This window comes from Notamacropus eugenii, chromosome 2 (genome assembly GCF_028372415.1).
Source record: "Notamacropus eugenii isolate mMacEug1 chromosome 2, mMacEug1.pri_v2, whole genome shotgun sequence".
Lineage (NCBI taxonomy): Eukaryota > Metazoa > Chordata > Mammalia > Diprotodontia > Macropodidae > Notamacropus > Notamacropus eugenii.
Window position 1 is genome coordinate 377,500,875 of NC_092873.1, and position 117,198 is coordinate 377,618,072.

Below are 117,198 nucleotides of genomic sequence, written 5' to 3' on the forward strand. Positions count from 1 at the left end.
TTCCTAACCTCTGTGAACTCCCCGGTGCTTTCCCAGGTTTTGCATTCCCATCCTGGGGCACAAATGTCCAAAATCTTTATCCCAACTCCCACTTGCTCTGATAAGCTGGGTATCAGTAGGGAGACTACATCTAGTCCTAAAGGTCCTTAGGGTAGCCTTGCAGAGTTCGAAGGGTTTCTTTCTAATGTTATTGACTCAAGCCCCCATTTCAATGTGTCCCCTCCTGATAGCAATTGCCAGATGCCAGTTAATATTTCCTCAATATTATGGATACCATTGGTTAGCATTCCACTGTCAAATTTTCTGGGGCAACTAGGTGGCACAGTGGATAGAGATTGGACCTAAATCAGATTCTCTTCCTGAGTTCAAATTTGGCCTCAGATACTTACTGTGTGACCCTGGGCAGGTCATATAAACTCTGTTTGCTTCAGTCTCCTCATCTGTAAAATGAGCTGGAGAAGAAAATGGCAAACCACTCTAGTATCTTTGCCAAGAAAATTCCAAATGGGGTCACAGAGTTGGATACACCTGAAATAACTGACAAGTCTGTGGGTTGAGAGAGGGGTAAAGCCAGTAGCCTACTGTTTCCAACTGGGCTGGCATGACATCATGAGCATATGACATGGCTGGTTTTCTATGTATTTTGTGTTTCGTTCTTTCCTGTTCTTGAGTGTTGGAGAATGGATTGGTTATAACCTCTTAAGCTTCAAATGGTCAGAAGAGGCAGGAGAGGTCCAGGAACTGAAGGTTTTACCAGAGTTTACCAGCAGCTGAGCCTGGTGAGAATTGTAGCCCTTTGTGGATGACCTGCAAGATCCGGCCCAGCAAGGACAGCAAGGGATTGACTAGGAAATTATGACATCATACCCTGCAAGCAAGGGAGCCAGTCTCTGCCACATCTGAAAGTGAACTTGATAGAGTGAATGCTTTGTTGCAACCACATGAAGCCTGAGCCTATTGTCTTCAGAGGTCAAGATCAAAGAGAAAATGTATCCTGGTTGTCAGGATGTAGTCATACTTTGGTTCTTTCTGTATCTTTTCAGTAAATATCTCTTTTAATTAATGGGCATTTAGGAGAAAAATTGTTTTCATTCTTTTTGTTGTTCAGTTATGTCTGACTCTTCATGACCACGTTTGGGTTTTTGTGGGGGGCATTTTGCAGAGATACTGGAGTGATTTACCATTTCCTTCTCCAGCTCATTTTACAGTTGAGAAAACTGAGACAAACTGGTGTAAGTGACTTACCTAGGGTCACACAGCTAGTAAGCGTCTGAGGCCAAATTTATATTCAGGAAGAGGAGTCTGATTCCAGACCCCATCTCTATCCACTGTGCCACCTAATTGCCCCAGAAAATTCAATAGTGGAACACTAATCAACGGGATGGCCATTTGGTTACGATGTCTGTTTAGCACACTTAGTTCCATTTCAGTAGCCAATTAAAAGGTTTTTCTTCCCCAAATCATGAAAAAGGAAACAGGTAACAGTCACAGAATACCTGTTCATGCTCTGAGTCAGGGCAGGAATCCTCCATTCCATTTCATCATGCATTTCCAGAGGTAGACTCACCGTCTTGCTTATGCTTCCAGCACTAGGTCTTCATTGATCATTCCCCCATTATATAATTAATAACTCATTTACTCCCTATCCACTGGATTCCAGCCTCCCTTTCTCTCTCCAAATAATTCACTCAGTTGCTTAGTAATCAAAATATATTTTATTGCATTAAAAAGCAAAACATTCAACATTAATACCTGAGTAGTGGAAGCAGACCAATAGCTTCCTGTAAAGTCTGAATGTTTAACTCTCCCACAACCCGTTATACAGCATGTCTCTGCTCCTGGGAGAAAAGAAGAAAATGATGCACACAAGGACGTGTGTAGAGGACCTCTTCCAAGCATCTCTGACATCAAAATCAAGAGAAGAGGAAAATCACCTCTGGGTTCTCCAACTTCTCCATCTTGGTATTCTCATTAAAAAGCCACATTTGATTCCTAACAAGTGCATCTAATGTTCGTCTAGATACTCTGCAAGGCTGCTTGATATCTTTAGCAGGAAAAGGGGGGAAGAGGGACAGGGCCTGATATTATCTCCACCCCACTCCCAAATCAGTCTTTTTCTCTTAGTTTTCTGACATAAGGTTTATACAACCTGGAGCTGGAAAGTGGGTTAGTTTCTGGGAAATCCCATGGACTAGCCCCAGATTCTCCCCACTGAGCAACACACATAGTCAGATATCTGTGCCTTCTTCTACTGTCGTAGCCAGACCTTGGGAATCATCTAGGAAAAGGAAATTCTCAAGAGATAGACTGATCAACATTAAGAGTTCTATACCTGCTCTTTCAAAAATCTCTTGAGACAGAGAACGTCCCCTAGATCGTCCTGACAGCTGCCCTAGATCAAAGAACCAAGCTTTGTTCCTTTTCCTCACTTCTGCCTTTGCTGTCTAATGATCAGGAAGATTGAAAAAGAAAACTGTTGTTCAGTTGTGTCTAACTCTTCACAATCCCATTTGCAGTTTTGTTGGCAAGACACTAAAGTGGTTTGCTATTTCCTTCTCCAACTCATTTTACAGATGTGTCTACTGAGGCAAACAGGATGTCTGAGACCAGACTTGAACTCAAGTCTTCCTGACTCCAGGCCTAGCACTCTACTCACTATGCCACTTAGATACCAAAAAATGAAAACAGGCCCCTTCTATACAGCTGGAACCTGCCACATGAATACATTATTGTTTATTTCACGGGTTGCCATGGTCAGTGAATCCATCAGCCAGTAGCCAGTTTGCTGGTGGAGCCTCTGCCAATTCAACTGGTCCTCAGAAAGCAGAGGACAATGTGTTTCCAGGTCCACATTCAAAGCCTTTCCAATACCATAGGACCTGCCATTGTTTGCACTGCATTGGCACAACTTTCAAGAAAACAAAATCACCTCCAAGCCTTGGGAAGGTATCAGAGTAGGATTTGGGTGCTTGTTTGGTTTGGTTTGGTTTCATTTTTAAGATCAGGTCTCCTCATTTTGACCTGGTAAATATTTGGCCCCCATCTCACCACTGATCAGCTTGGGACCTTTGGCCTGATTTGTTGCCCACCCCTACCCCCTTGCTCCAGAGGAGTCACCATAGTGAGACCAAACTTAGCATAATCATCCATCTGCACAGCCCACTACAACTCTCAGAACTCCAGAATTCAAGAAATTACAGGCAGGGGTACCATGCCTGGCCAGATTTGGACTTTGTAGGACTCTATTAGTGTTCAGGGCCTAGAGCAGGGGTGGGGAAGCTGCAGCATCAAGGTCACATATAACCTTCTAGATGCTTGGGTGCAGCCTTTTGTTTGAGTCCCTTAATAAAAGGATTTGTTCTGTGAAGTTTAGATTCAGTCAAAGGGCCAGACTTGAGGACCTAGAGAGCCACATGTGGCCTCAAGGCAGCAGGTTCCCCACTCCTGGCCTAGAGGTTCAAATAAGCAATACATTTAAAAAAAATACACATGTATCCCCAGATAAAAACAGTCCCCAAAACAATTAAAAAATTAGTTGCTGAAGACGTGTGTATTCGTCCTTCTCTGCCGAAGAAGACAATGCCATCAGAAAAATAATGACATGACTTGCACTTGACTTTGTTTTGAGTGGGGGAGGGCTGTGCAGGTCACCAGCCTCACTTCTCCTCCAGAGCCATCCGAATCCAGTGATCCATTCATCAGGATGACTGGAAATGACCCAGGATGAGACAATTGAGGTTAAGTGACTTGCCCAAGATCACACAGCTAGTGAGTGTCAAGTGTCTGAGGTCCTCCTGACTCCTGCATTGGTGTTCTATCCACTGCACCATCTAGCTGCCCCTAGATAAAGGGGCTGAAGATAAAAACAGGTAAAAATCCACCTTCAAGATGATTAAAAGTAAGGAAGTCCTCTGAGATCATAAGAGCTCACTGATAGTCTTAGAGCTGACTTTATCTCCTCCTTGACCAGAGGGACCAGGTTAAAACTAATAATCTCTCAGATTAAGATAGCTGTGGGTAAAGTCAGCCCAAACAGCCCCAGGTTTGTTCCTTAACTCCCTAGCCCACAACCATCCCAGGTGATACTGTCAGGGTGGGGGAAAGCACAACTCAAGCCTCCCCAGTCCCACCTGTATCTTGGCCAACAGCAGATCCTCAAGGCTTTTCCTTCATGAACAGTTAGTTGCCTAGTCAACAGCATATGGGTATAGTAGTGCCTCTACGGAGTACCTACCAGAATTATTAATAGAACCAAGGAAGGAAAGAAATGAGCACTTAAGTGCCTACTATGTGCCAAATTTATTTTTACAAATATTATGTCATAAAGAACTGATGGCATCTGAGTATAGACAGAAGCATACTATTTTTTGTTTTCTTTCTTTTTCTTTCTTCCTTTCTTTTTTCATTTTAATTTGGAGTTTTCTTTTGCAAAATAACTAATATGGAAACGAGTTTTACATGTTTGCATATGTCGATCCTATATCAGACTGTTAACCATCTCAGGGAGGAGGGAAGGGAGGGAGGGATAGAATTTGGAATTCAGAACTTAAAAAAATAAACCTGCTAAAAATTGTTTTTAAAAAAACATAGTATCTCATTTGATCATCACAACAATGCTGGGAAGGGGTTGCTACTAATGATTCCCAGGGTTTTGTGAGAGCTACAGAAGAGTTGGACAAAACTGGACAACACAAGAGTGCTTCCAGCTCTAACACCTATGATCCCATGTATCAAGTACTGGTGTTGGAACTCGAAAACAAAAACAAAGAAATGAAAAGTCCTTGACCTCTAAGAATCTGAATTTGGTTCTTTCTGACTCTCCAGGCTGAGTGTTCTATTCATTTTGCACCTATCTTGCCTGGAATAATGAAGACCTGAGTTCAAATCCAACCTCAGATACCTAGCGACTACATGTCGCTTATCCTCTGTCTGCCTCAGTTTCAACAGTAAAGTAAGTATATACTAGAACACCTACCTTCCAGGGTTGTTGTGGGTCTCACATGAGATGACAATTGTAAAAAGTGCTTAGCACATCGTTGATGTTATTCAGTAATTTCAGTGGTGTCCAGCTCTTCTTGGCCCTGCAGGGTTTTCTTGGCAGAGATACTGAAGTAGTTTGCCATTTCCTTCTCCAGCTCATTTTACAGATGGGGCAACTGAGGCAAACAGAGCTAAGTGACTTGCCCAGACACACACAGCTAATAAGATTTGAACTCAGGAAGATGAGTCTTCCTGACTCCAGGCCTAGCTCTCTATCTACCATGCCACCTAGCTGCCCTCAACCTGGGTTCAAATCCTAAATTCCAATTCTGCTTTTCTGTATCTATATGATATGTGGCAAATCACTTAAGCTCTCTGGGCCCCAGTTCTCTCATCTGTAACATGAAAGATTTAGACTAGGTGAGCTTTCAGGTTCCTTCCTGCTCTAAGTCTACAATCTATGATCCTTTAAGATCCTGGACAAATCACTAACCCTCAATGAACCTCAGTTTCCTCATTTGTAAAAGGAGTAGGTTAGACTTGATCATCAAATTCCTTCCAGCTTCAAAATTCTATGACTCCCCAGTCAGCTGGGTGCATCCCTCACAGGCCAGGGTTCAAAAGGCCCAAAAAAGTGTATAGCTCTTTCCTATCCCCTGAGAGCAAGCACATGTCTCACAAAGTCCCATCATTTCTAAGAGCTGCAGTCCCCAGGGGAAAAAACATGGCATCTCTGAACACTAGAGGAGTGTTCTTTTTCTCTGTGTCACAGTAAAAAACCATGCCAGGACAGTAGGGATTCTCTGAAGGACAATAGAAACACTGTCTAGAATAGTGGCCACAATGCTTTCTCCTTCAAAGGCCCCCCTGAAAGATCCTACAATGTGAACCTCAATCAGGCCAAAATGTTTCCCATCTACTTCACCATAGGCAGGCTTGTTCTACACTAGACCTCACAAAGTCTGCCCTCCTATCTCCTCTCTATTTTGGAAATATAAAAAGTTTGGGAGACATCGTTTCTGGGTAATTAACATTTTATTAATTATGCTAACAGATAATTTAATAAAAGGGCTCCATGGCACTTCAACTCCAAAGACCCTCATGGAACCCACTCAACACTTACATGCCCTTTGAAGAGTGGGTATTCCTGAAGGTGGCAATCAACTCTGATGATCTGAACAAGGAGAGAATGAATATTCTAATGAGAGATGTACCTGTTCTAATTTAAAAAGGCTGGGAGATGTGAATGGAGACTTCTCAAAGTAGGGACTTCCATCTTATCAGTCGGGGAGCAGAGAAGGAACCATGTCCCATCCTCCCTTTGGCTCTCCCTTGAGTTCCCCACACAAAGACTGCCAATTCACTACACCTGACAATTCCACTTTTCAGTTTTCAGGGGCAGGTTCAGGGAGCAGAATCAGTCCAGAGCAGAAGTGGGGCCTGGGGTCACCAGCACTATGCACTATGAAGATCTTCACATCACTGTTTCCCACACCTATTCCCCCCCCCCCCCCCCAAAATCGATGTTACCTCCTGTTCTCATAGATTACATCTAGAGGCCCCTGGTGAGAGTAAGTTCTGAGAAAACTTGTTTCCACAGGGCCTAGGCAACAGGAAGTGATGCCTAATCAAGGATAGCGGATTTTCCTTGATGGATGTGTGTGTGTGTGTGTGTGTGTGTGTGTGTGTGTTCATGCTTCGTTGACAAAGAACACCATTAGGATGACTGGAGATGACCCAGGATGAGGCAATTGAGGTTAAGTGATTTGCCCAAGGTCACACAACCAGTGAGTGTCAAGTGTCTGAGGTGAGATTTGAACTCAGGTCCTCCTGACTCCTGCACTGGTGCTCTATCCACTGCACCACCTAGCTGCCCCTCCTTGATGAATAAGAATGAAGACAAGATTCCCTCCTAGTCCTTGAGGAAATAGGAATGAATAGCCTCTGCAAGCAGCCACCAGACAGGGACTGAGTCTCTTCAACAAGCAGGAAAAGCTACCCTGAGGGCAACTGTGTGTTTCCCGTACCAGACTCTCAGGGAATCCAGAAAAGAACTTCTCTGGGAAGCCAGGCCTCCTGGGAGGGGGAATATAGGCAGGTTTCAACATCTACCACTGCTTCACTAGCTAAAAACCCCATTTTCCTCTGGGGGTGATCTTTCTCTCTTCATAGTCATAGTCATGCCAGATCCTCCTTAGTCATCATTCCCCACTGTAGAGTGTGATGGGAGTAAAATTTGGCAACAGTTAGGTGCCAGGTGGCTGATTCGGTCAACTGATGAAATGGTAATGGGTCAGATCAATATTGACTTTCTTTTAAGTCCTTGTCTGCCCTTCCCAATAGAACCCATTCCACCCTACCTCTTATTGTCCTCAAGGGTTAGTTAACTCCTTCGGTCCCTCCCCCCATCTCAGCTTTTCAGAGGGATTCACGTTTGCACAGCTGTCAGTCTCCCAGGGCACATATAGGAGGGAGAATGGAACCAGAGGTTAGGGCTGGGTTGGAGAAATGTATGTCAGGTCTTCTTGATCCCAAGCCAGGAGAGCAATTTCAAATTCCCCTTGAAAGGGAGACTGGGAAGTCTGAATGTCTGGTGTGAGAATTAGAGAGCCTTGGATGTTTCCAAACTTAGGGTCAAGGACAAAAAGTGTGACAGAGATAGAGGTCATCTGTAGGACCTGAGTGTTAGTGATGAATATAGAAACTGACGGGTACTGAGGTGTCAGTAAAGGATAAAGGGAATGAGATGAGTGTCGGGGACAGGGAGATGGGTAATGAGGTCTGAGTGTCAGGGACAGGGGATGTGCTTAGTATAGTAGATGAAGCCTAAGTATCGGGGCATCAGGGTGGGGACTAAGAGATAGTCTAAGAGATAGCTAGGAGCAGAGCAGGGAAGGCTCTCAAGAATACAACTTTGCCCAGGATTCAGGAACATCCTGGAGGTCCTATCACAGTTCATCTTAGCCTGCAAAGTCCTCAAAGGCAGGGACCATGACTGTGTATTTCCCTCTATGTAGGTCCCGGTCAGCAATTTCAAAATGGGTGAGAAAGGAGAAAGTACCACGATGAAGGTCATGAGCTCAGAATCTCACCTTTTACTTACAAAGATCTTGGACAAGTCACTTGGGGATAGAAGGGAAAGTGGCCTCACTGTCCTCTGAAAAGTGAGAGTTTTGGCCTAGATGATCTCAAGAGTCCCTTCCAGGCGTCTGATTCTATAATTCTAAGAAGAGATAAGCCCTTTCCGGGAGCCCCACCTGATTTCAGCCTGACTACACATCACTTCCTCTACAATAGCCCACATACCTGGATCTCTTGCCAATCCTGAATTGTCCAGTCCCAGGATCTCCAGTCCCCATGACCAAACCTGCCCCACTTAGACGACAATTATAAGGAAGCTTGATACAATCAGTTTGCCTTGGTGATATGTTGCCCTGAAAAATTTATGTCTGTGTAGATTGCCCAGTTAAACTGTAAACTCCCAGGAAACAGGGCCTTCTCCTTCCTCTGGGTCCCCTCCTACAAGGTTCAGCTACATTGCAATAGTGACCCACTCTGAGGAGCCCTTCTAACAGTACAGAAGCCAAGAAAAATGGGTAGAATTCAAAAGGAGCAGGGGAAGGGGTAAGTTAGATGGTACAATGGATAGAACACCAGCCCTGGAGTCAAGAGTTCAAATGTGACCTCAGACACTTACTGGCTATGTGACCCTGGGCAAGTCGCTTAACCCTATTGCCTCAAAACAAAAAACAAAAAAAAGGAAGGAATACAGAGTTAAAGGTAAAGAGACTAGAAAACAAACTGCAACCAAGTGAGGAATCAAGAATCATAGAGACCAAAACACAGTTCCAGACTTTATTTCATATACAAAACACCCACCATGTACCCATTGCTGTGGCAGGCCATCAAGGGGCTGCAGGGGGAGCACACCCCCCCCCCAAGTTTCCCTCTCCAAAGTCTATTTATTCTCCCTTCAGTAGTTCATTGTAGACCATGGCCAAGGCTCCCAGGAAGGAGATATACTCCTGGAAGTTCACTTCCTGATCTTGGTTCTGGTCCAGACCGTTCATCAGTTCTGCAATATCTGCATCTTCCATTTTCTAATATGGCAGAGTGGGAAATCCAAAATCTATTAAAGGGATCTCCTTTTCCCTTCCACTGTTAGCCTCCCTCCACTACTACCCCCAACTTAACCCCCACCCCCACCCTCACCCTCACAGCCTTCGAAACAGGAGACATTGCTCCCAGTTGTAGCATGGCTTTATTCTGCTCTCTCATCCGGGACATTCCCCATTCCATCCATTTCTTGTTTTTTTTTTTAAATCCCAGGCTCTTTCTTTTACTTTGTCCCTTATCCTACTACTTCTTAACTGAGAAAATAAAGAACAGGGATCTCAGATTTAGGTATATCTGGAATGACTGAGAGCACTGGGGATTCATTGTCCACCACTTTCAATTCTCCAGAACCTACTCTCCCATCCTCCATCTTCCTCCCTCCCCCTCCAGGAAACAAATGAGGACAAAGTGTAATCGCCACACACACACACTTCCACCTCCACCCAGCCCCACCCCACCCTAAATGGGTTCCTGAAGGAGAAAAGACCAGGTGGGGCAGAGGCAGGACTAGTCAATTATAAGGGAAAGGGGAGCAAAGAAAAGAAAAGTTCTGCCCTCCAGCTGGGAGATACTAACAGATCCTAGGCCGAGTTCATTCTGGATCAAATCCTTCAGCTCCTTCTTGCTCAGAGTGTTCTTATTACCCTCCCTGCTTGAATATTTGTGGAAGATGCCGATCAGGGCACAAATCGCTTCATTCAGCACGGAGGCCATAGCTGCCAGGTAGACGGGAGGGAGCTGAGAACCACAAAGGAAGAGATGAATAGGTGGGGGAGGGAGAAGGAACCAAAGAGTTGTTGTTCCTCAGGACCCAGGCCAAGGGGATGGGCCTTTTTCTTCCGGTCCCAGGACACAAACCTTTAAACCACAATTCTGGAGTTGAAAGTCATGAAGGTGAGAATTCAGTAGGGCTGGGCATAGTGGAGGTAGGTGAGATTTTCAGGAGCCTAAGTCAGATTGGGTGGACAGGGAGAAGAGTCTGGGCTCCTTCATCCTGGACTTAGTAAGTGGGAGTGTGGATTTGACCACAGGACCAGGTTCTAGGTGAGTCCAAGAGAAAGGAATCAGACCTGGGAAATTTCAAATTCACAGCCTACCCACACACACTTCTATCAATTTCCTGTACCCAGACAGAATCACACACTTTTAAGACTCCCAGATTATCAAAGCTCAAAGGGATTTTTCCCTTAGAGATTTCCTTTAAAGATCATTGGGTCTAATTCTGACATTTTACAGACTGAGAAACTGCAGTAACTCCTCCAAGGTCACACAATTAGTGGTAGAGTGAGGTCTCAAATCTAGATTTCCTGACTCCCAAGGGTCCTATTCCTTCCTCTACCATTACATTGCAATCATAATCACACCCACAGTAACACCGCAGCACACACTCCTCATCCAGCAAGACACACCCTTACACATAACTAGAAAGTTACACACGAGGATTTACCTGAAGAATGTCCTGACCCATCCAGTGAGTGTCAGGAGTAATTCTAGCCCATCCCAACACCTGGCACCCTATCCCCTGCTCCGACCGTGCCCTTGAAGCATCAATAGGCAGGGCAGCTATCCCCAAAGAGATGTGACCCCACAACCCGGGAGATCTCAGCAGCCACTGGAGTACAAAGGGACCGAACTAGGGAGGGATTGAAATCCAGTGACTACCCCAGAGGACGACGAGAGGACAGGATAGGGTACGTGCTGGGCAGGGAGAGACCAGGACATCAAGGGAGGAGGGCTGGGCAGAGTTCCGATGGGAGAGAAAGTACTCACCGAAGGCAGAAAAAAAGCGAAGACGAAAAGTGGGCGCCTAAGGATGAGATGGGTCACTGTCCAGCTACTCTTATAGTCTGAGCCCCAGGCCTTGGGGCTCCTATCCTCACCCCTCCTGACTGGCGGGCGGGCCTTCCGCGGCCCCACCTTCCTTCCCCAATCTCCGTCATCCTAGAGGAGGGGGGAGGCCCTCTCCACCGCACTCCACCCCAAGTCAGGCTTTCGGCTGCTCTTCGCTCCCGGCCTCTCCCTCCCACCGGAGCGCTTCGGCCGCATTCTAGCTCGCTCTGTGTCCTGGGGCAACAAAGCGGGCTGAGCCTGAGCGATCCAGGCCGAGCTGGGAGAGCCAGGCTCCACCGCAGCCTCTCCGAGCTCTGGGGCTCTGGTCAGGGCTCTCTGGTTTGCCACCTGTGAAATGGCGTTACTTCTTTCCCCATCCATCCTGGTGTTACTCTGGAGGTGCCGACCCTCCACCCCACTACGGGTGCAAGTGATGTGACCATTTGGGCACAAGTCTTTTATTTGTTACGGCCCCCACGTGTTGTATGTGCATGGATTTGGGTGTCCCTGGTGTGTGTCCCATGAAAAGTCAGTGCATGGCTGTATGTGTGTGGAGGAGAGAACAGAATGCCAGGTTTGACAACATACCTTCAGGTGGAAGATCCTCTTTAGGACCTCAGGGAAAGACCCGGGAGGGGGTGGCGGGGAGGGGGGGGGAGGGAGAAACTATCTCCTCTCCAAATATTTCAACATTACACCTCTGACTTAAAGACTTTCTTCCTTGCCTGATATTTCTAAGAGTAAGATGTTAAGCCTTAACTAGACATTTACTCATAGCTAAATATGTCACCACATTTCCTGAGAGCCAGGCTTTTCTTCTTCTTTTCTTTCTTTTTTTCTTTCTTTCCTTCTTTCTTTCTTTCTTCCTTTCTTTCTTTCTTTCTTTCTTCCTTGTAGGGGTGGAGTGGGGTGAAGAATAACAGTCATAGCAGCAACAACTAATTTCTACGGTGTTATAAAGTTTGCAGACTATTTTCTACATAATAAGCCCACTGAGGCAAAAAACTGAGTTCATAGAGGTTAAGCAAGTGTGGAAAGCGAGAGGGAAACAGCCCCAGAAGGACACTGGGCATCTTTGAAGAGGGTCCTAACTGGGGACGGTGGGGATAGGGGGTGTGACCTGAAGATAAACTCTGGCTTCAACAGCTTTGCCCAGAGCTAGATGTACTGTGTATGTGACATAATCGTAAGTATGATATCATGCCCATTATAATTATGGGAGATTTTCCCATGGCACATTTCATTTCAAGGAACTTTCTCCTCTGATTCCTCTTCACTTTCCTTTTTTCTCTGGGAGTCCATGATGCAGAGCTGTATCTGGACTCCCCATTTTATAAAAGAGGAAAACAATAGATTTTCTGGAGTTAATTCTGTGACTTCCCCTGCTTGGGACTTTCCCAAACAGGAGCAGGGACAGGGCAGAGGTAGGAGGAGGCTTGGGGAGAGACAGGATAAAAACTCACTTGCCCTTATGCCCTTGGAGTATCATAGAAAGAGCACCAGATTTAGACTTCAGATCCTTTATTTGTAAAATGGGATTATCGATACTTTGCAATTCAATTCAATAAACATTTATTAAACGCCTACTATGCTAAGCACCCAAATGACAAAAAGGAGCAAAAAAACAGTCCCTGCCCTTAAGGGCTTCCCAATCTCTACCTCACAAGCATATTATGAGGCCTCAGTTAGAATGTCAAGTGAGAGACCTCCCTTGACTCCCACCTACCCTACCCTCCAAGTTGTCAGGGCTCTCTCCCTCCTTACATTTCCTTGTATTTACTAACATGTGTGTTGTATCCTCTTATAGTATCTAAATTCCTTGAGTTCAAGGGGGCCGCTTCATTTTTGCCTTCCAGTCTTCCCTTAACCTACACGTAGTACAATGCCTTAAACTTCTTTGTGCTAAATGTAAACATGTAACATCTGTCTAGCAAGCTCCTTAAGGGCAAAGTGCTGTTCACTTAGTAAATGTTTGCTGAATAGAATTGCCATTGAAAGCACTGGCCAATTTAATTCATCACACATTTCTTAAGTGATCGCTGTGTGTCTCAGCACACCAGAGATAGAATACTATGCTTGGAGTTGGAAAGACCTTCCTTCAAATTCTGCCTCAGATGCTACATGACCCTAGATAAATTCCTTACCCTCTCTCAGCAACAGTTTCTTCATCTGTACATGCAAGAGTCTGGACTTGACCTCTGAAGTGCTTCCCAGTGGGTCCCTAGGTGGCACAGTGAATAGAGCACTGGGCCTGGAGTCAGAAAGACTCATCTTCATGAGTTCAAATCTGGCTTCAGACACTTCCTAGCTGTGTGACCCTGGGCAAGTCACTTCACCCTGTTTGCCTCAGTTTCCTCCTCTGTAAAATGAGCTAGAGAAAGAAATGGCAAGGGGGTCATGAAGATTCAGACACTATACTGAGCAACAACAAAAGTGCTTTCCAGCTTTAATATCTATGGTCGTATATGTCAAGTTAGGTGTTGGGAAATGGAAAGTCCTTGACCTGGGGAATTTCTATTCTACATTGAATGGTTCGGAGTAGCTTATAAGATCTTGAAGATTGTCCAGTAAGAATAACAAGGGGTTGCAATCTACACAGGTGAGGAAAGTAACCATACCTATGAAGGTGAAATTTCAGAACCTTTAACCATGGAAGCATAGTTACTGAGGAGGCTTCCCCCTCCTCCTCCAAGATCTGTTCCCTGAGTGCCTGCCTCCCTCCCTTCAGTCACAATCAATCTCAAAACACCTTGAAGTGAAAAACTTTTATTATCTGTGGGAGGGAAAAAAAGACAATGAATTGCTTCTGAAAAGGGAAGTTGGAGGGTGAGGGTGGAGTAATCTTGATTCCAGCCAACTGATGAAGAAATAAACCTCCCTTCCTTGTATAACAGACTCCTCTAACTACAGGTATAGAGGGCCTGGCCCAATCAGCAATCACAATAAATAATTACTGATTGATTGTTTGATAGAGTAAGGCATACATTGTCAGTCCCTACCGATGTGTAGTTTTGCTTTCTTAACTGTGTCTCTTTTTTTAATAGGGAAGATTACATGTACTTGTGGAAAAATAAAATACTAAAGAAATAATTTGAACATTTAATAGGAAGGACTATATAGGGGAGAAGAGGGAGAGTCATTGGGCAGTGATAGTGGATGAAAAAAAGCATTGATAAATATTTTCAAAAAGAATGAGAGCAAGAGAAAGCAGTATAATCTAGTCTAGTGGATAGAGAGGGCTGGCTTTGGAGTCAGTAAGACCTGGTTTCAAATCCTGCTTGTGACATGCTAACCAACTCTGTGTGCAGGTTACCAGCTCTCAGGGCTCTAGACAGCTCCTTATGACTCTAAATTACAGGGGAGTTGCTGATCTGTATTTGGTATATACCCATAGGATCACAGGTCCAGACAGAGGAAGGGAAGGAAGAAGGGGGAGAGAAGGAAGGAAGGAAGGAAGGAAGGAAGGAAGGAAGGAAGGAAGGAAGGAAGGAAGGAAGGAAGGAAGGGAGGGAGGGAGGGAGGGAGGAAGGAAGGAAGGAAGGAAGGAAGGAAGGAAGGAAGGAAGGAAGGAAGGAAGGAAGGAAGGCTGAGAAGATTAAAATGTACCCTCCAGGGTTAAGGTCTACTAGCTCTGGTTAAAATAGACCTGGAGGATTTGTTAACTTCATTAACAATAATTGGGGAGGGGTGGGATGGGAGTGAAGGCCCTAGTGAAAGGAAGAAGACTGTACTGGGAAGATTAGTCCCCAAGACAGTGGCCTATTATTCACTTATTTATTTTCTTCCAAGAAGAAATCATTGTAGGCCATGCACAGTGTGGTCAGGAACACAGAATACTCCTTGAAGTCAATTTCCTGGTCACTGTTCCGATCCAGGCTTTTCATCAGTTCATCGATGCCACTCTCCTGCATTTTCTAAGAGGGGACAAAGAGTGATTTACCATCACTTTGGAGCTTTAGAGACCCCACATATATGCCATATCCTCTCTCTCTCTCTCTCTCTCTCTCTCTCTCCCTCTCTCTCTGTGTCTCTCTGTCTCTCTGTCTCTCTCTGTCTCTCCCCCTCTCTCTCTCTCCTTCCCTCAGTTCCCATCTCCAGGCTCCATGTTTACCCACAAACATTCATTGTTCAGGGAAGTCAAAGGCAACCCAGATTAGAAAACTAGTCTACCATCCTTTAAAAAAAAAACTACATTCCACCACCTAATAGAAAGGATTTCTTCTAGAGGCCTAGCACTAGAAGACAACTGGCTTATAGAAGTGGCCATCCAATTCAATTCCCTAACTTAACAGATGAGGAAACTGGGGCCCAGAGAATTTAAGAGACTTGCCCACGTTTACTTAGGTAGTAAGTACCAAAGTCAGGTTTTGAATTTAAATCCTCTGACTTAAGCTTAGAACTCTTTGCACTTTACAGATGAGGCATTACACCATGACTCTATTTCCATTCTTTCAATGTGCATAACTGAATGCTTATAATATCCAATGTAGGTGAGTTTGAAGGGTTTGAGAACAGTACAGTGGAGCTAAGGAAGGGCTTGGGCCTGGGCTGCCCTCTGTCAGAAGCTTAGAGATGACACTTATCTGCCATCCATCTCCCCAAGAGCCCTGGAACACAGAAAAGGTAAGGAGAACACAGCCAGGAACCCATAGGTACTGGCAAAGAAGAAAACAAAAAATCATAGGAGTATAGATCAAAGGCTGGGAAGGATCTCAGAGGCCCGCCCCTTGTTTTCTTAGGTATGATGCCTTCTGGGAAGGAGGGAAGACTGTTGTGGGACTAGAAGTGAAAGGCCTAATAGAAGAGGATCCCAAACCAGAATTTTTAAAGGGATAAGGCTCAATGGGTTCTATGTCACATCACTATTGTCAGCACACACACACTCGCACACTCACACTCACGCTGAATCAACTTCCTCCTGTAAACTGTTCCCTGTTCAGACCTGTTCCTATACTGAAAAAAAGAAAGAGACAGAGAGAGAGAGAAGGAGGAAGGGAGGGAGGGAAGGACTATAGGACTAATCAACTAACGAATCAAGGAAAGTAGGGCAAGAAAGATTGGAGTCTACCTCCCAGGGAAAGGGCAAAGGTCTACTGGCTCTGGGTAAAATAGACCTGAAAGATTTGTTAGTCCTATTTTTGATACAATCTAATGACTCCCTATTGAATCTCTTATCAAAGGCTGTTCAGTCTTGCTTCAAGATCTTTTCTAGCCTAGCTCCTCCTCCTCTCCCCCCACCCACCCATAGTATCCTCTTCCATATCATCTCCCATGACCCCCCAAACCTACCAAATCTATCTGCCCTGTTCTCTCTGACTCTCACTTTCTTCTCTCTGAACTCAGATTTTACATAGAACTCTGCCTCTGGCACAGGCCATCTTTTCCTTCCAAATACTCTCCCAGAAGTCTTCCCTAACTCACCTGAACGCACTCAACCTGATCCCCTGAAAGGCCTTCCTCCTCACCCTGGCACTGGTGTATTTGCCTTTTTCTTTCTGAGACCTAGAGTTGCATCTTGTATCCCTTATTAGACAGAGTTCCCAGAAAGTAGCAACAGAGTAGGAGCTCCCTTCAGGCAAGACTGTGTCTCCCTCATCAGATAGAAAGATCCCTGAAACTCAGGGACTACCCACAAGCTTCCCCCACCTCACAGCTATTAGAATGGAAGTCCCTTAAAGGAACAGAGACTGTCTCTTTTCATCAAAGTGGGGAGGGATCCCTCAGGGCCAAGTCTTATCTCCTCTTCCAGTGAATGCTTCACCTCTTGGATTCAGGACAGGGTTCTGTCCAAAGGGGATGCTCAGTCTTGAATCTGGCTAGAGTAGAGGTTTGTAGACCACCTGAGTAATGGACGGTAGGAAAATAATAGTAGCTTCCGTCTATAAAGTACTGTGTCTCTTCACAGGTCTTCATATATTAGCTTATTTGAGATGAGAGAACACTTACCTCCCCCAAGCAGAGCTCCTTCTTGATCAACTCCTTCAATTCTTTCCTGCTCAGGGTCAGTTTGCTGCCCTCCCTTCCTGAATATTTGTGGAAAGTGGTGACCATGGTGGTCAGGGCCTTCTCAAGAGGAGTCTCCATCCCAGTAAGACTTTCAGATCTACAGGACAAAGAGAAAAGTGAGGGGGAGAGGGGGAAGAACACTATCATAAGGGATTTAAGTTAAACCCAAGAAGAAACTTTCTCCAGATACATTCACACATATGAAAATGGATTCTGTTATAACAGGATAGACTGAAGCAAGACATAAGACAGAACTCCCCAACTTCTATGGCTGTAAAAAAAGAACTGGAACTAATTGACAAAGGAACATACAGTTTCCCATCTTTGATACATTCAAAGTGGGGGCTGGGATGGGGAAACCTGGGGATGGTCTCAAGTGGAGAAGAAGGGACAAACAGCTTTAGTATAAAGAGGATAATAAGGGTATAATCATTTCCTCCCCATCCCATCCAATGCAAAAGGTGAATTACTTTGAGTCACCTCCTATCTATATCCAGGTCTCTGATGCATCAACCAAGAAGTTTGCAAAGAGTGGATGTGGGGGACAGGGTAAGGAGAAAGTCCTAACAATACTGAACCATGAGCACATAGGCAGCAGGAATGAAAAGAGAGGGCTCTAGGGAGGAGGTAGGGGAGAGTGGTCAGACTTCACAAACTGGTCTCCTGTCCCTGATATAGAAAGCTAGAAGAAAGAGGGCTCCTTCTAGAAGAAGGAGAGGGATGGTAGAAGAGGAGAAAAGAGTCAGAGGTGAGAGGGATAGGTCAGGAAGAGAGAGATACCTTTCCTTAATTCATTTAATCATTCAATAAATATAAAAAACTTACTAAGTGCAGAGGCAGTTTATCATGACAAATAATGAGCCAGCCTTAGAGTCAGGAAGATCTACTTCTAACGCATATAAGCCCTGTGTAAGTCACTTAATTTCATAATACTCCCTAGAAGTATCACTAAGGAGCATCTATGTATCCATCTACCTATCTATATCTATCTATATATTTATATATCCAAATATCTATCTATATATGTATAGTGACTTGTCCAAGGTCACACAGCTAGTAAGTGTTTAAGGCTGAATTTGAATTCAGGTCTTCCTGATTCCAGGTGAGTACTCTATCCACTGTGCCACCTAGCTGCTCCCTGTGAACTTATTTTTTTTTCAATTATTTTGTTAACCCTGTATCATTGTAACTAGTTTCCTTTAAAATCTTACATATTTGGTTTCATGTATTTAAGGACATTTTTCTGAGCAAGGATTCATAGACCATCAGACTGCTGCCAAAGTGGGTCAGGACACAAAAAAATGTTAAGAATTCCTGCTCTAAGACTACAATTAACAGAGAAGTTGCTGATTTGCTTATTGAAGGGAGTTGCTCCCCATACAGATGAAATCATACGCCCCAACTAAAAAGCAAACAGTCCAAAAATATGCAGAGCTCTGTGTTGTGTTGATGCTGGGGGAGAGGCAAGGGTTATGAAAGATGAGGGGAGATAAGATAGAATCCCTCACCTTCCCCCACTTTCCCCTTCCCATGGGACACTAACAGGAGCCTATGACCCAAACAGATAACTATACTATACAGTATTATATGGTAAGCATACAAGCAAAACAAAATACTAGGGGAGTTCTCCAGAGGAAGGTCATTTCCAGTTTGGGGAATGGCCTCTCTGAGAGAAGCCTGGAGGTGGAGGCCCCTGATTCCGTCACCTTGGGCCAGGGGAGAAGCGAAGCAAACCCCAGGGGAAAGAGAAAGCAAAGGGTACATCTAGTTGCCATGGTTCAGATTTGAAAATCACTTCCCCTCTAGGGAGGTTAGGATGGTAGCCATACAGGAACTGAGGTGATTTCCCCAAAGAAGCTGAGTTGATGAACTAGAATAGGAGGGTTCTCTGGGGTTACAGGAGGGAGAGTTCCCCCCTATACTGACAATCCCCAAAAGGTTTCTCCTATTTCCAACTTGTTCCTACCTCTCTCCCCACCCCTATGACCCCCAATCCTCCCCTTTTCTCCTAAATCTCACTCAGCCTGTCTTGGCCCAGATCTATTGCTAATGAGCTGTGTGACCTTAAGCACTGAAGTCACTTCACTTGTCTCAGTGTTTTTTATAAAACTTGGGGGTTTAGCAATGGACTATCCCCATTTTTCGGATGAGGCTCAGAAAAGTAGAAGCTATTTGTACCTGCTGATCATCAGAACCTCAAATGATCCCACATCTCTTGACCCCAAATCCAAGCTCTTTTTCCTACTAAGCAGGGTTTGCTGCCTCTAGCCTCCCATCCCCTGAACACTAACCCCTCCATCCTGTAAATCTCCTAGGAAAATACTCCTGCCCTCCATATAGCCACCCAAGCCAAGCTGAGGATGTCCAGTGAAGACTCACCCAATGAAGCCAAAGCAACCAGTGAATCTGAGGAGATGGGAAGAAATAGAATCTCTGCTTACTCTCTAGCTTTATTACCTTTGTTTAGACTCCAGGGAGCTTGGGATGGGAAAGGGCCAATGAAAAGGGGAAGGAGACACAGAAAGGCTCAGACCCGGGCCTCCTGGGAGGAGGAACTAAGGACCCCATGGCTCTTGCTTTGTTTACAAGCTGTAGAAAGAGGAGGCGAGGCTCAGATTGTGAGCCTTTAGGGTATTAAGCAGAGATTGTCTCCTGAGTCAGTCACTGTGAGTCATGGGAGGAACATATGGTGTAGTGGGGGAAAGGGCTTAACCTGATGGCAGGTGTAGACCCTGGTGGAATCCTGGCAATGATATTTACTAGCTATGTGACCTTACAGTTCTGTATCTGTGATTTTGTGACCTCTCCAAGCCTCAGTTTCCTGATCTGCAAAAATGCAGATAGCGGTATTTGCACCATTTACCTGACAGAATTGTCCCAGAATTATAGAAGCATCGATTTTAGAATAGGAAGAGCCCTCTAAGCCCACCTAGACCAAGCCTTTCATATTTTGTTGTTGTTCAGTCATCCTTCAGTCATGTCCAATTCTTCGTGACCCCATTTGGGGTTTTCTTGGCAGAGACACTGGAGTGGTTTGCCATTTTCTCCTCCAGCTCATTTTACAGATGAGGAAACTAAGGTAAACAGGGTAAAGTGACTTGCCTAGGGTCATACATCTAGTAAGTGTCTGAGGCCAGATATGAATTCAGGAAGAGGAGTCTTTCTGACTCCAAGCTCAGTGCTCTATCCACTGTGCCCTGAGGCCTACACAGGTGAGATGATTTGCCTAAAGTCACAAAGATAGGAAGTCATAAGTTTTCTGACTCCAAATATAGTGTTCTCTAAGTCTTAAAGCACAAAAGAAATGTGTTATCATCTCCATATCTCCCAAGGAAACATAGCACTTGAAACATAGAACTGAGACAGGGGATATGGCTGAGTGTAAAAGATGCCTGGTACAGGTCAGAGTGGTATTTTGAAGGCTGACCATAGAACTGAAGTTTTCTAAAAGATATGATTGGTTTTTTTTGTTTGCTTTTTTCTAACCCTGCCATGACTTTATTAAAAGAAATGACAAATAGGGATCTTGGTATCAGAGACGGGAAAGGACATTATAGGGGATAAGGGTAGGTGTAGATTGTCATAAATTAGGGCTGAGTGCCAGGATGGGAGCCCAACTACCAAACAGGGTATCAGAATAGTCATTCCTACCTAAACTTAGGCAGGGTCTCTGGAATAGGGTAAAAAGATTTAGAGTGGGGCAAGATTGGGGAAGGGAGAAAAAAAGAGTTTGAATGTTGGAAGTCAGAGAGACAGCGGGCATGAGAAGTGGCTACCTTGATTAGTCCCTTGTTCCTCCCTTACCAGTCCTCTCCCTTTTCCCTTGGCCCTTCACTCTCAGGGGTGAGGCACCAGGACTAAAGAGGGAGACCAGGGATTGGTTGCTTGGTGATAGGAGTTTCCGAAGCACAGTTTAGAAACAGAATGATGCAAAAGGGTGGATTGGTGAGGCTCAGGAAGGATTGACCTGGGGCAACAGCAACTGTGGTGAATTAGTGAAGGAAGAAGTGAAGGAGTCACCCATAAACAAGGTGACAGGATCATAAGCCTTTATTGTTAAATCCTAAACAGTAAGGGAGGCCTCTGGAAAGACATACTAGGGTCACCCATCCTCCCACACTTAAGGGGAAAAAATTATAGCAAGGAAAAGGGAGAAATTTCTGAGAGATCTCCTCTGCTGTCCCCCAAATTTCAGGCAGGATAAATTTTAACCCAGGATCAGAAAGTTAAATTAAGGCCTCAGCTCCTTTTAACATCTTTTGGGTCCCCAAGTGATGTCCAATGGGCCTCATTTCTAGTCCTAATCCTTCACATGACAGTTAATGACTTTTTTATTTATAGCCTATAACCGTATTGTAATCATTCTTCAGCTCTTTCCCTATCTCAGCTGACTTCAAACTCAAGATTCCCTGTCTCTCCCCACCCTGTGATCTTCAGTTTCTTCATCTATAAAATGAGGAGATTGGACCAGACAATCTTTAAGGTTCCTTTGAGCCCCGGTGCCTATGATACTGTGAGACTAACTTGTTCAATTGGAAATTTTCCTCTGATTTCTTTTTATCCTCCCCTCTGACCTCTCGGTTGACCTCCCTCTCAGCTGGCACGCAATTCCAGGGTCTATTTCCAGAACAGACATCTCATCCCAAGACAATTTTCAGGAATGTTGTTTCACATCCCCTTCTAGTATCCCTTGGAACAGCCCTAACTCATGTCCCCTTCTGCTTTTGCTTTAGACAGGAAGGGGTTAAGTATTTCTGTGATTCAGACAACATGTGAGTGGAGGAAGGGGCAAGGCCAGTGATGTCGGCCAGGAACTAAGTAGACGAAAATTTTTACTTCCATCTCTCCCTTTCTATTCCAAATGAAAGCCCAAGGGCATGCTGAGAAGTAGCTGTCTTCAGCACACTTTCCCCTTCCCTACCCCACCCCCCAACCACGGTTTCTCCTGACTCCCAACATCCACCACCCCCAAGGACCCCTCAACAACATACCACACCAAGAACAGATGTGATGTTCAATATGACCTTGAGTTAGAAGAAGAATGGGGAAAGAGGGGGATGATGGCAATACAGGGGACTCAAGAGGGCAACATGTCTAATTTATGGTGGTTCTTCAGGACTGTGGTTTTTGATTTTTCAAGTCTCATCTCTATGTTCTCAAGGATTTTTCTGCCTCTTGTTGCTCGTCCCTATGCTACCCAAAATTTCTTAAGGGTGTTATGGAAAGAGCATCAAGACAGAAATGAGATAGAAAGAGTATTAAGCCAGGAATTTTGTCTGGACTCCAAAAGGGTCTGGACCAAGTGATCTCTGAAGGTCCTTCTTCACTCTAGCACCCTATGAATCTATAAACCATTCTGTGTCTCAGTCTTCAACTGTAAAGTGAATGAGATGATCTAAAAGATCCACCTCAGCTTTCACCGTCTGTGAATCTATCTCACCGGTGCCAATGAACTACATGCATTTCCGGCACCAGTTTCCCCAAGACTCCTCCTTTCAAATTCCTCCTCCCCAAGCCCTGCCACTGACAACTCACATCAGCATTCCCCCAACTTTTAAAAGCCCCTAAAGTCAGAGAGACTATGCAGGTCTCTGCCTCTCCACTCTCTTTATTGGGTAACCACGTCACTGACCCACCCACTATCCACCAAAATGACTCCCCAAACACCAGTGGACATTCTTGCAATAAACCTTTATTAGCTCTACTCAGTGACCTGGGTGTGCTCCAGCATCACCCAGGATGGTAAAATGGGCCCACCTCAGGGCTCCATGAGAATACTGTGACCCTATAGCTTCTCCCCAGATCCCCCCTCCCCCAGGAGCTTCCCCTTTTTCCCTCTCCCCTTTCCCAGCATCACCGCTGCTCCCCTTTATTTCTTCCGGGGCATCTTGTCAGCATAGCCCTCGAAGAATTCATTGAACATCATGGCAATGCAGGACAGGAAGACTGCATACTCCTGGAAGTCCACCTCATTGTCCCTGTTGTTGTCCAGGTTGCTCATGAGCTTCTGAAAGGCAGCTTCATCTGTCTTTTTCTGGAAGAGGAGAAAGGAGACAAGATGTGGTGTGACAACTCCCCAAAACGGAGCCCACCACCTCATCAGCGGAGCATAGTGTCCTGGATTTACGGCAACAAGGGACTTCAAAGGCCACTCAATCCAACCCCCTTCTTTTACAATAGGAAGAAGAGAAGGGAACATGCATTTATGAAGTGCCTACTATGTGCCAGGAACTTTACAAATATTAAATTCATTTGATTCTCACAACAATCCCGGGAGGTAGATGCCGGTATGATTCCCTTTTTACAGTTGAGGAAATTGAGGCAGACAGAGATTAAGTGCCTTGCCCAGGGTCACATAGCTAAGAAGTATATGAGGCTTGAACTTGCTTCTTCCTGACTCCAGGTTAAGTGCATTTTTAGATGCATAAAATTAAATACACACTATTACCAACTATACTTAAATATAAAAATAAAATCATATAACATGAAATATTAAAATATAATATATAAATATAATAGCATAGCTCACCAACCCCAGGTTAAGAACCTTTCTTCTACAATAATTAGCTATAATAGTTAATATGATAATTATAATAAATGAGAATATGTGGTCAACAGGCGTCTCGAGTGGCAGGAGAGCTGGAGGCAGGAGCTGATCTATGGATTCCACAGCACACATACACACTACTCACCCCCAAGAAGTTAGGGAGTTCCCGAGTCACCAGCTCCTTCAGCTCTGTTTTGTTGAGCTTGAACTTGTCTCCCTCCTTCCCAGAGTACTTGTGGAAAGTGGACACCATCACATCCAGAGCCTTTTCCAGAGGGCTTGCCATGATACTGTCCTAAGGGGCACCTAGGAGGGAGCAAGTGAAGACACCTTTGATTTGGGACAGAGTGGATGTGGGATTGTGTTGGACTACTTCAAGAATGGGTGATGTCATCCATGTGGGAACCTCCCTCCTCTGATGAGTTCAGTACCACCAACACGAATAGTGAGTGATTCCTATAGAAATAGAACTGAAACCCACATCTTTCTAGCCCAGAATAAGCTTCTGAAAACCCAATGATGGAGTGAGAAGTCAGAAAAATGCCCTCAAATCAGCACCTTTTTTTAAGAAAAATCATTTGGAAGGTTAGAGGAAGGGAAATGAAATCTAGGAAAAAACCCAATTTTTCCATTTTAACTCATTATTCTTCTTATTGAGGTTCTAGACTCAGTTGTTCATATTCATCTGGAGGACTTGAGGCAATGCCTGGGATGCCCCACCCTAGACAGGGCTCCCTGTATAGACAACCTATTATTCCTTAAGTGATCACGATGGATCATGTTAGGGCACTGCTAAGGCAGTCCAAAAAGCATGGTAAACTGGCTGCTGCTCTTCCAGAGGTGAACCTTCCAAATTTAACTGGCTTGGATAACAAGACGAAGTGGAAAGTACCCTGGATCTGGAACCACAGGATCTGGATTTGAATTCTGGTTTATTACCCATGTGACTATGAACAACTTGCTTCCTTTCTCTGGGCAGAGATAAGAAGCCTTAGTGCTCATCTGTCTAGTTGCAGCCATTCCCTGACTATGGACTTTGAGTAATTGCAGTGACTCAAAATAAAGAATATATTATCAATACATGATAATATATATAAATATGTAATAAATAAGTAAAATAAAAATCTCACACATCTTACTATTTTTTGATTATAGTAGGTGCATTCAAAAGTGTTACTGAATTTTTGTTGTTATTCTGAGTCAACTTATGCTAATTTTTCTATTTTCCCTATATTTTCTATATATTCTATATTTTTACTATAATGAGGTGGGAGGGGAGGATCTAGAAATTTTTTTACATTAAAAAGTGTCTACCTACTCAAAGAAGTTGGGAACCACTAAATCTAGACTGAGCTCCTCACTTTATAGATCCAAAACCAGCATAAATGTCAGCATTCCACCCCATCCTCTGAACCCTTCACCCTGGGACCATCAGGGTCCCAGCTCCTCCCTTCAAGACAGGACGATTCTGGACACCTCCCTAGAGAGCTGACTTCTGGGCTCCTCTCAGAGTAAAGCATGAATGGGGCAGGATTCACCACCCTGAGGGCACGAACCGACAGGACAGAGAAACTAGCCCTGGCCCAAGCAGGGTCAGACAATAAAGAGAAGAGGCCCTCCAAAGAAGGCCAAATAGTCCTTAGACTCAGGACTGACAATTCATACTGCAGCCCCTACTATAGTTATGCCTGAGGGAGCACAAAAAGATTGAAGAATGCCGAACCCCACCCTGCCTCAGTTTCCCCATATAGGAGGTTCAGGGAAGCTCTCTTGGTTGGCAGCCTCTTATGTGAGGAAACTGAAGCAGAGTGGGGCCCAGATCTTCCGATGCCTCCCTGCCAGGCACACTGCACCTCTTCAGAGAAAATCTGCCACTGCATCCAGTTAAGTTTAGAACACATTAAAGGTCATTTTTTAAACCAGTCCTCTGTCCCCACCTCCCTGCACAAAACTGTTGCCCTGAAGTTTCCTCTCTAGTTTCTTTCGCCTGCCTAGTCGCCCTAGGAAGTTGTTTCTGCAATGCCTGCCCCACCCTAGGCTCCTCTCAGTGCCCAGTACCACAACAACAAGCTAGCAATGGTAATCTCCAGCTCGGTTTTTCCACCACTCATTCACTCACACTCACACATTCCCCAAAGCTTAGCCCTCCCCAGCCCATTCTTCTGCTCTGTGCACAGGAGTGGGCGGTTGCTTCTGGAGACAGGCCCTGGGACTGACAATGGAAAAAAACAGTCAAGCAGAGGGGAGGGTGAGTTAGGAAGGAGAGGAGGGGGAGGAGAAGTGGACAGAGGGGGAGCTATTCCCCTGCTCGGGAGAGAGATCAGAAGTGAGGTTTCTACACAGCCACTACACAGCTCCACATGTACATATGTACATGCATGAAACATGACTACATGCTGCTGACACAGATGCACTCTCCAGGTGCAGAGATGTAATATGCAACATGCATACAGCATCCAAGTCAGATGGTCTTGCAATCTTTCCCCCACTGGGACACTCCTCCACCCCACCCTGGCATCTCTCTACAACTCAAACCTGAAACACCTACCCCTCTTCACCACTCCTTCCTCAGAGTCTTTCTGTAGGATCCTCACATCTGGATCTACTTCCTACATCTGGCCCCCACTCAGCCTCCTCTGTCTACCAGGCCCTAGGGTCCTGTCACCCACATCCCCGGCCAAGTCAACCACAACTCACCAAACCAACCAGAGAAGAAATGCAGAGAGGGGAGAGAGAGAGGGACACAGTGGGGAGGGCTGAGCCAGGGCCTATTTATACCCCCAGCCAAACCCTGCCTGTGGCAAGGGGCGGAGGGGAGCTGGGACACCCCCTCCCTGATGCTGGGTCAGAGAAGACCAATAGCAAGGCCTCTTCCACCTCCTAGCTCACGTTGGCTGGTGGGTGAGCAAAGCTTACACAAGATGAGGCACTAATACAGGGATAGTTTTCAGGGACTACTCCCCCCCATCAGAGAGAGAGAGAACCCTGAAAATAGAGCCAGACAGCGCCCACAGGCCTTGAGCCCCCAATCTGAAGGAGTAGGTAGAGCCCCAACCCCACTTTGTAGGAGGGGCTACAATAAGAGGGGGGTATGCAGTCTTTGTTAAGTTGTAGGGGAAAGGGGAGGGGAGAGCATGAGGATGGAAAATTCCTACAAAACTAAGAATCTTCTAGAACAGAAGGAAGAAAGACCCAGGGCACAGGACTGATCTGGTGTGAGAGAGGGGGCCACTTAGTCCCTTTGCCTCATGGGGAGCAGGGCTCTGCTGAGGGTGTGGCTCTCCTAGACATAGCAGGATATATGTGTGAAGGATATGGAAGTGGATGCCAGGCTAACTCCAGAGAAAAAGACTTGGAGAATGCTTGGGAAATACTCCATGGAAAGAAAAACATCTCCAAGTACTGTTATCCTCTGGAGTTTGTGGCTGAGTGCCCAGAAGGAGTCCAAGTGTAGGGACGAAGGAAGGAAGGGGAACACATGAGTGTGTAGGATGGGGCTGATTGTCAGGATTGGGGTGGGGGGTGCACCCATGTGCATCTGGAATGAATCAGAACAGGGAGGGAAGGACACATGAGTGCCCAGAATGAGACCCGAGAAGGTGAAGAGGGACACAAATCGAGGGAAAGAGTACACATGAGAGTGTATATGGGGGTGAGGTGGGGGTGCCAGAATAAAGGGGGACACATGAACCTATGGGATACGGGACACTTGGATGTTGAGGATGGCATCCTAAGGTTACATATCAGGAGATGAGAGTAGGGATAAAATATCTTCAAAGGTTTGCTAATCAGTTATCAGACCAAGGCACAGGGGTATCTCTCCCAGATGCTGTCCCCTTACTCTGGACTGGGGTTGGGAGAGGTATACCAGAAAACGAGAAGAAAACAGGCCATCAGCTTTAATCCTATTAGTGCCGCCATTTCAGCCCTGGCGGCTCCCCACAGCCCCAGGCTAGAAATGGGCAGCCCCACCCAGGCCCCACCCTCCACTTCACTGGTGCTCTGTTGTGGAAGCACTGTTACCCAGTGGCCCTCCTGAACCCGGATTTGAGACGTGCTTCACCTCTCCCTATCACAGCCTCCCTCTCCAGCCCACCACCAGTATTTCTCTCTCAAAGACCCCCAGAGAGGAAAAGCCTGTAGTTCAGGAGCTGTTAACTTTTATTTTGGTGCCATGGACCCCTTTGCCAGTCTGATGAAGTTTTCTTCAGAATAATATTCAAATGATTGAGAGAGTTGCTAAATTTCATTTAGAGGTTAGTGAAAATAAAGATGTAATTTTTTTCCCCCATTCACTAGACCCCCTTGAAATTTGACCCCCTGCTCTAGATGTTCAGAGGGCACTCCCTTCATCCAATGTGTATACTCTCCATTTTCAAATCTAACCACAAATCTCTTGCAGCAGTTTCAAAACCACTCCCTCTTCTTCCTGATCCTCCTTCCTCTAGAGATGGTGAGACTAGCTGAGAACATAAAGCCTCTTCTCCCAACTAGTAATATCAACAAGTTCTCCAAGTACCCCCTCAGTTTTTATTCACAGGACTCAGGGAATCCCAGTTCCTTAGGAGGATGGCTGGAATTTGAGGTATTAGACAAAACAGTTGGGTCTCAGTAACAAAGAAGCCCAGCCCAGCCCTATTCCATTCCCTTTTAAGAATAACCAAACCACCGCAAAGGGAGCTGGAACAACAGCCATTTTTATTGAGAGATCATTCACACTGGTGAGCACATGAACAATGAAAAGAATTTCATCCCTAGTACCTCATTCCTACTAACCCCACCATCTCTCTATGTCTTCTCTTTACCTCCCCAAAGTACTTTCTTAGTGTATTCTTGAATTAGAATAGAATACCACAGACCCAAGGAGAAGGACAAAAGGAAGCAAAAGAGCTGGAAGAGGAGAAGGGAAATTTCCTAAGGGTCCTAAATCAAACTGAAAACTGAGACAGATTAAGGAATGTCTAGATTAGGAGACCTCATCCATTATGTAGTACAAGGATCCTCAAAGGAGAACCTGGCTTTCCACAGAGCAGACAAGTGACCGTTCAATCTCTCCAAGACAACTTCCAGGTAGAAGGGACATAACACCAAGGTTACAGCTCTATCCCAAGCATCAATTCACTTTATCTCCCCCCATCCCTGACCCATCCCACTTATGGAGTTACTAAGGACAAGGAGGGTTAGGGGGACAATCCCGGAAGTATTCATGGCAGTAGATGCAGAGACAGGCCAGGGCTCGGACGTACTCAGTGAAATCCACTTCACAGTCCTTGTTTGTATCCAATGCACTCATGAGAGTATTGTAGTCACACTCTCGGAGCCTCGTCTGGGAAATGTAGAAGAGAGTAAGAAGAAAGACTGAGACAGGAAGAACTTCTTGGCTTTCTCAAATCAGTGCCATGACATAATAGAAGGAGCACTGGATTAGACATCGAGAGACCTGGGTCCCTCAGCTTTATCCCCTGAGCCCCTGTGTGACCCTGGGCAAATCATTTTTATCAGGTGTCTCTCAGACTGATGATGGTCTGTTTAATCTACATTGTACAGAAAGACTACATCTCATTGTCAGGAAGTCCTTTCTGGGCTCCAGTTTAGTGCTTGAACAAGGCATTTATATACCCTAGTCAGGATGTCCCTCATATTTGAAAATGGCCCCCAGAGGTATGGCTAGCCACTGAAGGCTTTAAGAATTACACTGTAAAGTCCCCCATGCTGTCACAAAAAAGACTATATTTTCTGATATTAAAAAAATGTAGACTGCTAAAATTTTATTTTTAAAAATATCCTTCATTCTGTTCCATCATTTATTATCATTAATTAATAATCACCTCACATCTATATAGCACTTGAAAGGTTTAAAGTTCTTTCCTTACAACTGTGATGACAAATTCCATAGAAATGGATCCCAGAGGGCCACGTGTTTACTTAGAATACCACAAATTAACATTATCTATATTGTATTATATTTTTATTTATTTTGTTAATCATTCCTCAATTACATTTCAATCTGGTGTGTGCTACACTTGCTAGTTTTATGGGATGCTTGCATCCTTAGCTACAAGTTCCACCCCTCTGTTGTAAAACACTCTTCGAAGTAGGTAACACATTTACTTTCAAAGGGCATTTCATCACAATGTACTTTCTCTGATAATGATGTTTTCTATGCTATGCTAAATCATAATGGCAACTCCTACTTTGGAGTTTCAGCTCACACATAATGAATTTTATTCCAGCTTTTCTTTTGAATAAACTTATGAGTCTGTAGGCTTCGGTGCTAAGTGTCAGCGCTGGGATCAGAGCCTGCCTCTCCTGACTCCCAATTCAGCGATCTGTAAAACATGGATCTTGCCTCCTACTCCCCACTCCCATCACATCCCATTCCACTCTGCTCGAGATTGCCAGCTCAAGAAATGATAACTCATGAAATATAAAAGCTCACACCACCCCATCTTCACCATGACCCCTGACGGCCTTTTACCGGGGCTAAGGTGGGCAACTCCTTTAGCAGCAATTCTTTCAGCTCACATTGGGAGAGTTTGAATTTGTCCCCGGAACGCGCTGAATACTGCTGGAAGGTATCCACGATGGCAGCCAATGCTTCCTCCAAGGTTGATGGCATGGTCACTTGGGGAAGGAGGACACAATTATTCTCCAGCTAGGGCATATGAATGCATATCATGTCATGAGATACAGCAAACATTTATTAAGCAAAAACCATTTGCTAAGACATTAAAGAAGGTACACAGGGTAGATACCGCATGGACCCTGCCATCATGATGTTCACCATTTAGGAAAAGGATAACAACATTAGCACAAACTCTTAAAGTATAACTACAAACCAAATATACCACATTCCCAAATACTTTAGAAAGTTAGAAATCCTCATTTCCACCTACAATGCCATAAGCTCTAAAAGGAAAGAAACAGTATCTGAATCATCTCTCCATCTCCCCCAGATGGCTATGAAAGAATCAAGGTCAAGGGCAGTACCCTCGAGTTTCTCCTTGGCACATACCCCCCTCAGCCTCTACCCTCTCCTATAGGGTCTGTCATCCTGCAGGTGACTCCCTAATGTCTGCTTTCACTTTGGTTTGAAGTTCTATTCACATGGCCCTCCCTTCTCATCCAAATTCCTTCAGAACCAAGCTCAAATACTTCCATGAAGTCTTCCTTAGCATGGCAGAATGGAGAACACCAACTTTGGAGTCATAACCTGGGTTTACATCTTGCCTGTCATTTACTGCTGATGTAACCTTGGACAAGTCCTTTAACCACTCTGAGTCTCAATTTCTTTATTTTTAAAATGAGGATTTTGACTAGATGGTTTCTAAAAATCCAATTTTAAACCTAGAAATCTATGAACCTATGTAGTTAAATAAACTTATCAGCTGACAAGTAGCAGGCAGAGATAGGAAGTAGATTAGACTTATTTTCTCTTATATGTTTTATAATAACTTCGACAAAAGTATACCAACTTTGCAAAGAGTACTAAGGTGGGAGTTAATAGTTAATATGTGAGAGCAGAGGTGTCAAACACACAGCTTAGGATCACCTGAGGTCCACAAATGCTCTCAAATGTGGCCTGAACCAAATTAAAATGTAATTGGATGGGTAGAGGCAGCCTTGGAGTCAGAAGGGCCTGAGTTCAAATCCAGCCTCAGGCATTTACTAGCCCTGTGACCCTGGGCAAGTCACTTAACCTCATTTGCCTTAAAAAATATGTAATTGGGAAATATTTAACAAAATAGATAAAAATATGGTAAGACATAAATAATGTTAATAGAGAATTTTCTAAGTTAATATATGGCCCACAGGGATCCTTAATGCATGATTTATTGACCCCTTTTCTATTTGAGTTTGACACCAATGTGTCAGATGACAGGATTGGGATCCAGTGAGATCCAGGCAGACTGGAACTATGAGGTAATGGAGGGTTTCAGGCAGAAGTCAGATGACTATTGAAAATCAGAGAGTCAGAAATGAAAGGAATCTAATCTAAACTCTTATCACAGGTGTTATAGAAGGGATTACTGCTCAGGTAGGCATGGACCTAAATGACTTCTGAGGCTTCTTCCAGCTCAGTTTCCATGATTCTGTGATCTCTTTGCCTCTCCTTTCAGATTCTGTTCTCCCTCAGGATTCTCCTGCCTACCCTCATGGCCTTAGCACTTATAAAGGGGATTGGCCCATGGCTTTGGGGGACTGACCGTATTAGAGACCTTAACCCTTTGATTGTTCAGTCGTTTCAGTCATGTCTAACTCTGTGACCCCATTTAGGATTTTCTTGGCAAAGACACTGGAGTAGTTTGTCATTTCTTTCTCTAGCTCATTTAACAGATGAGGAAATTGAGGCCAACAAGGTTAAGTGATTTGCCCAGGGTCACATAGCTAGGAAGTATCTGAGACCAGATTTGAACTCATAAAGATGAGTCTTTCTGACTCCAGGCCCTAAGTCCTCCAAATCTGGCAGTTTTTCCCTTGTGAAGACCCTATTCCAACAGGAGCCCCATAGCACCCATCTATCTCCCCAGGGACTCCCTGAAAAGAGAAGGGATGATCAAAGGGGGCACTGTTTCACTTTTGCATTTCACCCTCAGGTCCTTAGAATAATAGCTGAGGAATGAGCAAGAATTAGGAATGCTAAGGATTCCCAAAGTCTGCTCTTTTTTTCATTATTCTCTTTCCAGCCTCATGAAAGGCAGGATAGTGCAGTGAAAAGCTCCTCATATAGGGCAGCTAAGCTGAGGTTCTAGTCTTCCTCCCTCTGCTCTCTTGGGCAAGTCACAACCTTCCTTGGTCTCAGCTACCTCATCTCTGAATTATGAATAATGACACTTTACCTGCCAAAATGTGGGATATTAGAACAGACCTTCTAAGGTCCCTTCTAGACCTAAGATACCCCTTCAGAGCCCATACCCCATGGGGGAACCATCCTTCTGACCTGAGCAGTTTGGAGGGAGTCTTGGGAAATGGGTTCCTGCATGGGACCACCCTTCCCCGACCATATTAAGGGATGGCTTCCCCAACTGGGAAATCCTTTGGGGGATAACCATTTCACCAATCCCAGGACAGGAAACCCCCAAACCAGCCAAGAAAGTAGTAGTCATTTCCATTCATATAAGGTGACTCATACTCTGCTCCCTAAGGGGAAGAGAGATTTCTCTGATAAACAGCCTAGCATAAGCCTTCTCGCCCAGTCCTAATCTGGCCCATTTGCTGACTTCTGCGGAAAGGACTGTTAGTGATAACCATTTAATATCATTTTTGGACTTTAATAAGGACCAAAGCCTAAACTAATCAATCAGACTGCATTGCTTTGCTCTAAAAATGCCCTTTCCTGTGTCAGCAACTTCAAAGATCTGTTTATGAAAGGATTCCTGCAATCAGAGTGGTGGCATTCTTCTTATCTTGGTATCACAGAGATATATGACATATATGGGAAACCCAGATATTCTGATATCATAAATTCCAATTGATACTACTTTGTCAAATGTCCTGTCTCACTGTGTTTACAACTTATTCAATTAAGAAAATTCCTATCTTATGATATAGTTAAACACATATAGAGACCATAAATCTGAAGACACAGACATCCTGGGATTGTCCTAAAACACATTTAACCTGATCATTCTTTCATCAGTCAGAACTTAGGTTTTGGTTCTTTGTACAAGTTTCCTAGCTTAGACTAGCTTAAAGGGAATAAACAACGTGCATTAACATATCGCTCAGCCTGTTTGCCTCCTTTAACCAAATTTTCAGGTCAACCCTAGAAGGCTGTAACCAGGGCTAGGTAGGAGCAGGGGCTTTCTGAAAGCTCTGACTGTTGTCTGCAGATGGGGGATGTCCTAGAATGTAGAGGAAAGGCAGAGTTGGAAGGGGACAGGAGGGTGAGCCTCAGAGATTGCTTGGGCCAGCCTTATCCCCTTAGGCCAACTTCTCTAAGCTTTAGCCAGGGAGTTCATAGATTTATCTCAACTTATCCCTGAGCTCTCCCCTAACCAAACAGGGAAAGAAAGCAGAGGGAGCTATCTGAAGGCAACTGCTGTCTCTGGATACTGGCCACCAAACCCAAGTCTTTTTTCACAGCTATCCTCACTATACCCTGAGATCTCCAATATGATCAATAAATATTAATTAAGTGTTTGATATGTACCAGGAAGCCTGAAAAGTGATATGTCATAGTGGGTATAGCCAGAAAGACCTGAGTTCAATACCTATCTCAGACACATCCTGGCTGTGTGACCCTGGGTCACATCTCAGTGTTCTATGCATTTCTCCAAGACTAGAAGGTGCATTCCCTATGTCAGTGAAATCACAGATCCAGTGTCTGCCCCCTTCCTGATCCCTATTTCTACATGTCTGGTACTATGCCAGGTCCAGAGAATACAAAGACAAAACCTAAAACATTTCCTGATCTCAAAGAGCTTACTTTCTATCAGGTAAGCCTGGACAGCTGTTCTCTGAGACCACCCTTTTCATATACCCAACCCCTTCTCCAACTTTGTCCCTGTTAGGACATTGCTCTCCCTCCCCATCCTACATTTCATGGAATCCCTTGTCCACAATTAAGGGTCTGGTGGTAGTATGGAGAAAGAATCCTCCACAAACCATCTGACCTCACTCCCAACCCAGAACACTTACCAGTAGGCTAGCTTCTCAGTTGTGATAGCCCATGGACAGGGGGTATCCCTTTTTGTAGGCTCCTGCCTGGGAAAGAAGGCAATTACAGGTGGCCAGACTAGCAAGGATAGTGTTTAGGGATTCCCCTCAGGGGCACCTTTTATTAGAGACTCAGCACCTCTTCCCTGGCTGCCCTCACACATCAAAGAGCTCATTCTGCTTCCCTCAGCATCATCCATTCTTGAGTTATCATTGAGCATCCAATTCTCCCCACTTCCTACTTTGCTCAGATCCCATGGAATCATCAAGTTTGGCCACCTTCTTCAGTACATGGTCTCTCTCCACTGGAGAGCTCCCTCTCCTACATCTATTTCCCCACCCCCAGGGAGGGTTAGCCTATAGAACCCAAGAGAGGTCACAGTTGGAGTTCAGTTCCATAGCAATCCATGGGACCTATGCTCCCCAACCAACTTCATCCCTAAGACCCACAAATCTCATGCATAAGCATTCATTCCATTACAAAGTATATTCTGAGCACAAGGACTGGAGTGGGGATGGTGCTTTTCAATTTCTTTTGTTTGGCTTAGCTTAGCCTAGCACATAGTGAGTGCTTAATAAATGCTCATTGACCAAATAAAGAATAGGTCAGGTATAATGGCACACCCTGGGAAAGTATTCCTATGACTTCATGCCACTCTCACTCCCCTGCCTCAGGAGCCAAAAAGAATGTTTCCCATCATACAGAAGAAACCAAGGTCCAATGTGGGTCAGAAAGTTGATTTCCAGAGATATTCCAGCATAGTGTAGGAGGACAAGGAGGACTGGGGGAGAATCTAGAGTCCCACAGCTAGGAGGAAACTCTAATCCTAGAGGAGCCAGACAAACTAATGATACCTTGACCTCATCCACAGCTCCAGGCCCCAAACCCTTCCCTGTGTTATCATCTCCTTGAAGCTAAAACCACCCCGGAAGTAGTAGAAGGAGGGGCAGAAGAGAGAAAGGGAACAGCTGATTATCTCTGTTTTATAGCTGAGGAAACCTTGGGGAGAGGGGGAAGTCCTCGGCAAAGGAGGAAGTCAGACTAACTCAATCCTAGACCTACGTTTGTTCAGTTTAAGGTAACCCTGGTTCTGACACTAGAGATTGTTCTTCAGCCTCAGACGGGTTGTGCCTCAGTTCCTTCACTAGTAAAGTGAGTATAATATATACATAAATATATAGCATATACTATATGAATATATGTAAAGTGAGTACAATATATCATGTATACACATACGCATACAAACACACATACACACACATGCATGCACATATACATCTATGCATACATACTCATGCGTATCTGCACATACACACATGCCTATACACATATATTTGTCTATACACACTCATATACATATGTATATGTGTACCTGTACACACATCTACTATGTGGTACATATATGTACATATATACACATACTACATACCTATTTATACATACACATACATAATGCATGCATATACATAATGCACATATACACACATATAATTTATATATATACATACATACACACATACACATATATACATACATACATACACACATACACACACAAATATATATAACCCTCACAGGGATTAGGTCAAAATGATGTACGAGAAAAGGCAAAAAAAATTCAGGAAAGGCACAAACTGGAAGAAATACTTCTCAGAGGAAAGTTTCATGGCCAGTAAGAATGTCACTGGTGTTGTTTCCCCCTCTGCCACCCTCACCCCATCCCACCCCCCAGTTAGTCAGTCCAAGGTACAGTGCCACCTCTTTGCACCAGTTTTTGAGGAAAGAGATAGAAGTTCTAAGGGACAAAAACCACAGCTCTGGGCCTCTGCCCAGGAATTTCCTGATGATATTAGCAACAACAACCCCTTTATCAGGGCTCCCCAAACTGGGGTGTTTGTACTGCCCATGGAACATGGCAAGTTTATCAAGACAGTACAAGAAATAAGAGGCAAATAATGATACTATTTAACTGAAATATTCTTGAAGGGGTCTGTATCCCAAAGAGATCATAAAAATGGGAAAGGGTTCCACATGTACAAAAATATTTATAGCAGCTCTCTTTGTGGTGGCCAAAAACTGGAAATTAAGGAAATGGCTGAACAAGTTGTGGTGTATGAATGTAATGGAATACTATTGTGCTATGAGAAACGATGCACAGAAAGACTTCAGAGAGGCCTGGAAGGACTTATATGAACTGATGCTGAGTGAAAGGAGCAGAACCAGGAGAACTTTGTACACAGCAACAATCACACTGCGAGAAATTTTTCTGGTAGACAGCCCTTCACAGCAATGCAAGGACCTAAAAAACTCCCAATGGACTCTTGAGGCAAAATGCCTTCCACATCCAGAGAAAGAACTATGGAATTGGATTGCAGAATGAAGCAGATTATTTTCTCTTGTGTTTTGTTTTGTTTTGTTTTGGCTTTTCCCATGGTTTCTCCCATTCATTTTAATTCTTCTACGCAACATGACTAAGGTAAAAATGTTAAAAAATATGTGTGTGTGTATATAAATATATATATTTCCGATGTATTCTCTACCTTTCTTATCTTGCCCCTACCTCCTTATTTCCTTTCACACTAAATGGAAGGGTGGGATACAGACAAGGAAGGTTTACTGAAAGTCCAGGAATACTCCTTGATGTAAACTCCTGTCCTCTATGAATGAAATAGGCTGCCTTCCCTGTTTCCAGCAGCCCCAGTTTCACAAAATATCACAAAAAACCACCTTCTTCCCTTCACTCATGGGAGGACAGAAGACTTAGTTGGAAAGAAAAACTGGTGGTAGACAGAAGATATGGAATGAATGGGTAAAAGTCACTATTCAAGACAGTCCTCTTTCCCTGACGAGAAGACTAAAGAGGCTTTTTCTAGACTCTCATCCCTAAGCAACTCATTCTCCTCCCATCCTCTGGGTTAGGTGACAAATGCAATCCATTCAGCACTGAGTCCATTTAATTCACTTAAACAACCATTTATTAATAGCTTACTATGTACAACTAAAATGTTCATATCCTTTCACCCAGAGATTCCTCTACTAAGTCATTTATAAGAAGTCAACAATAAAGTATTTATAGCGATACTTTTTGTGGCAGCAAGGAATTAGAAACAAAGTAAATTGGGGAAGTGGATGAACAAATTGTGGTGCTTGAATATAATGGAGTATTATTATTCTGTAAGAAATGATGGATGTGATGAATACAAATAAGAATGGAAAGATCTACATGAATTGCTGCCGAGTGAAGTAAGCCGAGTCAAGAAAATAATATACAATATACATGATGACAGAAACAGTGTCAATGGAAAGAACCACCAAAAAAAATCAAAAGGGAATGTTGCAAAATTATAGGACAAGCATAGCTCAAAAAAAGAGATATGATATATATATGTGTGTGTGTGTGTGTGTGTGTATACATGCACATACACACACATACATATACACATCCACGCTTAAATTGTACCTTCTTAGGGAGGAAAGGTAGAGGAGGGAGGGGGAAAGAGCAAAGTGAAAAACGCACAGCAAAGAGCAAATGAATAGCTACAAGGAAGCAAAGAAAAGATAGATCACTCTGAACACAACGTATTTATTTATCTATTATATGGCATTTATTTGCAGCGTTTATTATACAGGCTCTCTTGAAATGATATTTATTGCCATATATTTTGAATCCTCTCTTACCTTCTGTAAGTGTAAGATCTGCTGTGCACGGCATTTCTTATTTTGTATCTAAGTTTATAATGTTTCTTTTTCTTTTCTTATGGTGTATTTGTTTAACATAAATTAATTTAACAAAAACAAAAGAGATGATCAGACATGCCCCCTTCCCAACCTCCTTGAAGAGGTGAGAGGTCCATGAATGTGGTATGGTGCACATATTTTCAGACTTTTCTTGATGTATTGATCACTCAAGCTGACATTTTCTTCTTTTTTTCTTCTGTTTAAAAATATGATTTGTCCTATGGGATGGTTCTGGGGAAGGATAGTGGGGGAAATTGTACGAGGTTTTAAAAAAAACCTTATTTTTAAAATGATTTTTTAAAATAGTTCACCATGTGCCAGATATTGTGATAGGCAGAGGGGGTATGAAAATATAAAAGGGACACAGCAAGAATAGTAATTTCTTCAACCTTTCCACCTGGTGACTAAGATGGGTATAGAGGCTGGGAAAGGCCTACACTCAGAGCTAACCTCTAACCCCTCCCTCTGCCTTTCTTCTACATTCTATTAAGGAGAAACAACATGTCCATGGATAAGGAAGTGCCAGGTAGTTTTCAAAAGGAGGGGGCAAGCCCAAGAAACCAGGGGATAGTTGCCTCTTGTGGAGGCAATACTTGGATTGCACAGAACCAGGACTCTCACAAGCCTCTTTTTTTGGAAGGGGGACTCAAAGACCTCTGATGTCATTGGTTCAGGGAACTTTAGAGGAAGGAAACCCCCCTTAGGCCTGCAGATGATAAATTGTAGAGTGGTTGCCAGTCCAGGCAAGTTGTCCAGCGGCTCTAAGATATTATGTGACTTGCCCTAGGCGACACAATTGATATGTGTCAAAAGGGCTTGGACCCATATCTCCTGGCTCTGAGGCCAGTTACTAATCTGCTACTACTGCTTACACCATCTTTAACACTGAGAATAACCACTCACTACTCCCAGCCTTAAACCAGGTCCTCTCTGGTCACTGTGTCTATGTGGAACATATCAGACCCCTTTCCAAAAACTCAGTCCCCTTAAGAAGTAGAACAAGTTTTTACTGACTCCAGGATCAATTCCACCAAAGGGTGGTCAGACTCCCTTCACACAGTCTGCCTGATGTTCAGATACTCAAGGCAGTCAATACCTTACTCCTGTCTCATCTAGATTCAGGAGCAGCAGCTGGTATGGTTGGCCTTAGAAGGAGAGGGAGAAGGAAGGGGAGAGGGAAGAATAATATACGAAAAAAAAAAGGGGTCACCATTTTAAGAAGACTGTACCAGATGTCATCCTCCAACACTACCCCATACACACAAGCACAAGTAGAGCCTTGGGGTAGAAGAATAGGTTTGAAAAAGAGAAGAAATAACTATCTTTCTAGATGTGACCCATTGGAGGGATCAACTATACATCTGCTACTGAGATGGAGAAAGAAAGAATCTAGGAACAGGGAGAAGAGTCCTACCACATGACCTTGGAGGGGTTCTTACAATGAGCCAAACCTACAGGGAAAAGGGTTAATGGTAGATTTATGAAAATGGAGCACAGGGAATGTGTAAGAGGAGTAAAGAAAATGAGGGTAATTCAGCCTTAATCTGTTTCAAGGCAAAGGACTGAACTAAAATTACTTCTTGGGGCAAAGGGCTATTTATACCTCAGGCCCATAATTATAAACTCTAAATCTCTCCCTCCTGACTGACACTGTCTCAGGTAGGGAGACTCCTCCCATCCTCTCTTCCATACACCCAAGACTTCTACCTTTCCCAATTCTTCCCCCACATGCCTACAGACTTTTCTCCTCCCCAACAGTTCTCAACATTTCTCTCTCACCCACATGTTCTCAGGCTTCTCCCCAACAGTCTCCCCATATTTGTTCACCCTTGCCTCTACTTCCTCTCATACTTCCCCCAAAATATCTCCCTACTATCACCGCTTCCCCCAACAACTCACACATACCCAGACCTTCTCCCTCTCTCTCTGTCAAATAAGATATATTTCTTATGAAGACTCCCTCAATAGGATGTCTTGTTTCATCCTATTCATTGTAGCTGATGAATATCTGCATGGAAAGTCTAAAACTGTTCACGAAAATAGATATGGTCATGGAGGATGTCCTAGGATAAGCCTTCCTCTCTCATTAGGACCCAAGGGCTAACTCATGGAAGATACATTAGTTTCAGGATCATAGACCAGCTGGAGATCACCTTATGCAAACCCCTAATTTTATAAATGTGAAAAATGAGTTGCCCAAAAGTCACAGGTGGAATAAGAGGGAGAAGTGGAATTTGAACTCAATTTTCTGATTCCATTAGTAGCACTTGCTCTATTGCGTCATGTTGTCTCCTTGCTCACATGTTCCATTTGGCTCCAGAGGGCAGAATTAGAAGCAATCCACTGGAATTTATAAAGAAGGAGATTTAGGATTGATGTCAGGAAAAATCCTCCTAACATTTAGAGCTATCCAAAGTGGAATGGGCTGCCTTGGGAGAAAATGAGTTCTCCCTCATTAATGTCTTCAAGTAAATCCTGGTTGACCAATTTATTGAGTATGTTGTAGAGGGGATTCTTGGTCATTGGCAATTCAAAAGTTGAGTCAGGAAATCCATCAGTAAATACTTAAGTGCCTACAGACTCTCTAAGAGCCTAAGGTCATATGAGGCCTATGTGAGCACAGACTAAAGCAGGGGTTGTTAACCTTTTTGTGTCATGGACTCTTTGGAAGTCCATGGAAGTCTATGGACTTCTTCTCAAAAGAATATTTTTTAAATTCATAAAATAAAATATATGATTCCAAAGGAAACTAATTACATTGAAATAAAAATATAATTTTTTCCAACTAATATGGACCCATTGAAACCTATCTATTGATCTCTTAGGAAGTCCATGAGCAGGTAGTTAACAAATCTTGATCTAGAAATTGGCAAAAATAACAATGGCTTCAATTTTTTTTATCACTACTTTGCAACTAAGAGGGGTTCTGAGGAGACCCACAGATGTTGAGAGAGAGGCCTACACTCAAAGCTAACCTGTAACCCTTCCATCCACCTAAATCGATGCTGACTGGGGTCCAAGAGTATTTCTGGAGCTGGAAAAAGGGTAAAAATATTTACCAAAAACCCAGAGGGCATTAGAAAAGCTAGGCAAGGGGCAATTAGTATGATTAAATGTTAAAGATATACAGCATGTGAAGGCAGCCTCTCCACTGTGTGGGAACAGCCTCTGGATTTGACCTTAGCAAAAATCAAAAAGGATTCGGAGTCCCCAGATACCATCCTATATACCTAAGGTTTAAAAGAAATCAGGGGGAAGAATAGTCTAAGGCTTTTCTGAACTTTGTGATTTAGTTTGGGCAAAAAAAGACAAATTAAGAACTCCAGAAAAGACACGTGATGTAACCAGATGACAGACCCAGTTCTCTGCCAGATTTTACCAACAGAAACCTGAAACTTCCCCCAAGAAGCATGACTTCTCTTCACCATGAGGGCCAATGATTAAGAAAAGGGAACCAGGTAAAGGGCAGGGCATGACAATTAGATGGAAACTACTGCTACACTCTTCCTCTGTCCCCGGTCTTCCCTTTCTCCTACATCATTTTTCAGGCTTCTTACACATACACACTCCCCTCAAACTGAAATGGGGTGGAGGGCAAAGGCAAAGTCATTGTGAGGAGTGCCTAAGCAGTAATATAGGAAAGTGGATTCCACTCCAAAGGATGATCGGCTTGGAACAGGAAGTTGAGACTGTGAAATCTATCCAAGGGACCTTGGATGAGTCAAAGGGAACTGAGTCAACCCTGGGGCCATCTGGGTTCAAAGACTAAGTATGGAAGAGCTCAATCAACATCCTTCTAGACCAGAGGATGTCACTTTGCAACCATAACTCTGTCTTCAAAGTAGTCTTTATTGAATATAAAACAAACAATGAACTAAGCCCAGGGCTAGATAGATGTCATGGAAAGTTGAGTAGCGTAGGGGAATGGGAAAAGGGATGTTATTTCAGGGACGATCAGGACAATCCTTGAAAAAGTCATTGCACATCATGGAGATAAGGGCCAAAAAGACAGTATACTCCTGGAAGTCCACCTCCTGGTCACTGTTCTCATCCAAGTTCCCCATCAGTTTCTTCAGTCGCTCTTCATCCACCTCTCTCTGAAATGTAGAGGAGATTTGGTCATGCCTGGGAGAACAAAGTCTAATATCATGGTGCAATATTAAAAAAAAAAAATTAGATTGAGAGTCAGAAGCCTTGGGTTCACATCTGTTACTTTCTACCTCTCTGTCCTTGGTCAAGAGAGTCACCTCACGGGGCCTGTTTTCTCCTCTATAAAATGAAAGTTGGATTAGGTGGCCTTTCCAATCCCTTCCAGTTCTAAATTACCTGATCCTATGACTTTCCCTGGGCTCCACTTCTCAGCTTGGCATCTACCTATACTCACCTCACAACCCTATCCATCCAGACAAATGAGAAAGGATGGATATTTCATTGATTTCATTTAAAGCCCTGCACCATCTGGCTCCAACCTATTCTCCAGCCTCATTATACATTACTCTTCTTCCCAAAATCTATAGTTCAGCCATACTAATCTCTATCTCTGTCTCCCTCTCTCTCCCTCCCTCCCTTCCTTCCTCCCTCCCTCCCTCTCTCTCTCTCTCTCTCTCTCTCTCTCTCTCTCTCTCTCTCTCTCTCTCTTTCTCTCTCTCTCTCTCTCTCTCAGGCAATTGGGGTTAAGTGCCTTGCCCAGGGTCACACACCTAGTGTCTGAGGCCAGATTTAGGCTTCCTCCTGATTCTAGAGCCTATCCACTGTGATACCTGGCTGCCCTCTACTAGCTTTCTTCCCACTTCTGTCTTACCCACAACATTCCATCAATTCCAACGCCTTTAGTCTAGCTGTCTCTCCCCACCTTCACCAAGTCTAGAATAAGTACCTTTCTCACTTCTAGGCCTCTTAGTATGTCATTTCTTATTCTTATTTCAAGACTTAGCCCAGGACCACTGTATAAAAAAAAAACCTTTCTTGATCCCATGAGCTGCCAGTAACCTCTCTCCTAAAACTATCTTGTATTAATTTTGCATATACCTGGTCACAGGAAAAATAGGTGAAGAGTTAGAATGGACCATAGAGATCATCTAGTCATTTTACAGATGAGGAAGTTGAGCCTCTGAAAGAGCTTGCCTAAGGTCACACTAATACAAAATGGCAAAGCTAGGATAGGAATTCAGGTACCTGAGACTTCAAGTCCAACACCTTTCCCTCTGTTCCACCCTGCTTATATTTGTACATGTTGTCTCCTCCAGCAGAATCTAAGTTCCTTGAGGGCAAGGGACTGTTTCATTGGTTTTTTTTCTTTGTATCCTCAATATCTAGCATAGCACCCAGAAGAAAGTACTTGATTATTAAATGTTTTTTCATTGATTTGCTGACTAATTGAGTAACCTCGTTAGAATCTACCTGCTCTGGTCAGGAAATAACCAAGGTCAGGAGAAAAAAAATGTAGTCATTTTTCAGTCATATCCAACTCTCCATGACCCCTTTTGGGGTTTTCTTCACAAAGATACTAGAGTGATCACCATTTCCTTCTCTGACTCATTTTATAGTTGAAGAAACTGAGGCAAACAGAATGAAGTGACTTGTTCAAGATCACATAACTCATAAGTATCTGAAGCCATATTTGAACTTAGGTCTTCCTGACTCCAGGCCCAGAGATTCACCTAGCTACCCATATATGAAAAGATGCCCATGCAGTAAATCTTCTATTCCTCAAAGTAGATTCTTAATCTCAGACTGACCAGGGACCCCCCCTACTCATCTTTGGTAGGTCTCCTGAGCTATCTCCTCCCACTATCAGAGTCATTGTGAGTTCAGGAAATGACTAAGAACCAAGCAGAACTAAGCAGATAAACCTGCTGCATGAAGGGTGATCAGAAAACAATCTCATCATACGTTTCAAGACCAAAAATGATTTGGGACTTTTCTGTCATTTGGGATCATTTGTGCCACCAGCAGGAAGAACAGGGTTATTCTATTTGTTGGCTCTCTCTAAATTCCTAGAATTTCTTCCTTTTACATTTCTAGGGTGTACATCCTTCTCTTCCTTCTTACCTAGCGCAGGTACCACCTCTTCTGTAAAGCTTTGCCTGATTCCCCATCCCCCAGCTGAAAGCAATGGTGTTTCCCAACCTTCTGAAAGAACTTCCAACTTTCCCTAGATTCATACTTATTTGGGCACACATCGCATTTCCCTTTTTATTGTAAACTTGAGAGCAGGATTTTTGTGGGGTTACCATCCCATCAATTAGCACAGTATTCTCTCTGCAATTATGAACTTAAATGAGTAAAGGGTATTATAAATAAATTGGGTAGAATTAGTTTGGGCCCTTTCTGCACCTCCCACCCCACCACAACCATCACCACTCCATTCCCCATAGACATAGCCCAAGGGGAGGGCGCTATCTCCAGTTGTTCCTGATTGATATCTGGCCACTGGACCCAGATGGCTACTGAGGAGACAATGAGGCTGGTTCAGACTTTGCACAGCCCTTCCTCACTTAAATCCAATTCACTGGAAAGCCATGATACCACCTTCCTAGTGGCACCACCCCCATGTTGGAAAACAAAGGGCGGACCACAAGACTAGGGGAAGGGAGGGAGCGGGGAAGCCTGCCAGAGCTCCAGACCTAAAGGCAACCTACTCACTCCGACAAAGCTGGGGAGCTCATTCTTTAACAATTGCTTCATCTCCTCCTTATTCAGCTTGTATTTGTCACCCTCTTTGCCCGAGTATTTGTGGAAGGTAAAGACGATCACAGCCAGGGCTTGCTCCAGGGGACTGCTCATCTTGGCACCTGGAGAGGTGGAGATAACAGATCAGGAGGTGCCCAGGGCAAATAAGGTACCTTCCAGGCCTCCCTAGGGACCTTTTTACACCACCCAATATGCAGGCAATCTTATCAGCCTTCTTTCATGAGCGTAGAGTTGTCTTTCTCTTCCCTCAGATGGAGGGCTCCCTGAGGCCAGGGTTCACATCTCTCCCATCAGACTGTGAGCTCCCTCAGTGACATTTTCTTCTCTTGAATTCTTTCCCATACAATATATACTAAGTGAATTTGAGGTGGGAAAGGGATAGTCTGATAAACAAAGTTTCTGCTTTATAAGGAAGCTTCCCTGTCAACAGAATTAGAATTGGGTCAGATGCCTTGGGACAGAAAAAGTCCTTAGGAGGTCATCTCATCCAAGTCCTGGGCCTCTGAACGGGCCCAAACCAATGCAGGCAGGTTAGATCCTAGGGTGTAGGCAAAAGAATCTGGTGTTAGGGTCAGAGAGACTCTAGTCCAGTCAGTTCTATTTGTAATGAGTGGGAGGGATTAGTAGGGAAGAGGAAATGAGGCTCTGCTCTCTCTATCCTGTTACTTGCCAGGGCCCAGCTTCACCCTAACACATACCCAATACTTAGCCCCTCCACCACCACCATCCTTGCCTAAAACTTAAGGTTATTCCAATAGCTTTCTTCCATGAGAATTCAGGATTCTTTTTAAGCCTCCTCCTGACACTTTTAGGCTCTGAACTCAAGGGTCACAGCTACAGTAGCAACACCCTCATTCCAGCTGAGACCACCCTTATTCCCTTCTAGTCCACCAGCATTTGCACCTTTCCTCAAACTGAGATCTTAGAGAGAGAGCTTGAAGCCACCCCAGGTTGGAGAGCCTTTCCTTCCATGATGGAGAGCTGATACTCCTTGGCTCCTGGTTCCATATTTCAGAGCCTTTGCTATCCCAGACCAAGATTTCTTGTTCTTCAAAAGAAACTGGGTAGGGAAGACCCTTCCTGGACTCCTCAATGAATCACTATCTCCTTCTAGTGGAGACCTGGGTGAAAGACTTCCTAGAAGGCCCCAGACTGAGAGACCCCACAAAAAGGATCCAAGGAAAAGAGACAGAAAAAAAGAGACAAAATGATTTTTTTTTAATGCTAAATGGAAAAGAAGACAGAGACAAGGACCCAGCCCTCCTTCTTTTTTCATTCAGTCCCCTTCCTTCTCAAACTCCCAGCAGCAAAGGACTTACCAAATCAGGCAGCAAGGATTACAGGCAGGAGTAAGAAGAAAAACAGGGTTGAAGTGTTGAGAATTTATACAGCAGCCCTGCTGGTCCTCACTTGGCATTTCAGGAGAAACCAACCTGTCCTAACCTGATCCCTCCAGCAGCCTGGCTCCTGGCCACCACCACCCCCCATCACCCCACCCCAGTTCTCTCTTCTCCTCCCTATTCAGAGTCAACCAGTCTGCCTCTCTTGGAGAAGCTTCCAGGAAAGCTGGAGATGAAGACTGGCAGGGGCAAGGAGACCCCTGAGAACTAGTTATATACTTCCAGAGGCCTGAAAGGGACCCTGTCCTGCCCCATCTAAATTTTTTTTTTCCAGAAAGCAAGCATTCAGGTATTCTGGCTACCCACCTAGGAATGAGCCCAGTCAGCTGGGAGAAGGTAGAGAGTCATTAGCATTTATTAAATGATTTCAGGAACTGTAAAGTATGGTTGACTCCTCAATGGGACCTAAAAGTTTATTTCACGTATGATTTACATGAGATACATATATCTCAAATCAGGACTTTTCGGATGTGTGGCATCTTCACAACAGTTTTCACACCTTTCCCCCTAGTGGCCAGTAGTGTTGGAGGGTTTCCTTTGTCCTAACCTTCTAATAGGCAGATCCAGTAAAAAGTCAAATTGAGATCAACATTCTTATGAGATACTCTACTCTCTCCGATCCCTCAACTGGAAATGGGCAAGAGAAGGCTAAAAGGAGGCAGGAGTGCGCCACTTACACAGTCCAACTTTGAGATTACTGAATGGGACCCAGAGTGCCCAGGGCTCCCTGCTTCTTGGGGAGATCAGAAGATGTAGCTAATGGAGATACTAGGTTTACAGTGTCTTGAGTTAGATATCAGGAAAAGGTGTTAGAAAATAACTAAACCAATTCGGTTTTCATAAGAAAACTTTGGCCCAGAGAGAATAAAAAGCTTGGCTAAGTAGATGCCCATCAGTTGGGGAATGGCTAGACAAATTATGAATGCAATAGAATACTATTGTACTGTATGAAACAGTGGAACATGATAAATGCAAAGAAGCATGAGAAGATTAGCATGAACATGAGACAAAATGAAATAAGCAGAACTAGGAAAATGATGAAAACAGAAGGTTGGCCCCAAAGAAGACATGTCACCATGTCATCCACTCTTTTTCTGGGAGGAAAGGGAGTCAGTTTCCCATAGGTGTGGAACATTACGTATAATGTCAGGTTTTTTTTAATGTAATGACTGATTTGCTGATTTTTTTTTTCTTCCTTTCTTTTTCTTTTTTAAAAAGAATTCTTTATTGCAGGGGATATTATAGGAGGAAAGAAGAGGGAAACAGGGAGAAACCTTGACAATATAAAAACAAAAGATATCAAAAAACTCTTGGCTAAGGTTACATAGGTAGCAGATTTCACTGTCAAGATTTGAGCTAAGGTGTTCTAACTCCAACTTGAAATAGTCTTTCCTTTATCCTGAGTCTTCTCTCTAGAATACCTAGTTCACTGCCAGCCCACCCCACAACTACATGTTAAACTAATTCCCAAGAGGTTGACTCCCTACTATCAAGAAAAGTTAAAAGTCCCTAGTTTGGCATTCAAAGCCCTTTTTACACTTTATTTTTTTTCTTTTTTGGGGGCTATCACCCTTTTTTTTTCAGTTTTACCTCATACTACTCCCTTCTATGTCCTCCAACCAAACTGTATCCCAGTCAAATTGGGCTTATGTCTTCCTCCCCCGTATGACTGCTCTTTCCCTCTTCTATGCCTTTGCTCATGCTGTTCTCTAGGCCTGGAATGTCCTCCCCATACATGTTCTCACACTTCAATTCTTAGGCTTCCTGTAAAGTCCAATATAAATGTCACTTCCTCTATGACATAGAAACACACACACACATACACACACATATTCCCTCTATCTCGTCTTAAGGTTCATTCCAAATTGGGAAACAGAGTCAGTCTAAAACTGGATGCTCCAAGTTGTATCCTTCCACCCCCGCCCTTGACCATCTCCTCAGAGGGTGAGAATGGGCAAAGAATATAGTTATATTGAATTTTCCTTAGGACCAGCCTACTCACCCCTTTTTCTCCCCATCCCAAGTCTCCAATTCCTGACACCCATCACTGAGATTGGGGCTAAGAAAGGATTAGCCTAACCAGCCTTCCTAAGGCTGAGCCCATCCATGTCAAGGCCAGGCCAGTGGGCAAAGGGTCTGAGGGCTCAGGCCTCAGGTTTTCATGCTTTTTATTCCAAGCGCCTTATCTCACATATTCTGCTGTCTCTACTTAAAAGTATAGCAGAATCCAACCTCAGAGTTAGGGTTGGGTTAATGGGGGGAGAGGGTGAACTTTCTTCCTTCCTATCTCTCTTTTCAGAAATTCTCTAGGCTTGGTGCCTTCTTTATGCCTACTATCCATCCCCCACCTCAGGTTGGGCCCCACCCTTCCTGCCTCTCACCCAACTCTCCTCCCCCTGCTTCCCTGGCCCTTCTTTCTTTCCAGAAGTTAAATTACTCCCTCCCCCTTCCTCCCCACTAGCCCCCCTTTCCATCCTGGGTGACTCACCCAGTGGTTTCCAGAACCAAATGCCCCAGTTATGACTCAGTGGGCACCGCCCTCCACCCCCAGGCCAGGAGCAACAGCATAGTTACCAGATCAGCAAGCAGGCACTAAGGGAGAAAGCAGTGATGATGAGAATCCCCCAGCTAAGGCACCCCTCAGAGAAACCCACGGAGAGACCTGTACCAAGAAGAGAGACTCTAGGATCTAGAGGATCTAGGCTGAGAGACTTCTCAGAGGGGGCTCCAAACTGAAAGACCTAACTAATAATGTTCCCCCCTTACCCAGACTGAGATCCCACCATAGCTTAAAGTCAGGTTATATCTAGAGCAAAATGTGCGTCCAAGTCTGGTTGGTGTGGAAACCCAAATGTCAGCAGTGCCTCAGGTATGGACAGGGATGGCCCTACTTCATATCTGTGGTACTCCCCAAATCTTCTCTCTTCACCCTTTTTCCTGCTTCTTTGATGACCCTTACTCCTGTGGTCTTAAGAATTTAAGAGCAGAAGTTTAAATACTCATCTTGTCAAACAAATGAGAAGGCTGAGGAGGCCTGGTAAAGGTGAAACTACTTGCTCACGATCATGCTAATTGTAAATAGTGTAAATAACCAAGAATCAAAACTCTGGTCATCTGTTTCCAAACCCATCCAGGTTATCTCTCCTCCTGGATATTGACATCTCCAACTCAAAATTTCTGACCGATTTTCTTCTGAACTACATCTGCTGCTCCTATGAACTACCCTTTTCTTTGTTGTTGTTAAAGGGACTGGTCGCCCAGTTTCAGATCCCTGGAGTCATCCTTATGGATGATTCCTACAAGTGAATAGATGACTCAGTGGATAGAACAATAGACCTGGAGTCAGGAAGACTTCAGCTCAAATGCAGCCTCAGACACTTACTAGTTGTACAACAGCTAGGCAAGTCATGTAACTGCTCTCAGTCTGTTTCCCAATCTGTAAAATGGAGATAATATGAGCACCTTCCTCCCAGAGCTGATGTGAGAATAAAGTGAGATAATGTTTGTAAAGTGCTTTGCAAACCTTAAAGTAGTCTAGAAAAACTCATTATTATTAGTACTCCCTCACTCCTATGTCCAGTCACTTGCTAAGCTTTGTCAATTTTGGTTGCATAACATCTTTCCCCCATCCTCTTCTCTCCATTCATAACTGCCACTTTAGTTTAGATCCTCCATCACTTGTCTCCTAAACTATTGCAATAACCTTTCACTTTTGGAGGCAATCAGGGTTAAGTGACTTCCTCAGGGACATACAGCTAGTAAGTATCTGAGGCTACATTTGAACTCAGGTCCTCCTGACTCCAGGACCAGGGCTCTATCCATTGTGCTACTTATTTGCCCCACGATAGCCAGGTAATGATATTTCCTTCATCCATTCTCTTCCTTATCCTATCCGTCCTCCATATGATGACCAACATGTTCTTCCTAAGGTAGAATTCAGGTTATAGGCCACTCCCCTGCCCAGAAGCATTCAGGGGCTCCCTCTACCTATAGGACAAAGCACAAACTCCTCAGCTTGACATCTGACTCCCCTCAGTTGGGTTCTCCCTACGTTTCCAGACTTTCTTTATACCACTTCACTATGTAAACTCCATTTTCTGGCCAAACCAGACTAATCACTTCTTTCTCTTTACATTTGTATGAGCCATTATCCATGTCTATAATGTACATTGTTTTTGCTCAGGCATGTCTGACTCTTTGTGACGCCATTTGGGGTTCTCTTGGCAGAGATACTGGAATGTTTTGCCATTGCCTTCTCCAGCTCATTTTACAGATGAGGAAACTGAGGCCAGCAGGATTAAGTGACTTGCTCAGGGTCACATAGCTAACAAATGTCTGAGGTCAGATTTGTGCTCAGAAAGATGAGTCTTCCTGACTTCAGGCCCAACACTTGCTGCTCCACAGTACAGTATGTACAGTGCTCCATACACACCTCTGCCCCACAGAACCCTGACCTTGCTTCTAGGCTTAGCTCAGGCGCTATCCTCCTCCTTATAACCTTTCCTGATCCCCCAGTTGTAGTACTCTTCCTCCTCAGTTTTCCTGGCTGTAAGAGAAACAAGCTTAAAATTTCACTAAGACTTTTGGGATATACTATATTTATTTGTACACATGTTGTACAATACTATTTCCCACCTCCACCCTTAAGCTTCTCAACCATTTATTTTTGTCTCTGTATTCCCAAAACCTAGCACATTTAGGAATGGCATTTTAAGTCTGGCATTTAGGAAATGTTTGATTTTAATTTCTACTATTTGTGCTATTTTCAGGCTCTCTCTCTCTCTCTCTCTCTCTCTCTCTCTCTCTCTCTCTCTCTCTCTCACACACACACACACACACACACACACACACACACACACACAGACACAAGCTCTAATATACTCATTCACACTTAGGTATGACTAAGACGGCTCAAGGTGTTGTTTCTCTAAATAATGCTTTTACTAGGAAGAAATTCCTAAGACAAAGGAAAGACTCTCTAAGGATGGATTTTTAGGTATTAGCCAGAGGGTTGGGCAGCATTTTGGGTGGAGATGGGGCAAGAAGATCTTCTCACAGGGCCTGGAATACTACATAGCTGTTGGAGAGAAACTGACATTTGTAAAGACGGATAACAGGGAACAGGCCTAGCCAACAAGGGAGTAACCACAGGAAACAGCAAGTACCCTCTGGGAATTGGGCAAATAATGCAAACCCTAGTCGCCAGGGATGGAGATGGAACAAAGGGCTGGGACAGAGAAATGGAGACTGAAGCAGAACTCATGAAAAAGACTTGGAGGTTTTAAAGGAATTAAAGTTATAGTATGAGTCAAGAGTACAACTCAACAATCAAAAAGGAAAAAGGAATCTTAGACAGCCCTGACAAAAGCAGAAGTCCATGGAGAGGGAAGTGACAATCCCACTATTCCCTGACCTGGTCGGATCATTTCCAGAATGGGTTTCAATTCTGAGCACCACACTGAAAAATGGACATTGGCTGACAAGCTCCTAAGCATCCCAAGAAAGGTATCCATGGTGATGACAGACCAAGACACCATGAAGGACCTGGGGGTGATTAACTTGTAGAAGAGAAGAGTTGGGGGGACATTAGAGCTACCTTCCAGAATATGAAGAACTGTGGGAGAAGTATTAGACTTATTTTGGGGAAGCACAGCTATGAGAGATTTAGAGAAATGGTAGAGATGTAGATTTCATGTCCTGGTAAAGAAAAGCTTTCTAACAATCTGAAATCAGGAAAAGTGGGCTGGGGTCCTCCAGGGAGTGGTAGGTGACCCCATCACTGGATGCCCTCAAAGAGAGGCTGTACAAGCACTTAGTATGGAGGTTTCTGCTCCAATACAGACTGAGAAAGAGGACCTCAAAGCTCTATTCCTATGAGGGAGATTCTACTAGACAGAAAGAGAGAGGTGGAGACAAACAGAGGGACAGAGATGATGGCACAATAGAGACAAAGACAGAGAAAAAGGGACAGGTAATGGTACAAAAGACAAAGAGACAGAGATGGTATCATAGAGACAGAGACAGAAAGAGAGACAGGATAGCACCATATAGAGAAAAAGAAAGAGATAGAGATGATTGTACCACAGAAACAGACAGAAAAAGGGATAGAGGATAGCACAGTACAGAGAAAAAGGCTGAGATGGTTTTACCATAGAAACCAAGACAGAAAAAGAGATAGGTGATGTCACAGTAGACAGACAGGAGACAGAGATGATGACACCATAGAGACAGAGACAAACAAAACAAACAAACCAGAGATGATGGCACAATAGAGACAAAGACAGATGAAGAGACAGACAATGATGGCCTAAGAGACAAAGCTAGAGAAGAAGAAACAAGTGATGGTCCAGTAGAAAGAAAAAGGCAGAGATGATGGCACGGTAGAGACAGAAACAGAGTTGGTGGCAGAATGTGGGTATCTTCGTAACTAAGGAATCTCCATTTCTGCACCAAATGCAGAGAAATCCAATGCACCTATAGTATTATCTGGCAGCCTGTGGTTCTGTGAGACATGGTAAGAGAAACCAGAAGATGGAAAGACCCTCCCCGCCCATCCACCCAGGGCTATGAACAAGGAGCCTTTTTACAAGATCTCTAAAACTAGTCTTGGGTCTTAACACTGAAACACAACCCTACCCTGTTCCCAGTCCCTGCCAAAGAATCTCAAACTTAAGTAAGGTTTTTGTCCAGCCATGGCCTGCCCCCTCGTGGTAGGAAGGACCCAAATAAGCTTTCTGGGAAAAAATGAGGTATCTCTTTGCCCTGCTTTTCCCACCTTTCTCCTCCCCCATCCATTCTTCCCCTATCTACCCTGCCCCTGCAGCCTCAATGATTCACTGAAGAGCCTAATAAGCTGATTCATCTCTAATTAGGGGCTACCTCTTCACTAATTAGGGGTAGTTAGGTGGCTCAGTAGATAGAGTGCCAGGCCTGGAGTCAGAAAGACTCATCTTCCTGAATTTAAATCTGACCTCAGATATTTACTGGCTCTGTGACCCTGGGTAATTAAAAAAAAAAAAAAACCAACCACAACTCCCTGGTGCACCCTCTAGTGACTGTCCCCTTTTTCTTTTGAGTGGAAGCCTCTTTTTTATGTAAGTCACAGTCAATAAACATTTTTTTCAAGCATTTGCTATGTGCCAAACCCTGAACTAAGTGCTGGGAATAGATAGAAAGGCACAAAATAGTCCCAGCTCTTGAGTTCATTCTAATGAGAGATACAAGGTGAGAACAACTACACACAAACAAGCTAATTAACAGAGGGAAGATATCAGAAGAAAGAGGGATAGGGAAAGGCTTCTCATAGAAGATGGGATATTAGCTGGGTGAAGGAAGCCAGGAGGTGGAAATGAAGAGGGAGAGAATTCTGGATGGGACTCAGGAGGTGGAGCATCTTGTTCTAGAAACAGGAGAGAAGTCAGTGTTATTGGATCTGGGGGTGGAGGTAGGAGTGAGAAGGGCAGTGAGGGTTAAGTCTAAGAAAACTGGAAAGGAGGGCGGGGGAAGCAGATACCAAATGGGGTTTTATATTTTATTCTAGAGGTGATCAGGAGCCACCGGAATTTATTGAGGTGGAGTAGGGGATGTGGGGTGATATACGGTCAGATCTGAGCTTTAGGACTATCATTTTGACATTAGAGTGGCAGATAGATGGGAGCATAGAGAGACTTGAGGCAGGCTACCACAATGGTCCCGTTGTGAGGTGATGAGGGCCTGCACCAGAGTAGTGGCAGTGTGAGAGGAGAGAAGGAATTGTATAGCAGAGATGTGATAAAGGTAAAATTGACAGTTCTTGGCACTGTCATTCACCCTTTTCTCACCTCCCTGCTTTTGGCTCCTGCTGTGGTACCTGAAAGAGCAATGATCCTTGGCAGATTCTTTTTTACTTGCAATTCAAACGACATGCATAGATAGAGATATATCTAAGTACAATCTCAATTAGATTTTACTATAGGGCTTCTTTTATACAGAAAAGCAACAGTATTGAAGGAAATGCTTACTCTCTTCTGACTGGCTACACTAATAAGGTACAGAAATGCATGGTAGTAAAGAAAAACAAACTCAGTTAAGAAACATCTGTAATAAAAAGGAAGATAAAAGTGATATGCGGTAGGGAAAGTTAACTGTAGCTAACAAGATGTCTACACTTTTGAAAAATTATGAAGAGTACAGAATATTTGTTCAGCTATACATTACCATCTACTGCGCTTCCTCAGCGAGTGACCACAGGCCGGCAATCATTTATATGTTACTTGGATGAAGTTACTTAAATTCATAATGAAGCTCGGCATCTCTTCTCTCCCCTCTGACGTCACCATTCACCTTCCCATCGTTTCTTTTTTCCTTCCCCAGACTTGGTCTCCCTCTCTCACCTAGGTTGGAAGTGCAGCAGCCACTCCATGTGATAGGGACCTGAGCCTATCACTGATTAGCTGGGAGCTCTGAACCTGCCGTTTGTCCCTCATTAGGGAGCTAGTGGACACTCTATCTCAGGGGTGGGGAACCTGCACCTTGAGGCCACACATGTGGCCCTCTAGGGCCTAAGAGCCACACTTGAGGACCTAAAGGGCCACATGTGGCCTGGTAACCAAAGGTTCCCCACCCCTGCTCTACCTCCTCCCTCTTCGGCTTGAGTCCAATGCATCTCAGCATTTCGACACTCAATCAATCCACCAGCCTCAATTTTCCCAGGAGCAGGGTCTACAGTAAAGACCCAGTCTTGTCATTCATTTGTTTGTTCATTCATCTGACAATCAACAAATATTTCTTGAACACCTACTGAGTGCAGAACATTGTTCAAGGCACTGGGATAAATACAAAGTTCAGACGAGAGTCAGTGCTTACTCTCAGGGAATTTATAGTCTTTTAAGGAGATGAGGCAAAAACAAAAAATAATGATTGATTGATAATGAACAATATTACATGTTAGATATATTAGAAGAATTATACAATAAAATGATTGTTGAGGTCCAAGGGCAAGTATTGTTATTCATCTGGAATATCAGGAAAGGCTTTATAGATCTATCAACCTTCTCACTCTGACTCACCCTGAGGTACTAAAGGGTAGCGATTTTGTTAGGGGTGGGGACAGGAAATGGGGAGAGATATAATTGTGGCAGGAGAGTGCTGCATTCAAGGCTGGAGAGAAAAGTAGGGTTCTCTTTACCACCGAGTCTACTCACCTTGCTCTGTGATGGACCAAATGTGATAAGAAGAAACTGGAAATCCCTGCCAACTAGTGACAAGAGAGCCATAACCTAGTACCATGCATGCCCTAGGCTGAACTAAGAACCTGAATCCAACCATAGGTTCCCAAAATGGGTGATACCACCCCCTAGAGGGCACTGGAACAATCCAGGGAGGGGCAATATTTTTTTTAAAAAATCAAACCATAAAGGGTTAAAGAAAATATATTTCCATAGGCACGTTGAGTAATTTTTTTAAAAGGGGTGGTAGGCCAAATGAGTTTGGGAACCTCTGAACCAGATCCTAAGTAACTCACTCAGACAGTGAGTTCCAGATCCAAACTTCTTCAGAGTTTTTGCTTCTGCTTTAGATTGCCCATCAATCAGTCAGTCAACAGGCATTTATTAAGCTCTTACTATCCATCACTCAGAGTGCTAAGCACTGGGGATACAAAGAAAGCAAAAAACCCTGTCCCTGCCCTCAAGGACCTTTCTAATGGGGAATTCAACATTCAAACAATTAGGTACATGCAAGATATATAGTACAAACAGAAAGCAATCACAGACAGAAGACTCTCAAAAGGAGGTAAGGAAAGCAACACCAGGAAAGGCCTTTTGCAAAAAGCAGAATTTGAACTGTCTGGAAGAAGGACAGATATTCCTACAAAAAGTGTAATTCAAACATCCCGGAGAAATTGTGTTGGTGAGATTCCTTTATTGTGTCACAGGTGATGTAATTGTGGAGAACTAAACACACTCATGCTTTAGAAATCCTACAACTCCTGGGTCCTGATCAATTCTATCTGGGAGAAAATCTCTGATTTAGAGGAGGATCTGGCTCAAAGCCCCTTCTTAGATGCTTTATTTTTTTCCCATTGTGTTCTTGCTGTAAGCTGTTTATCAATTTTATACTCAGAGTTGTTACTTCATATAGTACTCAAGTATTCCTGTCTTCAGCATTTTCAGTTGTGTCCAACTTTTCATGATCCCATTTGGGGTTTTCTTGACAAACTGTAGTGGTTTGTATTTCCTTCTCCAGATCATTTTACAGATGAAGAAACTGAGGCAAACAAAGTAAATGACTTACCCATGGTCACAGTGCCTGAGGATCCACTACACCACCTACTGTATGTAGTGGACTCCACTATTCCAAATGACTAGTTCTCACTGAAAAACAACCAGATCTTGAAAAGAAACAAGGCTTTGTAATTGGTGGGTTTTTGTTGTTGATTGTTGTCCAACTCTTCTTCGGGGTTTTCTTAACAAAGATATTGGAGTGGATCTTTTTTTTTTTTTAACAGAAGAAGAAACTGAGACAAATAGGGTTATTTGCCCAGTCTCACAGCTTAAATAAGCAGCTGGTTTGAATTTACAAAGATGAGTCTCCCTGACTCGAGTCCCAGCTCTCTATTCACTTTACTACCTAGTGGCCTGGTTGGTGGGTACTCAGAACCTAATTGAATGGATTCACAAAGCTTGACATTGAGTCAGGCACTAATCCCTAGAGAGAGGCTGAACTGAAAGACAGAAGACTGCTAACTCTTTGAGAACCATAGCAAATCCGGCATTTTACTCTATCCTTCTACCCAAGTGGGGCATTTAAAAATTGACAGTTTGGGATTCCCAAAAACCACATAGAAAAGGTAGAATTTCAGATGACTGGGTCAAGATGAGGAATCAGAAGAGAGAAAATTCCTACCATAGTGAACAGTATAAGCAGAGATAGAGTAGAGAGGACATAAGAAAGTAGTTGACTTAAATATAGAGTTTGAGGTGAGTAATATGGAACTAGAATGAGTAATGCTGGATTGTAGATCCTTTGGGTGGCATACAAAGAAATTTGAACTTTACTCAATAGGCCATATCTGCCAGTAAGGAAAGGTATTTTAGCAGGAACATATTCATGTTCTATTCAGAGTGAAGATTAACACCCAACCTGTTTATCAGGTCTCTTAAGCTCAAAGTTCTGCAACGAAAAGGGTCTCACCAGCCTTCTAATCCAACCCTGCTGCTGAGGGTTGGAAAGGTACAGGAGCCCCAAGACTGGAGTTTCCTGCATGGGCCACCTTGAAAGAATTCACAGACTCAAGCACTTGAGATCAAGGTGGTAACGATTCATTACACTTTTCAGTGGGCAAGAGTTCTTAGGGAACCTGCAACCTTAGAGGGGTACAGGTAAAGTTTATATAATATATTCTATAGTAAAACATGTGCCAAATATGCTAACTGGGTGATTCAAGGAAGGTTTGGGAAGTAGTTAAGGAGTGGTTAGTTCTTAAAGGAATATGCACTTTTAGTATCAACTGTGCAGGTATTTTACACAAAGTTCATTGGGAAATAGTCCAAGGTGGGGCTACATGGAGGTGTGGTTTTAGACCTACAACGTCACTAAGTCAACTAACGGTCAGGGCCAACAGAAATACCCAGGTTGCTCCCATCAATGTCTTGTTAGACAAGATAAATGTAAGGGAGTATACACATGTCTAAGTCTAGGATACATATGATTGGTCAATGAGTAGTAAATGTCATTATGACCTAGTACACAGCCAGTTCAGCCAATACACAACTGGTTCAAACTAGTAAATTCTATAGGTGCAGCTGACTATTGTATCAGGAAGAGAGATCTAGGGCAGGCTGTCTTTGGGCTGGAGAGAAACTGCCTGGGAGAGTATTTTGAGACTAGGGAGAAATGTGATTTTTAGAGAGGAATGTGATTTTAAAATTGGGGTCCAAGCACAGCACCCAAGCACCTCATCACTACCATTTTACAAAAGAGGAAAATCAAGACCTAAATAAGTTGTTACTGGCCCAAGGTCACCCAAGTAGTAACATCAGAGATAGGATGTACACTCAGGTCCTCCAGTTCCACAGCTACTGTACCAGGCAACTTCCTCAAGCTCTAGAAGCGAATATTAGGTGAAGGGCTTCTGGCAAAACAAGGGCAGATCTGCACTGAGAAGTCAAGCCCCCAACTTTGAGTATTCTGCCCTCTGGTGTGGCAGCTTCCATTTAAGCAATTATTTTTCCTTTGCTCCCACCCTCACCCCTATCCCGCTCAAGAATCTGACTTCAGACACTTACTAGTTGTGTGACAATGGGCAAGTCATTTCACCCTGTTTGCATCAGTTTCCTCATCTGCAAAATGAACTGGAGAAGGAAATGGCAAATCTCTTTAGTGTTTTTGCCAAGAAAACCTTAAATGGGGTCACAAAGAGTAGGATACTACTGAAATTGACTGAACAACAAAGAATCTCTTAGCTGAAAATTCTAGTGCCTTCTCTCTGTTGATTATTTCCAGTTTAGCCTGTATATGGTGGTTTTGTACTTAGTTGTTTGTCCCTCCCTTCCCCTCTTCCCCCATCCTGTTAGACTGTGATATCCTTGAAAGCAGGGATTGTTTTTTGCTTTTGTTTTTGTCTCTGGAGCATTTAGTACACTGCCTCAAACATAATAGGTGCTCACAAATGCACCAGTGGGGGAATATAATCCACAGCCTCTGGGCAATTGTCACTTGGAAAATTCTGTCTCCACCAACACCCAGTGCACACACACACACCCTTTCCTCCCTCCATCATCAACTCTGTGGCTCTATGATCCGGAGCATCCTAAGAGCCTCCCCCAAACTGGTTTCATTTTTCGGTAAGAAAGAAAGACTTTTTTTGTAGTGAAATTCAACCTCTTAGCATAGCTGTATTCATCAAATTAACTGAATAACTACGTAGCATATCCTCTGGGCTCACTTTCCAAACTCTCACTCTCTCTAGCAGGTTGGGTCCCAAGACAGCAGCTGACTACTTTTCCCCTCAAGGTTCTAGGGGGTAAAGCTGAGGGGTTGTGATTTTAATTACTGATTTTCATGTTTCTGCCACATGGTAGGAACTTAATAAATGTTTATTGACTGAATTTCTCTTTCTAAGAGGATTAGGGATTGCAAAGGAACCTTAGAATCATCAATTTCTACTGCTCATTTTACTTAATTAATTTGCTTATTTCTTTAAAAATAAGAACAGGATGGAAATGGAACTATGGAGGCGGGAAGACCTTCTAGAAGACTAAATCCATCAATTCCTACCACTCATTTTATTTAATTAATTTATTTCATTAAAAATAAGAACAAGTTGTAGATGAAACTATGGATGCAAGAAGACTTTCTGGAAGACCGTTGCAGTTTTCTAGACAAGAGGCATTAAGTTGTCTGTATAATCACAGATTTCAAGTTCAAAGGAATGGTCATCTAGTCCAGTGCCCTCATCTTAAAATAGAGTGGTGGAAGTGAGAACAAAGAGGAGAAGATGGACTCGAGAGATGTTCCAGAATGGAGTTGATGGGAATTGGGAAATGTTAACATATATTTTGCTTTCTGGCTTCTGAATCTGAATCATCACACACCTGAAACTGCTCTCTCCAAAGTTACCCACAATCTCTTAAATCTCCAGTCTAATGGTCTTTCATCATTCCTCTTCCTTCTTGACCTCTTTACTGCATTTGATACTCCTTTCTTTATGGATTTTCTTGATACTACATCCTTCCAGTTCTCCTATCTTTCTGGCCTCTTTTCTCAGTCTCTTGTACTACGTTATATCATGTCCCTTAACTAAGGGTGTACCCCAAGATTCTGTCCTGAGCCCTCTTTCCTTGTCTTTCCATACTCTCTACCAGTGATCTAATCAGCTTCCACAAGTTTAATTATTTCAATACAGCTGACTCCCCAATCTTTATATCCTACCACAGTCTCTCTCCTAAGTGCCAGTCCCACATCACCTACTGGACATTTTGAAAAGGGAGTTCTATAGGCATCTCAAACTCAACATATCAAAAACAGAACTCATCTTTTCCTCCAAACTCTGCACCCTACCGAGCTTTACCATCCTTCTATCTCTCAGGTTCACATGAGAGCATCATCCTCAGTTTCTCCCTTGGCCTTGCCCCATGTGCCGGATCAGTTGCCAGATCTTGTCATTTCTGCCTCTAAACATCCCTCATATCTGACCCACTCTCTCTATTCACATAGCTACCACATTAGCTCAGAGTTTCATCACCTCTTGTCTGAACTACTGCAACACTCTCCTAATTAATCTCCCTGACTCATCTCTCCTCATTCTAATCCATTCTCTACTCAGCTGCCAGTTATTTTCCCTAATCAAAAATCTCAATTTCCCCTATTCAACAAGCTCCAGGTTCTTCCTCTAACATAAAATATAACCTTCCAATTTGGCTTTTAAAGCCCTTCACCAATAAGTGAGGTGACTCGGTAGATGGTACACACCAGACCAAAAGTCAGGAAATCTAAATTCAAATCTCGGCTCATACATTTACTAGCTTTGTGACCCTGGGTAAGACTCAGTTTCCTTGTCTTAAAAAAAGGAAAAAGAACCACTTCTGTGACCCTCACTTAACTTCTATCTGCCTCAATATACTCAATTTTTAAATGAGGGTAAATAGCACCTACCTCCCAGGGTTGTTCTGAGGATAAAACAAGATAGTATTTGTAAAGTGCTTTGTAAACTTTAAAGTGTTATATAAATGCTTGCTCCTTAAAGCCATTGGCAAAACTTGGGTCTAACTTATCTTTCCAGCCCGGTTATATACTATTCCTCTCCCTCATCTTTAGTCCAAGCAAATTGGCCTTCTCTCTGGTCTTCACACAGTGGACTTCACCTTCACATCTTCTGTTTCTGTGCCTTTAAACTATCTCCCCTCCACCACATCCACGTCTAGAATTCATTCCTCCCTCACCTCTGCTTGATAGAATATCTCACTTTTTTCTACATGAAACTATTTCTGATCCCCCAATTACTAGCACCCTTCCTAACTACCTTGTAATTATTTTCTATTACATATATATGTATGTATATATACACACACACAAATGTATTTGTACATACATATATATGTACATTTTGTTTCGCCAGTAGACTATAAGTTCCTCAGCAGCAGGGAATGTGTTTTTTTATTTTTATATCCCCAAATATCACAGTACCTGGCACATAATGGTTAATTACTAGATGCTTGCTGATTGATGGATATGAGAGATGAGGGAAAAGAATCAAAGACGACCCCAAACATGGGAAAGTGGGTAAATGATAGTGCTAGAAACAGAAATAGCCCCTTCTCAGCATCCATCTTCCTTGCACAATTCAACACCAAAGTGGAAAAGAAGAGGTTTAATACACCCTACGTTTGATGGAGGGATGGGGGGCGGTATAGGACAATGTACTTGATTATATGTGTATAAACCTCAGGTTTTTCTTCCCAAAGTCTGCCACTTCCATGACTGTGAAATGATCTCATCTGATTCTAATTTCATATCATTCCATCTCTCTTTCTCTCTGTCTCTTTCTCTGACTCTCTGTCTTTGGCTGTCTCTGTCTGTCTCCTTCTATCTCTTTCTGCCTCTCTGTCTCTCTCTCCTACTAGACATAATCTTTATCTTCTCCATGATTTCAAATCCCTCCACTTCCATTGGTTCCCAAACCATCATTTCTGCTCTGATTATGTTATCTTCCCTATTCAATCTAATAAATTATTTCACCTCTAAATTCTCCTCTATTCTCAATTCCTGGCTACTTTGTCTAATGCCTTGCCAAGCCCCATCCTAGGTTACTCCCATCATTTGACTCCTCTGCTCCTATCAACAAGCTGTTGAAAAAAGCCGAAGTCACAAAATTTTACTGACTAGGTCAACTACAATTTTATGTTATTATTGTTCATTTCAGTTGTGACCAACTCCCTGTGACCCCATTTGGAGTATTCTTGGCAAAGATACTGGAGTGGTTTGCCATTTCCTTCTCCAGCTCATTTTTCAGATGAGGAAACAGAGGCAAATAGAGTTAAGTAACTCGCTCAGGGTCACACAACTAGTAAGTATCTGAGGCCAAATATGAATTCAGGAAGATGAGTTCAGTGCTCTGTGCACTGTGGCACCACCTAGCGACACAACAATTTTATGTTATCTGACCTCATTTTAGCCCTCTCTGCAAGACAATCCTTTTGATGGCCTCAATTGATTCCCTAACCCATTCAGCAAAGGATCTGTTCCAAATTTTCTCTTCGCTCCTCAGGCCTCCCACATCATCCACACCCTCCCAGACAAGAAAATTGAATCCAACTTTCCCATAAAATCCTTTCTTCCTTATCTCAAAATCCCTTGATATGATCTTCCACAATCTCCTCCTTTATTCCAGTCTCTCTCTTCTCATTGATAAGGTCAATCTCTACATATGTACTCTTTTAAATTTTTTTTAATATTTTACTTTTTCCCAATTACATGTAAAAACAATTTTTAACCCTCATTTTTTTTTATAGTTTTGAACTTCAATTTCTCTCCCACCCTCCCTAACCTCCCACATCATTGAGAAGGCATGCAACTCAGTGTGCAGTCATGCAAAAACATATTTCCACATCAATTGTGTTGTGAAAAAAAACAGACCCAAAAAAAAACAAAAAAAAGTTTAAAAACAGTATTCTTCCAGATGCATTCAGATTCTATCAGTTCTCTCTTGGATGCGGATAGCACTTTTCAATTTCAATTTCAATTGTTTTAGAATTATCTTTGATCTTTCTTTGCTGGGAATAACTAAGTCATTCACAGTTGATCATCATACAATATTTCTGTTCCTGTGTACAATGTTCTGCTAGTTTTGTTCACGTCACTTTGCATCAGTTCATATGAGACTTTCCAGGTTTTTCTGAAACCATCTGGTTCATCATTTCTTATAGGACAATAGTATTTTGTCACAACCATATACCACAACTTGTTCAGCCATTCCTCTGCTGATGGGCATCCCCTCAATTTCCAGTTCTTTGCCACTACAAAAAGAGCTGCTATAAATATTTTGGTGCATGTAGGCCTTTCGCCTTTATTTTTTAATTCTTTGGGATACAGACCTAGTAGTGGCATTACTACATTAAAGGGTATGCGCAATTTGATAACCCTTTGGATATAGCTCCAAACTGCTCTCCAGAATGGATGAAGCACTTCACAATTCCACCAATAATGCATCACTGTCCCAATTTTCCCACATCCTTTCCAACATTTGATATTTTCCTTTTCTGTCATATTAGTCAATCTGGTAGGTGTGAAGTAGTATTTCAGAGTTGTCTTAACTTGCATTTCTCTATTCAATAGTGATTTAGGGCATTTTTTCATATGACTATAGATAGCTTTGTTTTCTACATCTGAAAACATCATGTCCTTTGACCCTTTATCAATTGGAGAATGACTCATATTATTATAAATTTGACAGTTCTGCATATATTTGAAAGATGAGGCCTTTATCAGAGAAACTTGCTGTAAAAAAATTTTTTCCCAGTTTCCTGCTTTCCTTCTAATCTTGTACACATTGGTTTTATTTGTACAAAACCTTTTTAATTGGATGTAATCAAAATTATCCATTTTACATTCCGTAATGCTCTCTGTCTCTTGTTAAGTAAAAAATTCTTCCTTTGTTTGCAGATCTGACAGGTAAACTATTCCATGCTCCCCTAACTTGCTTGTGATATTTTGTGTCTAAATCATGTACCCATTTTGACCTCATATGGGTATACAGTGTGAGGTGTTGGTACTCACTTTCTGACTTCCAGTTTTCCCAGTAGTTTTCTATAAAATATTGAGTTCTTGTGTTTCCATCTCTGTATTATGTACCTAAACTATTCCACTGATTCACCATTCTATTTCTTAGGCAGTAGCAGATAGTTTTGATGATTACCATTTTGTAATATAGTTTAAGATCTGGTAAGCTAGGTCACCTTCCTTCACGTATTTTTTCATCAATTCCCTTGATGTTCTTGACCTTTTGTCCTTCCAGACGCATTTTGTTATTACTCTTTCTAGCCCTATGAAATAATTTTTGGTAGTTTGATTGGTATGTCAATAAGTATATTAATTTAGGTAGAATTATAATTTCTGTTATGTTGGTTCAGTCTAGCCATGAGCAATTATTATTTTTTCGATTGTTTAGATCTGTCTTTATTTGTGTGAAAACTGTTTTATAACATCATATAGTTCCTGGGCTTGTCTTGGCAGGTAGACTCCCAAATATTTTATATTGTCTACAATTTTTTAAATGGAATTTCTCTTTCTATCTCTTGCTACTGGATTTTGTTGGTAATATATAGAAATGATGATGATTTATGTGGGTTTGTTTTATATCCTGCAACTTTGCTAAAGTTGTTAATTATTTCAACTAGTTTTTAATTGATTCTCTGGGATTCTCCAAGTATGCCATTATATCATCTATAAAGAGTGATAGTTTTGTTTCCTCATCGCCTAATCTAATTTCTTCAATTTCTCCTCTTATTGCTGTAGTACAGCACTGAATAATGGTGGTGATAATGAGCATCCTTTCTTTATCCCTGCTCTTATTGGGAGGTCTTCTAGTTTATATATATGATCCTATCCCATCTTTCCCACCAAATTGTCCCTGTCATGTCCTCTCTCTACAACCTTCAGTCTCTCCCTATTTACTGATTCCTTTCGCTGCAGCGTACAAAAACACTCAAGTCTTCCCTATTCTTAAAAAACTCTCACTAAACCTTATCCTTTCCTCTAGCTATCACCCTATATTTCTTCTTCCTTTCTCAGCCAAACTATAAAAAAACCTGCCTATACTTGGTGCGTTTAGTTCCTCTCCTCATACTCTTATCTAGATTATATATATAAGTATATAGTACATGTATGTATATACATCTATAACTATATCCATGCATACACATGCATGATACATGTGCATATTCATGTAGATGTTACATGTGTTTGTGTGTATATATATATATATATATATATATATATATATATACATATATGCATATACACATATGTGTATAGACAGCTAGGTGGCACAGTGGATAGAGTACCAGGCCTGGAGTGAGGAAGACTCATCTTCCTGAGTTCAAATCTAACCTCAGACACCTACTAGCTGGATAATGCTGGGCAAGTCACTTAACTCTGTTTGCCTCAGCTTCTTCATCTATAAAATGAGCTGGAGAAGGAAATACTTCAGTATTTCTGCCAAGAAAACCCCAGATGGGGTAACAAAGAATCAGACACAACTGAACAACAACATACAATTTCCCCATTAGAATATTAGAAATTCTGCCCTGAAGGCAGAAACATTCTCAGTTTTCTCTTTGTACTTATAGCACCTCACACAGTGAGTTTAATAAATATTTAATGAGAGAGTGAGTCACTGAATGAGTGGATAAGTGGGTGGGTAAGTGAGTGGGTAGGTAGGTAAATAAATGTTATAGCAGATCAAGGTCTAAGCAATTAACTGAATTTGTGCACTAGCGATCTCCCCCCTTGGTTCTCAGGCTACCACTGCTGTATCCTGGCTCACCAATCTATCTCTCTTACCTTTGGTGGTCTTTTGGCTCCTCTTCCTCCCTAATTGACTATTCGGCAAGGTTCCACCCCTGCTCTCTGTACACTTTCCCAGTTTCAACTATCACCTCTATGCTGATGACTTCCAAATCTCTATGTCCATACATCTGTCTAGACCACATTTCCTAAATGATTATTTATCTCTTACTTACCACAGGACTCATTTCTATCTTAGACAATGCTGGCAGCTGGCTTGAATTTCTTCTTTTGTCCATATGATTCCAACACCTACGCAAGCACCTTGACCTCATAACTATAGAGTATGGTTTCTGTGATGCCCATGGTGAGCTGGCACAACTTCCTACCTGATGCATAAATCCCCTGTCCAACATCCCTGACAGGTGGTTACTCATTTCATTCTACTGACTTTTTTCTTTCCTCCAAATTGGTCACATATCCTGAATCTCATCATCACTTTTCAATACTCTGACTCAGAGAAACTGAACTTGATATTCCTCTGTTCCAACTACATCTTTCTAACTTTTTTATCCCATATTCATGAAACTAGCCCTTTGCTTTCTTTCAGACCTCTGATCACTCACTTCTCTCTTGCTCCCCCTGGTGTAATAACTACCCACCCCCAGCTACTCTGGGCTCCCTGTCCTCCGTAACCCCGTGTGAATCACTTCAGTAATGATCTCGCCCTCAACCAAATATCCTTGCTTGACTGATCTTTAATCATTACCCATTCCAGTCTCCACTGGAGACTGGATCACTTCCAGGGTTTCCCCATCTTCTCCATTCTAGCTACCAAACCACAGAATGTTTCCAGAGGAAGACAGTGTTGTGCAGAATCCTACTGTACCACAAATCCATCCTAACACCACATGGGCAGTCCCACTGCCAAACAATGTTTTTATTTATCTCTTGTAAATGTAAAATATTGTTATTACATTTAGAGTATTATTATTATTATTATATGAAATTAAAACCAACCAGATAAGCTCCTTGTCCCCACTTAAACATAGCCCTGTCTCTACATCTATCCCTTCATCCTTCCCTCCAGTCTCAGAGGAAGGAAGAGACATCTTTCTACACTGGTATCCATAATCCCGTACCTTTCCAACTCCTCTGATTGACCACTGCCAGACTAATCTTCAATGATAATGGGAATACTAGCAGCTATTAATTATGTAAGACTGGTAGGCTAATCTTTTAACAATTCTTTCCAGGCAGTATGATGTTGTAGGGAGTCCTGGATTGGAACTGGAAGAGATCAGGATTTGAATTCTGACTCTAGTACTTACCAATTTTGTGACTGCAGGCAAGTCACATAACCTTTCTAAACCTCACTTTGTCCATCTATAAAATGGAGATTATAATAGCTATAGTCCTTAACCTTACAGGGCTGTTGTGAGGATCAAATGAGATAATTTGTGTACATTGCTTTATGAATCTTAAAGTGCTAAAAATTATGAGCTATTATAACCACTCAAAAAATTTCAGGGACTCCTCATTTCCTACCATGTTAAGTCTAAACTCCCACCTACCTCCCTCTGCCTATATAGTTTTAAAGAGCTACCTGAGGCTTAGAAAGATTTAAATGTAGTTACACAGCTAATCTCAGAAGATGGCGTTTGGACCCAGGTCTGCCTAATTCCAAGTATGGAACTTTAACCACTATGCCTGGATACCTCTAATCATAGCCTATGTTTGTCTATTCCTAAACATTGACACTCCTCCCCAACTCCAGTTAGGCAGGTATCTTCACTGTCCTTAGAAGATGTCATGTCTAAGCCACCTCTAAGCCTTCCTTTGTATCATGTCGTGTCATTGAGTACTGCTCAATGTAGCATTTTATCATAGACCATTTTGTATTATTTGATCCTGTTCTATGTCTCCCCCTGACTAAATTGTAACCTCCTCGAAAACAAGGACGTGGCTATATACTTCCACCTTCTCCATATCCTTTCCATACAGTAGGTGCTCTATAAATTGGTAATTAATTGATCAGTTGTTAGGTGGTTTAAAGCCAGAGATAAGAAGTCTTTGTGTCAGGAGTAAATGAAACTTGAGTGCCAAGGATGCATTAGCTTGTTGATGGAAAAAGGAGAGGGGAGGGGCACTGTGTCTGGGGTGGGAGGTTTAGTATCAGAGATGGGGACATAAGTCTCAAGGATGGGAATAAGTGCCAGAGTCAAAGGACAAGTGTCAAGGATATGGGATGTGCTAGGGCTTGGGGATGTGATGAGACAGGAGAAGAAGGGATGGAAAAATGTCAGGAATAGGGAATAATTCAGAGAGAGGACAAAGGTCAAACACAAAGGATGAGTCTCAGAGGTAAGGAATGTGTGTCAGGACCTGAGAGATAATTGTTAGGAATGAGAGATAAGTATCAAAGAGGAAGGGTAAGAACTGAGTGAAGAAATAATTGTCAGAAACAGGAGATGACATCAAGGATGTAGACAAGTATCAGAGATGTGGAGATGGGTAAGGAAGTGGGGAGTGGGGAAGGGAGGGGCAGAAGGAAGCCAGTGGAGATGTGTCCAAAATGGGAGATGTTGGGGAAGGAAAGACAAGCATCAAAAACATCAGTCAAGAACAAGGAAAATGTCAGAAATTGAGAGATAAAGGTCAAAAAGTAGAGTGGGCAGGGGATGATAAAGAAAGTCCAAGTTTTTAGGTGACCGTAGAGGCAGCATAGGGGATCAAGTCAGGCTTGCAGTCAGGAAGATTTCTTAGATGGGACTGCATATCATGAGTCAGTTAAATGTTTCTTCCTAATAAACCCAGAAAACCCAAGAATGAAAAAATCTCACCTCTAACACTTAGTAACTGCCTTCACCTGGACAAGTTATTTAACCCTTACCTGCTTCAAACCACTCCCTCTGACTTCTAAATCTCAGGCTTCGGTCTACTTTCTAGGGAGTTTCCATACTTGGAGTTCCTCTCACACTGATAAAAATGCAGATTTTTCCTGTATTCATGTATTGAGGTATGGGTCTGGATAATGTGGGATAAACATAAGAGACAGAGAATGTGTCAAGGATGAGGCATGTGTCAGGGGTAGGTAGATAAGTCTCAGCCATAGGGTTAAGTCTCAGGTTTCGGAGAATAAATGTCAGTTCTGAGAGGAAAATGGTAGGCTAAGTGTTAAGGATCAGAAGTAAATGCTGGGCCTCATATTTCAGTGACAAAATGGGGTGTGGCTATACCATTGTCTCAGGCAAAAGAGTGAAAGAAGAGAACTGAGGATGGTTGTATAAGACCTCATACAAGGTGCAAGAGGTCATTCTAGGCATCCTCCTGCCTCTGTTCTCCTACCCGATCTAGAAGACCCTACTGAAATTCACTTAGAAGTAGATCTTCCCCCTTTGGAAAGAAAGAAGGGAAACAATTGAGAGGAGTTGGGGTCTCTGTAGCTAGAAATGGAGACTGGAGGTGGAATCGTTGTTTAAGGCATGGCAGAAATAAGCATGGCTTCCTGGCTCCTGTCACTCAATGGACTTCCATTTCCTCGTCTGTCAAATGGGGGTAATTCCTGCCATGCCTAAGTCCGGAGGTAGCTGTGAGAACTAGAGGAGAGAGCGAATGTAAAAGTATTTAGGGAAGTATGAGATGCTATGAGAGAAGTTCAAGGGGTTTTCTCCATTTTGGGCATAAAATAGAAGCTCTTGAGGGCAGGGATTGTTTCATTTTGCTTTACGTTTTTATATTCCTAGGTGGCATAGTGAATAGAGCACCTGGTCTGGTCAGAAAGACCAGAATTCAAATCTGACCTGTTTACTAATTGTGTGGCCCTGGGCAAGTCACTTCACCTTGTTTGCCTCAGTTTCTTCACCTGTAAAATGAGCTGGAAAGGGAAATGGCAAACCTCCCTAGTGTCTTTGCCAACAAAACCCCAAATGGGGTCAGAGAATAGGACACAGCTGAGATAACTGAACAACAACGTCCCTCAGCTCACAGAACAATGCCTGGCAAAGCAGTAAGCCCTTAATAAATGCTTGATGAATGAATGAATGAAAGCCTGGTCCGAGGCACACGCTAAAATCAAGAATTTTGGACTCCCTCTTCAGCCCTCATCCGATCAATCAATCAATAAACATTTATTAAGCACCTACTATGTGCCAGACACTGATTTCTCAGCTGATTCTTCAGTTACTTATCTCTCAGAGCTCTCTCCTTGATCCTGTGCTCAGAAATTCAGAAATCTTAATAACAAGGGGAGGTGAACCAAGAAGTGGGGAGATTTAATGAGTGACACATAGGTACCAGGGTGAGGGGCGTTTAGACTCCAAATCCAGCTTTTATTGCAGAATGGAAGAGAAGAGGAAGTGAGTGAGGCAGAAGCCCCCTCTGGGGTCATTCATAGACCGAGAGGCAGAGGGTTCCCTCCACACTAGGTACTTCTACGTCCCCATTTCACTGGGGACTGAGGGTTTGGGAATGAGTTGGTGCTGCTGGCACCTCCATCTCAGAGCAACAGCAAAGGAGGAGACCCAGAGACTTTCAGCTAAAGACAGGTCAGGGAAGGGAGGGGAGGAGGTGGACAAAATGGCAAAGGGAAAGGGACTCAGAGATTCCCCACAGGGGGTCCCCTGAATATCCTAACCTCTCCCAGTTTATTGGGGAAGAGAAGAATGGTTGATGGGAAGAAGAAAAAGGTGAAAAGGAGCTGGGGGGGTGGGGGGAGAGAGGCAGGGCTTGGAACAAGACTGGAGCCTGAAGAGCTGAAGTTCAAGGCCACAATGCCCTGGTGTGATGGGGAGGGGAGGGAGATTCTGGAGGAGAAAAAAAGGGGGCTGCTAGTCACAGCTCTGCTGCTCCTGCTGGCGTATGAGGTTGGCGATGGGGCTGGTTATCCCTCCTATCAAGGTCCAATACTCATCAAAGCTGATGCGTCCATCATGGTTGGCATCCAGGTTCTGAATGAGCTTGTCAGCTGCCTTTCTGTTGCCTGTGTCCTGGTGGGGAGGTTGAGTAAGATGAGAGAGGAGTCAGTGGTAAAGGATCCCTGGGGACTGGGGGCAAGCTGGGCAATCAAGGGGTCAGAGCAGGGTTGGAGACAGTGGGATGAAGGGGAAAACGCATTGGATGTGAATCAGAGCACCCCCACACACACACACACACACACACTATTTACTACCCCTCCCTAGGCCTGTTCCCTTATTTGTAAAATGACAAGACTGAACTAAATGACCTCTAGGGTCCCTTCTAGCTCCAAATCTTTGAGCCTAACATTCAATTGAGGCTGAAGTAATTTGCCACCTCCCACCTCCCACCCCACCCCTCCTTTTCCCCTTAGAGATTTCAAAACAAAGGAAGGTCTGTCCACCAGCCCCAGTCCAGGCCTCCTGGGCATACAGCCCACAGCCCTCTGGGAAATTTCCCGGTGGGGGGTGGGAGGTGCTGGAAAAGGGTCCAATCTCTTACTGTCAACATGTGGCGAAATTCTGTCTGCAGCATTTTTCGCAAACTGCTTTTGCTGATTTTGTTCCGAACCAGGCTGTGCTTGGGTACATATTTGTAAAAGTTGCACACCAGGACTTGGATTGCCAGTTCCAGCTCGGTGAAGCTTTCCTCCTCAGCCATCTCACCTGCTCAAAGCTCTTAAAGAAAGGAGTGGGCATTAAGGAAAGCAGCTTGTCCAAGCCTCTGCCCAGTGGGCTCCTACCAACCCCGACCCTGGAATGGAACAGCTCCTCCCAACCCTCCACTCCCCAGGAGGTAAGAGAGTGCTCTCTGGCCCTGGGAATGGAGGGGAGGGTGGGTGTAGGGGCTCGGATCTGGAATGAGAATTATGTGGCTCCCCCATTCCAGGTGTTTCCCCAATCCGACCGCCCAGACAGGTTCTTCCAGTTTCTTCCCAGCCTTAGGCCCAAGGCTAGGAGCATAGCAGAACCCCATCTGTGAGAGGCTCCCGTGGGAAGAGAGACCAACTCTAATTGACGACCCCTCCCAATCCCACACCCTGGCCCCTCCCAGGTGTCTTCTGACCCCTCCCACCCACACCTTCCGCAAATTAAAGACCCTCTCCCCATTTTTCCCCCAACTCAGATTCAGAGTGGAATAATTTTCCCAATCACACACCTTGGGATTAAACTTGTAGAAAGACTCTCTCTTCTCCCAATCCACATCCAGAGAGGAACAGCCTCCCCCAAAACACAGACACACACACACACACACACACACACACACACACACACACACGCCACCGGGAAAGTGCCTGGAGCTGTGGTCACAGCTGTAGCCACCCACTGCTGGATCTCCAAGGCACTTTCCAGCTAGATCGGCCCTCCACCCCACACTCGATAGTACTCCATGGCACAGGCTCACGCAGAACCTAAGAATCTCAGCATTAGAAGGGACACCCCTTTATCTGCCCCCACCAAGTCATCTAGCCCAACCCGTACCTGAGCAGCAATCCTCAACAGGTGGTTCTCCAATCTCTCCAGGAAGACCTCTAGCCACAAGAGCCCTACTCTCTCTTTAAGCAACCCCCTCCAAGCTGGCCCTAGCTCACAACTCTCCGCCCAGGCCCTAGTTCTGGGAATCCTCTTGTTACTCGAAATGGAGCCAAGCTCTTTCTCCAGACCCAATCCCTCCGTTCCTTGGCCGGGCACACCCAGCCGTGGCCACTCGACTCCAGCTGTTCTAGGACATCACTCTTAAACCACCACAATCCTGCTTCCTCTCCACAGTCCAGAGTGCAGGACATACGCACATCCCAACATAACAGAGTCTCCTGAATAACAGGATGTGAGGGAAGGTGTAGTGGGTGGGGGATGGGGGGGGTGGCAGGCAGGATCTGCTCTATGATTCACCACCCATGCCCAAGTTAATCCAATAATTCAGCACAAGCCCCACATAATAATAACTGACATTTATAAGATGTTTGCAAAGCGCTTTAAGTATATTATCTTGTTTGAACCCTACAACAACCGTTTGAGGCAGAAACTACCATTATTATCCTTCCCTTTTTACAAATGAGGAAAATGAGCCAAAGGAGGGTGAAGTGACTTACCTGTGGTTAAACAGTTGGTAACTGTCAGAGGGCGGATCTGAACTCAGGTTTTCCTCATTCCCAAGGCTAACATTCTAACCACTGGGCTACAGTACTGCCCCACCTCCCCATTACTTGGAGGAAAATAATAATGACAATATAATTACGAATAACTGCAACTACTCCTATTTCTCTAGCACTCAAAGGTTTATAAAATGTTCTCCTCGCAACTGTTCTATACAAATCCTCATTCTGACCCCTGTTTTTCACTTCACTGTTGTGTGTTATCTTCTATTAGAATATAAGCTCCTTAAGGACAAGAACTACCTTTTTCTTTGTATTTGTGTTCAAAGAACTCAGCACAGTGACTGGCACATAGTAAACACTTAATAAATGATTGTTCCCTGCCTACAGGTTTTATTATTCCCATTTTACAGATAAGGAAACCGAGGCTCAAAGAAGGTAAATAAGTTATCCAAAGTCAAACATCTAATAGATGTCAGAGCTTTTATTTCCACTCCTTTCCTCTCATCCTAGATGAGTTAGAAAGTATAGATCAGTAGATTGGGGGCATCCCAGTTCCAGAGCCTAGATGCCCACCCTTACCTGCTGCCTCTTCCCCAAGGCCTGCCTGGAATCTATGATGGAGTTTAGATGTAAACTAAGTTTACAGATACTCTAACCAAGACCATTCCAGGGCTTCCTGAACATTTATGTACTGATGAGGCCCTCTTCCTGACGCTCCTGCCTGTTTTTAGATAATCAAATCACCTCCATGGTCCAGTCTAGGCCTATTGATTTACTCTCAGCGCCTGGTAGGGAGAAAAATAGGGTTTCAAGCAAGGATGGAAGCTCAGAAGCAACACTCCCCACTCTCCTCCAGCCCACATACCTCATCCACTCCTGCTTCCTTGGTTTTCCTTATACCAACAGCCGCAATGTTTTCCAAACCAAATCTTGGGATGCAAAGTCTGACAAAAGACATTTTGCAGAACCCTCTCTGATCTCATCAGTTCCCATGGGTTCAATGATTACATCTAGGCAGATGATTCCCAGATCTCTCTTTCCAGCCCTAGTCTCCTGATCTCCAGTACCATATCACTAACTGCTTATTAGACATTTCCAATTAGATGTCCCATAAATATCTTGAACTCCACAATTTAAAAAAAAAAAACAACTCAGAATTCATTGTTTTGACCTCAATATATCCAAAACACTATCTTCCCCCCAAAAAAACCCTCACCCGGCTTCCTAACTTTCCTCTATCAAAGTCACCATCATCTTAATTACCTAGGTTCTCAGTTTCTGAGTCATCATTAACTATTCACTGTCTGATTCGGTACCTCTATATCAATCAATCAGCAGGTCTTAGGAATTCTACCTCCACCACTCTCAAATCTGTCCCCTTCTTTCCGCTCAAAGCACAACCACCCTAGGGCAGATTCTCATCATCTCTCGCCTGAGCTAATTCAATAGCCTCTTAGTTGATTTTCTTGCCTGAATTATTTTCTCTCTCCAATTCATCCTCTACTCAACAGTCAGAGTAATATTCCCAAAAGACCAGTCATTTCCTTGCTTAAAAATCTCCAGTGGCTCTCTGTTCCCCCTAGGATAAAATGCAAACTCCTCTTAATGCCCTTGACGATAGGCCTGCTTTTCCACATTATTCCACCTCCTGAATTCTACTATCCAGACAAATTAGCCTTCTTGCTCTCCCTCACACATGAAATTCTGCATGTTATCTCCCACCCCTGTTCTCTTCATTGGCTGTGCCCTGTGCCTGGAACACCCTCTCTCCTCACCTCTACCTCTTAGAATCTTTAGTTCCCTTCAAAATTCACCTCCTACAAGGTCTTTCCTGATCCCCCTTAGCTGCTAATGTCCACTCCCAAATGAATTTTTATTTACTTTGTACATATCTTATTGTCTCCCTAGAGAGAATATTAGCTTCTTGAAGACAGAATCTATCTCATTTCTGTCCTTCTATCCCAACATTTAGCATGGTGCCTAACACATAGTAAGTAGCACCTCACAAATGCTTGTTGACTGATTGATGAAAAGTAAGTACACTTCTTTTCTTGGAATTGAACCTGTCCTAGAAAAGCGAGGATGTATACAGTCAAGGTAAACCCACAAACTCTTCTCCTAGTCTGGTATCCCCTACCCTTATGCCTTTTTTTAACCTAGCTGAATAGACCCCAACCCACAGGGATCCTGCTTCCCCAGTTCTGAACTCCTGCAGGATTTGTTTTCCAAGACACTGCTCCCACATTTCACCACACACCACCTCTTGCTATTAGTAGTTATTAACATGCACTATCTTGTCTCCCCAGTTAGGTTAGAAACTCCTTGAAAGCAGAAACTGTGAATTTGTATTTCTTTTGCTTAGCGTAGTGCCCCATGAAAATAGAAGTGTTCGTTAAATGGATATAAGTATGTCCCTCTTTTCCCTATCCCCTCAAGTCCTGACCTCCAGTGATCTAGGTCCTAGGTCCTCCTTCTGGGACCTGATAAGAGCTTATGCACATCGATATTTAGGTACCTTTTATAGAAGAAAGTGTGGGTGGGGAGGGAAGGATAAGAGCAGGAAGTGACTTTCCTGCCTGCATTTGGATCCCATTCTTCTTAGATCATAGGATGTGGAGCTGGAGTTCTTGGAGATCACTTAGTCCAACTCACTCATCATATAGAGAAGGTAACTGAGGCCCAGAGAAGGGTAACTAAATTGCCCAGGATCACACAGATGAAAAACTGCAGAACAAAGATTTAAAACCAGGTTCTCTGACCTGCTCTTTCCATTATACCACACAAAATCCATCAAGACTCAGCTCATATGCTCCCTCTCCCAGCAAGGCTTTCCTGCTTCTTCCAGTCAGAAACAACTGTTCTTCTTTGGACATGTGTTCTTATCATGTTACAGTATGTAAAAAATTCATTTGGACATGTGTCACCTCTCCTACCAGATTGGAATCTACAGGTCAGGAACCCTGGCTTATTCATCTTTGCATTATACACACACACACACACACACACACACATGCACGCATGCATGTGAGCACACATGCACCCACATATACCCCTGCCCCAAACACAGTTTCCTGTACACAGTAGAATAAATAAATATAGTAGAATGAAAGTAAATGTTTGTTGAATGAAACTGAACCAAACTGGGTTGGTCACTGCCCCCTTCTCTGGCTAGGAATCTATCTTCCTTAACCCCCTTCCCATAGGCCCTGCAGGGCATGAGTTCATAGGAAAGAGGATATGCCAAGAGATGAATGTGAGTTTAGGGGTACAAAGGTTACTGGGGGGAGCAGGATTAGTGTGTGTGATGGGAGAGAATCTCAAAGGACATCTGCAATGTTGGCCCTTCTCCCGAGAAAACAAGAGATCAAGACAACCTGTGCCCCCTGGAACATAGCCCTGAGGCCTGTGGAAGTTGTACCTTCCTCAGGAGGATTGGGGGCCAAGCCTGTTTCCCAAAGGATCTAAGCACCAAGGTAAAGCAGGGAATCTCCACACCAGAAGGGTATCAGAAAGACTCAAATTCCACAGAAACAGTATCTCAGACTTCAGAGATCATCCTGCCTTCATTTCAGATCTAAGTCCCCCAGAAGAACAGGTAACAGAGAGAGGGAAGGGGTGGGGGATATGCTAGTTTATGAAATGGCATCCCTCTGTTTCCTCTACTCCCCCACCCTATTCCATCTAGTTCCCAACCACCCTTTCCTTCCTTCCTTCCTTCCTTCCTCACAGTATTTCTTTAACCAAAAGGGTCTTGCTCTGTCTTTCCCAGGACTGCCCAGCAATGGATATAAAGAAGGCAAAAACTGGGGGCAGGGGACAGTTGGTGCTGAAAGATCTGACTTCTCAGCCCCCACTTGGTCTCTGGGCCATGCTGGGAAACCATTTTCCTAGGGTTGCTCCTCTCTGTTCCTTGGTTCTCATGTACTGCTCTTAACATCCACCCCAATCTGCTTCACCCCCTCACACACCCCCACCCCCTCACCCTATGTAAGATGGGCAACCCAGGAGATAGCATCTGAAAAAATGCCTAGAGATCCTCAGGGAGCAAAGACACGCAAGGCATCATTCCCTTCTCTTCTCCCCTGGGGGTGGCAGACTGGCTTGGCCACTCTGCCCATCCCTAATCACCTTCATTCACCCAGCCCACAGCCTCCCTCTCCCATTCCACTGCCTCCCCCACTTTAACTCTGCTGACCCCACCCTCCTGCTAGTTCCACCCCCTTTCGGAGAGTCCTAAGGCAGAGCAGACCAGGAAAGAGGATGACCAAGCTATTCACACAACCTCCTTCCTACCAGAGGATGTGCAGAGGGGTGTGTCCAGCATGGACTTCGGTAGGTTCTCAGGTGGAGGAGAAAATAGAAAAGATTTAAGTGCTAGTGGGGCAGGACAATGTAGAGTTTAGGAACAGAATCTTTTTCCCAATTCAGAAATCCCTTGACATAGGCAGAGAAACCTGAGTAAGGGATCTCTCATCCAGAGTCTCTTAATCCCTTAAGACAGCCATTGCCTTCTAGGTTAATTCACCTGTGTGCCATCCCTTCCCCTGCTCCTCCTACTATGTTCACAGCCCCACCCCAAGGCTTGCTGACATCTCCAAAAAAACCAAATTACACCCCCCCAATACACACACACATTTCCCTGCAACTCCTAATCCTCTCGTCTTTTTCCCTCCTTCCCCTTCTTACCAATCCCCCCAAAAAATGTACCTGGCTCCACTCTTGCCAGCTGTACCCTTGACCCATAGGCCCCTTCCCACCCAACTCAGAAATATCACAGTTTTCAACAATACCCCTAACTTGCACCATCTCTCATCCTTACTCCCCACCACTGTTCTTCCCCTCCTACCTTTGCCAACTCACCTTCACTCACTCACCTCTCTGAAACACCTGTGGCAGATTCAGAGGTGCCTGGACCTGCCCTCCTATATGCTTCTCCACTCCTATAGTCACTCCACCCTTAGCCAATTTTCACTCCAAGTCTTTAAGTCAAATTCTTCTCAATCACTCCAAGAACTGAGCCATGCCCTCTGGCCCTGCCCTGCTCAGACCCTAGCCTTCTCCTACTGTCAATTCTGACCTCCTTCTACCTGCCTACCCTAGTATTCTTGTCACAGAATCCCTCATACAGACACTATCTAGGAGAGAGAGGTCATTCATTCATTCTTTCTGAGGCCAACCCCAGGATCCCTCCTCTCCTGAAGCTGGTAGAATCTGCCCTGCACCAGGAACTGTTTTGCACTATTTTCAAGGCTGTTGTGAACTCCTCTCCAACCCTAGCTTTGTTATACTTTGCCCACCACACACCCTCTCCTTCTACCTACTCTGGTTCATTTCCCAGAATTCCCCTTAAGCCCATAAGCGCTAGGATATCCACTCTCCCATGATGCCCACCAACCACATCTACTCTCAAAATCCTTAAGCCATTCTTTTTACTGACACATCCTCATCATTCTCCGCTCTTCCTTCTCAGGTCTATCCCACCCACTCCACCCCCCACATCTTGGATGCTCTTGGATGATGTTGAGAGTGTGCAAGTACTTGAAGGTGGGTCTACCATCACCCAACTCCATTCTAGCCTAGTGATGCTAGAGGGAGTTGCCACAGACCAGGTACACACACAACCTCCTTTCCCTTGTCTCCCAGTAGTCTAGATACCCTTTTCATCTAGGATGGGATGGAGGCATTGGGATAGGGGATTGATTTGCTTTTCCTCCCTCTTAAAACCTCTAAGGTATCAGTTTTATACCCAAGGTACCCCTGGTTCCTAGAATTGGTTGAGAGAGCACTATTTGGTGCTGAGCTATACAGGTGTGTCCACACCATGCAGAGTGGTTCAAGCTGAAACTTGTTTCCTTTCCCAAGTGAAGTCCTAGCTGTTCCTTCCCTCAGCTATCCTGATCCTCTGCGACAACCCCATCACCACTCCCTTTATGTTTGTCTGCTTTTCCCCTTTTCTGGATTTTTTGGATTCTGTTTTTTTTGGATTCTGTTCCTCTTCCCCTAAAAAAGGAATTAGCCCCACATCCAGGGAATAGGGAGGATTGGGAGGGGGTAAGACTTACTTTGATTTGATTTGATTTTGCTTTTTCTTCCCTCCAGGAGCAGGCACTGAGGCCTCCAGGAGCAGGCACTGAGGCCTCCTGGTCACTGCCCTGGTATGCTGAGGATGGATTTGGTCTGCCTAGGCTCAGGACCCTCCTACCTGCCTACTCCTCCAACACTATCAGCACTGCCCCACTTGGCTCTTGGCCATCCCAAAATAAATCATTAACTACCCCTTCCCGGTTCCCTCCAGGCCAGCTCCTGGACAGGCCTCCAGTCCCCCTCCTCCCTTCCCTGCTGTTCCCTCCCTTCTTACCCTCAGACTCAGGCACTCCCACCCTTCTCTCACTGGCCTCAAGGCTCTCTCAGTCTCACCTGCCTCCTCGAGTCTTCTTCCTCCAGTGGGTCTCTTCGGCCTGACTTCTGGTACTGCCAAGTAGTTCCTAGACCTGCCCAGACTCCTCCCTGACTTCTTCTCGAAGTCTCCCCTAACGCCCTCCCTGATTTGCCTAGCTGAGCTGGCTGAGTGGGGATATAGAGACTTAGTTCAATCTTTACCTGGCCTTGGGGTTGGGCCCTTGTTAAAGAGACACACACCTTTCTTCCCCCCCCAAAAAAGGGTGTGCCAAGGTGTCTGGCTCTCCCCCAACTTATCCTCCCTCTTATTCTCCACCTTCTTCAACCCTCCCTGAAGTAACAGAGAAAGGGGTTGCCATCAGCCACCTGGTTCACCTGAATCATTCAGGGGACTAGTTTCAGGGGCCATAATCACCCTTGCAGATGGACCAGTTAACATACCAGACCTGCCCAGCCCAGCCTTGTATAGGACAGGGACCTAGACTAGCCCTTACATTCCATAACCAAAGCTGAATTCCTTTAGGCCTTGGGCTTCCTGGTGGTTTAGTCAGAAAACATCAGAACCTCCGGAGCTTTGCACTCTGGACCCAAGTGGGGATCAGCCCAGTCCCTACTCCTCAAAAATCTGGGCCTTCTCTCTATAAAGGGTTCCATGCATTTCTACCCTTTTCCTAGACAAATTCCTTCCTTTCTTTCATTGCCCCTCTTGGGCACCAAACAAGTGGGATGGGGTACCTGATTCTTTCACTCCCTCACCACATCCAGTCTCCCCAGGAACCAAGAGATGTAGCTGTGGTATTTGGGGGAAAGCAGGGTTTCTGGAGTTAGGAGACCTAGGTTCAACTTCCAGCCCTTCCACTAGTAAGCTATGTGACCTTAGGTAAATCAGTTAACATCTCTGTGCCTATTTTCTCATCTGCAAAAATGAGAAAAATAATACCTCTACTATGTACCTTATAGGATTATTATAAGTAACACATGAGATAATGTGAAGTGCTTTATAAACTGTAAAGATATATATGTATGTGCATATATGGGTGTATATATACATATATATATGTGTGTATATATATACATATATATGCATATGTATATATATATATATATATATACACACATGCATATATATATATATGCATATGTGTATGTAGATATTTAAAAGTTATTTCCAGGAAAACAATGACTACCAGATTACAAATTAATAAAATGAGGCCCAGAGGGAAGCTCCCTTAACAAATAATCACCTGAAGCGCTCAAAGCCAAGATAGAGAAGCAGGTATGCTACTGTTCAGTCCAGAGCCATTCTTGTTTAGCTTCAAAAGAATAAATTGATATCCATTCATTTCTACTGCTCACTACTACCCAGTGGTCATAACCAACACTCATACCCCTAGGAGGCTCTAGGTCCTCTCTCCAAGATCCAGAAGAAAGTCTTGAATCACATCACCATATTTCTTTTTTTTTTTTATTAAATCAAATGATACAAAATGACCATCATTCCACAAATGCCCAAAGCACCAAGCCCCCTCACCCTCAAAATCATACCCTCCCTAGTCCCAACCCAACCACTATCCCCTCTGCCCACCCCTTCCTTTTCTAAAGGGATAAAACCCTAGAAAGGTTGGAGTCCCAGGACATGTGGGTAGAAGAGGAGATCGAGGGGAAGGAGGAAGGGAGGAAAAAGAAAGGGACCTTTCTAGCTGGACGGTTTCACTTTAGAATGGGGTGAGGGCCAAAAGCTCATTTAGCACCAAATATCCAATTTCCTAGCCCCCATGCCTATCCCTCCCTTAATCAAATCCGGCCCCAATCCCTTCTGAATGACCTCTCCACTCCAGTTCATGCCACAATTGTCTCTAAAAATCTGACCCTCCACCTTGGCTCCCTTCCTGTATCTCCTACTGTGTGGATACCCCAATTTCACCTTCCAAAGTCCTATGGCGCATTCAATGGGATGAATGTCCCAGTATGAGAGGAAGATATATACAAAACCTTGCGGGGAAGAGGAGAGGAATAGGGTGGGGAGCTAGGGAAGAAGCTAGAAACTTTTTTTTTTATGTTTACACAGTCTCTGGGGGGCCCCTTCCCAAGATTCCTGGGGGGGGGGGGGGTGGAGGATCATTTTCTCCGGGTCATATTCTCTAGCTTCACACTCTTGGCTGCTTCTCCGATTAGTTCCCAGAAGCTCCCAAACTCTAACTTGGAGTCATTGCAGCTGCCCAAGTTCGCGATTTTCTCATCCAGCCCACAGCTGCCCTGAGGAAAGACAAGGAGTGGAACAGAGAGGAAACACCCACAGCTCAGAAAGACAGTCTTCATCCTAGGCTTCCCACCCCACCCCACTCCACCCCTCCAAAGGAAGACATACGCCCAAGGGGGGCCCTTTCCCCCAACCTAGGGAGTACATGAATCAATGACAAGTATTGATAAAGCTGGTATTTAGCTGGGGAAAAAAAAAAAAGGGAAATGGGGAAGTCAAGAGACATTCACAGAGACACAGGGCTTAGATGCTTGGGTCTTCCATACCGGCATAAGATGGGGCAGCTGCTGAGTGACCAGCTCTCGAAGCTCAGAAGATGTCAGCGTCTCCTTCTTCCCCTCTACTGAATACTGATGAAAGTTTTTGATGAGGGTTTCGATGGCCCGTTCCACATCACTGAACTCCTGGGCATCCTTAGAACAGGGCCAGCAGAGAGCCAAAATCAAAGAGGTGCTTCCCACCCTCGGGAGCCAGGGTTACCACAGAACACCCTATTTAAGGCCAGTGTTCTGGCTCTGGCTTTGCCTGGAAATCTCCCTCACCCACCCACCAGTGACATTATTACTATTTATAGGTTAGTCCATTGGTCCAAACACCTTCTTGGTCTGGAATTTACTCTTCAACCCTATCAATCCTTTTCATATTCCTTCCTCTTCTGGATCCTCCTCCCCAAACCACAGGAAGCTCCCAAAGACCTTTCCCCTTTACTGAGTGCCATCCTAGGAAATGCCAACAAGGCAAGAAGGGGACATAACATAACAGACTCAGCCCCCAGCTCTTGGCCCCTCTTCATTGTCCAGAATCATTTTCCATTCTTCTCCTGGTCCAAGTTTTCCCCTCTGCCCCCAACCAGACCCACGTGGGAAACCTTGAGTAATAGGTTGGGCAAACCTGCCCCCACTCCCCCTTCACTCTCCTAGCCAGGGCAGGTCCCAGCACGTGGGTCCTGCCTGGCTGGCTCTCCCAGGGAAGGCTCTTCAGTGACAGGCTATGTGGGAAAATGAGAGCAGGTTTTTCCCTATCTTTGGGAACTCTAAGCCAAGTAATAGCAGAGAAAACTATGGAAGGGGGCAGAAGTCAGAGGGAATCCTGGTGAAGAGGGTATGGGGGATTGAGTGGGAGCCTAGGGAATGGAAGGAAGGAAGCCTGGGAATAGGAAGAAGGGAGGCTTGGTTTCAATGGAAGGTAGGTGGGTCCCAGAGTAAGGGGGAGGAAAAGGAGTAGGGGTTTGGGGGAGTCTAAGAGAGAAACTTCAGAAAGAACAGGGAGAAAGGGAAAAGAGAAGTCAGAGGCTAGTGAGGGATTCTTGGGCAGAAGGCAGGGGAATGAATGAACCAACCTCAGCATTTGCAGAATGACATTGTCCCATGATGACCTGAGTGAGTGGGGGAACGGGGGTCACTTCTTTGGTATCTGGGTGTTTTCTCCTATGGCGTGTCCCTGAGGGACCAGTGGCTCATCTTCTGCCTGGCAAATGTGAGAGATCTGATATGAGGGGGAAGCCGAGGATTCCATCTCCCCCTCGCCCCACCCACCCACATGACTGTGCCCCTCCCTCCAGGAAGCTGGAAACGGGAGGTGGGGAGAGGGTCAAGGCCAGTTCTCCATCACTCCACACCCAGGAACACAGACACACATGCACCCTTAGGAAAGGGGGGAAGTTTCTGTATCCGGATACCCTCAAAGCTCTCCTCAGCCTTGATGCCCCCAGACCCTGAAATGGTGCCACCTCTGCTTCCTCAGCCTGGTCACAAACATCCTGTCCTCCAAGCCCCAGCCCTACAATGTTTGGGTCTCCTAGTCCCACAGGCTCCCTTCCCCTTGGAAGGGTGGGGTAGTATTAATATCCCTAAAGAAAGTCTTCTTTGAGGTGGGAGGTGAGGCACCCCCAAGAGCAGCAGGAATGGGGAGAGAGTTATGGAGACCCTATTATGTTAAAGCATGGGCTCACTTACCTGCTAGGGCTTCTGGGACCAAGACAGGAGGAGCCGGCTCACCTGGCCCAGCCCTTATACCTGGGGGAGTGGAAAGGAGGAGGAGAAGAAACTAGTAGGGAGGAGAGACCAAAAAGGGGGAAGGATTTTCAGCTGGGTGATGCCAGCAGCAACTGCTGTACAAGCCAGGCTCAGAGCCAGAAGGTCCGCCCCACTGCCAGGAGGGAGGGACGCAGGACTCCAAAACCAGGCTAGGCAGCTGCCCCTCTGACCCAGACAGCACAAGAGAGAAACAGGAACTTGGGAAACCTGTCAACAGGGCAATGGGATGATGGCAAAGAGAATGGGGATGGGATGAGAGCTGGAAAAAAGGGGATCTGAAGACCAGCTAATAAAGAGTAGGGGAAAATTCAGGGCCTGAAAAAAAAAACAGGGAAACTATTGTGAGTAAGGGAGGTTGGGAAGGAGGAGGAATCCCAGGAAATGGAGAAGCTGAGAAGGGAGATGGTCAGTGACAGGTGGCATCAATTTGAGAAAGGGGTTGAATTTGCCCCTGCCTCCAGGAAGCAGGATAGGAAAATGGGGGAGGGTCAGAGGGAAAAGGGAGAGTGGCATGGTACAAAGGGTTAGTGTCGGAAGCTGAGACTATCTCCTCAACCTTCCTTGGTTGCTTGGGTCACTGCAGCTGATTCCTGACCTGCTGGACTGGGGAGGGGAGAGGAATCATCTGAAGCTTTGCTGTACTTTAGAGACCGCCCCCACATCCCCACATTGTGTAAATGTGTATAGTCATCTTTTTTTGGGGGGGGGGGACTTATCCTGTGATTTCATTGGTGTAAGGCTCTCCCAGTGAGGGGACTCCCTACATCTGCAAAGTGAAATTGCTCTGTCAAAAGCATTGAAAGGTTAAGTGATTTGCCCAGTGTGGGGAGGAAATGATTTGAACCCAGTTTCCTAAATCTGAGGTTGGCTTTCAGTTCATTTTAATGCCTGTTAAACTTTAATTCTCCTTATTCCAGCCTACTCCCATTTTCTGGGGGGAGGATGTCCGGGGCTGGTTTGTTGGAGCAAGCTCCAAGGGAGGCATCTTGTCAAGAAGCCAGTCGGATACATGAATGGCCAATGTGAGAATTAGTATTCTGCTTGACTCTGCCTATTTACAAAGGGCTGTTTTTCTTGCTCTATTGAAGGAGAGAGAGAGAGAGAGAACAAATGCTTGTTAATTGAGAAAATAAATTTTTTTTTATAAAAGATATCAATAAAAAATTTACTCTAGAAAGAAAACAGCTAGCCTGCTGTTGGGAGTTGTACTTTCTTTTCCTCCTTGAAGATTCCTCTGGATAGGATCTCATTACACATGTCGAGTGGGTTCCAAGTGGGAGGGGGGTGGTAAGCAAGACTCTAACTGTTCAAACTGGTAGAGTTGCCTGCCACTCCCTTTCTGTCATCCCAAGTTCCCACCTCCCCCAACAATGAATTTGGCAGAGGGAATTACAAGACCATTGGACCTCCAGCCTCAATTGCCTCATCTAGCCCTCCCCAACACCCATAGCCCCTGGCATGGTCCTCCTGTAACAGCGAATGGGAAATGTAAGGTGGAGAAAATGCAGGGAAAGCAGAGGGCAAGGTGGAAAGTCTGGGCTCTTTCTTCCAAAGCTCTGAAAGTACTGAGGGGTTACTGGGCTTCTTCCTCCTCAGGTTCTCAGTCTGAGCTCCTTTGGGCAGTCCCCAGTCAGCTCAAAGGTCCTGTGGGTTGCCCTGCCCTTACCCCATCTTGTGGCGAGAACCTTGAACCTCAGAACCCCTATCTCAGCCTTCTCCAAGAGATTTGAGGATGGGGAGTAGCTGTGCTCCTATATTCCTCTCCCCACCCCACCATCAATCTGGAAATATAGGCAGTAAGCTCATGGAGAGGAAAGGAAACATGTTTAAAACTCTAATGTTGAAGCCCAAAGAGGGGCAAACATTAAGTATGCCAGTAGTCATGCTAGAGATATCAATAATCCAGTACACCAAGAGTCAGGACACTAGGCATCCTCACCCCACCACCAACCTAGGCCTCTAGGAAGAGCTCCAGAGGAGACAGGAACCATCAAACTCCCTTGCCCCTTCCTTCGGAGTAGTATCACTATTGGCCATTCATTCGCTCAGCAAACATTTATTGGATGATACTATAGTCAATACAAGAAGAAGCATTGTATAGTGAATAGAGAGACAGCCTTGCAGTCAAGAAGACTTGGTCGAGGTCCCCTCCTGATGCCTACAGATTGTATGACCCCAGTCAAATGACCCGGGGCGAGGTGACTCTCCCAGGCTATAATGTTTCTTATACTGATGAAATCACAGGTCCATTTCCTAGCCTTACAGTATGCAATGCACTGGAAGCAATACCGTACTTTTTGTGGGTATCATTTGACCTCTTGGCCCCAGTTTCTTCATCTGTAAAATGGAATCCCTGCCTAATTCACAGGGTGATTGTGATGAGAGTCCTTTGTAAACCTTAAATTACTATATGTCACTGTGTCTCAAGTCCAGCACCCTCTCCTGAGCTCAGGAAGGAATGTCTGAAGAATCTAGAAGTTAAAAAAAAGTACACTTGTATGTCAAGACAACTTTATTAGGGGGACAGGGGTCACCTTCCCCTCCTCTCCCCCCAAACCTCCTTGAATCAGCTTCATTTCTTCCGGAACACTGATGCTTTTTCTTTCTTCATCTCCCTGGCCAGTTCCCCAATAAGCCTCCAGTATTCATTGAACTTGAGCTCAGAATCCTGATTCACATCCAGACTCTTCATCTTCTCATCCAAGGAGCCCACATCCTAGGAAGACATAGAAGGTGTGTGGGGAGGGGCAGACAAGAAGTCCCAAGGTAGATGAAATGGGACCTTCATAGAACATCAGAACTAAAAGATCATTTCTTCAGTCCAGGGCCTCCCAGACTGAGAAAGCCTAGCGTTCCCATAGATGGGAAACAGGATTTCTGTAGGAAGTTTCCAATGCTAATAGTATTTTTCCTCCTAAATATTAAACACAAAATTGTATATCAAAATTACTACTTATGCATTGTTGGGATATAAAAATAGACGTGGTTTCCTTTTATTTTGCTCCACAATTTCTCCAGGTCCTCATTCCATACCTCTAGATCAATATTTATTGTTGTTTGGATGTTTTTCAGCCAGGTCCAACTCCTCATGACTGCATTTGGGGTTTTCTTAGCAAAGATACTAGAGTGGTTTGCCATTTCCCTCTCCAGCTTATTTTCCATATGAAGAAATTGAGGCAAACATTGTTGAATGACTTACTCAGGATCACACAGCTAGGAAGTATCTGAGACCAGATTTGAACTCAGGAAGGTGAGTCTTCCTGACTCCTGAGCTGATACTCTATCCACTTTGCCACCTAGTTGCTCTCAGCATTCATATATATATATACATACATATATATTAAATATTATATAATATATAACTATTATATATGTTTATTATGTAAAATAATTCCTATTTAAATCATTATGCTATATATGTATCATTTATTATAAATCAATATATTCAAAATCCAAAAGCATTCTCTGGACAAATCACCTTAGGAAAAGTTGAAAGAAGGAAAAGGAAGGGGGAGGAGGCCTCATTCAGCCCTGTTCTGGCCCAGTTATGTTTGAAAGGAAGTATCTCAGATTTAGAACTAAAAGAGAACTTAGAGGTCATCCATCCCAATTCCCTTATAAGGATACTGAGGCCCAGAGAGAAGGGACTTGCCCAAAGTCACCCAGCTATTAAATGACAGAGCTTGGACTCAGACTTCCAAGCCAATGTTCTTTCTAACCCACTAATTGCTAGGCAGGGACTCTAACCTGTGAACTTTCATTTTGTATTGTTTCATTTTAATATTTTGGTAAATGTATTCAACAGAATTTGTTTCACTAGACTCCCAAAGGGAGACTAAAAGGATTAAAGGGAAAGGTTGGGATGATGAGGACTGAGAATGGGAAAGGAAGAGGACTCTCAGCCTTGGTCAGCGTGAGTGTTACTGAGAGCCAGGGTAACAAAGGCAATGTCAAAACAGGAGAATCAATGCCAACTGTCCTTGGAATCTGTCCAAAATCATCTTGACCTGTAGGAAGAGTTCTAGAAGATCAATGTGTCATGCCAGGGCTGGGAAAACATATAGGCCAGTAATTATATGACTAAGAGAAGACTTGAGTGATGTTGGATTTTGTGGGATCTTCTCTCTAGTCACTAGTATTCTGCCTCAACTCATTCCTTAATGATTAATATACTCCCATTCTATCATACTCTAAGATTCTGAAAAACCAGCTATCACCATACAAACCTGGAGTCTTTATTCCCACCACCCTCAACCCAACCCCTGCAATGTCCCACTCTGGATCTACCCATTCCGTGATATCTGGAATGCCTGTTTCATTATTACCAAATCTGCTTTTGTCTTAACCTTTTCCTTTCTCACTTCCTCCATCTTCTTCTACTCACTGAGTCCTGGCTCCCTCCTCATAACACAGCATCCCTGGCAACCCCTCTTGATACTGGTTGAATTTTCACTCATAACCCCAGTGGCTAGTCATGGTGGGAAAGTTGAAATATTCTTTGTTCCCCATGGCCACATTCAGACTCTTCCTCTACCAACATCACTGGGTATATTCTCCTCTTCTGCTTTGAAATTTATTCAATCCATATGTATCACCCAATCACCCATGTTCTGCCTTTGTTCCTATTTTGGGGTTACTCCAGAAAATCAGAGAAAAATCAAGAAACCATGCTGATTGGGTCCACTAGAAATTTACTTTGCATCATATCAACTGGGGTCTGACTATAACAAGGCAATCCTTTTGCACCTCCACAATTAAATCTTAAGCATCACAGCATCTTTTTGTAACCCTTTCATTGTTCCCCAGACTTTCTGTACCTTCCCCTTCTCCTAACCTCTTAGCTGAAAATTCTGCCCTTGTACCATTGGTACAGCGGATAAAGGCTGAACTTGGGAGTCAGAAAGACCTAAATTCAAATCCTATCTCAGAAACGTACTAGTGGAACCCTAAGCAAGTCATTTATCCTTTCTCAGACTCAGTTTTATTATCTATGAAATAGGAATAATAAAAATATCTACCTCACAGGGTTATATCAAAATAAATAACATATTGCAAATGCTATATAAATGTTAGTCTTTATGAGTATTTCACTGAAAAACCTGAGGCTGTTCACCAAGAACTCACTTTTCTCCCATTACTCAGGTGGCTTTCCCCATCTCCTCCTTCACCTCTGTCTCACATAAAGTGACCTTTCTGATTGCCAAAACAAACCATTCTACATGCACAAGAGATCCAGTTCCATTTTGAAGATTTTTCCCCTCTACTATCTCCATTCTCATACTAATCTTCAGTCTCTCCCTGTCTACTGGCTCCTCCCCTGATGCCAGCAAATACGATGATGTCTTCACCATCCTCAAAAACCCCTACCATCTTGATTCATCCATCCCTTCTAGCTATAATCCCATTTCTCTCCTCCCTTTTGTGCTCCTAAACTCCTTAAGAAGGCCACCTAGAAATGCCCATTTCCCTTGGTCTTATTCTGGCCAGTGAATAGAGCTCTGTGCCTCAAATCATGAAGATCTGAATTCAGATCCAGCCTTGGACACTGCCTAGCTGGATGTCTTTGAGCAAGTCACTTAATACTTCTGTCTGCCTCAGACTCCTCAATTCCAAAATGAAGATCATAATAGCACCTATTGGATGCAGCCAACATGGCAGAGTCCTGGATGATTGTCCTAGGACTAGGAGGAGCACTAACACACCAGAGCTTGCAGGTGCAAGAGAGTGAATCCTGGTCACAGTTCTAAGGTGGAAAAGAATGCTTGTAGTCACTAACAGGCCAGAACAGCAATGATCACGCCTTTCCTTAGATCACACCACTCTGGAAGAATTAAAAACTTACAGACTCCCAGAATTAGCTCTGAGAACAGTAGTAAAAAAGCATGTAAAATGGATAATTTTGATTACATTAAATTAAAAAGAGTTTGCACAAACAAAAGCAACGCAGCCAATATTAGAAGGAAAGCAGAAAACTAGGGGAAATTTTTACAGCACGTTTCTTTCAGAAAGACCTCATCTCTCAAATATATATATATATAGTGAACTAAGTCAAATTTATAAAAAATAAAAGCTATTCCCCAATTGATAAATTGTCAAAGGATATGAACGGGCAGTTTTCAGACAAAGAAATCAAAGCTATATAGTCTTGTGAAAAAAATGCTCTAAATCACTATTGATTAGAGAAATGAAAATTAAAACAACTCTAAGGTACCATCTTAAACCTATCAAATTGGCTAATATGACAGAAAAGGAAAATGACAAATATTGGAGGGGATATGGGAAAATTGGGACACTAATATACTGTTAGTAGAATTGTGAACTGATTCAACCACTCTGGAGAGCATTTTGGAACTACGTCCAAAGGGTTATCAAACTGCAGACCATTTGACCTAGCAATACCACAGGTCTGTATCCCAAAGAAATTTTTTAAAACAAGGAAAAAGATCTATATGTACAAAAAAATTTATAGTATGCTCTCTCCCCCACATGTATTTGACTTTCTTTCTATGTCCAGTGATTAGCCCAGTGCCTGACACTAGGTAAATACTCTGTAAAGGCTTTTTCCAACTCTTTTCTGAGGTTAATGCCTGGGGATTGAAGACTGTAGTAAGGGCTATTAAAAGCCTGATAAAGATACAACTCATTAATTTGTATATTCATTCATTGAGTCCTTTCTTTTATTTAGGAAACATATCATTAAGCACCTGTTCTGTGGTGGCCCTAAATTGGGCATGAGGGATAAAAAGATAAATAAAACCTTGCCTTTTTCCTCAAGTGGCTTTGGTTTTACTGGAAAATTTAATATACACATATCTGTATGTCCAAATGTATAATTGTGTATATTTGTTCAACTACTGCAATGGACAGTGTTGGATTTTGAGTTGAAAGATATGGGTTTAAGTTATGTACTACTCACTACCTTGGTGACTATGAACAAATCAAGATTATAGACAAATATTTTGACTTGTCAAAAAGCCAGTTTTTGTTTAGAATCTATTGTGTGCCAGGCACTATGCCCTATAATCTCTTAAGGCCTCAGTTTTTTCATTTGTAAAATGAAAGGGTAGGACTAGATGAACTCTAAGGCTCCTTCCCCACCTAAATCGAAGGTCCTATGATCTTGCTGTTCCAAACACAGGGGTAGGGATCAAGAAGATTACCACCCACACACACTTTTCTTTCTCTTTCTCCTGTCCCTCAACACAATTTCTGACTCTGCTGGAAAAAAGAAATCCATAGAATCATAAAGTGGATCACAAAAACATAGATTCAGAGATATAAAGGACCTTAGGGGTCATCTAATCCAACTCCATTTAACAGATGAAGCCACTAAGACCCAGAGAGAAGCAACTTAACTCAAAGTTGCACACTGAGTTAGTGACAGAACTGGGTCTTGAGTTCCTAACCCAGTATTCTTTCTAACCCACTGATAGCCAGAGGAAATAACAGCAAATTGGTGGATGGGTAGGAGAATTTGGAGCAAGAAAGATGCTTGTCCTTCATTTTCAGAGGACCAATGACATTACACAGTGATATCCTGACTTGTGAGTGAATTAGATCTAAGTGATGCAGAGCTACACAAAGTCCGCAGCCTCACTCTCTCTTCTAGAATTATCAAAATCCAGTGGCAAGATGAAATTCAAGGGATATAGTGGATGGTCTTGGTGTCTTCAATGTCTGACCATCAATTGGGGAATGAATGAACAAGTTGTAGCATATGGTTGTGATGAAATACTATTGTAGTATAAGAAATTATGAGCAGGATGCTCTCAGAAAAACCTGGAAAGTCTTACACAAACTGATACATAGTGAAATAGGCAGAACCAGGAGAATAGTGTACATAGTAACAACAATATTGTATGATGATCAACTGTGAATGACTTAGCTCTTCTCAGTAATACAATGATCTAAGACAATTCCAAAGGACTCATGATGATAAAAGGTATACACCTCCAGAGAAAGAACTGATGAAGTCTGAATGCAGATCAAAACATACCTTTTTTCTTTATTTATTTTTCTTGGGGTTTTTTTGTGAGAAAGGGTCGATGTTTTCTTTCACAATATAACTAATATGGAAATATAGTTTATATAACTGCACATAAATATATTTTATATAACCTATATGCAATTGCTTGCCTTCTCAATAAGAGGGGAGGGTGAGAGAGAATCTGGAACTCAAAATTTAATTTTAAAAGAATGCTAAAATTGTTTTTAAATGTAATTGGAAAAAAATTAAAAAGATACCTTCACCACATTCTTTTCCTTCCTTCCTACCTAAGAGATAGATATGTCTATGCATATATAACATACATATACATATACATACATATATGTCTATATAGTCACCTATCTATATATGTGTGTTATTGTTCAGGTGTTTCAGTGGTGTCCAACTCTTTGTGACCTCATAGACCTCTGTCCAGGGGTTTTCTTGGCAGAGATACTGGAATGGTTTGTCATTTCCTTCTCCAGTGGTAAACAGAGGTTACATAGCTAGGAAATTTATGAGGCTGAATTTAAACTGAGATCTTCCTGGCTCTAGCTGCCCCTAGAGTGTGTGTGTGTGTGTGTGTGTGTGTGTGTGTGTGTGTGTGTGTTTATTCTCTCAAATAGTCATCTGTTATTTAATTTGGAATAACCCTATTTTTGAGAAGCAGCCTGGAATAATGAATAGAGCATCATCCCCAGTCAGGAAGATTCAAGTTCTTCTTCTGATACATATTGGTTGTTATGTGGCCCTACACAAGTCATTTAACCTAAAAATACCTGAAAATTACTTTTAAAGATTAAGTTGCTGAAAAGTTGTTGATGTACATTAATAGGTAGGGGAAGCTCCCTATACTATTGAAATTACAAGTCCAGTGAAACACACACACACACACACACACACACACACACACACACACACACACACACACACACACACACACCCCTAATAAGGATTTGTTTTTTCAGCAGAGTTACTAGGATCAAGGGAATGATGATGATGTAATACATCCAGACTTCAGCCAGGCAGGTATTTTATAAAACCTCTCATGATATCCTTGTGTTAGAAGAGAAGATAACTAGTTAGGTTGACAGCAGGTTGAACAGCTGTACTCGAAGTGTGTTGATTGATCAGTATCAATGTGGAAGCTGTCTATCAACATGTCTCCAGCCCTATCATCAGCTCAGCATTTTTGTCAACAACTTGGATACATAGAAACCATGCCTATCAAATTACAGAAGATGGATGAGGCTGGAAGTAATGCCTAATAAGCTGTTTAACAGAATTAGTATGCAAAAAGATCTCCACAGGTAGGTTGACACTAATAAGATTCTATGATAGTGTACAATTCTCTTTTCCTTTTTCTTTTTTACTACATATATGGAAATCTCCATTTTAAAAAGTTTACATTCAGAATAATTTTTTAAATTCTGTGACGAAAGTTAAAATAATGAGCTCCTTGTCACTAGATGTAACAGTTCTTAGCCCAGTGCCTAGCACATAGTAGAGTTTTGATAATGCTTGGTGATTGATTGTCAATTCAGTTTTGATGACCCCCTCTGTCAGCAATGTTGTAAAGATAATTATGTTTTGGGTAAGAAGTTAGAATAAACTATTTCTAAGGTTTGACTGTATGGCCTTGGGAAAATTCTTGGGTCTTAATGTCCTCATCTATAAAACAAAAAGCCTGCCCTACAGCATCATGAAAGTTCCTTCTGGATCTAACATTCTAGGATTTTAAGCATTTATAGAGTACTTACTGAATGCCCAGCACCATCCTAGCTAATACGGGGATATAAAAAAGTACATATAAGACATGTCTCTACCATCATAGAAGTTATATCCTAGTCAGGGGGAATAAAAAGTCTTATTAACACAGTGTTAAATTTATAGGAGTCACAGTCATGAGCTCACACTCCATCACACTGGGACAATCACAGTTGCACAAAATCACAAGACTTCATTCATTTAATCGCATGTAAGAAGCAACATGACATGTCAAGATCAAGGCTCAAGTTCCAACTCTGATTCATACTAGCTGTGACCATAGATAGGCAAGTCCCTTAAACTCCCTGTGCCCAGGGGCTATTTATTTGTGGATCTATATCCTTGGAGATAGTTTCCAGTCTAGTATGACATCATGGGATCATCCCAGGTATAGACCATGAAAACAAGCATACAATGCTTTGTTCAAATACACTTAACTGCATTCATTGTCTTCCACAGTTATATACTGAAAGCACAAGCTGCCACATAATCACATTCACAGACACACTGCCACACCCACAAGTGTCACCACACAAGTTATCAAGTACCTACAAAATCACATCCTTGCAAGCCATCACATTCCATCAAAAATTACCTTCTCTCTGCCACAGCATCCTCCCAGTTTCCCCTGGGTTCCCGGTTACCTTGAGGAGGTGGGGGAGCTGCTGGGTGGCCAGCTCCTTAAATTCATTGACACTGAGGCTTCCTTTCTTTCCCTCTCGACCAGCAAAAGTGAAGAAGATTTTCACCACAGTCTCAATAGCTGCCTCCAGCTCTGTCAGTGGCTCAGCAGCCATGGAGAAGGCTAGAGGTGGGGAAGCTTGCTCTTGAACTAAGAGTGGATCTAAAGCTGGCAGAGGAGAAAGAAATATCCAAAAGTTACTTCTAGGGAAGAACCTTGCCCAGGTATTACCTACTCATTCCCCCATCTCTGTTGGATATATTAGAGCCCTAGAAAAAGACTTGTCCCCACCCCTGTGAGGTCTCAGATTGGGGAGCCCCTCTGTGTGGGCTCTTCCTGGGGAAGGGGGTATCTCCCTTTGTGGGTAATCAGGCTGACAGGCTCTATCTGGGCTCTAGCACACTGACACACAGGGCTTTTTAAAATGTCTCTGCCTCAGTTCTTCCTGAGGCATCTTCTTGAAATGAGGTTGGGCATCAGGGTGGGTCAGAGATGCTCTCTTCCCGCTCCATCAGCTAAGGGACCAAACGACAAAGTTGGTATTATCTCAACCAATGTCCTTCAACTCTCCCATGGAAAATATACAGATGTTTCTCTGTATAAAGGGCAGGAAGATACGCATCTTCTCCAAAATAGAGACAGTTCCACAGTGAAGCTAACGGTAATGGTCCTGGCTACAGGGCTCCTCCCATCTTTTAAGTTACGGAGTCAGAGGCTGGAACTAAGCTGCCAACTAACGATCTCTTTACAGCCCCCAGGGTTTAGTTCTCAGAGGACAGAGGGTTAGAGAAAAAGGGATATTCCAAGCCCTCTCTAACTTACATCTGACCTTCTTCCAACCTGTTCATCCCCTTCAAGGACCCTTCTACCCCCACTTTCAGAGCCCCAAAGTCACTTCCTGAACTCTCAGTTCCAGGACTGGGAGGAGGAGCCCGTCTTTCTCCTAGGGAAGAGGGTCCCTCATCCACCCCACTCCAAAAGGAGTAGGTGAAGTAGGTTTGATACTTACCCTCCGGGTTTGCCTCAAGAAGAAGCAGGGATGGGCTGAGGTTTATAAAAGCCCGGGAGGTGGAGCTGGGGAGACAGAGTCCTCTGTGTATATCCCGAGGTATAGAGTTTCCCGTGGTGAACTTCGGCAAAGGCACGCCCACCCACTCCTCCTCACCCATACGGCACTACCACCTTACCCGCTTTAACCCTGCCCTGAAGCAAACAAATGTCAAACCTCACTTTCCCGGTCTCAACCACCCTTCCAGCCCTAGCATCTTAGCCCCCAAGTATGTGCCTCTGACCTCCATTCAGCTCGTCCTTTAAATCCCTCCCGCTCACTTCCCATCTCCCTCTTATCTCCCCCACCCAGCCCCTCAAAAAGTCCTAATTCGTGCATCCCAGCTGGCTGTTGATGAAATTAAGAGCAAAGAAGGTAGTATCTGGAGATGAGGTCCCGATCTGAGAGACTCTATTGGAGGAGTCCCCTTCTTTTTCTGCTCATAAGGCATAATGACCATGCCTTGCCGCAATGGACAGTTACAGGGCGGTCCAAGGACCAGAAGACTTCAGCATCTTGCGGTCTCTGATCTTACCTCTCTCTCTCTCCCCTCTACTTTATCCTTCCTTGCCCTCTCTGTTCTGTGCCAGGGTTGAGCTGGCATCAAGATCAACTAAGAACCCCCGTGGATTGCTAGCATACATGTGGGGAAAGGAATTTTAAAAAAAACAAAACCAAAACTCTGACCTGGGGGAGGAGGTAAAACAGGGCCAGCTTGTCCCGACCCTGGAGACAGAGGGCGCTTCTGTCTGCTAGCTGGCTGTTTGCCCCACGGGCGGTCAGCCCGATGAGGGGGTGGAGCTAAAGGTAGGAGGGGGTGTCCAGAGTGGGGAGAAGGACGTCTGAAGTGAGAGCTCCCCACACCGGCTCTGGTCACAGGACACGTAGCTTCGTCCCTCTCATCTGTTCGCCCTTCAGCCCGGAACCCACCCGTGAGTATTCTGCTTTCTCGGATCCAGAGGGTGTGCTAACTACAGAGGGGATGGTGGTCTCCAAGAGTCTGGGAATGTTGCTCAGATAAAGGGGACTATCAGTGAGAGATAGGGGACTTTGGGGCCCAGTGAAGGATCTGAAGGGTCCATCCACGGAGGGAGGACGCAGTTACCTGAGGACTTAAATGGTGGGATGGGAGGACAGATTTCTCTTCTCTCCAAAAGCAATACAACCCATTCCTCATAGAATGATCCTTTCCAGCTGAGGAACCCCCAAGATTCCCCTCTCCATCTTTGGGGCTTCCTAGACCCCAGTTCATCTCTCTCTTGGGTTTGAGGGTGAAGGATTGAAACATCTGGGCCCTAGGCCTTTACTCTGCTTTGCTCATGCCCTAGCATGAGCCAAGTAGGAGACAGATAAGTTTTGACTAGGCAACTGTCCCCAAATCCAAGCTTTCTTCAACCCCCAAGGGCCCTGGGGTGGGGGAGAGGTTAAGATTACAAAGTAGAACAATTCCTTTACCCCGGGCCTGAGCCTATTCCCAAGTTTAAACCCCCAATAACATACAAACACAATAGATGAAAAGTTTCTATGAGTGGGCACCAAGGTGGGGGGTGGGGGATTCTAGGAAGGGAGTCCCATTCACCTCCTTCTCTACTCAGTAACCCACTGACTTCTTTTTCTTCTCTTTCTTTCCTAACTTCCTTACTTCTTCCCCTCCTCCCTCTGGCATTTTTCAGCTGTACCCTTAACAAAGTCTCTGAGCTGACACCTTTCAGAGATACTACATATCACACTGTACTCTCTAAGGCTTTCCAAAGGGTCCATAGGCATGTTTGTGGGGGAAAACTCAAGGTTCCCTTAGCCCCTCAGAACCTCCACATCAGTGATCAGTGATGGGGCTGGTAACAGGAGATGGCAGCCCCCCTTCCCCTTATCCCCCCATCAGACCCAAGCTTCAGGTTCCCATTCCACACATCCTCCCCCCTGCTTGGTCTCTGTGACAACCATCTCTCATGTCCGAAGTTCAGGTGACACAAGGGATCCATTGAGGAGCTAGAGTGTCATCCGAGAGGACCCATTGTCCATCCCCCCAGTCCTGGAGAAAGAGGTGAGAGATACCTGATCTAGGACACCTGAGATCCCGTCTGAGGATGGAGTGGGGGGAGGGAAGGGGAGAAGAAGGGGGAAGTGGTGCTGTTTACTCCTAGAGCTGAGGAGTGTCTGGGCTTTGAAGCCCCTCTCCAATGTCATAGCCCACTATAACCTCACACCTCATCCTCCTTCCTCCCCTCTAATTTCTTGCACCTTGCCTCAGATGGAACCTCAGGTATACAACTCCCCTGTCATTTCTGATCACCCCAACTACACTGCCACTCGTCCCCTTCTCAAGTTCAAGCTGCTGGTGGGGAAGAGGAGATTGTACTTGGAACCTTTTAGTTTCCCCACCTCCACCACACCCTGGAGCCCAGCTCTGGGAGATAAGGATCAAACATTCCATTCTCCATTCCCACCATCCAGGTCTGATGAGAAAGAGTTGGTTCTCAAGACAGACTTCAGTCTGACAGATTCTAAAGTATAGAAGGCAGGGGCAAGGGGCAAAGGAACTAAAAGTAGGGAGCATGCTAGAGGAGTCAAAGGGATGTGAGTAGGGGGTTGAGAACCCCTGGGCAGAGAGAGAATTTAGGGGCATCAAATATAAGAAATTAGGAAGAAGCATGAGTGTGACACTGCATAAGTGGTCCTTCATCCCTACCCCCCTTCATTCTCAGTATGGAGAGGCAGGGATAGTTGCAGAACAGACACCTAAGCCTAGGCAGAACACACTAGGCCTGTGATAAAAATAGCACCTGAGAAAGACTTGTCCGTTCCTAAGACCCACCCTCATTCCCATGGGCAGCTGCCCAGTGAGCAACATGTCCTTTTTGTCCATCCACTGCTGAATTCCTCCTGCTCCCTGATGCTGCCCAGTGTTCCCTGTTTCTACCCCTCAATCTAATGTACCCATAATGCCCCCCTCTTCAGAGGTCCCTCAGATCCTATCCTTCAACATCCGCCCTATTCCCCACTCTATCCCCACCTCTAGCCCCGTCTCTTTCCTTCCTTAGCCTTGAACCTTCAACTTCCTCCCTTTTCTCTGAACTTTTAGTTCTGTTTTTAGACCATGGGGAGAGGCAGCATAGTGTGCTAGAAAGAAGCCAGGGAAATCTGGGCTGTAGTTGCAGTTCTGCACTAACCAAATATATGATCTTGGGCAAGTCATTTCTCCTTGCTAGTCCTCAGTTTTTCTCATCGTTATCCCAGTTTACAGTCATCTATAAAATTAGAGAATTGGAATTCATCCCTAAGGTCCCTTACAGGTCTGAGGCTTATGATGCTTTAAAAAAAAAAAAGGGCTGAATTAATCAGTTCTTTTGGTTTCTGCTAAGAATGATGAGTATGTAAAATATTAATTTAAAAAATAATTAACAATGTTGAATATAGTCCTAGAGGATGGAATCCACATCATGAAGGATGGAGTCCAAATCATCTATATATGCATTATAATATAAGGACTTTAGGAGCCCAGGGCTCTCTTCTTTCCAGCAGCCCTGGGCCCTGATCCCTATTCCCTATCTCAACCTCACCCTGCTCTGGCCTGGTGGGGGGGTGGGGGTAGGTAGGTGTGTTGCAGCCATGGGCTCGGAGCTGGAGACTGCCATGGAATCCCTCATCAATGTATTCCACGCCCACTCTGGCAAGGAAGGTGACAAGTATAAACTGAGCAAGAAGGAACTGAAGGAACTACTGCAGGCAGAGCTTTCTGGCTTCCTGGATGTGAGTGTTTGGTGACTGCTTGGGTGAGGTGGAGGAGTACCCTGGGGCTCCTGGCCTGAGGGCCAGCTACAGGAAGACTCCAACTGCATGGGAAGCAGCTTCTACATTTCCCTTCTATCATGTTCCCAAACCCCATCTCAGTTCCTTCCTGTATCCCTCAAAGGCCTCTTAGACTCTCTCAATTTAAATCAATTCAACAAACATTTATTAAGGGCCAGTTATATGCAAAACACTGTGACAGGCATTGGAGAACCTAAAGATGAATCCCACTGCCCACTTCTGAAGGAGCTCATACTCTTTAAGTTGACTGGGGGATCCATTAAAAACATGAAGAAAGATACAAAGTAGTCCAAGTTCCAGTCCAGTCCAGCTTTCCCTTCCCATCCCACTCACACCCCTCTCACCTTCTCCTACATCTCCCTGTCCCTTGCCCTCAAATTTCAATACACTTGCCTGGTCCTTTTCACTCCCAGTTTTTTCCATGTCCATCCCAGTCATCTTCCATAGTCTGGCTCAAGTCAGTTGCTCCTCCCATTCTGTCCCAATTCTTCATGCCCCCTAAAGTCTTCCTGGCCCTCCATCACAGAAACCCCCTTCTCCCTTGTTCTAGACTCAGAAGGATACAGATGCAGTGGACAAGGTGATGAAGGAGCTGGATGAGAATGGGGACGGTGAAGTTGACTTCCAGGAGTATGTGGTTTTGGTGGCTGCACTCACTGTGGCCTGCAACAACTTCTTCTGGGAGAACAGTTGAGCAAGCAGTTCAGCCCTGGCCAGCACCAATAACCCTGTTCCATCTCTCCCCCCATCCATCCCCCCATTTCCACCTTCACCTCCCACATAGCCCTCTCTCTGCCCTCAGCCTCCCCCAGTTTACTGTCCCAGGCTGGACCATAGCATTTGTGGATCACTGCTCCATTATGCATTAAAGGCTCCTCTCCCAACAGTTGTGGTGTCTGTCTCCTTTGGGGGTTAGTGAAGAAGAAGGGCTAACTCTGCCTGAGGGCAGTTATTGGAAGGGGTCATGACTCTTCTGAAAATCCCTGGAGATTGGATATTTTGGGTTCCAGACCGATGGAGGAGGAGGGTAGACTTGTATAGTGTGCCTCATTTTCCCCTTTGAAAGGTGAGAAGGGGAGGAACCCTCTTTCCGAAAAGGACTAAGATTCTAAGACAGGTAAAGAGGGCTGATCAATCACCTGAGTCTCCCTCCACTTCATCAGGATGTAATCAAGGTTGAGTTGTTAATAAGGTAAAGCTGTACCCTAAGAAGGGATAGAGGTCCAAAAATCATTTAGGATAATAAGATCAAGAATTGAGACTTTTAAAACGTTTTTCATCCAGGAGCTCTCTTTGTGAACTGTTTGGTTACATCTGGCAGTCTGGCGCCAAGCACTTAATGTTTATCGATTGACTGGTGAAGATGGCCGACCCTCTCGGAATTCTTGTTTAAGTGCACAAAACGCGTACAATTACAAAAGCAGCCATTTACACTGAAATGATTGTCAAAATATTTTTAAAACAGTTTCTGAAGCCCAGGTTAAGACCCGACCTCTTCTACAGCCCAACTGTCACTGCACAGTGAAAGCGGTGCCTAATTAGCCACAGGTTAAACGGGGAAGCATAAACGGCAGCTTGGGATTAAACCTCGGTCTGCTCCTGGTTACAGCCCGGACAAGTGAGCGGCGAAAACAGGGCTGAGCCTGGGCGGGGAGGGAAGGACCCGGGTCTACCGCTGCCACCTGTTCTCACCCTGGGGGCACCGGGAGCGGGCACCTGACAGAGCCCGGGATTTCAGGGTCGGATGGGCACAAGACCAGGGTGTACAGTGTAAATGCCCGCTGGGTCTACAAAAGCACCAGGTAGTCACCGCCCCCCTCCTCCCCCCCGGAAACACGTGTTAGCAACCACGCCGGGGGCCGGGCCTACGACAGCCCCGCCCCTCGCGACGAGCGCGCGTCTCACACCAACGTCCACGCGCCGCCGCCATTTTGGCCACCGCCATTCCACTCCAAGCGTGGCGGCCATTTTGTTCGGGTCGCCGAGTGGGAGTGGGTTGCGGTAGCGGGCGAGAGGGCGGCCTGAAAGGACGAGGACCCAACAGCCAGCCCGTCACGCAAGCGGCTAACCACCCTCGGTCTCGGCCCAGCACCTCCAGCCGCCCCAGACAAGCCCAGCGCGGCCGGTCTCCGGCCCCACAACCGCAACCGCAGTGGCAGCGGCGGCCCCCGGCGGAGCGCTGGCGTCCGTGTCCTTTGGTGCGTGCGCGCGTGCGCGGCCGGGCCTGGGGCCTGGGGCGGGGGAGGGGGGCTGAAGAAAAACCTTGGATGGGGGGCTTGAAGAGGAAGGGGTAAGGTGGGGAGAAGGGAACGACCAAAGGGGGGGCGGGGGGCGCCTGTCACGTGACTAGAAAGCGCTGCGGGAGGCGAGCGATGGGCGGGGGCGGGGGGGGGGGGGAAGACGAGCTCGCGTGGCCGCGGAACGACCGAGGGAGCTAGAGGGTGAGGACGGAGGGCGGAGGAGGAGAGCGTTTGGGGGCCCCATGGCTGGGGAGCAGCACCCGAAGAATGACGGGGGGTGGGGCGAGGAGCCCCAGAGAAGGGGACCCTGGGGGCTGGGAGCGGGGGAGAGACGGAGGAGAGAAAAGGCCGGTGGAAGGTTTAGGCCGCCAAGTTTGAGAGAGAAGTCGGGGTGCCATGTATGCTTGGGTACGCAGTGTTAGTTGGTTTGGGGGTCCCAGGGCTCCGCGGAGGCGATCTGAGGAAGGCCGGGATGGAAGCTTTCGGGGGCAGTTGTGGAAGGGTCCTGCCACCGCCTCCCGATCGGTGCCCGTCAGTGAGGGGCCCTCCTTGATGAGCTGCTGGCCTCCTGGCACCCCCATCCCGGATTCTCGGCGGGGCGGCCCCCCTTGTTCACTGCGGGCCCCGCTTTGTGTCGTCGCGCCGCTCTCTCGGACGGCCGCTTCTGTTAGCGAGGCCGTTGTCCCTCTCCCAGCGGCTGCTTGTGTCGGCCCCCTGGGGTGGCATCCTTACCGTTGTGTTTAAACCGCCCGTTATCCTTTGCAGATTCCCGGGATCTGAAGATGGCTGCACAGTCAGCTCCGAAAGTTGTGCTAAAGAGCACCACCAAGATGTCTCTAAATGAGCGGTGAGGCAGCCACCAGAAACTTCAGCTCCTCCCTAAGGAAGCTTTACTTAAGTTGGCCCCGGGGTCCGATGTTCTCAAACCATCTTGGTTTCTGCCCAGTGTTTAAGTTAAAGCTAACTTAAATATCAACAGAAGGCTAACGACCTCTGTTCTTAAGTCGCCTCATACTGTGGTACGCGAAACAGAGTGGGCAATGTTACAGAACACGTTATCGGTAGCTGTGTACGTTAAATTATTTGAACCGTTAACCTGGTGGGATGTGTTTTAAACTCAAGCACTTCACACCCTCCCTTTTTCTTCATGTTTTTTACATTGATATAGGGGATGCTGCAGCACAGTAGCATGTTACCCTGGCCGTAGGAGGCTTGCTGCCCAGTCCAAGGCCGACATGATTGTGGTCCGGCCTGTAAGAGGCAGGTAGCAGGCCAAAACTCAGCCCAAAGGCTCTTGAATGCTGTTCTTGGGCCTTGTAAGAGGCACCCTCTTTGCTTCAACTCTGCATCTTTCAGTACTGCTTTAGGCTTTGTTTTTACTTCTTTTTCTGTTAAATGTTCTTTCCTGTTCATATTGACCTTTCATAGATGAGACTCATTGGAGTGTCATCACATTCTTAACCTAAGTTGTTGCGCTAATGCATGACTTTTTCAAGAAGATTCACTTGGGGTAATTAGGAGGGAAGCCATTTTAAGCCCAGGAAAGTAAAGCTGTTAAAATATAACACCATAAAGATTTCTGTTAAAATTTTTTATGGGGTTCCTTTAATTAAATGGAAGGTAAATTACAGTATGGGACAGAGCAAACTAGTGGGGAGGTGTTTCTTTTTTAAACTGTTAAGATTAATATTCACCATGAGAGGCAAGCATTACGTAGTAGATAGAGAATACACTTTTGGGTTGAAAAGATCCAAATTCAGGTCTTGCCTCTGACATTCTGGCTCTATAACTTTGAGCAAGTAATTTAATTTCAGTGCCCTGGGCAGCTCTCTTAAGATTTTTTTCTTTAAGTTAAGGCAGGGGTAAACCTGCCTTGGTAGAGGGAGCCTCATTACTGATAGCTCTCTATACCAGTGGAATCATTAAGTCCAGGCCAAAAAATGTTCAACATGAAGGCTCCTCTGGGTGTGGATAGATAAGCCATTTGAGTCAGGAAAGCCTGGGTTCAAGGAGCCACTGACTGTGACCTTAGGTCACCTAACCTCCCAGAATTCTCAGATGAGAGGTGTTTGTTTAGGGAGCCTGACTTAAAGTCAGACCTCAGTGGAGTCTCACCTAAAAATCTTAGTAACTGTGTGACCTTTAACAAATTACTAATTATCCTATCTGGGCCCCAGTTCCTCTTCTATAAAATGAGGCAGTTGGAATACATTTGGCCCTGAGATCGTCGTGATCCTGAGTTTCAGAGTAAGTGCTGTTCTGTGTTGGTAAAGGGAATTTCCTGCACTGATAAAATCATAGGTGCTGGGACTCTCCTCTAAAAATTTTCACCATTTGCCCTAGTTTCTGTCTTAGTTCATGGCATGTGATGAGATTATAAAATGACTGTATTTTACATGTAACTAGATTGACAGAGACAATGGGAAAATTTGATACACTCCTCTGTTGATATGATGGCATCATTTCCATGGACTTTAGAGGGTACTATAATCGGTCCACATTCACCCATAAGGTGCACTTCAGACCAATTGCCTCTAAAATTACTTATCTGATTTACCCCACCCCAGAGTATTTGTTTTTGTCTTCTTCTGATTCTTTGTAACATCTTCTGTTTTCCTGTCATCACCATATCTGCTTATTTCATGTTTTTCATTCCTTCCACTTTTCTAAACGCAGTAACCTAAGCCCTTGTTATCACTTTTGAATGAATGTACTGCACTTACCTGCATTTCTAAGTTTCTGATTCTTGCACGTTTGTGGAAACAGAGGAGTCCTTGACCCACATCAGCCTTGACCTAAGCGTACCACTTTACATAAAGTTCGTGGGATCTGGAGCTCCTGGTCTAGAGAGCCATGAAAATGCCAATAAATGTTTTGTAATAAAGCTTTTATTTAAACACCCATTTTGTTCGACCTTGAAGCTTTACTAATATGCTGAAGAACAAACAGCCGATGCCAGTGAATATTCGGGCTACGATGCAGCAGCAACAGCAGCTAGCCAGTGCCAGAAACAGAAGACTGGCCCAGCAGATGGAGAATAGACCCTCTGTCCAGGCAGCATTGAAACTTAAGCAGGTGAGAGAGTAGGTCATAATCCTCCAGAGGCAGCTGGTGATGCCTGTCAGGCAGCCCTACTGATGGCTGTACAGGATATGGTGGATTATTACAAGGTGCCTCAGGGTAAGAGCTGAGGATTTTCTGGAGGGAAAAAGGAGTTAAAGAGCATTTTATTTTGGTTGATAAGTACAAATAAGTAACTAGCTGCCTTTCTCTTTGGGGGCTGGCAATTTAGTGTGGCCTGGATCATGTTGTAGGTACTAGTGTGTTGTAATTTTCTATTTTTTGGGACTTCCTCAAGAAATCTAATCAAGTTTCTTGGCATCTCATATCTCCTCTTTATTCTCATTGTTGTGGTATTGTTAAATGACTTAAAAGCTAGGAAAATAGGCTTTTTATCTCTTCTCCCACCACCCCAGAAATTCTGAATAGTCTTAATTTATTTGTATTGACAATGCTAAGTAACTTGGGAAACAAAGTGATTTTAAAGCTAATGAAGGAAGCCACTCCCAATGTAACTGGTATATCTAGACAAAAACAAGAAGTCTGAATATATGATTAGAGAAGACTATGGTTTTCAGCCTAAATTTCCAGTAAGGCACAATCCATATTTCCACCTAGGTCTGAAGTAAAACCTGCTCTTTATTATTCATAGACTGTGTATGCAAGTCCGGAGAGTGGCTGTGGAAGGATATGTCCAAGCTGTGGCTGGCAGTCTGGAGGCCGGTGCCATGCAACTGTAAGGACTTTAAATGGGAGCACTTGCATGGCTGTGCTTAGCTCTAGTTAAATATAACACACACTCTGAACCACTAGACTCACTGGCCAAAAATAAACAAAGCTTTCAGCTTCAGCTACCACAGAGTAGCTAAAGTATTTTTTCATTTAAAAAAAATGATGGTAGGTACCGCTAGCTTCTTCAGAGAGTTCAAAATGAGGGCAAGTTCCTAGAGATAAGATTCTAGGTATTTCTAAAAAATTATTAGTGAAGTCTGTATGGAAAGTTTGCCTCCGGAAACTTAAATAGAGTATTAATTGATGCATTGTCACTATAAATGTTTAGGGACCAGTAGTGATAGCAGGAAAAAACTAGGGCTTTTGTTGTAAAAAAAAAAATAAAAAAAAAAAAAAAACAGCCCTGTATGGTTGTAATTTGTGTCTTGTGGATCCCTGACCTGTGGTTAAAAAGGGGTGGGAAGTATAGGCAGACCATTATAATCATGGCTCATCTTATAATAGGGTATACAGTGTGTTAAAGCCTACTTCATTGTTCAGAAAGAGAATTTATATTCACATTTGTTCATGTCGCACTGGGAAATTTTTAGAACAGTTAAACAACGTGTTAAAATACAGATTGATAGGATTATCACCAGCTTATTTTCTCATGACTAGGAGCTCAAAGGTAACTACTATTGAAGGTAACTTAAAGCAAGGGTTTGTGTGTGTTAATATTGGTGATTTTACAGAATGAAAAGACATTTACTGGGCCTCTGGTTTTCCTCAAGGCTACACCTGATCTCATTTGTGAGAGGACATTTTTCTCTCTTGAGAAGTGCTACCTTTTGCAATCCCACAGGTTCCCTTTGGAAGGGAGGGATCTTCATACCTACCTAGTACAGACTTGTTCCAAAAGGTAGTCAGTAATTGTATTGACTTAAAGATGGAAACATTTAAGGTTAGTTGCTTGTTTTGTACTAAAAAATGTTTAATAATGATACCTATTAAGAAAATAGATGTGGGGTCATGAATTTATGAAATTTCAAGCGCTTATAATTTTTCATGCTTATCAAATCCTAAGGTAAAGGAAGAGACCTCTACAAGTGTAACTCCGACTGAATTGAAGGACTACATTTCAAGCAGGAAAATCAGATTAGGTCTTAACTATCCACAATTCAAATTAATTTGTAATTTAAATTTTGACAAAAGATGAATGAAGATTATAATTCTCAGAGATAAAAATTCCCAGTTTTGGAAGGTAGAATTGTTGTTTTATGTAGTGTTTTGTTGGTATGACTAGTCATGTCAGCAAGGGCAATGGAAAAATCTATTGTATTTAAGCCCAGGTGACCTGCATTCAAAATCTAGCTCTATTTCACTGTAACACCTGGAACCATTCAACTCTTAGGGTCTCGGTTGCCTTATCTGTGAAATGAAGAAATTGGGTGACCTCTATGGTCTCAACTCTGAATCTGTGATCCTGTGATTTACGTTAGGATTCCCTTGCAGCATCCACAAAGTTAACTAATCAAAAGTGGAAAAACAGCCAGCAAAATCCAGGGTTTGAAGATAGAACTTAAAAAGTCTGAAGAGATTTTGGTGTGTGGTGACTGAATTCAAAGCATATTCAGGTAGTTTGTAGTGCTTTCCAAATTCAGGACCAAACTCAAGCCTCTTAGAGTGTTCTGAGCAAAACTCAGCTTCCTTCTCCTCCTGAGGCAAGTACTAGCTTTTTCTGGATGGGAATCCTTAGGGTTATCACTGCAGGGCTCTCCCTCCTTGCAAGGCATCTCACTTGCTTCTCTGTGCACTGTGAATCTCCATCCCCTTTGGACTGTTTCCTGATCTTAACCTCTTCAAAACTTTCCTTTCAGAAGAGCTTAAAACAACGACTAGGTAAAAGTAACATCCAGGCACGGTTAGGCCGCCCCACTGGCCCCCTGACCAGGGGAGCAGTTGGAGGACGGGGTTTGCCCATGAGCCAGAGAGGCTTGCCACGAGGAGGACTTCGTGGAGGACGTGCTACAAGAGCCCTGCTAAGGGGAGGGATGTCTCTTCGAGGTCAGTCCTTAAAATCCATTATGCCATACTTCTCTTCCCCTTTTCTTCATGTTACTTAAGGTCATATAACTTTTAAGTCTGGCTGCAAAACTTACATTTTAAGATTACTTGTTTTTAATAATATGTAGTGTTTTCTGATAATACAGACAGTGGTGAAAGGCTTTGATTTGTATAAGAAGTAATCCATCTTCCCTATGCCATTTTAATGTAACTTGCCACCCTCTTCATTCACTAAAAAATAGGTCATGTTTACTTAAGCAAACCTATGAGGTGTATAAAGTTCTATTGGGCCAGAACTCATTATTCGGCCAGCTTCTTCTATGTGTACTGTACTCTGGTATACCGTTTAGAGAACCATTAAAAACAATATTGATGAACATAGTACAGTTTTGCCCTTGATCAGATGCTTGCAGATTCTTTGTATATAAGTTGTCCTTAACAAGATTGTAAGCTCCTTGAGGGTAAGGACAGTCAGTTATTTTATTAATTCACCAGAATGTTAGGGGTACGTAGGAGGAGCTCAATATATACTTGTTGAAATTACCACATGAAAAGTAGATTTCTAGTGAAGTACTCATCCTCCCATAGTAGACTTGCCCTGCCAACCTGGAAAGTGTCCAAATTACTCCCATTTAAACCTCACCACCTTTCCCTGGCTGGGATTTAAACTTTATATCTTGGATTTATCTGCATGTGCGTTGTGTCTCCCCTCTCCAAGGTCAAAACCTGCTCCGAGGTGGACGAGGCGTAGCTCCCCGAATGGGATTAAGAAGAGGTGGTGTCCGAGGTCGTGGAGGCCCTGGGAGAGGGGGCCTAGGGCGAGGAGCAATGGGCCGTGGAGGAATCGGTGGTAGAGGTTAGTCAGCTACCCTCTTCATAGAGTGGTTCTCCCTTAAAAACTTAGGCACATCTTTCGGGCAGCTTTGTCATCAGCAGGCTTTAGAAGGAAGAGGGGTAAAACTTCTATCCAAATTCATAAACTGGAAGCGGTACCATTATGTAGAGGTCTCTCCTGGGATTTTCCCGCAGGTTGATTAGGCATGTAAAAGAGTTTTTAAGTATAATTTCCATCAACCTGAATTGCTAGTAGTTTCTTTTCAGGTTCTCATTAGAATTGACCTAGATAAGTATTAAATTCAACCAATATTTATTGAGCTCCTACTATGTGCAATTCAGGTATGTGCAGGGGCAGTTGATGGTGATGAGCAATATCAAGAACCTTTGGGCCACTAAGCAGCAATGTCTGAAATCACCAAATAGCAAGATAGAATTGGAACCTGTGGGGAACTCTGACACTTAAGTTCTTTGTTGGCCAAAGTATTCAGATATGATAGTTTGGCATATGAAGGAATGAAGTTAGTATTTTACTACTGATTCCTAGCTTTAGCTCAGATTTTGAAATGATTTATTCCATCCTACCTATGCAATCTTTAGTGTTTGCTTAGTGACCTTTTGACCCAGAGAAAGTGCCAGAACTAGTAAGAGCTTTAAATTTTCCAGGCCAAAGGGGAAAAATTCCCAATGTATGAACTACTACTGGCACAACTTAGGCCTGTGGTACCTTAAGGTCGCTAGTTAGGTTTTCTGTAATTTAAGACCCAAGGCTTTTAGAAAACGAAATCTAATGCCTTGGGTTATCGGAATTTTCATTGTGTATCATCTGGGTTTGTTGAGTGAATCCTGAGCTAAATTTGAATTGCAGGATGAAATTGCATATTGCCAAGCCATTTTAGAACTGATTCCCAAAATTCCCTGGGGATAAAGCTAAAGTGACTATATTATTGAGTGAATTGGAACTTTCTTAGTGAACATTAATAAATGATTAATTGTTTATTGGCTTAAGCATGACTAGTCCTTACAGTGGGATATATTGACAGCTGGGGTTACTTATTGGTCCCTTTCCGACCTCCCCACACAATTCCTGTGTCAAACTACACACAGGACAGTAGAGAAATGGCTTCTGAGAGCACTAAGCCTCCTGAAGGTATTCTGTAATATATTGCCAAACCAAAAATGGTCTGGTTTGGATGTGCAGAAAGAAAATGAAGTGCAGTTCAGATTGTTTATTCAGAATGGTAGTAGTAATGAATTTACAAAACCTCTCAAAGGCTAAGAGATTTCATATCTTAATCAAATCCATTGATTTAAAATTTTCCTACTAGATCATGAGATATCAAAAGTCTCTAGTTTTAATTAAAGAATCAGGGAAAAGAGGGTAGGGCAATAGAAATGTGAAATTCAGTTAAAAATAAATTCTCCACCCGTAAGGTTTGGATAGAATCATGCATGTACTCTTCCTAAGTTGCTTACTGTTTAGAGGGTTCATTTTGATCAGAATCCTTAAAAACACACTCCTTCACTTTCATCTATTAGAGCCCCCTTATTAGCATGAATATCACCATCCACTACCACACAGTAAGCAGCCTTAAAGCCTCAGCTTAAATGTATAACTCTTGCTTTTCCTTTCCCTGGATCAGGTCGAGGCATGGTAGGTCGAGGACGAGGGGGCTTTGGCGGTCGAGGTAGAGGTCGGGGACGAGGTAGAGGTTCTGCCCGACCTGCACTGACCAAGGAGCAGCTCGACAACCAATTGGATGCATATATGTCGAAAACAAAAGGACACCTGGATGCTGAGCTTGATGCTTACATGGCTCAGACAGACCCTGAGACCAATGATTGAGGCCAGCCTTCTTGTTTTAGAGACTATCTTCAAGTTCATAACATCTGTGCAGACCCTGAGCTAACATGAGAAGACTGAGAGATGCTGTGGAAGGATCTATCATACTAGGTTGTGGACTTTATTCAACCACCAGTTCATACATTTTGTGTGTTCCTTTACTTTTTGATACTGTGTTGGATGAATTGTTTGTGGTTTTGTTTTTTTAAATTGGTTTTATATTTTTTTTTTTTCTGTACTCCTCTCTGAACTTGAATGTGACTGCCTGGTGACTGGAATATGCCTCCTCCCATATGCACTGACATGCTACTGTTGTCCCCATTCAGCCTTCAGGCCTTGAACTAAGGTCCTAAAGAATACTGTAGCACAAACCTCACGTTTGAAACTCCTCAGTGCAGAGGTTTAAAGAGAGGGCTATAAAAGGACTGGTGATTGTTCTTTAAAAAAACTGTAAGAAATCTGGGGACAGAAGACATAGTCAGACACACACTGTAGCAAATGAGGGGGAGCTAGTTTGTTACCTTGGGGGCCTGGTAACAATCTTGTATAAATTACCAGTGGTAATCAAGTTTTTACCATGCAAGTCCATACCTCACATAGATCAAGGTATTTATCTATAGTAATAAGCCACCTTACTTGATACATAAACTTTCCCTCTGCACTTTGTATCATGAACAAAATGGATAATAGTCAAACTTACCTACAGCAAAGGAAGAGAGGCTGTTTGGCAGATTCTTAAGAAGGGTGAGGAGTGAGAGAATTATGGCAGGGTAACTGCCCAGTGGGTTCTGAGAACGCCTTTAGAAGTGCTATTATCTTTACTTGTTAAAAACTAAACAGTTTTCAGTCTAGAACACTTTGGATTTTACCACCCACGTTGGCTTTGCTTATCTCTTCTTTCTTTCCCTTGAAGTTTTAAAAGTTCAATCATACCTTTGTCAGCTGTTCCAGTTTCAATAGAATCTTGTATTTCTGGTTCATTGTAACAAAGAAGAAACCGTTCTCAAATGCAGCCAGGCCTTTGACCTTTTCTTGCTGGGTTTGTTTGAAACTTGTCATTCTAGTGCTGGGGGGGAGGTGTTCTACCTGTATGCTTTTCTTCCTGGGTAGATGATAAACTTGAAATGTAAGGATAGAGTGACCCTAAAAAGTTTTCTCCCCCATTTCACTATCTTGCATTTTACCTTACCATGTCATTCCAACAGGGATTTCTCCCCTAAATCACACATAGCTGTGGTTTGGAAAAGCCTTGAGTAAAGTTACTCCAAAAATGGTATATTCATCATCTAGTTTTTGAAGAGGGGGGTAGATCATATGTTTGAAGTAGCCAATGTGGCACGATTGGTATGAAATAGGAAGACCAGCTGGGACCACCTTGCTATTCCTATCTTCCTAATTAACCCTTCATTTTCTTCACCCTGAGCTGTTTCAAGAGAATAATAAAGGTTCCTGTTAGGACAGTATACACCCTCACCTTGCTTCTGGAGGCTTGGGGTCTCTTGGAACTGAAAGAAATTGGCACTGACTCTAGGCCCCAAGAACTTTGTAGTGCCAGTAAGGATAGTATCCTTTAACTGAAGATAGAGAAAGCAAAAAGGGTCAGGTTGTGAGTAGGTATGCTTTAAATTTTTGATAATTAGGTACCTTATCTTTGATAAGCTACATTATAGTTAATGTGGAGGTACAGTAGGTTGAGATGGTTTGCTTTTGCAGTGACTGTTAGAGATTACAGCCTTCTAAGTACACCCTTAAAATGACACTAGAGAGACAGTCTAACTTTGTTCAAAGGGGCTGATTGTTCAGTGGGTTCTCGTGCAAATTCCCTACGCATTCTACTCTATTCCTCCTTTCCAAAGGAGCCAAACTGGAGAGAGCTGCTGTATGAATTATTCCCAGATCCCCAGGAGATTTTCTCAAATGTTCCCCCTTAATGCATATTCTTTACCAACAAGTGCATGTCCATCACCCTTTCACAGGTGATGCTTTTTTCACTTGAACCACTCATTGAGGCAAAGTGAAGGTGGTGTAGATGGCTAGGAGAGGAGCAAACTCCAGTGGGAATTTGTAAATAGCTCTAGATGAAGGAGTCTGAGTTTTGGTGGACCAAAAGTAAGAGGATTGTAAATGAAGACCCCGGGAACCTGGAGCTTTGGAGGCTTGGATCCAATTTTGGTGCTGATGACACTTGAGGAGCTAACGAGGGACAGGGGTGAGGAGGAAGGTAGTAATCAGCCTCAGTAATTGTGTTTAGTTTGGACAACAGCTGTTTCTGGCTCCTGCTATCACCACTTGCCTACCCCTTCTAACCTAGTGTGAGAAATGAAAATCTTAAGTTCCAGGTAATATATTAAGACTAATGACAAATTAATGATTCCTAGTCTCAACGACCAAAGACAAAACTACGGAGATCCCTGAATGCTTAAATACTTTTAGAAAAGGGGGTACCTCTGACAGGTGAAAATCAGCCCTGATTAGTAAACAATTACTGAGGGGATGGACATACTAATGAGGAGATGGGCTAAAGTTCTTCAACCCCTTCTGAGAACTTGGTTTGATCTTGAGACTTAACGACCTCCACAATCTGGACAAAGGAATCCCTTCTCAGACCACTTTGATTTTCTCCAGGAGCTGGGTTACCTTAGACTCCAATGGAGGGGTGCAAGGGCATAGGCTTAAAGGCTTCAGAGCTAGAATTCACCTAGATTACATTCTGTTTATACTATAAACAAAAGCATTCTCTAGGATAGGGAGTGCCTCATTCCCCACCACCCCCCAACTAAGGACCCAGCAGCCACTGGAGGTGTGAGTGGGAGGGAGCAAGAGTGAGATGAGTCATATCTTGGAAGGTGGGGCAGGAGAGGAGCTGAGCGGTGAAGAACTGGAAAAAGAACCAATAAAATTGCAAAGGGGCACTAGGGATAAAATAAGCTTTGGATCAAAGTGGGCGATAAATCCCCTTCCCTGACACAGTGTGGCACCATCCCACTCCAGGTACTAAGGGTGCCTGCCTGCTTATAGACAACCTGCGCTGCCATTGACAATTTGGGGAAATCAAACTGAGTTATTAAGAGCCTGGTGGGGAAATTTCAGGAGCCCTGGAGTGAACAGGACCAGCCATTCACAGAAGTCACCTAACCCAGTTCAGTGTATGTGTTACTACAATGTGCCCAGGACAGTAGGCTGGTGGTACTGAGAGGATGGCATTCATGCAATCATGACGAGTTTGCCTAGGATCCTGATATCAGTTGTGCAGATAATCTCCACCCCCAACAACCAACAGCCTCTCCTCCCCAATACCCCCAAACCTGAAGCATCTCCAGGTTCCTGATGTCATCTCTTTTAACATCTCTAAAAATCTAGGATCTGAATGAACTTTGATACCCTTGGTCCCCAGGGCTACTAAGTCAGCAGGCCTAAGAGTAAAATGAAGCATCTAGGTTAAGTAAAGGTAGCTAAGGTAGCCTGGAGAAGGGGTAGGGGGCCTCAAGTAGCTGTGGAGTCTGGAGTCTTGATATCAATGTTTGGTACAGGAAAGGGAGGAGATAGGGACCAGCCAGTGGTGAGGCAGCCAAGTTCTCACATACCCAAACCTTCCCAGCCTCCTCCTTTCCATGAAACCCCAATACCCCAGCTTCCTTAGGTAAGAGGAATAAGCACAGTTTGAGCTCTGACCTCCCCCAAGTGGAGCTGAAGTGTGGAATCTAGTCACTCCTCTCCCCCATACTGGAAGATGGAGATTGGAAAGTGAGGGCAGGTAGAAAAGTTGGAATGGATAGTATTGGACTGAGTAACTGACACCAATACCTTACCATCACAAAAGGAGAGGAAGCATTTAGAAGCTGGGGAACCATCCATGGGAAAGGAGAGCCCATGATTCTTGAACGTTATTGTTGTTGAGGAAGAGAAGTTGGTAACCAAGTTATCAGGATCTTTTGGGAATGACATAGTCCTAGTCTACCCCAAAGGTTCTCTTGTCCCGCCAGCGCTTTCCCCAATATTGTTGATGTCTCTCCTCTTGCCCTGTCAGTACTGTCTTCCTTCCAGCACTGGTTTTTGTTCATTGTCAATGTCCTGGTTCTTCCTGCTCCCACACACTTTTTGACTTTGAACCCAATGTCCATTGCACAGCTCCCTGAACTCATCATAGCCCTAATCCTATCCCAATAACATGGTGCCTGTATAATCCCTCCAAGTGACTGGCCAGAAGTGCCTACCCCATGTTCCATATACACTGCTATGATGTGGACCAGATTTTCAGCAGAGGGAGCTAAGGCCAGGTTGGCACTGCCAACTTGCCTCTGACCTCAAACATGCCAGACATAGGCCCAAACCACAGTCAGGGAGCATAGATGGCAGTTAGACCTATATATCTTAAGAAAGAATAGAGCACATGGTAATAAAGTCAGGGTTCATGAAGGAATCAGTGGGCAGGGTAGAGGAAGCTAAGATCCATGGGAGAGCTTGTGGAAAAGGTGCTAGAGGAAGTTAAGGTCTATGGGTAAAGCTAAAGGAATCTGGAGTCCAAGTTGTAGGAGGGGAGTGCAGTTAGAGCTACAAGGGACCAGGGTTCATTAAGGGATGCTAGATAATTCTCATTTTAAATCTGGATCGAGAATTTCAGGGGGTGTGAAGAATTGGGAGGAACAATGAAGATCTGTGGGTCATGGGACACAGCAGATTTGACCTCCCAGCAACTAAGTCCTCCATTTCTCCTCAAGTCTGAGTCTTTAGAACTCAGTTAGGACAACTAGTCCCTCCATACCATTCTCATATTCTCCAAGCCCCAGATGCCTTCCTACACCAACAAGAAAAAGAGAGGTCTTTTCAAGGTGGAATGGGAAAATGGGGTGGCTACAAATGTCCTGGGTCCCCTCCCTCTTCCACTCCTCCAGATACTTTATCCTTTTTGGTGAAAGAAGAGTACATCCCAGATATTGAGAATATCCATCACTTAGACCAACCAGCACTCTCCAACTCCCTGAACCACCATTAATGCCCACAGGACTTCTAAACACTTGTAAGTGCTCCCTAAAATAGGTAGAGGTAAGGGAGCGGGAACAGCCCTCATCCCTGGATTTATTGGTGCAATCTCAGACTTAGAGGGAACCTGCAATAGGTTCCTTATAAAGCATCCTGTTCCGTCCTTGGACCAAGATACCAGTTCTGCTTTCCTGTACTCTCCCATTACTAACACCTGCCAAGATCTTCAGCACTACCAGATATATTGCTGAATTCTTACATACCTTTCTCCAAACTCTCTAAGAAAATGTTTACTTCTTTTTAGTCTACAAAATTCCTTCATCACTGGGGATTACCACCTTCCTGTCTCTTCCAAACACACTTTCATCATCCAAGGCTAAATTGTTCTAAAATTTCTGCATAAGAACTCACATGTATATGCATATAAATTAAGGTTTACAAAGCACTTTACACCCATTATCTAATTCAGTTCTCACAACAATACTATGATAGATGCTATTATTATCCCCCTTTTATAGATGAGAAAACTGAGGCTCATAGAGATTGTCACTTGCCTATGGTCACACAGCTAGGAGGCAGGATTCAAACTCAGATCTTCCTGAGTTCAACACTCTATCACTCCAAGCTGCTTCTCATAACAACACATTATTCTTTATTTTTTTCTGTTAAATCTTCTCCTATTTTCAGATCCACATTCTCTTCCACCCACCTCCCCCAAGTGAGAAAGCAAGAAAAACAAAATTACTGTCACCAAGATTTAAAATCGAGCAAAACAAATTCCCACATTGACCATGTCCAAATAATACATGTTTTAGTCTATACTGAATCATTCACCTCTTTCTTTCTCTTTGACCACAGAATCCACTTGCAGGGACCCCGTGGTGCCCAGCTTGATGAAGAGGAAGGGTCAGATACAGAGAGTTTGACCACATGACCTTACCTAGTCTCTATAACAGTTACATCCTAAGCCACCAAACCATGGCGATACTCTAGCTTCTGGATGAGAGGCAGTGGGAAGAGGGAAAGAGAGGCAGAGTTCTTCAGTCCCACAGTTCTAAGTGACTGCCTGTTCTACTCCCCTCACCTCACAGATGCTTCTGAGCCTTGGATGGGCAAGGCCAGCTATGGGCCAACTTCCCAGTCACAGCAATCTCCAAGACAGTACTGTAAAAGGGGAGGTGGAAAGGACTGGGGGGACAAGGGGACCTGGAGGATGGGACTGGGTCAGGAAAGGAGTCTGGGAAGAATGAGGATAAGGTGTTGCGGTCATTTCTGTGAGCCAGGGTCTCCATCACAGGGCTATCTCATCACAATACATCCCCTGCTCATCCAGTGCCTGGAGCAGCCTATCCCAATAAGTTCTCCCAGGGAATAGGGGAGGTGCACCTACCTTTGACCCTCTATCCCTTCCCCAGGCCCTGAGTTCTGATCTTCCGCATTCCACTACCACCAGCAGATTCTGCCTCTTGGTCTCTGAACCTCTCCTTCCCTTTTGGTCTCTGACCTCCATTTCCTCAAGCTGCAGACTCATGGCATTCTGAGTTCTGGTTTGACTTGGATATACCAAAAGGCGAGGCATTCCTTGTGCCACTGCGCTACATGGATTCCACATGGATTGCTACTCAGATGCTCACTTTTGTCTGAACTGGCTTACCAACCTACAGTGAATGCCAGCCAAGTGACCCCGTCAGGCATGTTAAGGGGGTAGTATATTGGAGGAGGAGTGAAGAAGAGGGATTGAGGTAGGACAGGGACTCCTCCTAAGGGTTATGGGGCTGAGGATTGTTTAGGTTTTAATGACCCAGAGTGAGTGAAAATAGCAATTGTTTCTGTTCTGGCCAGAAATTCTGAGGGTCTTCCGCTCCCAGATGGATTCTTTTGTGAAGACAAAATAGACCATCTTTTGTCTCCATTCTTACCTAGCCTTTAACTACTGAATGGGTGTTGCCTCAGACAAACTGAGACCTGGCAAAGATCTTAGGGCCAAGGTCTCTACCACATCTTAGACCATTGCCAGTCATCCTGACCTATATCTTGCCACTAGACACCCATGACTCTGGAAGAGAGAGTGGGGCTGATGATTTTGTCCAGGTCTGCCTCACTTAAATCCAATTCACTTGCAAGTCAAGACCCTCCTGATGTCATTGGTCCTGTTTGAGAATGAAGGAGCAACAACAATAAGGACTAAGGATCTAAAACAGCTGCCCAAGATGTCAGGGAGCACCCTGAGGTACCATCGCCATGTGCCAGCTCCTAAGGCCCATGATGCATGATGGGCAGTGGGGGAAGGAAAGACTGGGATAGATTTGGGAAGGAGGGAACAAGCAGCTAAGGAGGCAGAGGACTCAAGGAGTCCTATTTTAAAATTCTAAATGGAATAAATGTATAGGCATAGTTCATTTCCATTAGTCCTTGAGCTGTCTAACATAAAGTAATTATCCACTCAAAATCAAAACTAAAAATCACAGAAAAATTCATTTGAAAAATTTATTGAGACCCCTCTTCCAAAAGATCTCATAATTTACTCCCCTTTCAAGCCTTTGCCTTGAAAGATTCAAATATCCCATCAGGCAAAGAAATGGATTGAGGATAGGGAAGTGGGGAGGAGAGGAAAGAGAAGAAAGAGGAAGGAAAAGAGGCAGGAGAAGAGAAGAGGAGCAGGAGAATTCCTTGACCATTTGGGTCACCTCCCACTCCTGCTAGGGAGTCCAGTAGATGCAGCCCTACTGAAAGCATGTTCAGCATCTAGAGGAAAGGCAGTGGAGAGAGTTTCTGGAGGAAGAAAGGGGAGAGAAGCTGGAAAGGATTCCTAGGGAAGTGAAAGACAAGTCAGAAAGGATGAGGTCCATGTTGTTGTTGTTCGGTCATGTCTACCTCTTCATGACCCCGTTTGTGGTTTTCTTGACAAAGATACTGGAGTAGTTTGCCATTTCCTTCTCCAGCTCATTTTACAGATGAAGAAACTGAGGCA

General features: G+C 44.0%; 10 protein-coding genes and 1 long non-coding RNA gene across 33 annotated transcripts; 3 read left to right on the forward strand and 8 right to left on the reverse strand.

Annotated features, from left to right (window-relative positions):
* Positions 1-8,821: 8,821 nt before the first annotated feature.
* On the reverse strand, positions 8,822-11,033 carry S100A6 (S100 calcium binding protein A6). The gene is made up of 3 exons (XM_072646996.1): positions 10,867-11,033; positions 9,673-9,834; positions 8,822-9,080 (listed from the first exon to the last, which is right to left on the reverse strand). Exons 2-3 carry the CDS (start codon positions 9,808-9,810, stop codon positions 8,943-8,945), a joined length of 276 nt encoding a protein of 91 aa, XP_072503097.1. The 5' UTR covers positions 9,811-9,834; positions 10,867-11,033; the 3' UTR covers positions 8,822-8,942.
* A 2,643-nt stretch (positions 11,034-13,676) lies between these two features.
* S100A5 (S100 calcium binding protein A5) lies at positions 13,677-17,163 on the reverse strand. The gene is made up of 2 exons (XM_072638568.1): positions 16,873-17,163; positions 13,677-14,840 (listed from the first exon to the last, which is right to left on the reverse strand). The coding sequence occupies exons 1-2, from the start codon at positions 17,077-17,079 to the stop codon at positions 14,697-14,699; spliced, it is 351 nt and encodes a 116-aa protein (XP_072494669.1). The 5' UTR covers positions 17,080-17,163; the 3' UTR covers positions 13,677-14,696.
* Positions 17,164-22,608: 5,445 nt separating this feature from the next.
* On the reverse strand, positions 22,609-26,397 carry LOC140528821 (protein S100-A4). The gene is made up of 3 exons (XM_072646997.1): positions 26,177-26,397; positions 23,625-23,785; positions 22,609-22,966 (listed from the first exon to the last, which is right to left on the reverse strand). Exons 2-3 carry the CDS (start codon positions 23,763-23,765, stop codon positions 22,802-22,804), a joined length of 306 nt encoding a protein of 101 aa, XP_072503098.1. The 5' UTR covers positions 23,766-23,785; positions 26,177-26,397; the 3' UTR covers positions 22,609-22,801.
* A 1,804-nt stretch (positions 26,398-28,201) lies between these two features.
* Positions 28,202-34,429, reverse strand: S100A3 (S100 calcium binding protein A3). Its single transcript, XM_072638569.1, has 3 exons — positions 34,121-34,429; positions 29,958-30,103; positions 28,202-28,805 (listed from the first exon to the last, which is right to left on the reverse strand). The coding sequence occupies exons 2-3, from the start codon at positions 30,096-30,098 to the stop codon at positions 28,644-28,646; spliced, it is 303 nt and encodes a 100-aa protein (XP_072494670.1). The 5' UTR covers positions 30,099-30,103; positions 34,121-34,429; the 3' UTR covers positions 28,202-28,643.
* A 7,277-nt stretch (positions 34,430-41,706) lies between these two features.
* On the reverse strand, positions 41,707-78,946 carry S100A2 (S100 calcium binding protein A2). Of its 2 annotated transcripts, none has more exons than XM_072647023.1 (3): positions 78,924-78,946; positions 44,523-44,671; positions 41,707-41,974 (listed from the first exon to the last, which is right to left on the reverse strand). In XM_072647023.1, exons 2-3 carry the CDS (start codon positions 44,661-44,663, stop codon positions 41,822-41,824), a joined length of 294 nt encoding a protein of 97 aa, XP_072503124.1. In that variant the 5' UTR covers positions 44,664-44,671; positions 78,924-78,946; the 3' UTR covers positions 41,707-41,821. The 2 variants fall into 2 exon arrangements, with proteins under 2 accessions (XP_072503124.1, XP_072503123.1); XM_072647022.1 differs by lacking the exon at positions 78,924-78,946 and adding an exon at positions 45,890-46,001.
* Positions 69,754-79,014, reverse strand: S100A16 (S100 calcium binding protein A16). Of its 2 annotated transcripts, none has more exons than XM_072647018.1 (3): positions 78,924-79,014; positions 70,910-71,085; positions 69,754-70,440 (listed from the first exon to the last, which is right to left on the reverse strand). In XM_072647018.1, exons 2-3 carry the CDS (start codon positions 71,066-71,068, stop codon positions 70,282-70,284), a joined length of 318 nt encoding a protein of 105 aa, XP_072503119.1. In that variant the 5' UTR covers positions 71,069-71,085; positions 78,924-79,014; the 3' UTR covers positions 69,754-70,281. The 2 variants fall into 2 exon arrangements, with proteins under 2 accessions (XP_072503119.1, XP_072503120.1); XM_072647019.1 differs by having other exon boundaries at positions 78,865-78,942.
* On the forward strand, positions 71,066-80,247 carry LOC140528830 (uncharacterized). Its single transcript, XR_011975314.1, has 3 exons — positions 71,066-71,203; positions 77,977-78,115; positions 78,606-80,247. It is a non-coding gene; the product is annotated as an uncharacterized lncRNA (long non-coding RNA).
* A 109-nt stretch (positions 80,248-80,356) lies between these two features.
* On the reverse strand, positions 80,357-83,637 carry S100A14 (S100 calcium binding protein A14). 2 transcript variants are annotated; one of them, XM_072647020.1, is made up of 4 exons: positions 83,121-83,637; positions 82,505-82,632; positions 81,432-81,578; positions 80,357-81,161 (listed from the first exon to the last, which is right to left on the reverse strand). In XM_072647020.1, exons 2-4 carry the CDS (start codon positions 82,532-82,534, stop codon positions 81,024-81,026), a joined length of 315 nt encoding a protein of 104 aa, XP_072503121.1. In that variant the 5' UTR covers positions 82,535-82,632; positions 83,121-83,637; the 3' UTR covers positions 80,357-81,023. The 2 variants fall into 2 exon arrangements, with proteins under 2 accessions (XP_072503121.1, XP_072503122.1); XM_072647021.1 differs by lacking the exon at positions 83,121-83,637 and adding an exon at positions 82,844-83,106.
* Positions 83,638-85,695: 2,058 nt separating this feature from the next.
* S100A13 (S100 calcium binding protein A13) lies at positions 85,696-95,466 on the reverse strand. Of its 4 annotated transcripts, none has more exons than XM_072647016.1 (4): positions 95,373-95,466; positions 94,647-94,711; positions 93,600-93,805; positions 85,696-85,917 (listed from the first exon to the last, which is right to left on the reverse strand). In XM_072647016.1, the coding sequence occupies exons 3-4, from the start codon at positions 93,750-93,752 to the stop codon at positions 85,774-85,776; spliced, it is 297 nt and encodes a 98-aa protein (XP_072503117.1). In that variant the 5' UTR covers positions 93,753-93,805; positions 94,647-94,711; positions 95,373-95,466; the 3' UTR covers positions 85,696-85,773. The 4 variants fall into 4 exon arrangements, with proteins under 4 accessions (XP_072503117.1, XP_072503116.1, XP_072503115.1 ...); XM_072647015.1 differs by lacking the exon at positions 95,373-95,466 and adding an exon at positions 95,221-95,328; XM_072647014.1 differs by lacking the exon at positions 95,373-95,466 and having other exon boundaries at positions 94,647-94,847.
* S100A1 (S100 calcium binding protein A1) lies at positions 95,366-99,381 on the forward strand. Of its 4 annotated transcripts, none has more exons than XM_072647025.1 (4): positions 95,459-95,617; positions 96,650-96,729; positions 98,278-98,435; positions 99,046-99,381. In XM_072647025.1, the coding sequence occupies exons 3-4, from the start codon at positions 98,295-98,297 to the stop codon at positions 99,187-99,189; spliced, it is 285 nt and encodes a 94-aa protein (XP_072503126.1). In that variant the 5' UTR covers positions 95,459-95,617; positions 96,650-96,729; positions 98,278-98,294; the 3' UTR covers positions 99,190-99,381. The 4 variants fall into 4 exon arrangements, with proteins under 4 accessions (XP_072503125.1, XP_072503126.1, XP_072503128.1 ...); XM_072647026.1 differs by having other exon boundaries at positions 95,504-95,617; positions 98,282-98,435; XM_072647024.1 differs by lacking the exon at positions 96,650-96,729 and having other exon boundaries at positions 95,366-95,617.
* Positions 99,382-100,420: 1,039 nt separating this feature from the next.
* Positions 100,421-110,259, forward strand: CHTOP (chromatin target of PRMT1). Of its 14 annotated transcripts, none has more exons than XM_072646998.1 (7): positions 100,424-100,693; positions 101,501-101,582; positions 103,657-103,810; positions 104,448-104,531; positions 106,384-106,570; positions 107,289-107,426; positions 109,048-110,259. In XM_072646998.1, exons 2-7 carry the CDS (start codon positions 101,518-101,520, stop codon positions 109,248-109,250), a joined length of 831 nt encoding a protein of 276 aa, XP_072503099.1. In that variant the 5' UTR covers positions 100,424-100,693; positions 101,501-101,517; the 3' UTR covers positions 109,251-110,259. The 14 variants fall into 14 exon arrangements, with proteins under 14 accessions (XP_072503103.1, XP_072503099.1, XP_072503110.1 ...); XM_072647000.1 differs by having other exon boundaries at positions 100,553-100,693; positions 106,387-106,570; XM_072646999.1 differs by lacking the exon at positions 100,424-100,693 and adding an exon at positions 100,903-100,936.
* The last annotated feature ends 6,939 nt before the right edge of the window (positions 110,260-117,198 follow it).

Coding starts and splice junctions, on each gene's coding strand:
- S100A6 (XM_072646996.1), bottom strand. CDS start 9,810: ATGGCCTCCGTGCTGAATGAAGCGATTTGTGCCCTGATCGGCATCTTC. Junction 9,081..9,672: donor ATGAACTCGGCCTAGGATCT/GTTAGTATCTCC, acceptor CTGCCATATTAG/AAAATGGAAGATGCAGATAT.
- S100A5 (XM_072638568.1), bottom strand. CDS start 17,079: ATGATAGTGTTCTTCCCCCTCTCCCCCTCACTTTTCTCTTTGTCCTGT. Junction 14,841..16,872: donor AGGAGCTCTGCTTGGGGGAG/GTAAGTGTTCTC, acceptor GTCCCCTCTTAG/AAAATGCAGGAGAGTGGCAT.
- LOC140528821 (XM_072646997.1), bottom strand. CDS start 23,765: ATGGCAAGCCCTCTGGAAAAGGCTCTGGATGTGATGGTGTCCACTTTC. Junction 22,967..23,624: donor AACTCCCTAACTTCTTGGGG/GTGAGTAGTGTG, acceptor CTCCTCTTCCAG/AAAAAGACAGATGAAGCTGC.
- S100A3 (XM_072638569.1), bottom strand. CDS start 30,098: ATGCCATCAACCTTGGAGGAAGCATTGGCTGCCATCGTGGATACCTTC. Junction 28,806..29,957: donor AGTTGCCCACCTTAGCCCCG/GTAAAAGGCCGT, acceptor TACATTTCCCAG/ACGAGGCTCCGAGAGTGTGA.
- S100A2 (XM_072647023.1), bottom strand. CDS start 44,663: ATGAGCAGTCCCCTGGAGCAAGCCCTGGCTGTGATCGTCTTTACCTTC. Junction 41,975..44,522: donor AGCTCCCCAGCTTTGTCGGA/GTGAGTAGGTTG, acceptor TCTACATTTCAG/AGAGAGGTGGATGAAGAGCG.
- S100A16 (XM_072647018.1), bottom strand. CDS start 71,068: ATGGCTGAGGAGGAAAGCTTCACCGAGCTGGAACTGGCAATCCAAGTC. Junction 70,441..70,909: donor AATTTCGCCACATGTTGACA/GTAAGAGATTGG, acceptor CCTCCCCACCAG/GACACAGGCAACAGAAAGGC.
- S100A14 (XM_072647020.1), bottom strand. CDS start 82,534: ATGGGACAATGTCATTCTGCAAATGCTGAG. Junction 81,579..82,504: donor GTCATTCTGCAAATGCTGAG/GTTGGTTCATTC, acceptor CCCTGTTCTAAG/GATGCCCAGGAGTTCAGTGA. Junction 81,162..81,431: donor AGCTGCCCCATCTTATGCCG/GTATGGAAGACC, acceptor GTCTTTCCTCAG/GGCAGCTGTGGGCTGGATGA.
- S100A13 (XM_072647014.1), bottom strand. CDS start 94,806: ATGGGTGAGGAGGAGTGGGTGGGCGTGCCTTTGCCGAAGTTCACCACG. Junction 93,806..94,646: donor TCTTGAGGCAAACCCGGAGG/GTAAGTATCAAA, acceptor CTCCTCTGCCAG/CTTTAGATCCACTCTTAGTT. Junction 85,918..93,599: donor AGCTCCCCCACCTCCTCAAG/GTAACCGGGAAC, acceptor ATGTCTTCCTAG/GATGTGGGCTCCTTGGATGA.
- S100A1 (XM_072647024.1), top strand. CDS start 98,295: ATGGGCTCGGAGCTGGAGACTGCCATGGAATCCCTCATCAATGTATTC. Junction 98,436..99,045: donor AGCTTTCTGGCTTCCTGGAT/GTGAGTGTTTGG, acceptor CCCTTGTTCTAG/ACTCAGAAGGATACAGATGC.
- CHTOP (XM_072646998.1), top strand. CDS start 101,518: ATGGCTGCACAGTCAGCTCCGAAAGTTGTGCTAAAGAGCACCACCAAG. Junction 103,811..104,447: donor CAGCATTGAAACTTAAGCAG/GTGAGAGAGTAG, acceptor TATTATTCATAG/ACTGTGTATGCAAGTCCGGA. Junction 104,532..106,383: donor GAGGCCGGTGCCATGCAACT/GTAAGGACTTTA, acceptor CTTTCCTTTCAG/AAGAGCTTAAAACAACGACT.